Source organism: Anser brachyrhynchus (genome assembly GCF_964034855.1).
Source record: "Anser brachyrhynchus genome assembly, chromosome: Z".
Taxonomy (NCBI): domain Eukaryota; kingdom Metazoa; phylum Chordata; class Aves; order Anseriformes; family Anatidae; genus Anser; species Anser brachyrhynchus.
Genome location: NC_137697.1, coordinates 36,365,693 through 36,509,871, shown reverse-complemented (window position 1 = coordinate 36,509,871; position 144,179 = coordinate 36,365,693). Strand labels below are relative to the sequence as shown.

Genomic DNA, 144,179 nt, shown 5'->3' with positions numbered 1-144,179 from the left:
TTAATGTAAGGTTAGCAGGTGGGTGCTTCCTTGCTGTGGCCTCACAGATGACATCCTGGATCAGAAAAGCTTTTATGTATATGTTTAACGTTAGTAAATGGGAAGATTCATCTGCTTTAATAATCAGCACCTCTCTGAACGCTCTCTTTAAATGGGTAAAGGAACATAGGGAATAAAGGAGGTCACAGAAAGAATAAATGGAGAAGCCAGAAAAGAAATTATTCAACGCAAGTATCTGTTTTATTTATTTAATCAAAACAAACATACAAACCCAAAACATCTTAAAAAGCCTTACGTTTAAATCTTTATGGCTGAGCTTTGCTTGTTTCTTATAGATATAGTCTGTGCTGCATTATTATTACTACGAGTTTATTATTATTATTTTATTTTTCTGGGAACAGTACATTTATTTTCTCTGACCCAAGGGAGTGTATGCTTAGAGCTAAGCTATTTTGACAACGATTAGCCCTTTCTGCTATACTATTCTGTTGTGTTAATATTAATATAAGTATGTGAGCTGCAAAAGGATTTTAGTAGTATGCAAGAAAAGTTTTCTTGGCTCACACTAAATTTCTGCAGTCACATTTAATTTATCTCTCAGACTTTCATAACAGCAAGTCAGCCCTTAAGAAGTAGAAACTAAAGAACAACCCACCCCTACCCCTACCAAATTTAATAGTCTTAATAAAACAGAAAAAAAAAAAATCTCCCCTACCCCCAACACTCCCCATCTTGTTGTAGAAACTATCAGGCTGGCTGTACTTTCTGTTTACTTGTTTTTCTCCAAATGTCTTGGGACTTGCACATCTTTATTTTCAATTAACATCTTCCATAAACAGGACTTTTAAGTGTACTTGTGTTGTTCTGACTTGTTGCTGATCTGATTGGGTCACATGCTACTTTGATCATTTAAAAGAGAAAACATTTATATAACAAAATATTCTGGAATAGTTTGCAAAAGGAAATGAAAGGGAGATGTATTTTTTGTGCTTGCTTTCTTCCTAATGTATCCATTTTTAAATATCTTGGAGATTGCAGAATCCCTCCCCCTCCCCCACACCTTCCAATAATTTTGTCTTTGAAGGTTCGAGGTTAATCACTTCCATTGCATAAGGAATTAATTTTTCTTTATGATGAAGAATCTTCTAAGGTTAATTTGAAAGGGCACTTGAGTTAGGGCCTCCCATGTAGTATTTCTAGTTACACTAGACATGAACTTGAACCATTAATCAGCTAGTTTGCTGCTAGTGTAGGATGAGGCAATTGTATTACTGATACCTACAGACAAGATTGGTGATATCTGCTTTCTTGGCAGTTCTATAACTTCAGGCTGATCTTCTGGTTTGAATGTGCACATGCAGTTAATTTGATGGTGTTTGCAATAATCACAGTAACTTGAATACTCTCCCTTAGTGGTGTAAAGAAATAAAGTGACTGTTTCAATTATAAATCCATGCACACTTTAGGCAAAATGACAGATTAGGAGAATGAAGAATGATTTTTCTATACCATATAGGGATTTCTTCCCATGTCTTGATGTATGTGACTGGAAGTTGGATTAGGATTAATTTGGACTGCCTACTGTGAAACAGCACACCAGCAGCAGAATGAAGAGAGAATGGTCATCTTTGGTCTACCATTTCCCCACCACTCCAGCTACTAGATATAGATATCTAGTTCTTCGTGCTGTGCATTTTATAACTTTATGCAGAATGAGGTCATATCCTATAAAATTTCAATATGTTAGTAGGTGACATTTCCAACTTGAGTTTTCTAATGGAAATTATATTGCTTTTATTTTAGCAAATTGCTCTACAATCCACTTAAGAAGAAGTGAAGCTTGAGGGTCAAATTTTCAAAAATGAACTTTAGGAACCACATGAGCAATGCACACTATTTCTCATATACGTACATGGGCATCTGGCCAACAGATCGGTGCTTGCAGCTTCAATAACACAGACAAATGCAACCAAGATGTGTATTTTTACATATGCTAACTGAGAGCCCATGATCAAGCATTGTTGGTTGTACTCTGTGTATACAGATATGCAACTAATATTAGTAATGAATAGCGTGCTTTATCTTGGGTTGATTTTCTAGTGTATTTTGTGTAAGTTCCATCACTGAAGTGAAGTGGATCTAAATAATTCTAGCAAATCCAACTAGTATGTTGGATAGTTTTTTTACATTAATTTTGTTCAGCTAGAAGTAACTACACAAGACACAGAGCCAGAGAGTGAATTCTAGTGAAATTAGGACCTGTATATTAAGCATTCTTTCTCAGGGAGTTTTACAGCATTAATTAATTCTCATCATCCTGCTGTGTGTAGCTAAAATTTTTATTATCCCCATTTTATAGATGGATAAAATTAGTCACATAAAGGTTAAGTGATTTGTGCAAGGTCATGTAGTAACTCTGTAGCAGGGCTGAGAACAGAATTGGAAGTCACAGCCTTTGTTACCTTGGGCTAATGATGAGTCCACATGCCACGTGTTATCCTTTCATAAATGACACATACTCAGACAAGGGCTGACTATAAATTAAGTATTTAAGAGATTCTTTATGTATCTCTTCATAATGTGTGCATCATAAAGGGGTTCAGGTGCACCTGATGAAACACTGGATCCTGCTCTAGTGTACAGAATTAGTGTTGTTCTCTTTAAGTCTGTGCTTTTCAGTTGTTGAGATGCACAGTTGGCCAAACTGAATGAGCAAAGGGAACTCCATAGCAAATGCTCCATTTATCCTAATGTTCATTGAAAAAGTTTGTGTGTGAGAGCCTAGGGAAGAACAAATCAACTGACTTAGAAACATGAAAACAATTTCCCTGGGAGTGAAATTAAGTTCTGCTTTATGTTCTTGAGTGACCATGAATGTACTATGTATGCTGAAAAAAGAACAGGTCTTGCAGGGTCTGCAGCATGAAGTTTTCAAAGCCTCTGAAAGACTGCATGTGGTCAAGAAAATCTTCCATTGCTGCAGCACATTATTTCCTGCATTTGCCAGCACTGCTGGGGCAGACACAACACTCTGTGGCTGTCTCTACTATATAATTCAGCAACATTTGTATAGCTTTGGGGTATAGGTTACACTCCTTGTTGCTCCTGCTTGTCACAGAATAAAAAATAGGCTTGTGTTAAATGACATGGCCCTGACTGGGCATGTGGTTGCAGAGTGGGAAAACCATGACATTCAAGGCATTCATTTATGAAGAAGAGGAATTATGTCTGTCAGGTTCAGAAAAAGCTTATTGTTTCAGCCTTGAGAGAACAGACATGATACAGATTCCTAATAACTTGGCAACTTAAAGTAAAACAAAACACAAAAGCAGTAAAAATATTAAGGAATATTCCCATTATATATTTTAAATTAATCATACATAGAACTGGCTGAATTACCAATTTCCAATAAAGTGCCAGATAGTGCTGTTTATTGAGTTATTAGTCAGAAATCAGTGATACATATTTTTCTAGTTTGTACTCCATTTGTACCCAAAAGAGTCATGAAGACAAAGACCAAGTGATTTTTTATTTTTTATTTTTTATTTCTTTCTCTCATGAATATTGTACTCGGCACAAGGAAAACACACAAGAACTGCTCAAGCCACTGCTCAAAATCACTTACAGTCAAAAACACTGTTAAAAAAAGAGAGAAAATAAATGGTAAAGTGATATCTCATTATTTCCATTTCCTTTACTTTTAAAAATTCATTTATTGTCATTTTTATTGCAGTAACAGGGAATGAGGGAAGTTGAAAATGGCAGAAGTAAATGAAGAAGCACAAATGAATATGGAAGGAAAGAAGTTGTGCAAGTGGTTGTGTGTGGCAGGAAACCTGAAAGGCAAAGACAGAATAGAAGAGAAGGATGGAGCAGAGCTTGGCAGGCAGAAAGCCAGCTGGAGCTAGGGAAGAAAGTATTTGAGAGCAGGTGTGGAAAAGGGGCTTCCCTCTGAAATTTAAAATGAGTAGGGACTCAGGCGGTTTAATCTCTCTTTCTTCAGAGCTACTTCATCCCAGTGACCAACAACACTAAATTCGTAACACCGATTAGCCATCTAAGAGAGAATGGTAGACACTCTGTATTAGTTCTGGTGCTGATGTTTTTGTTCTGCTGGCTACAAACTACTTTGACCCTTTCAGAGTATATACCTGCTCTCAAATCATCTGCTTCCATTATTTTTAATGATTGTAGAGATCCTGTATTGTTGAGGCGATTTTATTTTGTTAAGCGGATTTGGTCAAAAATGGTGGGGGGAGGAGTGAGGTGGCTGTTGGGAAGGGAGGTATGCATTTAATATACTGATGTGAGGCCTGTAAGATCTGAGATAAAGCACTACCATTACCTTCTCATACCTTTGCATTACTAGCCATTACTGAATGACACAGTGCAGGAAGGCTGTTAGGGAAGGCTAATGCCTATACAGCTGGTGTAATGAAGAAATGGGAGGTTTAGGTACAGAAAACCACAGCTCCAACAGAAGGAGCTGAAAAGATATAGATAAGATTAGTGACATATGTAAAGGCACAGATAATGTGTGACAGAGTCTGCCCAGCTGAATAGGCTGAAGCCAGCAGTAATAGGAAGCCCATGTTCTCCCTAATCCTCTCAGATAAGCTGTTCCATCCAGAATTATCAGCCAACAATCTTCAGGGTATCAGGCTGAAAATGAAGTTTCAGACTGCTTTGATTCCTCATCCATAAATGAGAAAGTGCCTGAAGGATCTTTATTTATTCTTGCTCCCTCCGAAACACTCTTCAAAAAGTGCCAATATACTAGCAACAGATGCATAAAGCCTCGCTTACTTTGATTGACAGAACATGATATAAAGCAACTCTCACTTGACATTTCAGTTTCATAAGGCTCCAAGCAAGCGTATGTGTGGGGGGAACTTTAAAAACTTCACAAGGAAATAAAAGGGGATATATGCAAACTCGAAGAGAATATTTTCTGAATTGAACATAACTTTTCCTGTGTTTCACGTTCTTATATGACAAGTTGTGCCAGTGATGAATAATTTCACTATATTGTTTCAGCCCTGTGTTTATTAAATGCCTGCAATATTTGTACTGTTGACTTTTAAGCATTACAAAATAACTGATATGTGTGTCCCCAGGAAATGTTTTTAATTTTAAGAGAAAAAGCACTTTAGAACAAACTTTTAAAATAGAGTGAGTGTGAAAAGGAATACAGGTTTATATCATCCTTCAAATAGATTTAAATTATACAAAAGGCACAGGAAGAATTTTTTGTTGGCTTTCATATTCTTTGTCTCTGCTATTTAAGCAGAGGTGATGGGAGGAGGATACTAGCACCTGCAGTGTGCCTGTTTTTCTGATGTGACTACTTTAGCCTAACTCCTCTAAGTCAGGCTGGGCAAAGGTTACAAGGAGTCTTTGCACTATGCCCTCATTAACATTTATGCTTTAATACCTTTTTTATTCTTACACATGACTTTCCTTGAGCTTCCAAGGACACTGTATTCTGTATATATTAATATGTACAATACCAATAATACTTGGGAATTATTGATTCATACCTGGAAAAAAAGGAAAATTCTTGAATGAATCTATAATCCTCAAACCTCTTAGCTGGGATGCATCTGCTCTTCCTAATGAGGAATGTTTTTTCTCCTTTAAAGGAAAGGAAAAGAGAAAATTCTGTGTAAGAATTTCACTGGGGGAAAGCACAGAACCATGTTCTAATAGAACTGGCAGATTTCCTACTTTTTATTTACAATGGATAACCAACATAATTAACTAAAACACAACTAGTGAAAGAACATTAGAAAAGGGAAATTGTTCCTGAATATTAACATGAAACTTTTTGAAGAAGGGGGGAAGAAATGTAGATGAAACATTCCTCTTTTTCTTGCCTCTTGTTCCCATACAGTAAGTTGCAAATTGCCTACCTCCAAACCTGAAAAAAATGCTGCTAGCAACAGTTAATCAAATGTCAACAAACAAACAAACAGTTAACTTATGCAAAGCTACTAATATTTCAGAAAGCTAGTAATGTGATAAAATAATAAAAAGCCTTTTGATATTTCATATTTTGGAATATTTTTAAGGCCCTGGGTTATTCTTACAATCTTACAAGCAAGATTTTTGACTTCCTCTCATTCCTACCTAACCCAAGTTAATGAAACAAAAATAAACTGATTGAAATATCACATGCTGTATATTCTTCCAAGTAAAAAAAAAAAAAAAAAAGTAAAGCCAAAGAAGTTCATTAAATTAATAGTTAAAAAATTATGTTTTCAGAAATTAAATGTAAATTTTGAGAATACTAAGCACATTTTTGTTTGGTTCTGTTCAGTGTTTTGCGTTTTCTACTTTTCTTAGTTCAGATACTATGATTGCAAAGAATTTCGGCTTTACCGTATCTAGGAATTAACATGTGCAGTAGCACATGTAGCACAGTAGTAGCACAGTAGTAGCACAGTAGAATGGTAGCAGCTCATTACAAAATGAGTTACTAAAATGCATATGAAAACCAACATCCCCATCAGAGAATGCAGGGACTAAAAGTGATCTGCAGAGGAAGAAATCCTGAGGGAGAATCGTAGCACTGGAAAGTGAAGTTCAGCTAAAGCAGTGTTGAAAGTGAAAGAGGGAAAAATATTTAGACACCGGTTGAAAGATATTTAAGTAGAGAAATGGACATTTTGCCTTCAGATGCAGGCAAAATGTGCCTTAGTCTTTTCTCCTTCCCTGTCCTTGACTACTGGACCATGCACAACTTTTCTGACTTTCTGAAACTGATAAGCTAGAAGAGAGGTGACCAATGCCCTGTTTTCAGAATCTTATCACAATATTTTGTAGAAAAGCAGAAATGTAGTTTCATGCACGTGTTCTTAGCTATAAGAGAGCAGAAAAACTCTCCTGTTGCTGGACTTCACCTTGCTGAAAAACAGTAAGAACCAAAAGAAACTAATATTAAGAATATTAAGTGTTAATGCCAAGAACTGCAGAACAGTAGCCAGTGAGTAGGATCCTTATTCATGTTTGGTAGCATGGGACAAAGTGGGTCCTCAAATGTGAGTCCCAGAAAGGTCAGTGGGGATTGTCCTCACTGACACCTTGTTGTAACTGGATCCTTTCTATGTAACTTTAGCTGTGTTATCAGGCCCATTAGTGGACTTCCACAAATGCTGATCCTTTTAATTCACAGGTCGCAGCACTTCTAAGTGGACTGAAGACTTGTCTGCAGACAGTGCTTAATAGTTTTCCTCTGCTGGAAATGATCGTATATGCACTGCAGCTGCATGCTTGACTATGGATATGGAAAAATGTCTTCAGTTACTGTATTTATTTTTAAATGAATAGTATTCCTTAGCTGTTCTTTAGAGTAAGCTTTGACTGTCTGAGAGCAAAACTGAGCACAGTTAGAAAATGGATTTGGGGAACTGGAGAGTCACTGCTCTGACCATACATCAGTGTGCTCATGCATTGAGAGGGCCTAACAGAAAAAAAAAAAAAAGAGATTGAGCAGAGAATGTACAGAGAAGGATAAGTCCTGCTGACTTTAAACAGAGACATATCAAAGATATAATTCTGAGGACAAATAAGACACGAGAAAGGATTAAGAAATCTGTTGGGTTTCTCACAGTTGTGAGGAAAGGCTGTCTCCTTCATCGATGTACGTAGGTAAAAAAACAAGGTGAGAGCTGGTAAATCCTCACTTGTTTCTACTGCCAAAATTTAGTTAACATATTTGATGTCTCCAGTGTCTTTTGTGTAGTGCAAAATGCTTACTATCTGGAAGTGCTGACATGCTAGAACCTGTATTCCAAAGACAGGAAAAAAGGTGTGGGGGAGAAAGGAGCTCTAGCAAAGAGCTAAAGGGTTAAAATCATTTGAAATGCCACACAAAGTGCTCCCACAGTTTTAAAATGTTAATCAGTTTTGAAAGTGTAAGTCATCCCCTGCTGATAAAGAAAATGAACACAGGAACAGAGGAAAAATTGGAGTTTCTGAATTAAGAATCTGTGTGGCTTTTCATCAACACTTGGTAGGCAATCCAAATACTCAAGGCTGTCATCCAGCAGACTGGTGTACAACTCTGCATTTTATATTACATACACATTTAAAGCCAGGATGCCTACCTGTGTTTCTTCGGGAGCCATTTTAAGCATGCGTGTACTGGGGAGGACAAAGGAGAGCACTGAAACATTCAGAGGTCTCTCTGAAAGTGTGTCTGAACTCTCTGATTGCTTTCATTGCCAATTACCACTATTCTAAAATAGATAATTCCAAAGGAATTATAACCTACTGTGTATTCTTTGCTGTGGCTGATTTAACTAAAGTGGAAAATGAGTGGAGGAAAATTGAAAGTTGTCACTGCTTTGTAGACAGAGATCCTGGCATCCTACCACAGATGTGCCAGAGCAGAAAGAAGGGAGGACCTTTTGCATTATAAGCTCTCTAAATGACATCAACTTTACTTTGTAATACAGGTGTGAAGAGAGGATTTCCCACTATTTTGTAAGAAAGAGATTCTGTTAATTTTATTCCATGCTGACATTGTCTTGGTTTTGTTTGCTTCTGGAACTTTAGGTACAGCATGGAGCCTGATGTTTGATGCTGCAGGGACCAAGCTTATAGCAACCTCAATCAGGAAAAAGTCACCACTGTAAGAAGAACGCGGCATAGTTTTTTTTTTTTCTTTTTTTTTTCATCAGCTGTTATAAAAAGGGGGTGAGAAGGGTGTGGGAGAATCAGCAAAAATTCAGCATATTTTTCTTTTTTTACTGCAGTCAAGAAGATGCCTTATACTCCTTACACAAAGACTAATATACACAAAACAGACTTTTTGTCATTTTAAACTCTCATTTGCCTTCTGCTTGTTTATTTTAAATATGTTGCATTTTATAAATTCAGAACTTGTAAGCTCAGAGTGGGATGCTTCTCATGGCCCCAAGCAAACATCTCTGATTTTAACATCCTATTATGCATGGATGAAAAGCTAAACTAATAACTAATTTCCACCCTCACAACACAGGCATCTCTGACAAGATTAAAAGCAATTGTCTTTAAGGGATGTTTGCTAACATTAGCCCAAAGTGGGCAAATGGGCAAGTGAGGAAGCAAAGTATGATTCTGCATTAGAACTAGGCAATTTTGGCAGTGCACATAAGAAAATCAAAGCATTCAAAAGAGGGACAAAGACATGGGCAGAGAACACACTGTGTTAATGCCACATAAGATTCACTGAGGAAAATACTGTGAAGGAAATACCTAATTGACTGAAAAATGGCATTTAGCTTCAAGGTGTCCGTGAATATTGAACAATCTTTCTTTATGCCCAAACTGGATGTGTTGTGCATCTCCATTGTATATTTGATAGCATATGTAACAAACACACACTGGAGAATAAATGGTATGTCTTCCTCTTCTTTCAGTAACAGGTTCATATGAGCTCAGATACAGAGGCTTACCTCATTATAATGAAATAATGTAATTACTTTTTCCATCTTTTTAAGTTTAATCCTTTAAGGAGATATCACTAGAAATGGAAATGCTGCAGGAAATGCTACCACTGGTCACGTAAACAGTTCTTTTGTTCAACTTCTTACAGTTGTTTTCAGTGCACTGCCTTTTAGTTGAGAGAAAATGTATTTGTGTATATATTTGTGGTCATCAATGACAATACTGTACTTTCCAAGGAGATGTTTGTGAAAGTCAGCATTACAGCTAAATTGCAGTTTGGGTATTGAGGTCTACCTAAACTTCCTCATGTGGTTTGCCTGATGCTGTTCTCTGCTTCCTTTTCTCTCCTGGACAGCTGTCTAGTGCAGCTCTGTGTAGCCTAATAATTATTATATTGTGACTTTTCAGTGGAGAAATTAAAGATGAATAATATCCCTCCATTTTTTTTCCTGTAGCACTGTGCACTTTTAAATGTCCATTGAGATTTCTGAATGAATGGGGCTGTAAAAATTCAAGTTTCTCTTACTCATTATCTGGTAACATGAAGATGCTGTTTACACAGAAAGCAAGGCTAAAAACTCTGAATAAGATAAAAGAAACCAAGAAAATCCCCAGCTAATCAGTGATGACTATAGCTAAGATTTGAACTGTAAGTTTGACACATGAATCGATATGGGCATTATCAGCTACTATGCAAGTAGTGATGCATCTCTTACTGGCATAATAGACAAGATCAGTTGCTCATTTCAACTCAAGTGACAGGAGTGGTCTAGTGAAAAGAAAGAACTAAGGAAGGAAGGAAGAGAGAAAGGAGAAAGGAGAAGGAGAAGGAGAAGGAGAAGGAGAAGGAGAAGGAGAAGGAGAAGGAGAAGGAGAAGGAGAAGGAGAAGGAGAAGGAGAAGGAGAAGGAGAAGGAGAAGGAGAAGGAGAAGGAGAAGGAGAAGGAGAAGGAGAAGGAGAAGGAGAAGGAGAAGGAGAAGGAGAAGGAGAAGGAGAAGGAGAAGGAGAAGGAGAAGGAGAAGGAGAAGGAGAAGGAGAAGGAGAAGGAGAAGGAGAAGGAGAAGGAGAAGGAGAAGGAGAAGGAGAAGGAGAAGGAGAAGGAGAAAGAATGAGGGGAAGGAAGGAAGGAAGGAAGGAAGGAAGGAAGGAAGGAAGGAAGGAAGGAAGGAAGGAAGGAAGGAAGGAAGGAAGGAAGGAAGGAAGGAAGGAAGGAAGGAAGGAAGGAAGGAAGGAAGGAAGGAAGGAAGGAAGGAAGGAAGGAAGGAAGGAAGGAAGGAAGGAAGGAAGGAAGGAAGGAAGGAAGGAAGGAAGGAAGGAAGGAAGGAAGGAAGGAAGGAAGGAGAAAGAGAGAGAGAAAGCGAGAAAGCAAGAAAGCAAGCAAGAAAGAAAGGAAGGAAGGGACAGTGGATATTGCATGATTAGTGCTGACCCTGCATCACAGTACAAGGTGCCACTGCAATTTGTGTCAATGTGGTTAAGATAGATTTAAATTAACTCTTGATCTTGACATCAGTGTAGCTGCAGCAATGTGAATTTCAACAAGTTAAAGCCATTAACCAGACCCATTTGCCTATGGTTTGCACCTTACTTTGAAATGCAGAAGGCCACTGCAATACTATTTGTGCCCAAGCAAGCTCATTCAAAGCAGAACCATGCATTGCTGCAAAAGCTGTTGTCACACCTGGCGTGTGACAGTTTTTGTCTCTCCAAGCAGTACAAAGCATCTGGAAAACTAACCTAGCTGGTTTGTAGAGAATTCTCCATTTGTTAGAGCATCTATACAGAGCATGGCCCACTATAACTGGTCTTCAGTCATGAGTGATCCCAGGTAGTCAGCAATGACAGAGCAGTTTTAGATGGCTCTAATTTATGCCCAAACCAATCTGGCTTCTGCCAGTCCCAAAATCACAGGAGTGCAAACACAGATTAAAGACACATTTTTTTCACCCTCCATTGCAATTCAAGTAGACAAAGGGCTTATGCAGTAATTTTATAGCTGCAGGTAACTGTTAACTAGGAGAAGTCACTTCTTAAACCATGCAGAAATTGGAATTTAATCTAAGAGGAAAATATATTTTAGTTAGAACATTGTAGCTGAGAACAGAAATCTGAAAGTCTAGGCATAGCTAAGACTTGACAGCAACCTTAAATGTACCTTTTTTCCCTTGTTTATTTTTCCTATTACTGAAGGAAGAATCATTTCTCAGGGAACAAAATACACTTATTTATAACACAGTATGTAATCAGTTCAATCTATCCCCTACCCATAGCAACAACAAAACTTCTACTCAGAACACTGAACAGGAATACATTAAAAACATGACATGAGCCCTTCAGAGGTTTTCAATTATTAGTTTTCTTGCATTGCACAAAGGTACAAGCTGTCATTGTACAGTGGCTTTTTAAAATGCAGAGAAATAGATGTGTTTCTTCCACATACAGCCTTAAACATAAGCATTGCAAAATTTTAAACTCTCTCTCTCTTTTTTTTTTTTTTTTAATCTCTCAGTTTCTTCAAGAACTCCCAACTCCTACTTAACCCAAGGGAAAAAAAAAAAAAAAAAGACAGAAACTATAACAATGAAAGGCAGCAGAGTCCACAAGGCAGGATATGGATCTTTGGGATGCTCTATTTCTTTTCCAGGCTATGCCATTAGCTCCCTGTGTTGCCACAAGCAGGTCATTCCATTTGGCTACTGCTAGTTCCCTGCTATGCAAATAGTAACAACACCACTTGTCCATGTCATAAAATCTTCTGAGGAAATAAACTCAGATTTACTTGTTATAAACAAACTGATTCTGAAGTTCAAGACTGAAATCCGTAAGACTACTTTTGCTGGAAGTTAATTCATGACAATTAATATTACTGCTAGCAATAATTTAAGTACAGATAATCAAGTTATTCAGACCACCTCTTCATCTTAAGTATATAAAAACCTTATACTATAAAAATTTATTTAAAGATAACAGTAAATCCAAATGAACTGATCAAATAAACTTATTCCTGTTACTGAAAGCTACATCTTTGAAATTCCGCTAGTGTGATGACAAATGTTAAAAAGTACCTTTTAATAGAATACATTTGTGATCTTCACCTTGCACATGTTATTTAATAAAGTCTCTGGATTAGGGAAAACAATCTGAAAATGAAAAAAAATATAGCCTTGAAAAGAGTCACAGATCAGACTTCTATACACGCAGTTTAGAGGTTCCTGCTATGACTTTCAACTGGAACAGGTAAAGATGTGCTTAATCATAGCGACTGAGCGCAGTCAACTTTTACTCGCTTCCATAGAAATTAGTACCTCCAGAGTCAGAGAGTAAAGCACTCATAAACTCATATGAGGTTTATCACACAATGTTTTCTAAAGATTGCACAAAAAGGAATATCACTGTGTCTGCATTTATCTTGTGCTTTTGTAGTCAGACACTTGCAGAAATATGGTATAGGACACATACCTCATTAAAAACTCATATGCTGTATTTTACAAATGTTGGCTTGTAATTATTACTTTTCACAGTTACCCGAGCAAGCAGTTCAGTGTTAAAGAAGTTAAAAAAATTATATGACAACAGTGGACTACTTTAATGAATTAGTTCTTTCCAAAGCTGTCATAATGGCAAATAGTAAAAATCAGAACAGTTCAATACATTTTGTAAAATATTAGCAAATGTAGTTCAGGAAAATTCAGTAGAAAGTGGTGTAAAAACAGAAGTACTATGCTGATATGCTTTCTGCCATATGTTATGTTGTTTTATTTTTTCAGCATGTCATCAACAGTTTTCTTTTGATATGATCAAAGAACCACACACATTCACTCAAATAAGGTATAAAGAAATCTGTGCTTCTGTTTTTCTTTAGTTTTCAGTCCTTCATTTTTGTCTGTTCTCTAAATAAGAAATCTTGAGTGTTCTCATGGCAAGGATGTGTATCAATTAAAAGTGAACTACAGAAAAGCTAAAAACTTTAGGACCTTTTGGATATGCATATCAATGGTAGGAACCTGATTGCACTCAGGGGAAATACTCTCAGTTATCACAGAAGCGCTCAGCACTCTAGTGACAAGTGCAGGAAAAATACATATACAGAACACTGGATTAAATGGAAGGAACTTATTCTGGCCAAGTGAACAATGCCTGCAATATAATTCATACACGTATTCTGAGATTTCATTAGTGGTTAGATACATAGATAGGCTTGGGCTCTTGCTGTATGACTGGGCTACATGATAGTGCATCAAGATGAAAGGAACTTCCATTTATTGTAATGATGTAAAATCTCCTAGCGTCTACAAGTGCTAAAAGTAGAGTTTGAACTAGTAACATAGAGCAACCAGTTACATTGTACAAACATTTCCTGATCCTGTTAAATATCGTAAAACAGTTTGTACTAACAAAGAAAATGTTTTAGGGATTCTTAATGCCAGTGATACTCATTATAGCCAGTGAGCACAAAAACACATCTGCCTTCTACTTAGGGGAAAGGAATAACATCATAGAGCTGACCATCTATCTTACATATTTTGAGTGCTAAGCAGTGAAAAATTGTGACCTGGGCCAAAAAAAAATATCTAATTGTGTTTAAAATAATGAGTATCTTTCTTTTTTTTTTTTTTTTTTAAATCTTTTCTTAAATGTAAAATTTAGGTCCTTTTCATGTGTCCACTGAGTTTCTTCCTTAAGAGATTACATGCAAATTGTTAAGTTTTTCCCCTCAGATAGAGAATCAAGGGTTACTCCATTAAAAACACGGAGGCACATTAACAGATCACAGCTGTGGGATCCATTCCTTACTCTACAGGATGTGGAGAGCCTTACAGGAATGGAGCATGAGACCCAGATCCTGACTTCCTATCAACCCCCACTTTTAAGTATTTTCAGCACAGTTCATCACTTTTGAAAAGTACTCCCAGAGATATATTTGCATAATGTTTCCTTATATTTCTAGTTCTTGCTTAGCAAGGTGACTGTTTCTATCCCTACAATACAGATTTGTTTCGGCCATGATGATGTTCACGATAGCTAGTATGGTCAATGAGACCCAGACAGGCTAAGGAGAGGAGAGCGACTTTTTACATAGGCAGATACAGATAGGACAAGGGGAAACAATTTTAAACTAAAAGAGGGGATATTTAGATTAGATGTAAAGAAGAAGTTCTTCACTCAGAGGGTGGTAAGGCACTGGAACAGGTTGCCTGGAGAAGCCGTGGATGCCCCATCCCTGGAAGTGCCAGGCTGGATGGGGCTTTGAGCAACCTCATCTAGTGGGAGATGTACCTGCCCATGGAACCTGCCCAGTTGGAACTGGGTGATCTTTAAGGTCCCTTCCAACCTAAATCATTCTATGATTCTATGACTTCACACTTTCTTTTTAGAGCGAATATAGAACTACCTAAGGCTTGACCACATCTATTCATTTCAGTCTGTCTACCTGAGGCCTGGAAATTTCTCAGCATTACTTTTATCAACCTGGCACCACTTTTTAAATTGTTAACAGTTAAGCAGTTAAGCTAAGGTTGCATATCTGTTAAGAGTAAGGATACTTAAGTATTTTAAAACATTTATGTCTGATCACTGAGACCAGCCTTGTTTAAACTAAAACAGAAATAAACTGCTTCAGAATTTTCTAATAAAAAAAAAAAACAACAGCAGAGAGGGACAAGAAATGCGGTCTAATATATAGCTTCCAATAAGAACACAGAAGTTAACCTAAGGATCTTGGACATGTTCCAGTACTAATAATTGCATTTTTGCTCTCTAAATTCCCTCTCTAATTTCATATAGGTAGAGATTTCTTAACTTCCTGTCCTAAGCTGTTGTGTAGCTTGCTATTCATTAAGGAACAATGCCATTCCAGTCAGGTGAAACTTAAGTCATACATGAACTATCTGGATTTTACCAAATTAACTACTAAGAAAATACCCTAATTTCAATTTAGTCCCCTGTAACTTGTCAGGTAGTTTCATTAGTAAAAGGAATTGTGGTTCTGTTCTCCAAAGCTCAACTTCTACTCTTCAACTGAAACCTGTAAGGTATTAATATTTTAATACACAGCAGTATTTTAACTGAATGAAAGAATACACATGCTGTATTTTGAATAAAATAATTTACATTATTCTGATCCCCACAGAAGGATAACACATACATGTTTATGCAACATACACATAAAATATATATCATCAATGTTCAACAACAAGCATATGTACCAAAGCAAATCTGAACAGTTTTCCCTGAATTTTACTCTGTCATTTGAGTATATTTTTCCTGATGCTTAGTTTTTACTGAGTGCATTATGGACTTCTCTAGGGAGCAGAAAATGTGTTTTTTAAGTAAACATGGAATGCCTTGATAAATCAAAACATTCAAATGAGATTACTATTGGAAAAAAAAATCTATTCTGTTTTTAACTGAAGTTCTATGTTTAGGATAATAATAAAACCTGTCATCCCAGAAGACTGAAACAAATTTTTATTCATTGTTGCAATATTGCACATTTCTTAAAAACAAAATTGTCATATGAAATGTAAATAATGTATTCCCATAAGCTAATCAGAAAGAAGTAGAAATTGCCTACAGCATACTGAGTAATAGATATTTTAATGTGGTAATTAAAAGGAACGGCATCTTTTAAGTACAAATATTTCTATGTCATGGATGTTCACTGTTCTACACCTTTACCTACTAAATAGAAGACAAAGCAACCCACAGCGCAAATGAATCACACATCTTTAGAATACTGACCTGAGACAATAAATTTCAGAGCACTACTTAGAATGGTGGCTGGGTAAAACACCAGAGGATTGTTTTTATGTTTAAACAAACAAACAAACAAACAAACAACACTTCTTGCTACATATTACTTTATATCGTTTTAAATTATACCTTTGAATCTTACAGCTGTTCAGAGATTTGTTTTTATGAAGGTAAGGCCCCAAACACCTACTTTAAAGTAAAAGCCTTATTTTTCAGCTTTAAAATACGGATTACAAGAATGACATTGCAAGGCAATGTGCACTGTTCAGTAGTGACTACTGTCTGCAATAAGCTCTTTAAAATTAGTCAAGACAACTCTCTAAGAGGAAGATGCGATGTATATTTCTACAACCGCTACTTATGTACTGGACTACAAATGCTAACATTGGCATTACAAAGTAGTGTAGAGCAGGAGCCAGATCTTCAGACACGTAAATCACAGCAGCCTTATTGCAGTTGACTGAGGCACAATGGTTTATAGCACTATAGGATTTAGCCTGGCATTACTGGGATATATAAAATGACTGAATATGAAACACAAGAGTATGAGTCACACATGCGAGCATTTGGAATGCTTAGATAACTAAACAAAAATTAGTCAGTGTTTAGATAAGTAAAGTACATGTGAATGTTGTGAGATCTTTTGCCCCTAATTGAAATCTAAGTCTACCACCACTTTCAGCTTCTCCATAAATTCTTAGATCAGGAGAAGATCCAGCAAGTTTAAGAAAGATAACTAAATCATAAGCCTAAAAGTCTTGTACAAGTCCAGCAAGTCGTTTAGGTATAAGCTTAATTTTAACCTAGTGACTAGCTCCACTGAGTAGATAGCACAACTCATGAGCTTGAAGTTAAGCAAATGCTTAAAGTATTTTACTGACTCAGTTACAACTATTAGACCAGGGCTTTGTGGGCCTGCTTCTCAGATACTGCCAAATCTGTAGTTAGTTTGAAACTAGAACTGGTGATGATGTTGAGAAAACCTCAGCAATTCTGTAAAAGCCAAGGGGCACATGAATTATATGTCTTTGCAGGAGTTCCTGGATTTACATGTATAACCTTGGAGCTTCTTACTGAAATATAATAAATAATTTACAGATTCCACAGCCCTGTACAAATATTAATTACAGCAAGTCTTATCACTCTTCCTTATAGCAAAACTGAAACTAAATTGTCTAAAGCCAAGCAGTGAGTGGTGGAGTGGATAACACACTTCTAGCATGCATTTATTTGCTCCCTACTTTGATGTGATATCTGACTCAAAGATCTAGACACTCTGTTCGACAAATCAGACTTTGGGCTGATGTTATTGCATTTTAGCTAATCAGTTCTAGGTAGAACAGATGTAAAATTCATTTCTATTATTTCTGGGTCTTTACTTTCAAGGGAGAGAAGTAGGTGGTGTACTTCTGATTCATTTAAAAACATACTTGGTGCAAATTTACAGCTAGGGAATTCCATAAAGGTTAGAGAACGGGTTAGAGACAGTGTGTGAGCACAAACTCCTCCCTCCCGGATCCAGAGAACAAGGACATCTTGTTTGAGGAGGGTGGGGAGGATATCTCTTGTTTCAAGTATGCCCCTATTTTTTCTCCATTACCAGAACTGCATGTCCTTCCTGATCTCTGCCTGCTCAAGGCGCTGCTAGTCCTATGTTATCATGAGTACTGACATTTTTCTCAGTACACATGTTGCAAGCTCTAACATTTTTATAATATTAAAAAAGCAGTCTAAACATTAGAATCCAAAGCACTCCTTTATGAATTAATTAGTAACATGGCATTTGACCTCTTACCACTGTGGTCTGTAATTTGAGGGTTATCATTAGCAGCCCCTATAAAACTGGTACAATGGATGTGTGAACACTGACCTCTAATTCAGAATAATATTATTCTTAAAACTGGGCTCATTGGTGTTCTTTAATTCGGGGGGGAGGGGGGTGGGGGTGGGGGTGAGGAGGGGAAGGGAGAAATGTTTGAATTCAGTTGAACGAATCTAGTATTTATCTTGCGTTCTTGTATTAAAAAATATACAGCTTTATTCATAATATGTTTGGTAAACGTAGTAGTAATAGGTTGGTGTAGAAAATAGGTACAGTGCCTTTTAACAAAAATATCTCTGATATTTGGTAGGTAGAAAGCTTTTATAAACTGTTTTCTGCTGGGTTACTGTCTTCGGAGTCTCAAAGCTTCCTCCAGTTAAGGTTAATTTATTGTTTGTAATAGTGCATATACCTTAACAATGTAAAGAGCATTTCCCACAGATCAGTTAATAAGATGCAGCACAGAGAAAGGACCAATGAATCTGTTTGTTACAGTCTACTTAGTGAAGCTATGACTACAATACTCCAATGCTGAAGTCAGTGAAAAGACACCCGCACAACACAATCCAGGGAAAATGCAAGCTGATACAGCACAAAAGATTCTTTGTTTAAGAGCAGCAGAAATTTCCAGCAACTGTCTGTACAAAAATGCAAGATAGAAGAGAATGTAATTAAATAACAAAACAAACCCAAACTAAAAGAGAATCATTATAAACCAGGACAACGACACTTTGTTTTTAAGTGCATACAATGAATTTTAAAGGTCTTTCTTCAGAAGGGGCAATAAAGTATTATGGAGGAGTGACACATTTGATGGATGGGTAGGTTCCGAAAAAAACATATTATCAGTTACTATTTCTTGTTTGGTTCTGGTCCAGTAATTTTTATTTGAACAGGCCACATGCTAGCATGGTTTTGATTGCAGGAAGACTGTTGTTAAAGGAGGTACAGTTTCATTGACTGTATTCAGGTTTACTCTACCCCTCCTTTTTCTTTTTCTGATAGGGACTCTGCTATGGCAGGCACTGTTTCAATTGTTAAGGGAAAAAAAAAAAAAAGTTTGTTTAGTAGATTACTCTTTGTTTTGTTTTCAGCCACCTCCCATCCAGTTCAACCCAGTGTATCTTGGAGGTCATTTAGGAAAAAAGCAATTTCACTGTTTCTCAAGTTTATTTCCCAAATAGTTTGACCCTCTTGGTTTTGTTCCTTCTCTCTTTTTCACCAATGTTCATCCAAAGCAGTGTCATTAAACCCGATGGAGTCACTTCACTTGAGCTATGAGCAATCAGGGAGCAAATCCCCATTCATTGTTTACTTAAGTAAACTTTTCAGAGCCTTCGTGAGATTGCCTCATCAAAAAGGATTAGTTATCAGGAGGAAAACTTCACTGTTTACCTTTCAAACAGGTGTAGGTTAAAGAACTGCTGATACCTGGAGTACCTGGAGTGAGGATGACTACATTATACCCAGTTACAGAGATAAGAACAGTCCTTCAAATAACAATCATTTCCCATTTACTTTCTTTAACTGTGGATTGTAAAGGTCCACCCACAGCACCCAGTGAAGAGAATTGCATTGTTTACACTCAGTTCTCAAGGAGAGACTTAACTGGAGAGGAATTATTCTTCTTATTCCGCAGGAATTAAAGGTGTATTTAGAGTACAACCCTGGTTCTTCATTGGATGAAAATACACTGCCATCGAATAGAGTTTTCTGTTGTTTTGGAAGAATAAACACATATACAGAAGCTATTTTTTTGAATCAGTCTCTGCTAAACGCATTAATCTACTAGTAAATCTAGCTACTAAAAGAGGTGCGTATGTCTTAGTCATGAATGTTTCTCCTGAGGAAGGTGCAAAGACAATAAAACTGTTTCACAATACACAGTATCTAAATTTCTGATTCCCAGTGCTTGCTGAGTCTGCAGGACAATAACAGCATGCAAGTCAACAGCAATGTATGACTGCAAATTAAAAGAGCAATGGTGTCTTCTCCCTTTCAGAGCAACCGGGAAATTTGCAGTATATGATGTGGAAAAAGAGATCTTCAAAATCTTACTTGCATTCTGAAAATATTTATTTTATTTTTATTGTCTCATATATTTTTGAGCTGCTTAGTTTACTCACTTTTGCCAAAGTAACGTTAATATAGTCACTATAAAGAATATTAAGTATTCTTATATTCCATACAATACTCTAAAGGAATATTACATTAAACTATTTTTTTCTTTATTTTGACCTCTTGCCTTTTAGTACAGCTTTCCTTATGCTATTTAATGTGACTTGAACTTGTAAAATTCAATTGGTTTACATAGCTTCCTTGCACGACAAGATATGTGGTTCTAATACATATCATTCCACAATGTTAATTTCCAGACAGCAATGTTTTACTTTTTAACAATTTAATGTGAAAAACATCCCCTTTCAACTTAGTATGTACTTTTAAAAAGCTAAAGTTTCGAAAAATGTGGAATAGTATTCATTGAACCTAAGAAGCCTTGAGTCAAAGATTTAACTCAAAGAATTAGATTTATTCATTAATTAATATGGGCCAGAGGCTAAATAGTGACTTTCATTAATGGTATTGCAAAGGCTTGGGGAACTCTCTTTACCTTTAGGGGCCTGGAGTGCATCTTGGGTAGCAAGAAGGCATGCTAAATCTGTTCTCCCTATCTAACACTGTTAGCAGACTCCTAACATTGCAGTAAGCACTGAAACCTGGATAGGGAAGATGGCAAGCCACATGTTTTCAGACAGTCACGACTTCTGGGATGGATGGCCTCATTCTTCCTGTGCTGGGGGTGACTGCATGTGAGGTCTGTCATGTGAGTGGGTGACTTCCTCCTCATCCTAACTCTGCCTTTCAGCACTTAGCCAAGCCCACACATTGTCTTGTGAAAATAAGACAATTAATTTTTTGAAAGCTAAGAAAGATTTGGATCCAAGCCTGCAAATGAACTGATGACTTTTACTGAGATTAACGTGTGTCCTGTGAATAAAATGCACTAAGAAATATTGTTGTATTCTCATCAGGGTTGTAATTTTCATTTAGCTAAGATGTGACTATAAAGTATACTTGTGTGAAAATACTTTATTGAGGTCCAGCTTTGCAGATCATGTCATATCATAATTGGTCCGTGTTTATTATAAACTAGATGAATGTTGATACAAAATGGGGGTTAAAGAGCCTCATGGCTAAGGCCATATAACAAATATTGTAGACAGGCCTTAAGACTAACTCCTTGCCTTACAGAAAGCACTCATATCTAGAACCTAATAACAAGGTGCATATGCAATTTAGTGATGCATAGAATTTTGCAAGACTTCTATGAGGAAGTTGAGTTTTCTTCCCAAATAATTTGCAATGGTTTTGCCACAGGGAAAAAAAAAATAATAAAAAATCCTTACTGCTAGTTCTTGTATTTCAATGAGAAAGGGAGCATTTGTCTACGAAAAATTACTTTAATTTCAAATATCTGCCTAAGCCATTCTGCACTGTCCAAGTTTGCAAATCCAACCTCTAGTATATGACAGGCCCTAAAATGCTACCCTTCCTGCAGATAAAACTTCTGTGGAGTTTAATAGAGGTTTTCCTGCCACATCCCAAGTGAATTTATTGTAAGTAGAATTGTGTCGTTGCAAGAAGTTTGCATGAAATAAATCAGGCAGGCCTGCAGAAATAAGCAAAACAAGACCATGAATCCAAAACACCAATGCCTATAAAAATTAAAGAAAATGGGACTTTGGCAGTGTTTAAGAAGAATGTACAGACTTCATTAAGAAGCAGTTTGGAACACAAAAACTCCTTTGCACAGATTTCTTGTTTTTCTGAGAGGGATATATATAAACTGACACATAAATCATCATATTAAACACAGTATCATAAGTTCTCCTAAAGTGCTTATTAACAACATACCCCTACAGTCACTAACAACTAATTCAGGAAGTTGTACACTGTGATTGTTTTAAAGACGTACTGAGACAAGGTCACTTGATAGCACTTGTAAAACACAAGTACACAAAATGGGTGTCATGTTGTCACATTCTTCTACCAGTAAAACCTGGCTTAACACCCTAATTAAAAGTTTAAAGCATAGAGAACTTAGTGCCAATTCAACTGAAAACCTCCTTGAGTTTATCTTTTTGAAGGCTTGTTACATGGTGTATTTAAATATGTCTACTAATTTAGGTCTTAGTATAAGGCATTTTGAATTCATTGATTTGTCAAAGAGCTTCACACCTTTATTTTTGCGAACATGTGTGCGCGCGCATGTGTGTTTGTGAGTACACAGCTGACCAAGTATGGTGACCTGGTAGCTTGGTCTCAAATTAAAGTGTAATAAGTTGCAGCAATAGGCACAGCCCTGTTGCTCTTCAGCTACAGTCATTGCAGACAGGAAATCTGGGGGGTTACATACCAAATGGCCTCAGGATTGGACCTGTTATTAAAGGACCTCTGGCACTGATAAGTCTCTGTATTAAGGTTATGGCTCAGCTATAAAAAGATCACCAGAGTCTGCGAGTGGGTTAGACAATCTTAACTGGAAATTAAAATTTCCTTTTTTTTTTTTTTAACCTATCCTCTAATATACATATATAGGCACACATTGTTCTGTTCATTTTAGACCTAAGATTTTAAATGTAAGTAAAAGCAGACTAGCTCTGAATCAATAGGACCGAAATAACCACTTCATAGAAGAAAAAGAATGGATGAGACACTTTGCAGCCCTTAGCCTCTCTGCGATATTTCACAAGGCTTTTTTTTTTTTTTCACCAGCCCAAACTCAACACACTTACTGTGCCTGTAAAACTGCCTAAATATTTCTTGCAGTTGATTCAGTTATGAGAAATCTTTAGCAAGATGTGTAAAACATTTAAAAGCTACCTTCTCTACTTGCTAAATAATAGTACAGGTTATATAACCTACCATAAAAGATTTTTCATAAAAGAAGGAAAAAACAAGGAACTTTAAATACAAAACAACCTATATTTAAAGATCCATCAAGGCTGTGTCAGAAGTGACAAAAGACAGGAAAATAGAATGACATTGACATCCTGATCTTAATTCACATCATTTAAAAGTGGCAAGTTACAGTGCACTTTCTCTTAAACTTCTGAGTTTCATGGATCTTGCAAGAATGTTGCAAAACTGGGCAAAAGTGCACATTGATTCATTTGTTAAAGAGTTAAGCACGTACACACAGTCATTTTGGTAAAGCTCAGCAAATCTAGCTCTGTCCTACCCCTAGCTGCATAAATTCACTGAAGACAAGAGAGAATGAGCAGTGCTGAGGCATAGATAACGTCACTGCCAAAGTGCTCTCCAAAAGAAGAGGGACGGCTTTGATGGCAGAGCTCTGTACGTTTGTCTGCTAGTGTGCTGAAGACCTTTCCCTCCGGAACTCTGTACCTCACGAAGGCAGGGCTACAGAGAACACAAAATCCTCCTGTTATTTCAGAATTCGGTATCTTCAGACAGAGTGTTTATTTTATAACTGGATTAGTTCTTCTCTGCACTGAGGATCCTAAAATTATGGTCTGAACCCGCCCATCATATTTCCAGAAACACTCACAACTCCGCAGAGTCCTGTAACCGTTCTGTTCTCACAAAGCTTTCAAGCACCTGGGTGACAGGCACTACACTAAGGCATTTGCAGGCTTTGCAGCCATACCTCTGAATGTCGAGACGTGATCCTGGCATGTGGTGAACATCCTCCATTTCAGAGGAGCTGAAAGTGCTCCACTGCTTCGTGCAGGATGCTCGTGACCAATCCTTTAAAAGCATTTTTGGTGCTGGAAGGTTCAGACACAAGCAAAGTGGTCTTTTCATAATTAGTCAGGTGCTTTGTCTCCATATCTTCGAACGGTATTTAGAGGCCTAAACTCCACTGGAGCACTGATTATGAACCCTGTAAATGTGAAAATACCAGCAGAACCGAAATCTGCAAGCATGAAAAAGCCTGGGTACTACAATAACTAATGAAGCCAACCCTGAAGGCATTTTTGGTCATGGAAAAACAAAAGGTGAGAAAGACACATTTTGGTTAATTTCCCAGTGACCTGGATTTTATATTAGGCAAAAATGGCTTCAGAAGGATTTAGAACCACAAAACACTCTAGGTGACAGTACATGCCAGATTGCAAGCAGACTCTGGTTACAAACCCCCTTCAAAACAGAAAGGTGATAAATTTCTGCCCTGCACCTCCTAAACTCTAGACGACAGTGGAAGATGGATGCCATCACCACCTTCTTCACGTGGACAGATGGTGCCATCACCACCAGCACCAGCATCCTGAGGTCCTGACCACTGGACCAGCCCTTGGAGGGCAGGCAAGGAAGGCACAATGTCGGTGAGACGTCCCATCAAGGCCTCAAGCCGCTCAGCAATGACAAGCCTTAGCCAGAGAGAAGGGGGTGGTAAAGATATTTTACTACTAAAAATTTAAATATGTGCAATTTAGCTACCATTATCAGGGCACTAATTGCCGAGTGAAAGTTTTGAGACTATGGATTTTGAGTACAGGCATCCAAAACGACGTGACTAAACCACATCTGTTTTGCATGCAGGTTTAAACGGCAGATCATCTGGAGTACAAACTGCTCGGAGGCAAATCTAAGCCTGACAGGCGCAGACAAAAAAAAAAAAAAAAAAGCAGCCTGAGCCTATCGCTCGCATGTGCACCGGTGCATGGTATTGCCTGCAATGGGGCTTGGCAGGAAAGTTGCCATGGGGTCTTTCTAGGACACAGCACCGATCGGCGCGGGGTTGCTTTCTGAGAAATTAGGGCTGCTAGAGGCGGCAGCGCAGGCACGCGACAGGCCAGCCCGGGGACACGCTTCCCCGGGTGTGTTCCCTCCAGCCTGCAGACCACGGAAGCCACCGCAGCCGCAGCCCAACTGCTTGTGAGACCTACGCGTAGTTAGCTGTCTGTTGCTGCTGATAGTTAATTTCCAGATGGGCTCACCGCACCTCCAAAAACACCCGTCCCTTGGGATCCAGCGGCCCTTCTCTCCTTTGACAGGGGCAGAAAGCGCCCTGCGGAACGCCAGCGTGCCTTTAGGATACAAGGTCCAAACGTCAAATCCTTCAGCCTTACTCCTGCGAGTAGCTGCGAACAGCATCCTCTCACGGGCGCCGCTTCCGAGAGGAAAGATTTCGTCCCTTAAGCACTGCCAGCGGGGAAAAAACGAAACGAAACAAAAACTTAAATTATGTCACACTCGCACCGCACACGCCGCGCACCCCCGGGCTGCCGGAGCCGTACCGCAGGGCACAGCGACTCCGGGAAAAGAAATTAAAAAGGATAGCGCGGGGAGGTTTAACCGCGGCGGGACCACGGGCGGCCTTCAGGGGGGCTGCCGCGCCCTCAGGCGCCGGCCGTTACGCGGCCGTTACCCGACCGTTACCCGGCCGTTGCGCGGCCGTTGGACGCCCCCATCCTATGGGGGGGGGAGAACAGGGGGTTGCGAGGCGACGCCGCGGGGCCGCGCTGGCCTCTCTCAGGCGACGCTGCCCCCAATTAGCGCGGCCCCCCCCCGGCGGGGGCGATCTGGAGGAGGAGGAGGAGGAGGAGGCCGCCGTGTCCCCCCCCCCCCCGCCCAGCTCCCGCCCCGCGCTCTGGCTGCGGCGGGATCGGCGGCGGCCGGCAGCGCCCCACGTTACTTTGATTGACAGGTGAACAAATGTTTCCCCTGTTCCAACGCCGGCGCTATGGCACGCCGGCGATCTCAAAGCCCCGCCTCGGGCGGCGGGGAAACAGCAGCCGAGAGGCCCGGGCGGCCGCCTGATTGGCTGCGGGACCTCGAGGCGTCACGTCCCCACGTGGGGGCCGGGCGCGGGGCCGCGCCCCCCTCCCTCCTTCCTCGGTCCCGCACGCCCATTTGTCAGCGGCGAAATGATGGGCATTAATACAGAACGGCGATTAATGCGCGGGCGGCGCTGATTGGTCGGCGGCGACGCCCTTCGTGGGCGGGGCGGAGGAGGGGGCGAGCGAGGGGGGCCGGCGACGCCGCGGTGCCCGCCGGGAGAAGAAGTCCCGCGCGCTCTGCTGCCCGCGCGGGTCGGCGGTGCCTCTCGCCGCGAGGACTACATCTCCCAGGGTGCCCCGCGCGCGGCGGCCTCCCGCGCGCTGTGAATATGTATCAGAATGTTAATGACGAGCCGCTGCTAAATTTGGTCAAAGGAGTCACCTCGCCACAGCGTGCTGGGGGAGCGGCGCGGAGCGGCGGTGGCGGCCGGGCTGGGCCGGGCAGGGCTGGGCCGGGCCGGGCCGGGCCGGGCACGACCCCTCCGCTCCGCTCCGCGCGGCGCCGCCGGCACTTCCCGGAGTTCCGCCCGGCGAGGAAGGGGGAAACAAGCAAAACAAACAAAAAAGAGAGAAATACGTAAATAAAGCAGCCCGGACCGTGGTTTCTTCTTCGTCCTTCTCACTCTTTTTTTTTATTTTTTTTTTAATTTTTTAATTTTTTTTATTTTTATTTTTTCTAACCACAACCAACAACAACAGCAGACACCGGCCACGCAGCAGCGCCCGGAGCGGGGGATGCGGCCGGGGCGGTAGCAGGAGGACCCGCACCCCGCTCCGCTCCGCTCCGCTCCCCCAAAAGTTTGCAGGAGGGGAGGAAACTGCGAGCGGGGACCTCCGCGGGGCGCGCACCGCCGGAGGGGCTCTCCCCGCCCTCCTCCTCCTTCTCCTCCTCCTCCGCCGCCGCCGCCGCCTCGCACGGGGCTCGCCGCCCGCCGGAGCGCTCGGCTCGGCTCGGCAGACCCGGTCGGCGCCGCCCGGGGGCCCCCGGGGGATGTGGCAGCGGCCCCCGCGCCCCGGGGACGCCGCCGCCGCCGCCGCCTCCGCCGCGCCTCGCTGCCGCCGGGGGTGCCCCGCCGGCACCGGGGCGGCGGGGCCGGGGCGTCCCTGCCCTCCGCTGCCGCCGCCGCCGCCGTCGTCGCCGCCGTCGCCGCCTCGCCCGCAGCCCTGATCCCGGCCGCCAGCGCCCCCCGAAGCGGCGTGGATGATCCGCGACCTGAGCAAGATGTACCCGCAGACCCGGCACCCGGTGAGTGGCGGCGGGCAGCGCTCCGGCGCGGGCAGCGCGGACTTGGAGCCATTTTCTTATTGTTGTCCAACGCCGCCGCCGCCGCCCCGGGCCCGGACCCGGGATGGCGCCGCCGAGTTGCCCCCGGCCGGAGCGCGGCGGCCCCGGCGCCCGCCCCGCGTCCCGGCGCCGTGCCGGGGGGTCCCGGCGGCTCCCGGCGGCTCCCGGCTGCCGACGCCGCCTCCCCCCGCGGCGGCCCCGTCGGGGCGGGAGCGCGGGGAGCCCCCGCGGGCGGCGGGCGGGGGCGCGGGGGGCCGCGGCTCGGGGCGCCGGCACGACCCGCTCTCTCTCTCTCTCTCTCTCTCCCCCCCCGCCGCTTGCAGGCTCCGCACCAGCCAGCGCAGCCCTTTAAATTCACCATCTCCGAGTCCTGCGATCGGATCAAGGAGGAGTTTCAGTTTTTGCAGGCGCAGTACCACAGGTAACGGCGTCCCGCGGAACCCACCGGGACCCCGCGGGGACACCCCGCACCGGAGCCCCCCCGGCACCGCACCCGGAGGCGGGGCGGGCGGCGGGGACGGTGCTCAGCCGTGCGAGCCCAGGGGCGGGGGGCTGTCGGGGGTATTTTATTTTTTTCCCCTTGTTTCCCCCCCCCCCCCCCTTTTTTTTTTCCTTTTTTTTTGGGGGGGTGGGGTGGGGGATGTAGGAAGAAAGGGCGTCCGGCTGGGCGCATCCCCCGCTTTTTCTTGGAAATGCCGCTCAGGACACGCATCTCGTCTTGGCTCGGCCCCCTCGCGCCTTTCATTGACATGTCAAGTGCTGATAACCTGAGAGCGAGGCGGCGAGCTATTTCATTATCCTGAGCCGGAGGAGCGGCGTGTGCTCCAAGTGACAAGTGACTTCTGGCAGGACTGCTTAGCGCACCTCTGAAAGCAAACAAACCGAAAAAAAAAAAGAAAAAAGGAAAAAAAAAAAGCGACGGACGTGTTCGTGTTTACCGCAGTATTCCCTAAATTACCTGCAGTATTTTTCCTGTCATCGCTAACAGTTCCCCCCCCCAAAAAAAAGAAACAACAAACAAAAAAATCCCAGCAACTTTTTGCTTCTTGAAGCGGTGATACACATTTGATTCCTCTGTGGGCTGAGTGAAAGCAAGAGGTGTTTCCTAAGCACGTTTAAATAAAAGCTAGGAATACCAAAGCATGGATTTCTGAGTGGCTTCTCAAGCTTAAGTGTTATAGGTGAGAACATGTGTGCCCGTCTTCTGTGAGGCAGTGTGTTGTTTTATTTTTTTTTGTCAGTGAAAAATGCTCTCCTGCGTACTGTATGCAGTTCGCTTAGGAGGTGAGGATGTTGCACAATCTCTCTCAAAAGATGAAAAGTATAAACCCCACCCTGAACTCCCAGGCAGGTGCTGGAACGTACGTTTCTGTTTGTGTCTTGGGGAAATGCCCAAAAAGGGGAGTACCCTGTGCTCAGAAGAATGTCAGTTTTGCGTTACGAAGTACCCATGCTTTCTTTTTTTTTTTTTTCTTAATGTCTCGAACAGTTTAAAGCTAGAATGTGAGAAACTGGCCAGTGAGAAGACAGAGATGCAGCGACATTATGTCATGGTAAGCAAGCTGCATAACAAATTCAAAATGTCTATTAGCTTGGTGTGCCGAGACTGAAATACGTTCGGATTGCTGGAGGCGAACAGAAAGATTATACTTGGTGCTGCTGCTGTGGAGGTTGCATCCGTGCTGCCATTATCCACCCTTGGTTTCAGGGGTTTGTAACTTGCTTGTAGCGGTTAGTTTCTACGTGAAATCCGCTCTGCGATGTTTTAAGCAACTGGGGATATTTCTTCAAACTGGTAGGAGGATACTTGTCAGCCCTTTTAAGGCGTGTGCAACTTCAGCAATATTCCTGGGGACGATGTTTTTTTCACTTACACCGACTTCTCCCAGCTACCGTGCCTCTGTAAAGCCGTTTGGGGTCACATTTTTTTTTTTTCCTGTGACGGCAGTAAGCCCAAATCGCACATGTGTGTCTATAAACCTGAAGCCCCTGTCCTTAGAAGAACTGTTGCTTCTGGGCTGCTGGTTCATTGTTTTACTGAATTCGGAACGGCAGGGATCTGAGCTGTGAAAGGGATTTCCTCGATGGTTGTGGTCTGCCTGGTTAAATAACGTGCATAGGAAGACATCCCTAAATACATAATTGCATGATGGATCGTGATAACTCCAGAGGAGCTCTTGCCATCCTCTCCCTTGTGCATCTACAGAGGATTAACTGTTTTCCATTTGTATGTGACAAATAACACACAAGTATTCACAAAAAAAAAAAAAATAGAGCAAATAACCTGGAAAAATTCTTAACCAAGAGAACAAACGTATGTTAAGGCTTGCATTTGTCTTTTTCATGCCTGATTTGCTTAAGTCTCGGAGATTGTTTGGTACCAACATCACACGCTGACCTGAGTTCCCTGATGCTCAGGCACATCAGGGGATATGTAGGGTGGTGTGTCTGCTTTGGCTCTGAATTTACGTGCTCCTTCATTTTTCGCATCCTTGCAATTTAATTGTAGCATTTTTGTGTTTTTAATTTAAAATAGTGAATAACCGGTCTGTTAGTTGTTGCTGATTTATATGTGTGTCTGGCTTCAAGCACTTCAGCGTTTTTTGGCATCTTTTATGTGTGTTAGAGAATAAAATCTTGAGCATTTTCTTTTTTTTTTTTTTTTTTTTTTTTCCCTGCTTCTAATCTTTAACTCTGGTTGTGATTACTTCTTGTGAATTTTTTTGTTGTTGTCTGGGTTGGGTTTTGTTGCTTGGTTTATGGCCATCTTTTGTAGATTTGTCAAGAAGCAATGTAGATAAAGAAAAAAAAAAAAGAAAAAACAGTTTACTGTGAAATGCAGTCTCAAATTCCAGGAGCTCTTCTAGCTAGTAAACCTTTTTAGGTCTCTGTTTCTTTGTACAGATGATGTTAGAGTCAAAGCGAATTTGGGAATGGTTTTCACAATTGCAAGGTCTAACAGAGTCATTTTCTTCTCTCATAGTATTACGAGATGTCCTATGGGCTGAATATAGAAATGCATAAACAGGTAGGTAAATATTTTGCTTTGTGTAAGAGCATTCCCTGTAATTTCTCCCATCAGTCTTAAAACAGATGTCTATTACGTGCGAGCCGCTTTAATTGCATGCTTAAATGCATGGGAATTTTTTTGCGCTGCACGCTGCTCTGAAACTCGCACCTTGCGTGCGGTGCGTGGCTCTGCGGAGGCAGCGGTGTTGTTCGCCAGGTGTGTGTTGCTGTGTTGACTTCTCCACGTGCAACCCCCGTGCACGCGGGTAGGACCCAGGCAAGCAGGGACGGACGGGGTCTCGGGTGGTGGCTTCAGATCTGCCCGACCTCAAAAACCTGTTTGGGGTTTGCGTCTTCGAGTGATAGTGACGTTGTAAATACGCGTTGGGTGCGAAGGGACATGCGTTTGTGTGTGGGACAGACTCCCCTTTGGTTAACCTGGACGGATTTAAGCTGGAACTGCAATAGCTATTGATGCTCTGCCATGTTCCTGTCTCCCTCAGGTCTCTTACTTGGACCTTTGTCCAAAAGCAGAGTCTCAGCTTCTCAGCCACGGAAAGGGTAAATGAGCTTTCCACAAGGATGTTGGCTTGCTCAGTTTTGTGCCTTGAAATCTAGCACTTAGGCCGAGATTAGCAGGAGGTTACTCGGATGGAGCATGGTAGCGTAAATCAGAATTTCTTATTCAGTAATCTGTGTTTTTAACCTTCTCCAGAGGAGAATGAATTAAACATCTGACCTCTTTTCCAGTGAGGGAACTTTTAATATGGTGGAATTTAATACTGACAACTCATTTTAGCAAGCGGTTGAGCAATTCGCCAGTGTTGCTGGGGAGCGTAAACTGCAGAAGTAAAGAAATGGTTGAATGGGACAAGAAAGACCATCTGAAAATTGTTTTGTATGTGCTTCTGTTCAAAGTAAGGGATTTGGAACTTCTCCGGGTTGCGGAAATAGGATTTCTTTATCTTGTTGAGAGCAGACATAGAAGTCGAATGTTTTTCCCTCTTGTTTATTATTTATTGTATTTTGTATGCCATTAGCACCCCAACCCAAATGACTGGGGACGTTTGCGTTGGGTGGCACGCGATGACGAAGGTGTCGGGTTTTCCTGCCTCGCAGCGTTTTGCACCCGAAGGCCCAGACCCGCAGAAGCGTAGGTGCGAAATGTGCTTACGAAGGCTCGAGGGGAGCGGTGAGCGAACCGCTGGGAGGAGGCGGCGGTGCCTGCAGCGGGGCAGCTCGTGCTGAGCGGGGTGATGCAGGTCACGGGTGCTGCTGGACAGGCCGATGGCAGCCTCTCGGAGGTGCTGGAGCTGGTGAATGAACGCCCAGGTTGTCCCAGGTTCCCTCTGAAAAAACAGCACCGCCGTAGTGAGTGCGAAAGCAATCCACCAAGTCCGGAGTCCTCCTTTGCAGGCCACCTACGTAGCAAATGCTTGCATGTGCTTGAAAGCAGCCATTGCAGTCAAACTTGTTTATGTTTCTAGGCTCTCTGTTTTTACAGCAGTTAGCTGTATGTGGACTTAAACTGACTGTGCAAAATTATGTGGGACAATGTTGGCTTGCAAGTGAAATATGTAATTAGATTGTTTTAAGCAGGGGAAACCCGCTTAAAACCAAAACCTTTTTAATTTCTAAATGCTTTACTTCAGAAATTGTATACAATTATGGCAATGGAGACGTCAGTGATATTCTGGAAAAATTAAACACCCAGTTAAAACTAAATGTGGGGATTACGAAGGACGGTTTTAATTAAACACCTTTTTCCATTACTGTTCAGTCTGTTCAAATTAGTAGTTTAAGTATTCTGCTCTCATGCAAAACACTTAAATATTTTGTCAGACGTTGATTCAAATCAACTGCGGCTAAGAAACTTGTTCGCTATCATTCCTAAATCTGACGCTAGTTCTGTGTCTTTCATGCCTCCCCTTCTATTCCCACAGCATTTTTATCCTTCCTCCTCTTGCTTCAGCGACCGCAAAATATTTCGCATCTTGCTTTATGATCGCAGTGTGGGGGCCCAATTTTGTACATATAGGGAGCTGATTGTTTCATTTGACGCGCACAAATCTTTTTTAGTCTTCCACCTTAAATCCCCTTTTCTTCCACTCAGATCTTTGAATTTTACTTGGCTGAAATTGAGCGATTCACCCTCCTCCCCTCCTCCCCCCCTTTTTTTTTCCCTAGCTTTCTAAATTCAATCATATCAAAAATCCTGAGGGCAGTTTATCACATTATGAAATACAGACAGCCCTGCAAACCACCTACTTATTATATTTTCTTTCTTTTTTTCACTTTAGCACAGAGGCATATCTGTCTTTATTTGTTTTTCTGGGCAGACAGCCTTGGTTCCTCTTAGGTTCTTTTCCAGATGTACTCGCTGGATGCCCTTGTAATGGAAAGCAGGCAATAATGCAGTGAAGTTGCCCTTCGGCGTAATTGGGCCTAGTTCTCGAGATCAGGTTAGGCTTATTCACTTATTAGATTTGCGTCTCAAAGGGTTCAAGAGCAGGACTCCCTGGAGTCCTTGGAAGTACCCTAGTAATTGGTGGCCCTGATATTTGAAACCTTTGTGTATTTTTCTGTTAAAGCTTCTGTTCTTCTTGGCTGCTCCCAGCCACAGAGTATTTATTTTTAGAGAAATTTTTCACTGGAACAGAAAATGATGGCTGTGATGGAGTCATGACTCTGTGACTTAGCAAATTGATAAAAGGATAAACGTGGAGCGCAGTGATAGTGTGTGTGCACGGCGGGCGGGGGAGCGGGGGGAGAGCATTGCTTTTCCCACCCCTCATGTGATGCTCATCATCAGTCATCCTGTGTTGATTTTGATAGAAGACTATTAAAGTGAAACCTATGGGGAATTTGTCATTCTGAAAGGAAAGCTAATGTAATTAGTACCAATTAAAGTACATTTAGTAAATTGGATTTAATCTTAATTAAGCCTGCATAATGTTGCCAATTTTTAACAATTATGTTTGAGAACATAATTAATTTAAATTTTGGTAACTGAGTAAATAGCATTAGACTGGTAGAATTAGTCATTTGTATTTTTTTTTTAAAGACAAGTGTGGGGTGTGTTGTGACATGTGGTGTTATAGCCTAAAACAGTAAGCTAATTTTTGATATTCTGTACCACTAGGATCAATAGAACTTCAAAATAGACAGATTCCAAAAAAAAAAAAAAAAAAGAAAAGAAAAAAGCCAGCAAATTGGGGATTGAACAGGTACTTCCCTACGGTTTTTAATTTCAGCATTAGAACAAATGGAAATGTTTAAGTATGGTCTGAAGATGTCCATTTCTTACCAAGTTGTGCTTTTTTTTTTTTTTTTTTAAGAGGCTCAGTGGATAGTTTATGAATGAATAGTTGATGTGCTGATCTATGTTTCTAATTCAGTGTTGCTAGTTCTTGTTGGTGGTCATTTGGTTTAATTTCTGAAATTAGGCTGTTTTAACGTTATGGTAAACAGTTTATTTAAATTGCTGTAATCAAACATGCTTTCTGAAGGTTTTAATTGAGAATTGTAATTATCACTTAAAATGTCTGTATTTTGCTACAGACAACAGATATTTGTGAATGGGACTAATGGAAAGCATAAATAGGATACAGCATTCACTTCTTATTTCAATTATGGTTTTGGGGGTGGCAGTACGTAAATGCTGATTCTTCTTGGTTAGGCTTGTGTCTTTGAACTAATTCACATGCTGAAATGTTGGATTTCAGCATTTTTGAAGGAAAATTCAGATCTGTTAAGAAGCCGGGTGTTAAAAAATAAATGAAATGACTTCTTAAGATCACAGTAAAGAAAAAAAAATAAAAACAAAAACACCACCATTTCAGTCCAATCCATGTAAATTTTATTACGAGACTCGGGCAACAACCATTTGAGTGCTGCTAAAATATTAATTGGATAGAAATGAAAGGGCTCTACTAGCTGATAGGATATCATAATCATAGCTGCAGTAGTCGATGGTAAATGATGATAAATGGCATTAGGAACCTTTTAGCAAACTGTAATAACTACGAGGAGGGAAGCAGTATGGATTTGCATTATATCTGATACCCTCTAGTACCAAGTGGATTGCCAATACTGCTTGTTTAGCATTTTCTAAGGGCAATAGGATATTGATTTCTGACTTACAAGGAACGGCTCTATTTTCACCATTGAAAAGTATTGCAGGTTGTTAAGAAGAAATTGACTTGAAGAGGCCTGACTGCTGCCCATCATGGAGCAAATAAAGCAAAACTGCCGAAGCATGGTGGAGCAGCGAGATGGGGCCCTCAGCAATTTGTTGCTATTAATTTACCATGCTCGACAGCAAATCAATCGGCATCTACTTCATCTGCTGGAGAAAATGCTGTCCAGGGCAGATAAAAGGCCCTGCGTGGTATGGGGAATAGGCTGGATTGGCCAAACGGAGGCTGCAGTTAATGTGTAAATAAGTGAAATCAAGGCCACTGTTGCCGAGAAAGCTGTTTTTAATTAGGTTGGGGCTTTATAGTGAGCTATTTAAGAAAGTAGTATGGAGCTTGGAGAGTAAGGGGAGATTTATTGCCGACTGAGTTAATATATGGGTTGTACGGCATCCCAGCCTTGAGCCTGCTTGCTTCTTAAGCCTTAGTAAATTATTTTGGTAAAAGGGTAAAGATGGGAATCAATTTGTTTAATACAGGGCTGAGTTTTGACCATTTTTCATCTTCATGGCCATAAAATGCATGTATCACAGAGAATTGGTTTGTATGTGTGCCATATACATAACAGAAAAGTACTTTCCTTTTTGTTTCATTAACAATGGGCTAGTCTTCGCATGAATGTGTGTGCATACATGTGTGTACACACCTTGTTTTTTTAACACAGTCTGCAGCTGAATGTACATTGTCTTCCGTTTGAAGAATAGCTGGAGAGCCAGCTGAAATTATACTGGCTGAATTTGTTCTCCATTATGAACAGTAGGAAAGATTTAATAGAGATACAGGCAGTGGGTAGTCAGAACCGAGCTGGAAAACTTAAAAATGTGAGGGATTAGAGGTGAAATCTTGAAGACTGCGGCTCACACAGGACTATTAAGGAGGAAGGGAAAAACAAGTGTTTTTTCCATCAAAGTCGCAAAATATAAAAAATAGGTTGTCAAATCAGTTTGACAACTGAGGCTTGTTTGTCCCAGTTTTAAGTTATTTAGCCTCTGAAGCCAGTAGAATAGCTTAGAAGCTTATGAAAAGTTAGAAAAAATGTTATTCTGCAGTTAAACCAAAAACCTTTTACTTTGTAATAACTGCTGAGTTCTTAAACAAGATTCTGTGCTTTTTTTTTTCTCTTGATACAGTTGTTAGACAGCCTTCCTGTTAATTACTTAGAAGTTTGTTGTTTCTGCTTCTCTGCAAGTTGCTGTTGAACTAACCTTCCCCCTCAAACCACAGAATAACATGTATTAGGACAAGAGCTTCTATTTCATCCTGGTTTTGCCATTCATAAGCAAAGGAAAATGTCATTTTCTCCCACTTGTTTTGGCAATTCAGGCAGATGCCTTAGACACAGGAAGTAGCACAAAACATGCTGAGCAAACTTTTAAATTAAGACATACGTTCTGTTTTTACTGGCAAAAGGCTGTACTTGACAGTGCTTAAACATAACAGCATTTTTCTGCCTTTGAAAGATGCTAATTGCTGTGATGCTGCCTCACCGGCTGTGTTAGTTTATGGGCACGCTTGTAATTACTGAGAGGGCCAGTGGTGATCCTATGGTTAGGGTTGCCTAATGCTTTCTGGTGTAAAAAATTCTTGGAAAAATGCGTATGTGGTTGGTGCTTTTTTTTTTGTTGTTGTTGCAAGAAACTCTGTCACCTTGACTATTTGCAGTGAGGGACCGTGTTGTGGCAGGAGCCCCGTGTTCTTTTTCAGCAGCAGGGGAGAGGAAAGACGGGAGGCAGAAGGAGGTGGTCTGCAGCTCCTGCCCGGCACAGCCGGCTGGCACGGCTGGAAGTACAGCTCCAGCGTGAGGCTCGTGCTGAGCCGCCGGAGCTCACCGCCTGCGATGCATCTGACAGAGGAGGAGAGGGAAGCCATGTCACCGTTTCATATTTAATTACATTTGCATCATTTTCTACAATGAGATTTCTTCCCATTCGGGGGCAAAAAAGAAGTACCGAGGTTGTTAAACACAGGAATAAAAAATCAGTGGATAGGTTTCAAAGTGAGGTACTTGGGTGCTGGGATGCCCAAGCTTTACAGCGTGTGTGTTAGTTTGGTCCTGCTTTATTGTGTATGCGCATTGTGGTGCAATTTTTAGTTACACACTCGCCGATCTCATTGCCAGTTTTCCTAGAGGACCTCTTTCACAGCACAAAATAGACATTAGGAAAGTAGAATTAAGGTTGCAGAGACGACTGTAACTCTGGCTTGAAAATGTTTGACTGCTTTGCTCTGCAACCGAAATAAATAGCTTTTAACATAAGGATTTAGGGATGTGAAATAATAGTGATTGGAAGCTCTTCAAGGCAGGGATTCTGTGTTTGTGTGGCAGTGAAGGGGATGTCCTTACAGGTCAATCACAGTGTATGCCATGGAGTTGTTGTGCTAAAGCATGGGAACAGAGTTTTTTTCTTTTTTTTGACGCTAATACCAAGGCTGGCAAACACTAAGAATTCAGAGCTATCAATTCGGTCTTACTTTTATTTTATTTTTATTTTATTTTATTTTTATGAGAAAATACAGCATATTACTTGTGGAATTGATGGAGAACTGGGTTTTTCAGAAACGCGTGACAGCTAGTGAACAGAGTGATTGTAATTGTTACAGAAGTCACTTCTGCTGCTGTCTGCAGATTGAGCACATCTGTTGCCACTGACTTTCAGAAAACCTATTTAGCCACAAGGCACAGAGGGAGCAGAGCAAAGATGATAATGTGAAACACAGGAAGTATAAAATGATGCTTGCATTAACTAACAGATGACAATACACGTGAAGCTAAACCTATCCATACTCAAGAAATCTGATTCTAAGAAAGAAATTGAATGTTTGAATGAAAAAGTAATCTTTATTTTCAAATGTAAAAATATGAGGTGTCTTTAAGAATACCTGTTTGTGCCTCTGTTTATCCGTGTGTTTTTACAAGTTTGGCTTTGGTTCAAGATGATATTTTTATGTTCCACTGCTACCTTGAAGTACTTCTTATGTAAAAATTTCCCCTTGATATTGTTTGTCTTAGCGGTGACACAAATGTTGTAGTAGTTAAGTGTAGTGGGAAGCATATTGGCACAATGTCGAGAGCAGGTGTCTAACTTTTTAAATCTTTTTCTTTAAAATATAATCAAAATATATCAGAAGTAGTACATTGAAGTCTACACAGTATTTTCTTGCCTGTATGGATAAGATTTAGACTTAAGGAATCGTCTTTACTAGCCCAGGACAGGTATGTAATGTTCTGGCATTGAACACTGTGGCGTTATGGCTGAGATGTTTAAATGCGCAGATGTCAGGCCAGTCAAAGTTATAGTCCCCACAGTAAACTTGAATTGGTCTCTTTATGGTTATGTATTTGTATGGTACGCTGTATTGCCAACTCTAAATGTTAAATCATGCCAGTCCTCGGAAAATCATGAGATTGGCTTAAAATTAATCACGGGATAAAAATAATATATTTGGGGTTCTTTTTATTTCCCTTCTAATTTTAAGCTGCCAAACTACACTTGGCTCATGCTTCTTAGGTTTTTCTCCAGCATTCTTCTATAATCGTTTTTTGCTAGTAAAGTGTAAAACATCCTAAGATTCACAATAAAGTCAAGGGAGCTGGATATGTGATGCAGCTGGCAAATTTTGTCGTGATTTCCTGTTCTTGGAAAGTGCATGAGGTGTACTCTACTGAGAAAAAATAATACCAAGTTAAAACTATGTACATACTCAATTTAGAATAGCTTGTTAAGTTTTTGAGGATTATGTACCATGATGCCACAGACTTGCTGGTGGTGATTTCCCCTTCTGCATCAGGAGGAGAAGGAACACAGGATGTGGTTTTGAGTGCAGGTCTTCTAACTTGGCCTCTTTCTTTTGGTCTGCTTAAATGGTTTCTCCACAGGATCTTATACTGCCAGAGGTTTCTGACATTTGCTGGATGAGATTCAACTTCTTCAAAGGAGGAAAAAACCTCTCGCTATTATGTTTGGGATGTGGAACGTTGGCAATGAGAATGTGTGCTTTTCTTTTTCTTGTGTTTGCTTAAAAACCTCAGCAGAGCATCTCACAGTTGAGCAAAAATCAAAATCTGTCCCTTTCATGCTATAAAGAGTCTGCATAATAATAGGTCCTGCCACTAGATTTTGTTTGGCTCGTGTTGAGAGCTGTGTGCATGTTGTGGATGATCACTGAAAGCACTTTCAATTTTTAAAAATGCTGTTCTTTCCTCCATCTTAAATGCAATAAACTTCTCATGTATTTGCTCCCATCTCTTTATGTGCCTGGCTACTCTTGGTGTCTTGGTGGTTTGGGGAATATGCCAATGCAGACACCCTTAAGCCTGCATCCGTGGCTTAGCCCAGAAGGAGCAGTGGCTGCCCTGGGGCTGGCTAGCTGGTAATAATGGGTTGGCACCCCTTGCAGCAGGTAGCCTCTGTCTAGAGAGCATGGTAAGGTTGCTGCTGGCCCATCCAATGGGCTTCAGTTACCTGCGTGGCAAGTGTTTGGAAAGTCTGGCTGGCAGAGTGCTCTTACCGACAGCAGTTCAATGGCTGAAGCTGTCATTTGCTGTGTTGACATGATAACGTTACTTAAAATTAATCATAACGCAAAGCATAGTGAGTTTTTCGCCTGGGGTCGAGGGAGAAGAGGGCATTTTGGTCGCTTGTTTTCTTTCTTGTGTCCCTCTGCTCAGCAGCAGAGATGAAACTTCATTTTGCTCGTTTTTTACAATGCAGATAGCTAACAGGGCTTCTAGTTTTATGCATTTGGATATCCAGTTAACGCATGAATTACTCCTCTTTATAACTTGATACAAATTTTAGCTTCTAAAACCCTGGAGAAAGTGGAGCAATCCTAACATTTATCTTGGGCAACCACTTTTTGCCATTTCTCAGTTTTCCCGGGGATGAATAAGGAATCTGCAGCTGTGCTTCATGGCCAAAACACTTCTGGACCTAATTTTGAAAACACAGCGGTATTCTCTTTCCTATTGATACAGGAAAGAGAGCCAAAATAACTGCAGTGCAGCCCAGCCAAGGCTTGGGGAAGAGTCAAATACGATCTTTGCAATATTTGTCCGCACATTTTTGTGAAAACCACTTCACCAGTGACTGTTCAGGGCTGGGTGTCTCTGACTGTCCTCCTTCCTCACCTGGGAGATCTTGCTCAGGGTTTGAGGTGGTCGGGTCTTCATCCAGCTGATTGACAGCCAAGAAGCCAGTGGCATTTTGGACTCTCATTTAACTCCAAAGCTGAACGAAGTCGTGTTGTGGTTTTGGCATTAAGAGAGGTGCGGGGCTCTGCTGGGCTTCTGTGGTATCTGCAGGATGAGGAGATGTGAATTCAGTATTCATCCTCTGTGGAGTACTGTGGGTCTGGAGAGAAAAGCCACTGTTGATATGAGTCCTGTTTCCTGCTGTAGGTACTTGTAGAAGCTTACATGTGTGCTTGGCTATCTTAGATCTGGAGAGGAGACCATTTAAATGGTGTGGCAAATTGGTAGTTGTGTTTTCTCTGACTGTGGGCTCACACTCTGTAGCCCTTTGTGAAAATCTCTGAACGTTTCTGTGCCTCTGTCTCCGTCTCTGAAATGGTGATGATATTTACATGACAAGAGTGATGTAAGATTTAATTTGTTAACTTACATTATTAGATGAGAGACTCCAGAGAATCACAGAATATTGAATGAATATATATTTGCTATGAAGGGAAGAGGACTCCTTCCAAACCTGTGTCAGCTTTGTAACAAGGTCCGGCAATGCCTTTACTACTGTGTGTTTTCCTTTATCCTTATGCCCCAGGAAATAACAATAGAGATGCAAGAGGTGTCCTCCTGCTTACTCCTCTGTTAATTTTGTATTTGGAGATGAAAGTTGTAAATGGGGGCCTGGTCCTATGATAGCATTTGGAGAAGGAAAGCAAAGTGTGTAAGGCCAAAGCTGACCAAAACCCTTACGCTAGATTTTTGGTTTGAGGGAGAAGCCAAAAAACAAGGAATGATAGGAGGAAGCTAGTTAATTGGTTTTCTTCTCACATCTCGTATTTCCCTGCGGTACCATTCAGTCTGTATGACAGCCATCCAACTTCACAGTGCCCCCTTGGAAAGACGGCACTGTGGTGATGTGCAAGAGAGTCAGCTAGAATGCCACTACTGTCTGCCCTTTGTAATTTCATAAAGCACGTGACTACATAAAGCATGTAGATACCTCTTCTTAAAATACCTTGTGTTTGAATAACACAAGAAGGTTGGAAAGACTTTGTACGTAAAACACACTCTGTATGTTTGCGTCGGCGTGTCAACAGAGAATAGATAGGACATTCTTATATGCAGTTTAACCGGTAGGCTTTCTGTCCTAACTGCAGAAAACTGTTACCATCTGAACAGGTTGCTTATTTGCAGTTCCTATCAGTGTTTCTTAATTTCTGGGGAGAAACTGTGTATTTTTTCCTTAGTCTCCTCCTAAACAAACAAACAAACAGAAAAAATGCAACCATTGATGAGAGTTTCTTCTTCGTTGCTCTAAAACAGTAACTGTGGGGGACACACTGATTTCTCTGAGCATCAAAGGACTTTTTTATGTCAGTCATTTGCTGTGTATTTGTCCATGAATAAACACGGAGGTGTTACTGTTTAAAAGTAAGTTACATGTAGGTTCTTGGTTAATGCGATCAATATTGATGTCCTGTTTCCTTTGCAGCTGTGTGCTTCCATGTTCTTCTAGAGATGGCCGTTAAATCAAACAAGGCTAATAATGTGTCTTTAACATGGATAACACGAGGAGAAGGGCATTTTCCATGCACTGCTAGAAGACATTTAGCTCTCTCCTCCTCACCACTCTCCGTGGTTTATCTCTGCAGACTGGTGACGCCAAAATATTCATGATGTTTCAGTTGTTGGCAGCATAAGGAAAGTCTTACAATTTTATGCCTGTGGCATCCTGGAAATTTCTGGGGAATGGTTTGTTTCTGACATTCTCTCTAAAACCACATTTAACTGGGGATGACAATTGTTCTTGTTCTCAGGTTTGATCATGTAGATAGATATGTAAAAATAAGGAGCACCACAGAACTGTGCTAGAGTCCCCATGAGCATACGTGTGGGGTGGTTTTTTTCTGAGGTTGTGGATTTCCGCTGAAGATGAGTTTTCAAAAATGTTTATGAGACACTTTTCAGACTAGCCTTAGCAGCCTCATTATTACCCACTTTCAAACTCATATCTCTGTTATGTAGGGCCTTCCTTTGAATGTAGAAATGTCCATTTTCTTTGTGTATGCAATGTCTTTTTCAAATACACCTTTGGCCAAATAGGTTTATATACTTTGCAAATGTATGAAATATTTTGGCCTTTATTTAGATGCAGGTTACTTAGCTCTGTTTTCTGCCTGGAACTCAGGTGGTTATTTCTTTTAAAGCATTGATTTTTACCAAGTCTTTTGTGTGGGTGAGAAGAATCCTGGGATAATCTTAGTTTACACATTTTCGAAGAAAAATGCCGCTGTAAGTATGCACTGTATTAAGGGTCACGAGGTCTGTTTAAGCCTGCAACAGGACCTGGAGAGCCTGAAAATCTGTAGACGCAGGAAATACCTCTCAGTATTAATATGAAGCAAAGCACAAAGCTCCCAGGTAGATGAAATACAGCATCTGGGGATTGTGGAGACCAGGTGCAAGTGTCTGGTCTGTGCTGTCAGAGGCTTCCTGAGACCTCGGACCATCCACTGCGCCCACTCCCAGCTGAGAGGCCGGGGCATTGCAGCAGATGCTCTTGCACCACTGGTGAGATGTAACGACAGCAGAGTGAAGGCAGAGGGAAGCTTGCAGCATGCAGGGCAAGCCGAGTGATTCATTGTGGAGCCAAAGAAATCCAGCACGTACAGCGGGTAGCTCACAGGGAAATGTTGAGGTCATGGGTGTGCCCTACATCTGGCACTGCTTGAAGGCTGAGACACCTGAGGTGGTGCTGCCAGGACATGCTGCCTTCACTTGGTAGTCTCAGACCAGAATTACCATTAGAAGAGTGATCCCGATTTTCATCTCTCCCAGGAGAGTGAGTAGAGACTGGGCTATCCAGCAGAAAGCTGGTTTGCGTGAGGTAATGATTCAGTAGAGCTGAAAGAGGAGGGATGTTGTGCTATTGCCCTGGAAAGACCGTGGCCAGCTGGAAGGGGTTGTGCTGGGTTCCTGCCCCAGACCCTTTTATGTTTTGGCCCATGGTGTTTTTTTCACGTGCAATGATTGTGAGCAGGATCTGGAAAAGGGACTTTCCTTCTGCAGTGGAAGAACTGGGAGTATTTCCTTCCCAGAGTTCACAGAAGGCTATTAGGTAGGGTGTGCTAGGAGGTGGGAAGGAGAAGTAAAGAAAGATTTAAAGTAATATATGTAATGCTCTGATTAAATTCTTTAACCACTAAGCTGTTACACAGAAGTTTCTCTGTTCTCCACCCCTTTTTATTTTTTTCAAACGTGACTGCTGCTGTGTTTCATGTGGGAATCGTTCTGGCAGGAGTTCCCAGCTCCCTTGGGGACATGGGTGGAGAAGCACTGAGTTGGAGGGGGGTGTTTGCCAGGGCTTAGTTGTGAGCTGGCTTGGATGCCAAAGACACTTCTGAACATGTCTGGGAAAGGGACTTAGAAGTGCTTACTGGGGAGCTTCAGTGCTGGAGACAGACACTCCTGCGTGCTTCTGGTGACTTCAGCGTTGTGTGTTCCCAGAACACATCCCTGTAGGTGTGTTTAGATGCTCCCCTGTGCTTAGGAATTCTTGAAAAATCATCTTGGGTACTTATCTGCTGACTTTCTGTCCAAATTAGCAGGTTTAGGCGTTATTAAAAATCCCATTACATACCTTCTTGAGACTTCACATGTGGCCTTTGCTGCCTGAGTTCTCTGCCTGGGAAGTGGAAGTAATACCATTGCTGAAGCATAACCGCAGTGGAATTTTTGGAGACCGATATGTTAAGTAATAAGAGGTGGGATATTATTACATGGGAGTCACTTAGAAGTGGCTGTGTTTATCTCTCTAGACTGTAAGATGCTTGGGGCAGGGTGTTATTTCCCAAGACAGTTTTGTCCTCATTTTGCCTCCCATGTGAGTTCTGCTGTCTTTTCCATCCCAGCTGCAATTAGCATGCTCCAGTGATGTGCCTTTCGGCAGTAATGCAGTCAATGCTTTAATTTGTATTAAGGAGGCTTGTCCCTTGGTAATCTGTCTTCCCAGCCTCTGTTCTCCATCTGGAAAACAGGATAATACTACTACTACTTTTTTTTTTTTTGGGGGGGGGGGGGGGCAGATTCTGGGAGGAAAGATGAAACTACACAAAGAGCTTTCTCACCTTGTGTAGAGTGTCCCTGACTTCTTTCTGCATGCCCCCTGGCAGGGACCAGGGGTCTGCGCAACCCTTAACAAATGCCAGAGATCGGGCTTATTCCTATACACCCGCTGGCTGCAGCACAGTGGGATCTTGGTTCTCTTGTACAAGTAATTATATTGTCAAGTTGAAGAAAATGTAGGTGTTGACGAAGTCTTTCATACCTCCTGGTTCCTGGCAGAATTAGTCTGGGATAGGCTTCTGGTGTAGATCTCAGGTACCTTAATTCCCAGTCTCCTCAGCTTCATTGGAATTACTACCTGCCCATTTTTTGGCAGGGTCTGCTTTGATTAATTGGTTGCAGAGGTCGGAAGAAGATAATGGCAATATGAGTTGTCAAAAGATTAGGCAAACCCTCTTAGTATTAGATAGAGAGGATCACAGCTTCGCTTGAGTCTTCTCAGCATGTCAGTACCCCGTGTGTGAGAACCTGTAAATGTAGTTTTGACGGTAAAAGGAAGTTGGGCATTGGACAAAAATACTAGTCAGAAAGCTGTTTTAAATACAAAATAGAAGAAGAGTTTCATATCTGATGTTTTCCACTGAAATACTGCTGTGCTTTTCCACCTTCTTGAAGCAGTGGGACTTTGAAAAACCAGGTCACTGTCTCTATGTGAGCATCACGTTGCTACTACCTTTCTTGGTAACTAATTTTGGATGCAGAACAGCTGTGAAGTTAGTAGGACTGTAACAGCTCTTCGTGCATAGTCTACTTTGGTCTGTAGAGGTGGAGAAAACCTAATTTACAACTAGATCGTATGGGCTCTACAAAGGCTTTGCAGCAGATTTTGAGAGTAATGTTGTGTAGCCATGGGTGGCACTGGCAGAAAATGACATCTGTTTTTAAAACTTCACTTAAATGTCCTCAGTTAAGATAACGTATGGTTTGGGGTGCATGTAGATGGTTTCCAGGAGTGTGACTGAAGTACTCACAGGTGTTCTTTGACCACCTTAGAACAGACTCTCTCAGGTCGTGCTAACTGAGTAGCCTGGGAGACCAGAGGTCAGCAAGATTTGATTATGTTGAGTATTTCTTGGTCAATTCAACAGGTAGCAGCTTAAGGGAACTTCTGTTTTGTGTTCATGAGCTGAAGTTATGCCTGTGTGGGCAAACTCAATGCAACAAATGTTGATGACTTAAAAAACAATCCTATTTCACTTCTCTTTCCTTTGACTTCACCTACACCACATAATATGTTATAATAATGAAAAGTGACTTTTTCGATAAGGAAATCAGTCATTTTAAACTGCCTTCCCGTTATATTAAAGGTTAATATTTTCCAACTTAATTCTTTTAACTTCACTGAAGCTCACACAAAGAAAACCCAGCCTGAGCTATCCACTAGTCATCAAACCTATTTCCCTTCCTCCTCCCCCTGGCTTTTTCCATTGTCTTTGTGAAAAACAGACAGTGATTATTCACGAACAGGTTTGCAAACAAACTGTAGGTAGTTCAGTGATTTTAAGGTTTCCTTGTATTCTGGCAAATTTCTAATGCAAACAGAATCACACAACTAAGTCTCTAATTGTCATGGGAAACTACTGTTATGAAAGGGAATAATTATAATAGTTTGTGCAAAACAGACTCTCATAAAACAGAATAGATACAACCTTTGTCTGTTTTTGTGGGTAAAAATATTAGGATTTGAATAAGTGCTTTTCATATAAACACTTGCCTGAAACCTTTTTGATTAAAAGGGTGGAGAGATTACAGACCTAGCTAACTAAATATGAAATTAACAAGCCCGGAGACTGCATTTTGGTAAACCATAGAATTACTCCGTGGCAAAAAGCCACATATCCATTAAAAAAAAAAAAGAGAGAGAGGGGGAGAGACACAAGGAAATGTGGTTTTGCTGTCTGTCATGCTGTCTGCTATAACTGAAAAACATACATTGTTTTGAGTTGTTTTCTTTCACAGTTCTGACCACAACATTTAATTACTTAATCTGACCACTGCCAGGCTAGTAGTCCACCACTCGTTTTCACCAGTAGGTATTTATTATTCTGAATTCACTGCACAATTGTGCCTGGGTGATTTGGTTTACCAGATGATATAAGACATGGCTGCAAGGACTAGTTGAAACTTGCAGCTGAAACAGATCGTGATGCTAACCCAAGAGGTGAAAAGGTTGTTGTGTGGTTGATAGGAACACGTCTTGGTTTGCAGCATAGTGGAGGAAGTGAAACAGAGTGCCTTCCCATGCTGAAAGGAGTATCGGTATATGTCACAAGACGAGAGCAGCTTGCCAAGAGCGCTGCGGTGTGGTTTGCTCTTTTAACTGTGTTCTTGTTTTCTGACTTGAAGGAGGAAGGTGTTGAGCACTCACAAGGAGTCTCAGCATAGAGGCTTTGGGTGTCTGAGACTGCAGTTTTCTGTGCGCTTCAAGCTGGCAACAGATGGCATTGATAATGAAGGGGGTGATCCAACATTTGTCTTTGTATCTTCTTCTTTGGGTTAACCCTAGGGTAAACTGGGTCTGGGAATGGGATTTGTATTTAAGAAAAAAATAAAGGAAGTTTGGGTTAGTTTTAACTTGGATAAGTTCCTGGTTTGGTTCACCACATACCCATGAAAAGACTAGCAGCACAGGGGTGGGTTGAGCAGGAGCAGCTGTTTTACAGGAGCAGTGGCACACTTTGGTGCCCGTTTTTACACCAGTTCACGTGAAAACCACAGCAAAAGCCTTCTATCTCCAAAACAGGTAGAACATAACTGGTGAGAGCACTGCCCATTGTTTCTGACCCAGCTGTCTTTACAGGGGGGTCATGGGTGCTGAACTGCACTAACTTTGTGGAGGAATCCAAAAGTGATGATGAGAGCATGTTTTAAGAAGAAATATGTTCATGTTGTTATCACATGGTTAATCTGTTGATAGAATTGATCATTTACCCCTTTGATGTGCTGGCTTTTGACCTATTTCCCATGTTCTAGATGTTTTTATTAAAGTCTCTGTATGCAAAATGATGAGGAGCACATTTAACATATGGCACATCTTGAGTATTTATCTGAAATTAATGCAGTTCGTAGGAACTCTTCACATAAAGTGTGATCTCACAGGGAGTTATAGCACTGGAAGAGGTTTCATGGAACCTACATTTCTGCACCAGAGAGTTCTCCTTTGCTCCATACCTCCTGTTCTGCTTTTTACAGCATTTTCTTAAAATTTGTGTTTCTTTAAAAAGTTCATGTTAAGTTGAAATCCTTCATGGATAAAAGGTATTTGAAAACTTCTATAATGGTGATTTAATTTCAAGAGAAATGTAATTTAGTGTTGCTTGACTCAGAGTCTGTCCTGGTAGGAGTTTTACTGGGGAAATGCCATTCAAATGAATTGAATATGAAGATGTACTTAGTGTATCCAGCTGTCTTGGACAAGCGAATTTCCTGGATGTATTAAGCATTCATGTCTTACAAGTGTCTTAACATTTGCTTTGCAAATGTGTCCTCTTAGAAGGTTAAAAGGCGTATTGTAAACTGCCTGATTATTTTAGATGTACTTCACTAGCGAAACTACCACTTGTTAGATATTCACATTTTGAAGGATAAAATTACCTGTTCTTTTCTAGTCCTCCTCCACTTAAGAGAAAACTGGTGAGTGCTGCAGGGAACTCCAGTTGCAGAAATGCTGAAATCCGAATAGAGTTATTGTCAGCAGAGGTAGTTACGGTCCACAGTGATTGAAATTATGAGCCATGACAATTCGTATCAATATTTTTCCCTCTATAGGAGTCAGGGCTACAGACTGTTACTTTGTTGTTGCTCGCAGAAAAGCAGCATTTCGCTGCAGCAAGAATCCTTTCCCGTTAGGCTAATGGTGGCCCCACGTTTTACTTAAAAAAAATAAAAATAAAAATGTGGGTACAAAGCAGTGTTGTCTGAGTGGCGGCAGAGATGTGTGAACTGCTGGAACATTCAGTGTTTCACTACTGTGTGAATCTGCTCAGTGTGCCAGCTCCACGGTGCTGTCCCACCTACACTGTGGGCAGCCTGCCCTAGAGAAGAGGAATTGGGATTCTGCTGGCTGTGCCAATGTGTGTGGGGTGGGGTGGTGAAAGCCCCGAGCAGCAGGGCTGGTGGCAGTTCATCCTAGCTTGCCTGTCCCCAGGGTGCCATGGCATTGAGGTTCGTGGCTGATAACTTCATTAGAAATGTGGTATTGTCTCGTCATCTCAAAACATGATGAAATCAAGAGTCGGCACCTGAAGTTGAAATTTCCAATTATGTTCAGAGTAAAAAAAAACTTGTGCTCTACTACACACCCTTAGCATTTTATATAACTTTAATTTGTCTATTGAGTGTTGATTAAAAAAAAGTTCTCTATAGGTGGGAAAGGGAGAGAGGTATCTTAAATGTAATCAGATTCTCAGATAATCTCTTGATTCCAGAAGAAAGAACTTGATAAAATACCTCCAAGGGACACAATGGAACATCTATTTATTTATCTTCAGAAAGATTTAACAGGTATCATACTTCTACAGGGTTTAAAAATGGAGATGGTAATGTGCTTTATTTGGATGTGTGTCATTGAAAGGATCGAAAGTGGATGTTTGATTATAGCATTGCTTTAAAATCCACTGCACTATTCTTTCATCTCTTTGGGGGGCATAATTAAAATTAAATGGTTTTGTGTACTGGCTTAAGAAGGGTAAGATTTTTATCTACTAAATTATGTCAAATACCAAAGTTTGTTACCTTAATGTACGGAAATTACATCTGAGTATTGCTCATTTTCATAATACAACAGGAAGGTGCAGTGGAAAATGAGTTAAATTGTTGTTTCCTTTGCATAGACTACTTTTCCTTAAGTAAACTTTTTTTTTTTTTTTCTGAATTTCTTAACTAAATGATAACTATCCAACACATGGTGTGAAATCTCTGGGTAGGAAGAAGAGATGAGGATTGGAGGTGAAACAACACAGTGATCTAACAGTGTTGAAATTCTTGTAACCAGACCTAACAAATCCACTGCACAGATCAGTGTGCTGATTCCTAGTATTTATCTTTTTAGAAGCAAACATAAACAAACGTAATTATAAATGAACTGAGCGGGCTTTGGGCTCCAACATCCATGATCTGCAAGGATGAGGTAGCAAAGACAACCAGAAGTGGAAGGTGGAAGACAAGTAGTAACCATATTCCTGATGCAGAAGGCTGGTTCCTGATCTCCAGATGAGTTTGAAAGAGAATAAACCAAGTTCAATAGCTATGGTGCTTTTTTTTTTTTTTAATGGAGACTTGCCTTTTTTTTTTCCCTTTTTTTAAGTTCATCGGTCAACTTTCTGTAGTTCATTTAAACCTGGAGCAGCACAATGTTTGCTGGATAAACTTTTTCTCTTTTTTTCTTTTTTTTTTTTTTGTCAGGAGGAAAGCAGAAATGTGTTGACAGTGGTTGCATGGAGTTGGTGGTCAGGACTGGACTAGTACAACCTCGTACATGTAACTGGAGTCTGGCACAATCTCCATAGCTCTAAGGCTTGATAGTGTATCAGCTTCTTAGTGATGACATTGGGAGCATACTGCTCCAAAGCACTGGAACTGGAAAGTGGAGGTCGGATGATGAGGGCCTATAGCTTCTTCTGAATGTTTTCTTTCTTCTTTTTGTCTACTTGCAAATGAAGGGCAAGTGTTGGTGGGGATCAGGAGTGAGAGCTGGGCACTTGATCAGGATCAGGAGTGAGACCTAGGCACTTGAACCAGCTCTAACTGTTTTGTGGAGGGAAAATGATTTTAGTGTTTCTTTTGTGTTAACATTTGAAAAGAGCATCGGAGTCCCCTTTCCTGAGCACTGTTTGTATAAGTTTTAAAAGCATGGTTTTGTCTGGATTAACCTGGTATTCAGCCTTTTGCTAAAAAGCTGGCTCCTTAATATTTTTCCAGTGCAGCTAAGGACATCCCAAAGTAACGATAAGTCTACTGAGAATGGGTTTTGACTCTCACCTTTCGTTGGTTCTTTATGATGTACAGATTGAAACTACTGATCAGCAGTATTTCTCTTTGATTACAATTCCTTCAACTCCTGATAAACAGAGTATGAATTTGTGATGTAAATAGATAGGGGACTTACTGCACCAGGTTAAATTGAAACTGCATCTATATGTATGTAGTTGTATGGCCAGTCTGAGATTGGCTTGTGTCGTTTCCAGTAGGTACAGAAGAACTGTGTTCAGACTGTTTGGAGGGATGTGTGAGGGGATGGGTCAAGCAGTAAGAGAGCAGTGACAGTGCATGTTCCAGCATTTCAGCTGTTATGGTCAAACATTAAAATGGAAAATTCTGGCCTAATTAGTTATGAGATGGACACAAAAGATTGAGCTCAGAGCTAAAGCTGCCTTAGTGGGATGCCACAGGTTTATAAGCTTAAAAAGAAAAAAAAAAAAGCTTAAATAAGCTTTAAAAAAAAAAAAAACAAAGAAAAAAAACAAAAACAACTGTGAAGTCAGATTCCTTGAGATGGTGGAGCAAGCTGGAATCTTCTCATTCTTACAGTATGAGGCCATATTTTACAAAGTATGTGATCCTATGAAGTGTCCTGTGTGAGGATTGCTGGTAAGTGGTGGGATAGTACCTTTTAGGGTACTACAGTGCTCTACTGATGTCTTTCCTGAAACACCACCGTGCTTCAAAGTGGTCCCTTCTTACTTGTTTCAGTCTGCTTTTTGGGCTCTCTTGGAAGAAGGGAAGTTGAAGCCAGTTTCTGTCATTTTAAATTCCATTTGCAACCTTTCTTCTGGATGCTCTGCAAGTATTTCTGGCATGGCAGGACAGGATGCAGCTTGCTACCTGGTGGCAGCCTGAAGAACTGAAGATGAGACACTCCAGGCAATGCATTTCTGTGTCCTTACTTGCTGGAAGACATTGATATTAACAATAAACATGAGTTCCTCAAGTGACAGGCTTGAAGCAAGTTTGTTAGCTCACTTGATTTTCTTCTTATTGTCTTAATCATGAATAGTTCAATATGTATCTTTTCTTGTTCAGTTGAGGTCCATGTCGTTCTTGAGACATTAAATAAAAGCCATGTCTTATCACTTCAGCAGCCCATGGATTGGGATGTATGTTAGTAAATTGATTTTGAAAATTGTGCCACTTCAATCTATTGCTTATATTGCTGTCCTCAATATTTTGTACAAAATAAGCACATAAATTAATTTATTAAAGGGTAATTATCAAATTTACAGTACTCCATAGGCTTAGTTGCAATGTTTATAAAGGAGGTTGATTAGGAAAGTGAGGGGGGGTAGGTGTATGTGTTTATTTAGCCGGATCTTGTTGTTGCATTCAACTCTATAAGTGCATTTCATACAAATAAAAATTAAATCTTCTGTTGCTCAAGTTTAGTGAAGAAGTTTTCTGTTTAATGTCTCTCTCACTAGAGATCTTTGTCCTCCATTCTCTCTGAGTACAGGACTAGATTCTTTGCATCTCTGTTTCCAAACAACATTCCTTAATGGCTGAAGAGGAATTTTATATTCAGGGCTTGCAATATTTTCTCCAGTTCTGTAGAACTGGAGTAAGCACTTCCAGACAACAGTCTGTGATTAAAACAAAACACATTCTTCTTTATGAAAGAAGAGTTAATTTTCTGTGAAATACTAAGATTAGCTTTTTTGCTCGCTTTATTCAGGATCGTGATATGTCTCATACAGTATAATAATGTTTTTTTCTTCACTAATTTGTGAAATGCTTGTTTAGATACTATGGGTGTGTGCATGTGTTCTTGGTAAGCACTTAATAAACTAGATTGATCTTTTTGGCAAAGGCTGCATTGTGTAAAACAAATTAAACCTGAAATAACAGTTGTTTCAGATTATTTTTCTGAAAGTGTAATTGCATATATTCTTTTTCCTACTGGCTGCTGAAATGGGTTTCCCAATAGTGTTTTATTATTCTGTTTTATTTCAACAATACATATATAGTAGTTTTGTTTCCATTCCACTGACAGACCTACAGCCTCCAGTGGTAATTCTTTACCAGCAATTTTTTATAATTGTAATAACTATGGAACTTCATGAAATGTAGTGGAAATATTTTTCCTGAAGTTTATATACTATAAATAAAATCCCAATTTTGCTTTTTTCTCTGCTAAAAAGGAATGCAAATGGAGATTTTTAAAGCAACAAATAGATTCTCAACTCTGTATGTGTTAGAACATTTCTGAGTATTTCAATATCTGAAGTTTATATGACTCCTGCTTCTCTCTTAGGCTCCAGTTGTGTTAAGAATTGGGACGTATGCTAAAATACTTAGCAAGGCACTTAAACACGTTCCTATATTTTACCATGTGCTTAAGTCCAACTGTTGCTGTGTGCAGCAAAGGTGAATTGAACTAAGTCCCTAGGTGTTACCGTCAAGGGGATTCAGGAGTGTAGTGGTCTGTTGTGTGCTCTCTCCTGCATGCAGCTGGTGGCTGCTGGGCAGCAGTTGTGCCACAAGCACCCTGACACCAGTAACTAGCTCTGTTCTGGGCTGGGCTGCCTCATGGGGGCTTCTTCTGCACAGCCTTGCCCACAGGCTTATCTGCTGAACGTTTTTCAGAATTACCAAGTTTTCAGAGGCACTTGAATATTTGAAGGTCAGATTTTTAAATATACTGGTCTGCATATCTAGGCAATTAAGCACCATTTAAATATTGCTCCCTCATTGCTTTGGTCAAAAAGATGTTGTTGGCTGAGCTGAATTAAGCAGTTGCTCTTGTGTTGTATCCTTTCAGTAATTTTGAGGGACTATTGACTGATACAGGTCCTCATTCCTTTACATGGGTCAGATTCAGGCACAATGATTTTGTTATCGTCTCTTTATATGCATACCAAAAACGTAGGAGAAAACATATATTTATTAACATTATAGTTAGTAAATGTTCAACCATTCATTTAAAGAAAAAAAGCAACAATGTAAATTGTTATGAAAAGAGCTTAAAACTGTTAAAATAGTGTTTTTTTCTTAGGTGGCTCTCAGAGTGAGTCAGACAATACAAGCTTGTGTTAGATAAGTAAAAAGACAATTCCAACTCGAGCCTTCGCTGCCTGCCTCTCCCTCATCCTTTTTGGTTCCATGCTGGTGTGTTTTTATGCAAAACCAAACACCTTTTGTGTTTAGGGAAAGGAGTAATAGAAGTGTCGGTGTTTGTTAACATATTTGACAAACTATGGCAGCAAAAGCTATCCTTTTTATATTTTGGCATGAACAATTGCCCTTTTATTGGGCCATTAATGCTATTTCAGAGCATCATGCTGTATCCACAGGCAATAATTTAGCAGCTGTTTATCAGGAGCTTTCATAAAGCTTTGAATAGTATTATAACATTCAGTAACCCTAACAACAGCATTTCAGAATCTGTGCCGGTTTAAATGGGATATCCGTGAATGTAGTTGTTCAGGGATGCGTGACCCACATAACCTATAAATTTGATTGGAAGTTACAGTGCTGGCATAGGCTGATGGATAGCAGATTAGAGCCCTGATTAACCATGTGATTCACAGGCTGGGAATATATTGTCCTAAGAAAGATTCATCAGATGCAATCAGAATTTCAAGTGGTCAGATGAAATTCAAATGCGCTCTGTGCTTTTTCTTTTTTTTTTTTCCTTGTGCTTTTTTCCTTAGGTTGCCCTCCGTTATTTATTTATTTATTTATTTTATTTCCAATGCTGAAAAATACTTCTTTGATGAATCTGCTCCTCACCCTAAAGCTGTCTGTCTGTTATTCATCAGAAAGCAGGTCGCAGTTCAGTGAGCAGAAGAAAAGATTTTAATAGAAGCTGTGCCAAGGGCTGTAATGCATCATTTTAGGGCCCTAATTACATTACAATGACAAATATCAATGGTGACAACAGCAATAACCTACATCCTTTAATGGCTATGCTGGAAAAGGAGTTTGGGCGCTGCGCCATTAGATTAGACTTGGTTTCAAAACATAGGCCATTAGAAGTGTGTGTCCACAGCATTATTGGCCGATAACTGAAGCCCAGTGGAAAGGCCTGTAAATAAATGATGCCTCTCTAAAGCTTGGTCCCATGGGACAAAGGAGGCAAAATTAGATGGCCGTGGAAGCAGCAGTGTTTCCGAGGCAACTTTAGCTTTCAATGTGAGGAATTGGCTGCCTTATTTTATGAAATCATACTTTTTCCTTCTCCTGCCAATTAGGCTGATCATGAAAAAAACATTGGTATGGCATCTAAGAGAAAATAGAAGGTCTTAAACTGCTATTTAAACATATATTTCTAAAAGTCTCTGTCAACATGGAAATGTAACGCAGACTTGTGTTTTTGTTTTGTCTCTTACTTTGTACATTACGCCAGTGGGAGTTTTCAGGTCTTGTCTAATCATGGTTGTAGTAGGCCTACCAAGACGCTAGCCTGCATTATCAATGTCTACACCTTCAGATCTTAGGGTGTCCTTGTGAGAAATCCACTCTAACTAGCTTTAGTTGGTTAGCTTTTTGTCAAATTGCAGTTGTAATAAGCACTTGAGTGTATTGCTGTTGGATTGTTCTATGCAGTTAATTGCAAAAGTGGTTGCAGTGCCATGGCAGAGGATACTTTGCTTTTACTAAATTAAAATGTCTACTTTAAGATTTGTTTTGTACATCACTTACTTTTGTTATTTATTTTTTTCTTCATACTAAGCAAAAAACAAATACACAAAAGGTGTGTTTTGGTTCTTGAGTTGTTACGGTTTGGGATCATTAGTTTAATACCTAACACTGAGCGAGGCGATGAGAAAACATTCTTGCATCGCTGAGTGTTGTTGTGTTAACTGTTCAATTCTGGACCACTGGAGATGTTTACTGCAGACAACATTCCTCGGGCAAAACGAACAGTATCCTCAGGCATCCCTGCCATCTTTACACTTAAAATAATAAGCATTTGTTTAAAAATGCCTTTCACATTTGACTGTTTGAGTACACAACATGCATCAGGAGACTTTAGAGTTAAAACACCAAACATGCTTTGTGCCTTTTTTTACCCATGTGTTCTCAGCTGTGTATAAATCCACTTTGAATTCTCAAATCATATAGTTTTCTGCCTCTGATAACCTGCTCATTGCTATAAGCTGACAAATGTGCTGTGTGAGCATACAGCTTGCCCATACTTTTTGCTATAAATACTTGCTGATGGCTAAAGAAACAAATTTGTTGGTATGAAATTACGATTTAGAGAAATTGTATGAAAATTTGGGAAAGAAGCAAGACCCCCTTAAAATTTTGTATGCTGCTTTGGGCATCATGTTTCAGTCCCAAGCACTGAATGTCCCTCTGCCATCGAGTCCAGCACCTCTGTGGGGTTTCAGAGTAGCTGGAAGAAGGGTTGACTGTAGTGCATTTCTGATGCTTTTGGCAACACTTATAAGAACATGAACCTAACATAAACCTAGGTGAACTTCATCTGCAGGCCATGCTCTTGGCTCGTTTGTAAAGGAGCTTCTGATTTTTTTATTTTCTGAATTTAAGGAATAATTGAAGCGTAATTAAAGTCTTCCCAGCAATATCTGCAGGCACTGGAGGGCTAATGCTGAAGTGCTAACCCTTTCTGGAATATTTTTGAAATTATTGAAGACTTCATCCTCGAATATTCAAGAATAGTTCAGTGTCTGTTTTACAGTTCTCAGTGTCTGTTTTGGCAATAGCAAGAGGCATCCAAAGACAACTTTCTGAGGAAGTTGAAAAGCAGTTGCTTTAGAGTCAAGCCCCAAAGCATTGTGGAATAATAAAGTGGATTGTGTACCCTTTGTGAAGTCTCCCTGTCTCTGGCAGACAAAAGCAGAGCAGGTCTTTTGAGGTTGTCAGACTGCACAATGTGTCATGTCCTTCCTAGCATTTGTGCACGTACCTGGCACTTTCTTTCCTGCAATCTGTGATCTCCAGGGTCAGGCAGCCCATGTCCCAGTCCAGCTATACCTCTGCAGACTCTCAGTCAAGTCCTGCTGCTTATCTGGGGTGTTTCCTTGCTGCATGCTTACTCTGCTGAGGAGCAGAGGGGTCTGCTGAGTGCCATGTGAAGCGGCACTCCCAGAACTGGTGTTTTGACTCCCCCTTCATCAGGTGGCTCTATCACTGCCTTTTGCATAGCAGTGCCGTGAGATGGTGTGTACTACTTCTTACTGATCACTTCCTCCTTTTGCTTCCCTTGCCAGGACCTTGCAATAGTTATTTTTGCTCTTCAAAACAACTGTCTTTCTGGAAACTGCTCTGAATTTTATCTAAGCGTTAGTGTTGCAGATGGTAAAATGCAAGTGTACGCAGGACCACACAACAAGGAAAGCTCATTGCCATGGGAAGTGAAGACCATTTTAACAAGGAAGTCATCTTAGTTTTAGAGGCTGTGCCTAGGCTTCTCAGCTCTGTTGTGACTGGTCCAGCAGGCCCCATGGCTAGCTGAGAACTATGGCTGAGGGATGTCTTAGCATCTCCTAAAGCCCTCACTGAGCTTTTTTCTTCTCTGTACATTGGGCCAGGTGCTTTCTCGCTCAGTTCACCTTCCTGCATGAAGGGACCCCCACTGTTCTGTACTCTGGTGCGGCTGATACCAAGAGGTCTGTTAAGGTTGTGTAACTGCTCGTATTCGATCACTGAGTTTGAGTTGTCCAGCTAAGGTGGGGAGTAGTCTTCTGCTGAGCATAGCCAAGGGAAAAGTCCCCTGGGGCTGTGTGGGAGGTGCGTGTAGTTGTGACAGGCATTTTATGGGTGGAATTGTTTAGGAGGAGTTGTTCCATAGTGAGAAAAGCATCACTTCTGTTTTATTACTGCTTAAAGGGTAGGCCAGAGGGACTCCACCTTGAGTCACGGACAGCAGTGCTTTGGTGTTTTCTCTTCATGTGGAAAAGCCTTCAAGAGCAGGACATGTAGTTTTCTTTTTGGTTTTAAGGCACTCAGGAGATTCCTTGGGGTGGGGTGGGGAAACAAAAAAAACCCACTGTGGCTGGGACCCAAAATTTGGAAATGGCTGAATTAATGGTGCTTGAACTACTACAGCACAGGTACTTTTTAAGAGTGCATTGTATTACAGTCTACAATTCCTTAATCAAATACTGCTTCTCAAATAATGCAGTACTAGATCATGAAGCCTTTCTGGCTGAAGCTTAGACACACATCTTGTAGCTCCCTGTATTGCTTAATGTAACAAGCAGTTCATAAATCTCAGGATGAAATAGCAAACACTGTCTATTTAAAGGAGTATTTAGGTTTTGCATTGTAGCATATCTGATATTATAGGCATGTATAGACCTTTGAAATCAGCAGATAATTTAGCTTTGTGATGAAATATTCTCAAGTGTCATTTAAGGTGTCTATGCTTGCTGGTAAAACAGAAAACGTCTAGTAGATGAATGTCAAACGTATTAAAATGCATAACTTTAGTGAGATGGGGACTTGCATAAATCATGAAGATCAGTGAGAAGATGCTGGGACAGTGCAACATAGAGATTGATACATAAATAACCTATGGGAGTTTAAATGGATTTTGGAGAAATGAAGAAATTGTATTGAGAAGTAGCATGTGTAAACACGAGTGTGTCATAGTACGCACAAGGGGGCAGAGTTAGTTTCACACATGCCCTTACCTCCAGCATTCCATGTCTTCTGGTTATGTAGCTATGTAACTGTAATATTCCTTGAACACGGGTTTATTTTCTGTGTAGTTCTGTCTTTTTTAATGCTAGTTCTGTGCTTTTCTGTTCTGTCGGTTCATTTCTAAGGTTGTGCAATTTAAGAGACTGCATAGCAAAAAGGCCAGAGGGGTTGCTGATAAAAGAAGGAAGCCCAAATTGCACAAGTTTATACGTCTTTGTCATATGGTTAGTGATTTTGCAAGAGGAAGAGCATTCTGTCCTACTGTATAATGAAGAACTGGCCGTGGTTATAATTTATTATAAGAAAGTTACAATTTATTGTAAGAAAGTCTACATCACTTTAAATATTCTGTCACTAAAGCTGTAATTCTTGTGTTATCTCTCCAAATCTCCTCTGTCTCTATTGAGATTTGCAGATTAGATACACAGAATAAGAATTGATCTGCAGCGTAGAAATAAAGCATCATATATTATCCATTTCTGATCATGATTATGGTCTGCATCATGAAAGTAACTACTGTTAACCTTGGATTTGATAATGGCAAAAATATGATACAACTATGCAAGAATATATAAATATAAATTTATAAAATATGTGTAAAATTATTATCAGTGAAGTTATATATAGTATTGCTAATGTTCTCCCAGTGTACATACAGAAGTAATTGGTTTATTTGATCCCTTCACTTACAGTGGCATTGTTGTAATTTGAAGTGATACTTCTTTTTGCCTCTTAGGAGAGATTTTAGTGCAATACACAGTATTTTGTTTTTCTTTTTTGTTAAATCTCCAGAAGAGTCTTTCTTTAAAAACAAATATATTTGTTTATATAATGAAAATTAACTTCTCTTTGTCTTATATGGAAGTTCTAAACTGTAAAACTTTTTAGCCAGAAATGACTGTCTGCTAGGTACTATTGAACAGGCGTCCAAATGCTTCTGCTAAGCTATCCTAGCCAGAAGATGGCTAGAGATGGAAACAAACAAACATATGTTCTGTGCTCATGGGTAACAGTTGCATCTGAGAATTTATATAATTAAAACTTCTTTCTTCTTGTCATTTGCAGGCAGAAATTGTCAAGAGGCTGAACGCTATATGTGCACAAGTTATTCCCTTCCTGTCCCAAGAGGTAGGTAGTAGTTTGCACTGGTACTAATCTAAACAATTGCCTCATCATATCTGTTACAAAAATGGGACTTTGTGTTGAGACTGTTCATTTATGAATCTCATAGTGCTTGTAGATGACTTTCCACTGCGTTGTCCTCATTGTAACTTAATTATCCTCTCCAATTCTATTATAATGTCATTTAAATGTGTTTATGAAATTGAGTGTGTTGTAATGTGTTAAGCAAAATTTTACTTGTTTAAATACTTTGCTGTCGCACACAAACACAGTTTTGCTCACAATTCTGACTTTGTCAACCTGAAATCAGAGGGTAGCTTGCAAAAATGCTAGAAAGGCATGATTTGTGCTACATTCCTGGCAGCAAGCTTTAAAGTTTGGCAGAAGCTTATGTATTGGTGAAATGAGTAGTGGTGCTCAACAGAATAGACCTATAAATGCAGCTTTTTTTCTGCGTGTTTTCTCTCCGCATCCCAGATTACTTATTACCATAAATCCTTTTATGTTTTCTGCGTATTTGGGGAATATAGACAGAAGATTGAAACTCACTGTGAGCTAATTTCTCTAAGCACTAATTTTCTCCAAATTACTCTTTGCCGGTATTATCCCGAGTGCGCAGTAGATACTTGGAGGGGCACTGGGATTTGCGGGAGTTGGTTGGAGCTAGCGAGGGAGCCTTGGAGCCGCAGGCATGTGCAAAGTGAAATGGCAGCGTGGTTCATGACAGGAGATGTCGGGTGCGTGATGGCTTCCCCTGCCCACCCTACTGGGGGAGAGGGACGGGGAGGTGGGGTCTGACAGTGCCCGCTGGTGCGCATCTGTTTAATGTGTGGTTTCGCTTCAGTAGCTGAGAAGTCAAAGCTGGAAGCTGTATTTCTTTGTGTTGCATACGTAAAACATCATACCCGTGCCTGAGAATATGCTAGGGCTCTTTCCGCCACCTTTTCAGCTGCTCCATAAAGTGCCATTGCATTTCAAGAGAGCTGCTCATCCTGCTACGTACCAGGGGCTGTGTGCTCAGCGCCAGCGTTCAACTGATGCTGCCTGTGTACATGCGCCCACGTCTGCCTGCGTCTGAAACGAGAATGACGCTATCAAAACTAGGACCTGGCAGTGTTTGCGAGCGCAGCAGTGCTCCTTGCTTATAAAGATGGGTTTGCGGAAACTAAATGATGTGTAATGATCTAGTTAGATTGCTGGGGGACCAGAATTCAAGTGCTGCGTGGATCTAAAACGGGTAACTGTTGATTTTGTACTTCGACTGCTACGGAATCGCTGTACTTCTAGTTAGGGGGGTTTATTTGCTGCACAGGAATAACACAGCATATAAAAATGAAGTGTAAAGCTGATTCATACTCATGCTAAAGCAAGCACGAAAATGTCACGATTTTGAAACAAAGGCAGGGGTGAGTACTTGGCAGGCAAAGCTGTGATCTTGGCGAAGGCACACGATCAGTATTTCCATGACAGAGACATCTTCTCCTGAGTATGTGATACAGTGTTTAGAAACTCTGTACTGCTGTACTACTATTGGTACTGCTATTTTCAGATGAAATCCTAAGCAGAACTCTGGTACACAAGCAAGTTGCACTGCTCTGCCTGCTCTGCTTCCAGAACCTAGCCTGTTTTTCCTGGAGCAGGTCTGGTTCTTGCCAGGGAGTACATCTGAAATGAGATATGTTTTGTTTACAGTGACTGCTAAATTTTGGCCTTTAGCTCTGATTTTGAAAGTGTTAGTGTCTACACCATCTATGTGGAATGTTTTGTTTTTTTTCTTTTTTTCTTCTTTTTTTAGAAAAAAAAAAAAGGGCAGTGAGTTTTTGAGCTTTAGTGTTAGTGGCATCCCACATAGGTGAGCAGACTCTCTCCTTTTTCTCTGCTCTGTTTTGCATCATGCTCTCCTCTCCCTGGTACTAGATCACCCTGGAGTCATTCTCCCGAAAGCTGGTATTGACACTGTTTAAGTGCATGTATTAGAGAGAGGAGGCATTGTGATGGCTTCACATCGTGCTTCTTACTTTCCCTCAGTCAATGTGAACCTCCCTTGTGATGCTCACATGCTGTAACTTCTGAACTATAAGCCAAGGGCTCTGATCACTATTTGACAACCTCCCGGCCATCAAGCCAGGCATGGAGAACATAATTTTAAAATAATCATGAACTTAACCATTTCAGTGGCTTTCTCACTAATATGCTTGTTGTAAGAACTATATAGGTAGACAACAGAGATGATCCAGATTGTAAATTTAGTAAATGAAGTTGTCCCGCTTCTGTCATGGGTAGTGTACCATGCAGTAAGGGCTTAAGCGCACTATTGTCAGTATGTTTCGTGACCACCGTTTTCTTTTTTAGGCTTTAAATCAGAGCTTTGAGTTAAGTTTTTAGATCTGAAAACAATATCTCTTATGGTTTCTGTGCTAGTGAGCCTTTGCTTTTCAGAACCATGGCCCGTAAAGTTTCCTTCACCTGTTTGCATGTCTTGTTTACCAAGTCTTACATCTGCTTCTCTGTGCATGCTCTGTGATGTCAAAGCTCTTCAGGCTACAAAGGAAATGGAGAGGTCAAGAAAAGTTCACAACTTCAGTATTTTTACATGCACTGACAAAGACAAAAGGGAACACTTCCAAAAAGCCAGTGTACACATTTGTCTTGCTTGGAGGCAAACGTGTTTTTTAGTTCATCTAGCAAGAATGGAGCAGGGCTAGACAGCAAAGAAAGATTGAAAGGGGAAGTACAAAAAAACTTTTCACATTTCTTGACAGTGCCACCGATTGTGATAGTTTTCATATCGGGGTTAAGAAAATACTGGTGACTGCATGACTTCTATAAATACAAACACTTCTTAAAATCAGGTTATTTCGGCAGCATATGCTGATGAGACAAAAGAGAACTGATCTCCAGTTTTGAGCGTTCTGCTAGTCTTGGTTTCTATCTAATTTGTATCTTTAAGAAATAAGAGTCTTAATGGAAGCCTCTTTATTTCATCATCTAGATTAATAGAGAATTGAATTGCAGCATGCTTTTGCTGTTTATGCAGTTTGCATACAGTCTAATTGTGGAATAGTGGCTGAAAAATGTGATCAGACTCCTTTGTATTGTGCCTGAGGGAAAAATGAACAAAATACAGTGGTTACATGCACTGATGGCAACATTATTGCCTCATAATAGCACCAGGTTAACTTGTCTTATTGCTTGTTAACTTTGTAAGGAATCAATGGCTTGCGATAACTCACTTAGAAGTAAGAAATCGTGGCCAAAATCACTAGAGATCTCATGAAAAGGATGCAATTACAATACGTCACCCTACTGTGCCTTACTGCCTGCTTTGTTTCAAGGAGCAATCCAGTAAAATATTCAGGAAGTTCTCCAGACACAAGACTTGAGTCAGTTTTACAGTGCTGTAGATTACCTAAGTATACCTTGAAAATAAATTTTTTTAACCTGCCTAAATATGCAGTCAAGTGGTACCTTGTTTTTACGTTGACTCCAGCTTAGGAAGACTGTAAAGAATATCATCAAGAAAGACAAGCTTCCCATTTTGATAAGAAAGAATGACTTTGTGGTCGGGGCATGAGATGAACCTCAGTGGTGATCAGCGTTCAATTTCTGCTGCTGTTGCAGACTTCCTGTGTTGCAACAGTCATTTTCCACCTCTGTGTGATGTTGTAAGATATCAGTGTTCTCAAAGTACTTTCTATTATATATGAGGAAGGGGGTACCTACAAGCTGTAGGTAAATACTTGGAGTAACTGTTAGCACTCAGTTAACTTAAAGTAGATCAGCTGCAGCTGGTGTAGGTAGCTGATGTTCATATCATCTGATGATCTAACCAGTTAGACACTATTCGTTTGGGGTCTAAAGCTGTAAATTATGCCTCTGCTAATTTATGCTTCTTCTCAGCTGAGTGTACCAGCTGCAGCACAGCATGGCGTTTGCATAACCCTGCAGCTTTCAAGTTGAGTCTGGTTCCTGTCTGGTCAACGTGGTGTGTGTGACTGGGTGCAACCAGTGGCTATTGCCTTTCAATGCTGTCAGTGTGCCCTGAGAGGCAAATGAACTCATGTGCTGGAGTGCTGTGTTTGCTCAGTGTGACTACAGTTGCTCTTATATCATGGTTACCTGATTTTGAGTAAATATTGACTGTGTTTATATTCATGCAGACACACACAAGCTGACTGATTTACAGCTAACAAAGTAGTCGTGGCAGTTTGGAGCTCAGCACAAGCTACAAATGTTGCTTGAGAAGCCAAACAAATGTTCATAGGATTGTCCCCTGTTGACTTCCATGCCACACTGCAAGCATTATGTAGACTGGATGAAGCTATGAGAAACATTTTCTGAAGGTTCACCATCCCTTCCAACTACCATTGAACTTCGATAACAACAAGCCAGACAACTTGCTCTTTAATGGGGGTCTTCAGTTCCCCATGCAAAATAAGGTGGTCACGTCTACTTAGAAGCACGATCAAATGCCAAACAATTTCATGCATATGTGCAAAGAAACACACAAAAATGAAATGCTGCATGTGTTACCAAATCCAGTCGTTTCTCCTCAAACACCTTTATATTAGCGGATGGTTTCCGTTTTGCAAGGTGGATATGGGCCATAACATGCTTGATCTTCTCTGTATGTATATTCCCAGGAGGTGCTTCTAAAGCTCAGTAAATTTGGGTGAAGAGCATGACACACATTATACAGAAGCAGAGCAGGAGTCCTTAAATGTTATTCAAAAGGAAGTAATTGTTGGTCTGAGATACGAAAGGCAGAGAAAACTCTGAGAAAACTATCTGCCTTCCTCTAGGGCTTGCCCAAGCTAGAGCTGAAACAAGTACAAGGGAGCTGTCAGGTATCTGTAATCCTTCTACCAAGAAAGGCATCTTATTAGCAATTTATGCATATATCACTAGTAGTTTTCTTAGGATTTTATGAAGTGGTTGTTATCTCTTGTCTGAGTTACAGTGTGTGGATACAGTGACCCTGCTGGTCCTTTTTAGTTTTCTAAGAGTGCTGTACTCCACTGTAAATGTGTTTTTTCTCTCTGGTTCTCACTAGTGTTTTCGGCACTGCTTCATCTCATTATGCTGTCTCTAGATCAGGCTTTTCAGAATGACACTGCTGCAGTTCTTAAGCAAGACCTGGTCTGTACTCCCTCTAAACAGATAATACAACAACAAAATAATATGAATAAAACATAGCAGAATCCACTTGCTTCTGCTAAGTAAATTGTTCATCGAGTTTTGCATCGCGTTTTGTTAGTGGTGCTGAGAAAGGCTGGAATTAGGTATTTTTAACACCAGCTCCTGTGCATGCTTGTCAGGAGGAATTTCTGCTGCTTGGCTGCCATCAGCATGGCTCGCCTGTCATTGGAAGCAGCAGGGAGCTCTGACATGTTTTAAAAAAAAACACAAAACCCAGGTATTTTCTACTATGCTGCAACGCATGTGCAGGAGCCAGGGCTAGGTGACAGACAGTGTGGTAAGACAATGTGATGGTGAAGATGCCTCCATCCTACTTGTGGTCTCTGTCAGTACCCACCATGAGACTGAAAGGAGAAGATTTTCCAACAGAAGGCAACTGCAGACACTGCTCATTACAGAAAACAGAAGGGGATGAAGAGAAGAGACAGGGAAGAAGTTAAAAACGAGAAACGATACTAGTCAGGGTGACAGGCAGGGCAGGGTATTGAGTTCATTGCTCTGGCCTGTTAAATGCGATGCAAAATACTGTTTTCTCATATCTGAAGAAAAATGGTTTGTTATTTGTTTGTGTACAGGGAGGAAGGCTAGCATTAAAGTGTGTGTGAAAGCTGCAACCCCCTGTCTTTACTCAGCTGGAAAAAGAAAAGTCACATTTTTATTTATTTATGTATTTCTTACCTGGCTTTAAGCCTTTCCATGACCACTTGAGGGGCTGACTACCGTGTGGTGTTAACACGGTGCTGCTGGTTACTGGAGCACTTGCAGCAGAATGCCTCCGAGCATCCATCTGGAAGCAGGGCTGTTTGTCCTTCCGCGCTGCCGCCCTGTTCACTGTGTGCATTGCCTGCTCCTCACGTGGGCTTCGGGTTGTGCTGGGACCCCGGAGCACTGCCCTGTGCCTTCTTGTTTGCTCTGCTGGGGCAAATGAGTTGGGGTCCCCACGCCAAAAAGGTGCAAGTCGGTGCAGGGACTGCTCAGTTTTCGCTTGCTGTGATGCTGTGGTGCGTGTTGTTTGCATCTGTGACTCGAAGTAACTTATGGGTCGCTCGGGGCAGGCCCCCGGTGGGGTGTCAAGGAGCAGGGAGGGAGCTGGATGAGAGTGGGTTGCTGAGCTGAGTTGGAAATGATGGAGAGGCTAATTACAGACCATCTATTTTGGGTGTTGTGCATACCGTGCCACTGAAGATTAAATCAATGTTAAAGCAGCTAGCAATAGAGAGTTTTAATTGTTTCTACTATACCTAATTTAGGTTCAGTGTTATAAGGCCCATGGGTTTTCTCCTCTCTATGAAGGCTTGATCCCAAACCTATTAGAATCAATGAAAGATGCCTTGTGAGACTGCTTAGGGAATTTCTGTCTTTACAGTGCTTTTCAGCAAAAATCTTAAAGTGAGATTTTGGTACTCGACCCTTCCACCTTCTGTTCTCCTCACCTGGGAATGAAACGATGTTTTTCCCAAATATTCTTCAGAGCCATTCTTTATACATTTGCTGTAAAGGAAAAGAAACCATTTAAACTGTTGCGGAGTTGACTTATTTTTTCAAAGCCTGGATGGAAATTGGAGTCATTTCCGCAATAGCTTTGATGGTTTAGGCCAGCTTTCTGCAGGTTCCTCAGAAGTTTTTCTTTTCCTCCCCATGGCCCTGGGAACAGGATTTAACTAAATGGGTGTTGGAATTGTTAAGAGTGCTCGTATGTACAAATCAAGAGCTACGTTCCTGTCTTTACTTCCATGTAAAATGGCATTGCCTAGGGGATGTTAGGAAAGCAATGATGACTGTAAACCTCTCAGTAAATGAGGTGGGTTGTTTTTGTTTTCCAAATAAGTTATTTTTTTTTTTAATTATTATTATTTTGTATTTATTTATTTATTATTACAGGATCAAACACTATGATCCATTTTTGATATAAATGACCTCCACCAGAAAATGGTGTTGCAATTTTTATGGTCACCCCCTTGCCTTATAAAGCCACGTATCACAGGGCTTTCAGCTACATTATTTATGCAAGCTGTACCTGTCCTCATCACGTGATGACCTGGAGATGATAACACATCATCAGGAACCCGAGGCTTAAGAATTGTAATTTCCTTTTTAGCGGTTATCCGTGATGGTGATACATCAGTCACTGCAGGTTTTTTTCCCAAATGCCAAGAATACATTTGCTCATGTTCAGGCCTGCTTTTTGTTCTTTATGTTGGCTGCTCTTAAGTGACAGATTTGGTTTATGTTAGCACTGTAGCTTTAGAAAACCCTAAATGGGACTGCTGTGATTCTGTTTGCAGCAGTATGTTATTTGCTCTCCTGGCATTTCCGTCATTTAATTCTTCTTTGCTTAAAAACAAACAAACCTTAAAACCATTTTCTACCCTCCAGGAATGTTTCTAGATTACCTCTTTCATTATTGCAAGCATCCATTTTTCGTAGCTGGGGTCAACATTTTTCATGGTTATGGGTGGATTTTTAGGCTTGGTTCTCCTTGTCCCGAGAGCTTTTAGGGGAAAGGACAATGTGATTTTTGTTTCTGTGTTGCAGACTCTCTTTTCCCTTTATTACAAAGATAGTAGTGGGGGGAACACCGAGAACTGACGTATCCCTGAATGCCAAACCCTGGTGCAACAGAGCCTTTCCGTAGGGCCCTTGCTGCTGTCCGAGCTCAGGCTGCCTTACCATGCTCAGCTTGTGGCTCTAAATCAAAGGTGATTCACGCCCAGTACCGATCATACAACCTACTTGCAGTTCGCCCTGGCCCTACATTGCACCAATTTGTCGTTTCTAATGCTGATCCTGCAAGGCTGCATGTACAGATGAATTTGCTACCACTGGAGCTCCAAACTGGCACAGGTCCGGTTGCAGGATTAGGACCTTGCTTTTATTTGTAGCTGATGTTTTCAAATAAATACCAGTCAGTTTTCAGCATACAGCAATTTTGAATTTACTGCACTAATACAGTATCACTCAAACTGAGATAATATAACCACTGAAGCTTGTAAACTGTGTTGTTAATTAGACCATGTGTTTTTGATGGACTTTTTAAAGCTATTAAAATTTACATGTTGGGGATTGAAATAATTAGTTCTCTTTCACGTGTTTGACAGAATTGTGAATGGCATTTTAAATTTCTTTCTTACGGTTGAGCTGCTTTGAAATGTACCAAGGAGGAGAATCTGTATATCCTTCAGTGATGTGGGCACTGTGTGGTTGTTGAAAATACATACCTTTCATTTTCCAGTATGCCTTTTTTTTTTTTTTTTTTAATGAAAAAGTTTCCATGCCTTTAAGGTTTGCTTTTTAAGGTGGCATGTAAATTCAGGAGCACACTGTGCTTGTGAACAAAAGGAAGACAGGTCCCCCATATAGCTGGGTTATAAAATAGCTCTTTTTGGTGGCAAGGGTGTAATTCCTGTCAAGTAATAGCATAAATAAAATCTTCCTCTTACCTTATACACAGAATTTGACTGCCTGTTAGAGAACAATTATTTCAAGACCTGCATGTGATTTAAAAGAAAAAAAAGGAAAAAAAATTGTGCTTAGTATTTTTTTTAAATAATTTTATTCTGTTTCTGATCTTCATTTATAGCACCAGCAACAAGTGGTGCAGGCTGTGGAGCGTGCCAAGCAAGTGACCATGGCAGAACTGAACGCAATCATTGGGGTATGTGGTCTTTCCGTTTCAGCTCCAATAGTATTTGAAAACAGCTTTCTTCTTCTTTCTTTCTTTTTTGAACTCATTTCTATCAGGTGGGCAAAAGCTGGGGGCAGTGGGGAAGGGAGTTGGGTAGCTCGATCTTTGTAAAAGCTGGTTGCTGCTTGAAAACTTCCGCTTGTGCTGCGCTGAGAAGACTAAGAGGGTTAATGTCTGTTGTATCCATTCCCTGAAGCGGAGTGGGTATCTGTTTTCTGTTGTCCTTTTTAAGCCACATTGCTTCCTTTGCATACTGCTTGCCAGCCTGCTCCCCTAGCCATGCTAACAGATAGCCTTTGTATGATGCGCTGTGCGTTGCTGAGGGGTTGGTTATTCCCCTTGCTGCTGCCCCTGTGTTTTTCTGTGCGGTAGCCCGAGACCATAAATATACGCCACACATTTCTCTCTATACGTTAAAAAATGATTCAGGTACCTTTTGCTTAAATAAAGGAAAAGAAGCACAATAACCCTTCCCCAGTTCGTTCACAGGATCCAGTCCCGGTTGTCTAAAAATACAGGTGGGGGGAGCCCCTCTTTTAAAAGCTTTACGACCAGCAGTATTGGCTGGTAGTACAGAAGCCCTGCAAGGTTTATGGGTGTGGGCAGCCACAGTGTTTACATTTTATGAGTGGAGAGGAAAGGCATAACAACAAAAGCCATGGTTGCTCGCACTACATAAAATAAAGGTGAGAAGTCATAGCTTAATAGCACATTATTCACATGTATAATTATGCAGCTGGTAAAAGCAGTTGTTTAAGTTATTCTAATGAAGACACTACAACTGTACTTCCCATATTCTGCCCCCTCCCAAATGCTTTTTCTTTTGTGTATAGATTATACATAAAAGTCTTTTCCTTTTTTTTATTCAGTGTATCAAACACACTTTGAAATGCTAATTATTCCATTTACTTTCATTAAAATTCAAATTGCTGAGTGAAGATGTGGATAAGGGTCGCCGAATAATCAATCTGAAGTGAAGATATTGCTTCAATTATGCCTCTGTCTTTTAACAAGGAAATCAGGACTCTTCTGATCATTGCTGACGGTAGTGTAGAGCAGTGGTCTGATTGTAGCTTGTTTTTAATAGGCTGTTTCTAACTCTATTTTGTATCCCTCTGACCACAAGAAAACACTGGTAGTCAATTAGAAGATATAAATGGAAAAGAGTAACCTTTATTTCCTCTGAAGTACCCGTTAGAAAGAAGGGGGTGAATCAGAGCGAGTCGTGTAGAATCATGAATAACATTTGTTGTACGTCTTTTACGCTCCAGTGGGGAGAGTGGGAGATGAATAATTTCCCAATTAGTTTTCATTACCTAACCAAAAATATTGCCTTCTATTAACATTCTTTGCATAAAGTAAGTATCTAAAGGTTGGCTTCTTTGTTGTAGAAGTTTTTACGTCTGCTTTGCTAGTGTGTACGTAGTGTTGTTGTGTATATGCACGTACCGTTGTGCGTGTGTACATGCACACACATGCATATGAATATATCACAGTCTGTGTACGTTTTTGTCATTCACCCTTGCATATATTAGGAAGACTGTGAAAAGTAATTACATTCCTAGTAAATGTTAAGTGTATTGATGTAGAGCATGTGGCATTGTAGATACTGCCTATTGCACTTGTTATTTAAGTTTATCCTGCCTTCATGAACCGCTAAACTACACAGAATAAATATAGAGTCTAGAAGCTTGTCTGGGAGCCCAGCAGTTACTTCTGTTGGTCTGCCCCCGGCAGACAGAAGTGAATTTCCTATTTTGTCTGTTGCTGTCTGAATTTATCTTTTCAAGTCAATTGAGATTCCATTGCTTGAAATCTTTGTAATATCTGAGTTTTGTTTCTGTGGATTAAAAAGGGATAGCTCTCATCTCCCTCAGAAGAGTGATTTTACCTTCCTTTTTTTCACTCTTGTTTTATGTTGACTTAAAAAATGCTGTGTAGCCCTCTATATAGTTTTAGAGAAACAGGAGCAATACGGACTGAAAATTTCATGTTCATCAGATTTAAGGGGAAGTAATCTAATTCAGTCTTTAAGAGATTCATTGAAAATTGAATAAATAAGATAGCAAGTTATCGAAAGAGCTTAAGTTCTAGTTGCATGAATATCTACAATAATTTTATGCCTGCTCTTAGAGAGATTCAGAGTCTGAAAATGTAGCAAGGGACTCGAAAAGGCTTGTCATACTTTGTAAAGTGAATACCAATAAAAAAAAAGCAAAACACATAATTAGAAATCATGTCTTCTTTATATCTCTAATTATGTTGTTTTATATTATTTTGCTGCTTGGTAAGTCTGACAAAGTTTGTGTTCTTTTAACACCGATATTTAAAAAGCTTCCAGTGTTTGTTCTCTGTTGATAGTTTTTCAAAAGATATCTGTTAATTACCCATTGAATTGTGTATTGGAAGAAGGCAGAAGCAGTGTCTGAGTTTTTGAAATACAAATGTAGCTTAGATTTCTCAGTGCTTTGGGGCCATATTCAGTTCACCTCGTTGATGCTGAACTGTTTTTCGTTTGAGTGGAGGAACTACGGTTAGAGTTTAAAATGCATTTTACTGGAATGGGGTATGGCACAAGAAAAGAATGTGCACAAATCATGTCTCTCTTTGTGTTTCACATATATATTTTTATATGAATGTTCTCTGATTTAATGGAATCTGATGAAGCACCTTTTTAACTTTGCAATATTATTCTATCTTCATTGGTAAATGAACCAAATCACTGATCCGTGCAGTTTAAATGCAAAATACTGAAGTGAGCCTGGAACCTGGAGAGACTGCTTGTTCTCCTGACAACAAACTCGTTGTGTTTAATGGAATGAAACACAGTTATAATGACTTCTTTCACAGGTCATGTTCAGTTTAAAACTGTTGACGGACTGAAACAAGTTAAATATCATCCATCTTCTTCTTGAGAGATACAGGGAGAAAAACTAAACCAAAACTATGTATCATAAGCATGCTCTGCAAGAGGATTGTAAATCTGCATCTGGTGGTATTTGCTTTGGGCAGTATGGTGCAGGATTCTTGCTTGGGGTACTTAGTAGTGCACACTCAGTGTCCCTCTCCAGGTTGGGTGCATCGGCATGAGCAACATAATGCATCCAGTTGATCTCGTCATGTGTCATAGCTGCCGTGTTTTTAAATTAGAAACTGCAAGTTCACACTGTTGGAACAACACACAAATTGTAGCCTTAAATCAGTAATATGATCTAATTAGGAATGATGTTTTCATTTCCTGTATTACTAAATTGAGTTGTCTAACTCTCTTAAAATGTTTTTTTTTTTTTAATCCATTGTACTATATAATCGGAACATGCTGTGTGAGTGTGGTTACGTTTTAATAAGGGAGCCAGGGAATTTAACTTGCAACTTTATAAGAATTTTATCAGAGTATGTTTTTTTTTCCCTGTTTTAAAATAGTCAGTTTTCAACTGCATTTGGATAGTAAGACAGAAATGGAGGCTACTGCCTGTTTATCACAGAAACAGATAAATGCTCCAAAAACTTAAGAACAGGTATGTGATGGTGTTCAAAGAAAATGCAGTTTAGCACAAGAAATGCTGAACCTCAATTTTTAGCAGTGACATTTTAATGATAGGAAGTCTGCAAAATTATTTGCCATCAATTGTGAAGGCAATAACAAGCCTTGGTGGTTTTTCACACTCTCTGTGTTAAGTGCTTTCAGAATGACAGCGTAAACTGTGTTAGAGAACTCCAAGGAAGTAAAACTGATTAAAATGTTCATGCTTGAATGGTGCTGATGGAATAGTTCATTTGGACTTTCTCTACCTCCTGCAGCTCAAGCTGAAATATTAAAATTCAGTGGATTTAAATCTCTCTCCCCTCAGCTCAGGAAAAAAACATTACATTTTAATAGGTTTTAAACTCATAATTCATTGGTTTGGAGCAGCACTATTAAATCTATTTAAATATTACTTGTATTACTAAGGAAATGATTTAAATGATTTTGCTTTTACCATTCTATACATATCTGGGTAAAAGTGTAAAAAAAAAAAAAAAGGGAACGAAGGCTTTGGTTTAATTTTTAAGCATTTTGTTTTATTATGTCACTTTTATTGTCTTCTTTAAAAATAAGCAAATGGCATTTGTTGGAAAAAAGGATGCCTCTGTATTGTGACTTATAACCATCAAGCTATAAGGTTTCTTCTTTAATACACTGCTTGTCAAAATTTCAATCCTGTGTTTGGGGCAGAAGTGCTTGTTTGCTCCATCTCAGAAATTATGTAATTTCTGGTTATTTTTAAGTGAGTATTCCGTTTTTACAGATGTGGAGTACGACGCCTGTTGTACCAACTTTATAGGTGTGCAGGTACACAAAGCTGTGGGAGTATTGAGATGCAGATAGGTGCACACAGGCTATAATAAAAAACTTAATGTCAGCGCATGCTGTTGCTCCCGGGGCCTCTGTGCTCCAGAGCTTCTGCTGCTAGGTGCGAAGGTGTGCAATTTAGCGGCATTTCTGCCTCCCTGCGGATGGTGTTTTTTTTTTTTTTTCTGCCTCTCGTGCGTGCCTGTGCAGTGGAGAAGAGAGGAGAGGGGCTTCTGGGTGAGCCACAGCACTTGGTGGGGATGGACTCGGGATGATGTTGCTGGTGGTACCTGGGCAGAGGACGGCTGAGGCTTGGACTGGGGGCCGGGCAGGGATGCTCTTTGCCACCCCATGCCCAGTGCCCGAGCAGAGAGATGACCGTGGGGAGGTGTGGCAGAAGCTTTTCCTGTGTAAACTGTGAACGTTTGCTTTCTGGTTTGTGTGGTAAAGCCGTTCCTGCAAAAAACACATGCCTTCAGAAATGGGAACTTCAGTGAGGACGGGGAAGGAAGGGCAGCAAAATGCCCAACTGTGTTGTTGCACTGGCACAAGCCACTTGTCTCTCGAGCCCTTTTGTATTGCTTGTGCAAGGGCTGTGCTGGTCTTTAGCAGTGGTTGAAGCTTAGATGCTGTAAAACAAAGTGGCCACCTGCTGTATATTGTACACAGATTGTTATAGTGGGAAGGTGGCAGACGAGGTTGACTTAATGGGTACGTGCTTTCGGTTGTGTTCATTTGTGTACCTAAAGAAATACTGAAATGCACTCCTCCCTGTTTAATTGCTCCTTTGCTGTTTGTATACTGAGAATGTGTGAGACGTGGTCTGCAAATTTTTTGACACTACCTAATCCCTGAAATTGAATCGTAGGAGGAAAAACATTTCAGCAAACATCTTTTTGTTTCTAATTATTTGTCTGAGGTATGGCCGGGTTGAAGACACTGCTTTTTTTTGGGTGGGGGAAGTGAAGAGAGTTTTTTGTAGTGTTTTTCCCATGTGCCAGCTTCAGAGAGAGCCTTATAGGTAAGGCCTGATTTAAATAAATCTCTTCCATATGCAGCATTATCCTGATTTAAAGAAGGTGAAAATGAAGTACACAAGATCTTTTTAGGGATTTTTGAGAGAAGTAATTAGAATGTAAATAATTCCAGGTTCCATATTTACTGAAAAAATGCTCCAAGGGTGGATTTTAAATGCTGTTCCTACACTTGGAGTGGGCTGCCACTATTTTCCTCTTTATGCAAGCTGTTGTAGCTACTGAATTTATATTGGTCTATCACTGTAGGAGCAGTCAGTAACATGTTTCAGGGCGAAGTGCAGACCACTTATTACATCCCACTGCCAATATGCTGATGCCAGAGGCCCTGCTCGTTATGCTTAAGTAAGTGCATATGACACGAGTGCTACAGCTCACATGCTGTATCTGATCAGGCAGGAGAGCTGACTTCTGCCTCCGTGTTTCTCAAGATTTTCCAAACCTTGGCACCACAGCTAATTGACCACCACATCTTTTTTGGGGGGTTTAGGATTAATCACTGCAGATAGGAGAAGAATTTTCTGTGGAGAATTTTCTTTGTGCTCTACAGTATGAAGATCCCAAACAAAGACAATTTGCTGAAATTCAACGCAGCGTGGATTTGTGTGTTATAACCATGAGAAAACAGAAAGTAGGACTGAAAGAGCTATGTAGTCTGTGCTTTTTGGTGATTGCTATCCAGAAATTCGACTTACTAGCGGTGGATTTAAAAAAAAAAAAAAAAAAAAGCATCAAGCAAATGCACGTGCAAGATACCATTTTATGCTAAGACTGCATGGCTCTTTGACTATACCTTGTGAGGAAGTTTAGAAGTGAATTACTGTTGCCACATTAAAAGCTCTGGTGGTAGAATTGCTTATGGATTTAGCAACTCAGGTCTCTGTGTGATCAGTGGCATTTCTTTTCTTTTAGCTTTTTCTTTTAGCACCAAGTCACAGTGGAGACACCATTTTCCTACTGTCTGTCCCAGAGCAGAGAAAATCTCTTCCCAATGTCCATGGGTAGGATGTGAATAGAGTGTCTGGATAAATCAGGTGTGTGTAAATAGGATAAATCAGGACAGCGTGCACCTGTCCAGATCTGAATTTTGCCCTCTGTAAATGAAGACACCCCGTTGCTGCTGTCACTGTTCTTTTCTCTGCACTGGTCTTTGTAAACGGTTTTGAAGCAGAGGTTTGTTATGCGAGGCACATGTGAAGCCACTGGTGTTTCTTACGGTAAGACCTTGAGCACAGCTGCACTTGGTGCTTTCTGCCTTCTTTTGCAGATGCGAATTTTCTTTTCCTAAGCTAGCAAGGGGATGGAGAAGAAGGAAGAAGAGAGCTTAAGTGGCATGATTTGTGCAAGAATTTCTGCCCTTTATTAAATGATAATAGAAAGTGATTTTAAAGAGCCTAATTCTTCCTCCTTCCACTCCCAGTGTAAAAATGAGAGAGGAGTCCTGCAAACAGACAAATGAACTACTGAACTCTGAGATTCTGGGGAAAAATGCACATGGCCTTTTGTGGGAAACCAGCTTTTTTTTTTTTTTCATTATTAAAATGCTGGCCTCTTTAACCACAGGTCTTCGGTTTGGTGGTGGATCATATTTTTTTTGTTGTTGCTTTCATCCTCTGTCTTTGCTGTTTCACTGCGTGAAAAATAGTCATAAGGGGGGAAGGGAGGACAAATGGTGAAATGTATCCTGACAGATGTTCCTGTATATATGATTAAGAACGGAAATGTTCCCTGCATATATTGCCTTTCATCCCACAATATGATTCTGGAGTTGACTTCTTATTCGTAGATCACTTTAAAGATCTTTGAGGCAATTTGTAGAGATATGATTCTGATAGTTTCTTTGTTATTTATGTAGGAGTTCTAAATGCTCCCCTTCTGATTAATGACAGCTATTGATTTTTCCCTTCCCCCCATAGTTTTCTCAGTGGAGCTTGCTTTCCTTCTGTGGAATCAGTATCCTCAAAGACAGAAAATACTGATTCTCAGGGAGGAAGAATTTTGGCATTTGCTTAATGTTTTTTATTTACTTATTTTTGTTATTGTTCTTTTCATTTATCTCATTTTTCTCTGTTTTTATGTTTTTTCATTCTTTGTCCTGGATTTTCTAACCTGTGCATCCGTTTTCCTTTGTGAGCAGAAACAAGCACTGTTTGCTGCAGATGAGCTGTGTATGAGGGTACTGAGTTCCCACCAGTCTCTGATGCAATCCTTTCACACTGGGCACATGCAAAATGATCACTCCCTTACAAGTCCAGTCATAAGGACAGTAGGTTGCTGTATCCTACATCTGCACCACAGTCTCTTTAAGACAAACCTATCATATGTTATATGTGCATATAGCTCCAGGTCTGTTCCACTGGAGGAGCTATTGCATGACTGTCCTTCTATGCTGTTTTGCCATGTTGTACCTTAACATTAAAAAACAAACAAACAAACAAAAAAAAAAACAACCCTGGTTTGGGAGGTTATGACAGCAGAGGAAGGAAATGGAGACAGTGCACATCATGTCAGGGGGTGCTAACAGGCATGACAGATAAAAATTCGTATCATCTGAAACACGCTTAAAATTGTGTATGCCAGAGCACTTCCTTTTCTTGCTGGTCTTTGAACCATTGACACTGTGTACTCAAGCCATTGCTTTTATCTCTTTATATTTTTTATCCTGATTAGGGTTTTGTGTGTATGCTATCACAATAATGTTTCTCTCTGAACAGTCAGTCACTTCACCTGAATAATTTCATGAAGCTGTCTTAGTCAGATGCTTTGGTGTGCCCCCAGCAGTATAGCAGGTTTGTGTGTGATTACGTGTCTTTTTGAGACGTTAGTTTGTTAACATTAGAAATGTCTTCGGGTTAGAGGAGTATGTTCAGGTTGTTTGGATAATGGCCGCGCACTTCCAGGGTCTGTAAAGGAAAAAGTGGTAGATTACTGTGACACAGAGCTGCTTGGAAAGTATCCAGTAAAAACTTGAACCTTTTCCAGGAAAATAGGTTTTGAATGTGCTGACTATAACAAGAGAGCATTAGAAGCTAATTTGTTAGTGGGTTTATTATCACATTTTGTTTTAAATTTGATCTCTTAAGATGTGTGGGGAAAAGAATTAAGCTAAGCATCAATATTTATAATTCCAGTTGTAAAAATTAGTGATACTCAGATAAGAGCCTTTTACAAAGCCTTTTTATGCATTTGTTTAGACATGGCTTTAGGAGTTTTTTTTTCCCTTGTCACTATAGACTAAGTAGAAGAAAATGCAGAAAATTTAAAAACCCAAACCAGATTAGTAGCAATTAGATGTTATCTTTATTTGATATGGGTTGATAATTGTTGAAATTTTTAATTCAATTTTTAATGTCAAACTTATTTAAATGACTGTCTTCCTAAACTTATTACCAAAAGAGCGAGGTTTTCTTTTTTGGCTTCTTTCTGACTACTGATTTTACCCTTGCTCCTATATTTTTGTGTGTTGGATATTTCTTAAAAACATTGCAATCCAGTAGGATTCTATAGGGTATGTTTCTTGGTTGGTAACTGTAGCTGTTTTTATTTCTAAATAGTTCTGGAAAATTTACAGCATAATAAAGCCTGGTGTACTGGTTTTGCAAGTTTTCACCTGTTACGAAAATGCACGCTTGATTTTATGCATACTGTAGTCAACTGTTCTAGGATTGTCTAGTTAACCGTATGCTAAGAGTTCACAAATGACATGACTAAGGATAATAAATTAAAGAGGAGATGGAGGAGTGGGAAGTGAAAGCATTACAGCAACATCAAAAAATTGTGTGGTTGCTCAGTTAGTTCATTTTCAGGCTTTCCTTGCAAGTTTTTAAATTGTATCAGATTTCACGATCTAAATTCATTCTATAGGCAAAAATGAATGTAACCTGCATTCCACAGGGGCATATTTATTTGTGGGGAGAATATCTGTCAGTTGTCTTATTTCATATCTTCAGCATTTTGAGGACTAGAGAGAAGACCATGTTTTTTTCTTACTACTTTGTAGCACTAACCAGATGCCCAGCGGGTAAGGAATTGCCCATGTTTTTCTAACTTTCTCTGTAACCAAGCAGCTGTGTACAGGCTGGTCTAGAAGATAATATTCGCTATTGATGCTGATGGGTAGTGAAAAAGCAAAACCAAGCTGTGAATGTTGCAGGCATTTGAACGTAGTAATAGATTTCAAAGGTTTGGAAATGGCAGCTGGGGAGGTGCTACCACTTTCTGGCTTTGCCTTCTTGAGTATGTGCGTTAGAAAACAGTGCTTAATTATGTTGTAATTTACTTTTTTCCTTCTTTTATGATGACTGCCAGCTTTGTCCCCACAAGGCATTGTATTCTGAGAGCAAAAGTCTACCCAGTATTTCATTTCTATTTTTTTCATTTATGTTTTTGGACCGGTGTCTCACTTTGGACATACGACGTTGCTCATCATATTGGAGGAGCTCATAGTCCTTTTCTGTACCGATGCAGTCCTACTCCCAATCCACGTGTTGTTGAACTTCCAGTCCTACTCTAGTCTATAAATATGCACCGTTATGTGCAACTGCATGGCATGAGCAAGTGAGGTAGTAACGGAATTTGGGATGTTAGGTTAGCAGTCTGTTTTTCATACCAAAGTGTTTTCTCTGTGCCATTGCAGTGTGACTAAATCACACCAATTTTCTGCTGTACCAGTGAATGGCACTGCGTGACTGTGGGGCCATCTTCCATCCAGATTTCATGTTCCCATCACTTTCTGTGAAAGATCTTCAGAGTCCCTTCAGAAAAGTTGTGTGCATGGTTCTCTGTGGCAGGAAGGCTGTGGGTTTGTTTTGTTTTTTCACCTGCTCTCTTCAGTTCTTTTCAGAGATGTCTGCAAGTCAGCTTGCAAGGGAAAACATTTTAGTTCTTGGTCAAGAGAATCTGGGCCAGCCATGCAGTTCTGGGTGATCTCAAGCTGCTGCACTGAGGAGTCATTGCACATACTAATCTTAATGCCCAAGTTATGTCCGGGAGATGTTAATGTTTGGCATAGCCAATATGCAGAGCCTGTGGTGCTGTATGGCTGAGTTATGTAGAGAAACTCCCAACAAAGTCCAGTAAAAATGCCATTGAGTTTGTACGGACATTTTCTTCAAGCTCTTTGGAAACCATCCTGTATCCACAGAGAAGGTCATATAATGCAAATTGGGTAGATTGGTAGGCAAATATCTATGGATTGTACAGAATTGTGCAGCGAGTGACCCTTACTTGTATGCTTTGATCAACAGTGAAAGAGTTAACAAGAGCAAAACTCTGTCACTGCTGGTATTCTCTGGTGCTTCTCAAAGCCATTGGCAAACTCAGGAAGACATCTTCTTGCATTGGTTTATAGCACATTTTCAAAGAGGAACGGGTAATCCATGTTTAAAACGAAATCCAAGATTCTGGATTACAGGATCTTTTGTCTGCTCATATTCTTTCTCTGTTTATCATTTCTCTCTGTCCTCCTCCCTCCACAAACCCAGCATGCCAGCTTGTTCCCTTGCTGTAAGGTACCCCCATTCGAATTCTAAAGCTAACCAACACACAGTTGTCTCGTTTCATTTTGTTGTAGTTAATTTTCAATTCTGAGCAATGAAACATCCTTCCATAAGAGCACTAAACAAACAAAATGTGTTTGGTACTTTCTACAAAAAAGGACAGTTAACTAGAGTGACATGGGTTTGCAAGTAGGGAGAGGATTGATTTTTCTTTCCCACCTGCAAGAATCTTGTTTCTGGTTTTCTTTCTTTTTGTGTCTTTTTTTGTCCTATTTTTTATATTTGTGTTATTTTTCCCCTTCCTTTTGGGTCATTCATCTTCTGTCCCTGGCACTGGGCTGAGTCAGATGCCGTGTACGTGCTACTGTCACTCAGATTCCACCGCCTGGATTGTGTTTTGAAAAGTAGGAGAAAGATCTCTACCTTCGCAGGAAAGTGTGGAGGGATGTGTGCGTGCAGGGTGCTGCATGAGTTATGTGGCGTGCTGTATACATGACTTGCATTCTTTTACTTTCTGCTCACCCATATGTAAAGATTTCATGCTAGGGAGGGGAGGGAAAAATCAAGTGAACAGCATTATTGCCTCTCGATTGATTAGAGAGCTAGGCTGTGAGGTGGGAACTGAATTTAGATTCAAATGAAAAACAAATAAAAGCAGAACTTGAATCTCCGCAATTAGGAATTTAAAATGGAATGTTTTTATGCAAAGTGAGTTAAGTTTTTATTTCTTCCTCTTCCAAAGTCCTTTATGAAGACGTGCAGGGAAGAGAGCAATCCTAGAGGACTTCTGATTTGATTTACCATGAGTCCTGAGAAGTGACTGCTTGGAAACTAAGAGAAAATTTCAAAGCTAATCTAGTTTCTGTATGAACAGGAATTAGTTGGACAGTTAGTGGGCAAGTCATGGACCTAAACAGATCTCTCTTGGGATATATTTAACATAACTTTTTTTTTTTCATGCCTTCCCATTCAGTAGCAACAAACAAACTATCTACCCACAATGGTTAGCATAGCACAGAGCTTGATGCAGCCCTAGTTGAGGTCAAGCACTCCAATTCGAACCTCTCAAGGGCTTTCTCTATGTGTTGCCAGTGTACTGGTAAAAATGACTTTAAACTCTTGTCAGCGCAGTTACTGGTGCATGCATCACAGTCCCACTCAAATAAACCTGTCACAACACAGAGTCAGCAGCTAGAGAAGAGTACAAGGGCAGGCCTCTAGCTTTTCATTCGAGCATCACTAAACGTGCACAGAGTGCCCAATTATTTCAGCATTATTGAGCAAGCCTACAGGAGGACCCAAGCCTTGCTACATTAGATTTTCTTTAGTAATTTGCTCAAGTACCGCTGAGGACACTTAAAGGGCTTAAAACGGTGGCTGCAACCAGTTTCCTTTTCTGGATTGTTAATTCAGGTTTTCTCTTTCAAATTAACTCTCACTGCATGCTGTGCAGTAGCGCTGGGAGAACTGTTTAACACTAATTTTCTCAATTTTCAGCTTTTTTTTTTTTTTGCATTATATAACTGCTTTTATAGTTACATATGTTTTGATTAGACTTGTACGTTGTGTGTTTCTGCTAGCAAGAATAAAATGTAGCAGCTCTGTCAGAGGAATAAAAAATTCACTAAAACTGAAAAAAATCTTTTTTTTTTTATAATTATTTTTTGTTAATTCAGCCTGAAGTTTACAGATTGTGTTGTGTCCAAACATACAGACATTTTTAAAATGCCAAGGTGTTTGTGAGAGTTAATACGTGGGTTGATCGGATGTATTGGTTGATCTGATCAGTTAGGTTTGATGTACAGGATCAGTCAGACAACCCCCCTCTCCCTGAACACATTCAATATCTGTGTTTCATTTTTCACAGCAGCAACAACTCCAGGCCCAGCATTTGTCACACGGACATGGTCTGCCCGTGCCGCTCACTCCGCACCCCTCAGGCTTGCAGCCTCCAACCATCCCACCCATTGGCAGCAGTGCTGGCCTTCTGGCACTGTCCAGCGCACTGGGGGGGCAGTCCCACCTCCCGATCAAAGATGAAAAGAAGCACCATGATAACGATCACCAAAGAGGTAGGCACTGCCAGATGCGTACATGGCTTCATTTGTTTCTTATTCCTTCTTTCTTTTATTTTTTAACTCTCCATATGTTTTGAAAAACATACAAACAACAAAAACAACAACAATATTCACAAGTAATTTTCACTAGCTAATTGCTTTAGTATTTATTACCTTGTAGTAGCCAGAAAGTGTGTTCAAAAGGTGGAGTTCTGGTTTTATAAATCTGGCTGTAGGGTATTAATAATTAACTGTACAGAAAAGTTAACATCTGTGCGATTTATTATTTAACAGATATCAAGATTCTTTCTTCTGAGAATGATAAGTGTGTAATTTTATGTAAACTAACTAGTACTTTTCTCTTTCTCTCTCTTTCCCCCCACCTCCTCATCCCCTGCTGCTGCCTCCTCTCCTCCATGTGTGTGGGGCTGCTCTGCACGCAGACAGAGACTCCATTAAGGTAGGACTCCATTTTGCAGGTGGAAGGATAGGCTCAAAAGAGCTGCACGCTGCATTTTTCTGACATGTGGTCTGGAGTGGTGGAAGAAGTCACTGATTGAAACCAGGGTGTGACCTTCATGCTGATTATCAGAGTCCTGAATAGGCTGTGTATCACACTAAGAGAGTGGCTGGTCATAGTGCAGCTAGGATTGCCAGTGATGTACCATCCAGCGAGGCTGGTGATCAGATCTCTGCCCCTTGGCCAACTCTCAGTGTTGGGACTGTTCTCGGATATGGTAAAGAGGACTGTCCTGAGTCTCTTTGTAAACTTCGGAGATAGAAAGAATTAGCCGGTGGTTTTAAGTCTTCGGAGGCTGTAAAACTGTAATTCTGATATATCCGCATAATACCATTTGCATTGAAGTTATGGAAAGCTGTGTCACTTTCAGGGAAGAAACGGGTTCCCACCTGCTGTGGTTTCAGCAGCTGTTGGCTAACTGTAGTGAAAGGAGCTGCAGAAGGCAGCACTCACTAAGAATCCTATATTCCTCTCCCAGAAGTCAGTTTTCACGCTCTTAATGACTCTGTGGTGTACATACGTGCGCCATCCTGTGAATGATAGTGTTTATAAACAGCCGTAATACATATCTTGCAGCTCATGTAATTTTGAGCATTCAGTGATGCATACTGCAGCAATTCAGCATATATTCCTGTGTGCTCATCTGTACTTGATAACCATCACAGTCTCACAGAGGATGCTGGAGTTTTAATGCTGCAAATGGAAAGGTGCATCTTGGCTCTGCCCTCTCCTGGATCAGCCTGCTCTCCTCACTGCCACTGGCCATTTACCAACTCACGGCAGAAGCAGTTGTCGCTGGTTGCGCAGTTACCTGCATAGCCCTGGGTAGCTGGATGCAGTTAGAGTAGAGCTTGAACAGCTTGCACAATCTTCAGAAGCGTAAGATTTAGTGGGTTTAGGTGATGGTGAGTGTGAAATGAAAAGGGTGCTTGTCGTACAAAGGGCAAGATGTGTGCACCTGACTTACTGAACACTTGCAAACAATTTGTCAAGTTTTCAGCGGTGCTTTTTTAAGAAATGTGTGATTCATTCTTGGGGGTGGCCAAACGGCAGAAGAGGTGTTCACAGCACAAGTTTTAGGAGCGTTTGATGAGATTGCCAGGAACTGGCCAGTAGGGTGTCCTCAGGGCTGCATTTTGGAGCCAGCTCTCTTCAGTGTTTTTTAAATGATCTGGATGCAGAAGTAAAATGCATACTAAGCAAGTTTGCAGATGATACTAAATTAGGAGGAGCTGTGGACTCCCTTAAAAGTAGAGAGGCCTTGCAGAAAGATCTTGATAGACCAGAAGGAGGGGCAGGCACTGAGCTCTGCTCTCTGGGGACAGCGACAGGACCCGAGGGGATGGCATGGAGCTGGGACAGGGGAGGGTCAGGCTGGGTGTTAGGGAAAGGTTCTGCACCCAGAGGGTGGTCGGGCACTGGGACAGGCTCCCCAGGGCAGTGGCCATGGCACCGAGCCTGACAGAGCTCAAGAAGCATTTGGACAATGCTCTCAGACACATGGTCTGGTTTTTGGGTGGTCCTGTGTGGAGTTAGGAGTTGGACTCAACTAAGGTCCCTTCAGCTCAGGATGTGCTACGATTGTTTTGCTCATGTGCCCTGGACAGAGTCAGGAGAAGCACAGTGCCAGGCACAGGCTTTGCCCCACCACAGACCTGTCCCACCAGGGGCTGCCGTGTGAGGGGGCATGCCTTTGCTTCTCCAGCAGTTCCCAGTGGGGACATGTCCCGTGCCCTCCCCCACGTATCTATGCTGCCATTGGCAACTTTGCTCTGTCCCAGCAGAATGAAATTGAGCTGGTTGTTGTCAGTTTTACTGTTACTCACGTGGTTCTGCATAACAACCAGGAGCTGACAGGAACTGTCAGTTTTTACTGTGAGCAGCAAAGGCACTGAAGCTGTCTATCCACCGACACAGGACAACAGCGCATTGGATTTCACTTTAGCTTCTTTGTCACGAGGGCTAGAAACTGGGATTATTGCTTTGTGCAGTGAAACCAGGCACAGATTAATGATGATTTCGGCAGAACACCCGCTGTTCACTCTGAGCAAATAGTTTTAGCTGTTCTTCTTTTTTCTCCACATCCAAACAAACAAGTGCAAGTAGGGCAGATATCTATATATATCGGAGAATATAAAAATGCTCATTTTCTTTAGCAGGCTTGCATACCTGTATAGTTGAGACCACAAGCCTTTCACTCATGAAGGTGAATAAAGAGAACTGCTAGCATATAGGGTATGCCAATTACTGTTTTAAATAGATTTATTAGTCCTCTTTCCATGATGTCAGTGGGATGTTGGGGTATTTATGCTGGTACGAGTATTGCGGGTGTGTTTATACTAAAAAGACTGATTTTGTTTAGTTCATCTGAAATTACTTAGAATGATTCAAATGCACTGTTACTCATACAGCTTCTGACACTGAGAGGAGGGTGTCACTACTTTGTAGCAATTTATTTTGAAATGATAAGTAGATGTTTGTCTTGTACAGTGTTCAGGTTGTGAGTTGGCTTGTGTGTCAGCATTATGGGGCTTGCTGCCAGCCTTGCAAGGTGAAATAGTTTGCTAATTTCCTTAAATGTTTTCAGTGATGCCCAGAGTAGCAGTTAGTCGCTTGTTCTATCGATCTGTCCTCCCTTAAGTGGCTCCTGGTTAAGAGAGGCTTTTTATGATCGTCTGCTGTGTGACTTGAGATGTTTTTTGTCAGCCAGAACGTGCCAGTTGCCAGCAGCTGGAGTCTGTGTGCTTGTATGAAATAATTTATTCATGCAGGATAATGCTCCTTAACATTTAACAGGTAATGAACGTGACATAAATTTCCTTCTTGCTTTTAATTTTTCCCTTTCCTCTTCTAATGTGCAAACAGGCAGCTCTGGTACTCTAAATAATAAGTAATTTTTGGCCATCTGTCAAAAGGAAATTTCAATACAAATTTAAATTAATGGTGCCTGAAATTTTTTATAGCTCCTCTAAAAGCCTCTAATGTGCAGAAAATTCTGAATCTGCTGGTAGTAATTAGTGTAGCATGTAATGAGGATATGGGCAACGTTATACAGCCCCAGTGTAACGTTTTGATATGGTAGCAAAATTTTGATTTATACAAGGTTGTGCCTGGGTTTAATTGTGAGAGACACTTTAAAGTGTTTTCTTGCTGATACAGATTATTAAGCAGGGCAGATTTTAGAATAGCTCGTAAAGTGTAAATTTACGCTTTAGTGTACGATTCAGATAATGAAGGTACCCTGCCCATCGGTATAGAGGAGCTTGACTGAAGTGTCCCATTTCCCCTCGCCATTTCATGCTACCACTTCCCGTGTCTTTGATTTGGCAGGCAGTTTTGTTCATGAAACTTGTTTCCAGTTATGCTCACCGTGACCCTCCCCGTAGTTCTGCCCAGGGAAAATGCTGTGCTGGAGCAGCTGGAACTGCTGCTCTCTGTTCCTCCGCACAGAGAGGAATGAGCAGCGTGTGGGTGAGGAAGAGAAGGGCTGGGCTGGTAACACCTTTGGCATGTGAGATTTTACGGGTTCTTTGGAGGCTGTGGCAGGCAAGTTGTTCATGTCACTGGTGAGCACTGAAGCCAAGATCTGAGGCTGCAGCCATGGAGTAAGGCAGGCTGGCATCAAAAGGCTGTTTCTTTTCAGACACAGTCCCATTTCGGTTTGTATCACTCTTCTAAACATGACACTTTCTGCCTGATAAGAGAGCCCAGCCTTGCATCCTTCCCAGCACCTCCCTGGAGCAAGCAGTTCACTGCTGAAAATGAGGAGGGACCTTCCAGATAACATGAGATTGTCCAGGAGCTATTCCTAAATAATAGATCACCATCTGCACATCAAGTTCGGTGGAGGAGGATGGCTTTGGGAACTCTTTGATTTCATGTCAGATTCAGTCCTCCGAATCCTCTGCAAAGTTTGAAGTGGGGAAGAGCTCGAGATGCAGTAAACTGGGTCATGGGTCTGCTCTTCAAGGCAGAGGAGAGGGGAGGGAAGGGCAGCAAGGGGCTGTGCTGACAGTGTAGTGGTGGCTTAAGGGATATGACAGAATAATATGTGTTTAGACTCAAAGACAAACAAGCAGCTGCACAGTTAAACATATAGCTTTTCTGAGAAGGTCTGATGTTTTCTCTTTTCAATGCAGTAAGAATAATTTTTTTTTTTTTTTGGCTAACTAGTAAATAAATAAAATATGATTCTGCGGTGCTGCAGTGTGCCCTTGCTTTCTGTTTGCACCCCGCAAGGATTTTTCCACCTCTCGTAAGGACTGCTGATTCAGGAGGCATGTCATTCTTCCTGGCCTGCTCCTCACCCACTGTCTCTGGGACAAATTTGACAAAAGTTTCTCTGGTCCATAACAAAGCCCCTTCTGTAAAAATTACCTTCTGAAGAAGCTTAGGAAGCATTTTGTGTGTGAAGGTGTCATATGGCAGACAGTAATCAAGTGGTAGCAGTCTCTTCCCATGGCGTTGGCTGAGACACCTGGACTAAAGGAGCCCCCAGCCGCTCGCCAAGCTTTGGGTCTGTCACAGCCAGTGATGTCCCTTACCAACATATTCAAGAATTTCAAAGTCTTCAAAATCACTGTCCTGTACATGGGACTAAACTCTTGCAACTTTTTTCCCTGTCTGTAGTTAATCCATTTCTGTTCTTTATACCCATGTGGTGTATTTTTCCTTTTTTTTTTTTTTTTATTTGAATTGTAAATTATTTGGGGCTAGGCCATACCTGTAGTACGATATGCCAACATGGTGGGAACTGTTCATTTCTGTGAGTTCATCTCAGTCACAATAAGTCAATAATTAAAAGCTGCTATCTTGTGGCTGGAATAAAATAGCCTATTTGAGATCCCTCTGGAAAAGAAAAAAAAAAAGGGGGGGTTTTACATGAAAGGATAATTTTAGCTTCTGAAATAACAAATCAAACGCAGATTGGAGATGCATTTCTGTCCAACATGTTAGTGAACTAGGAGAAGTCTGTCAGGGCAAATTCAAGTGGGTTTAGCAGTAAGATTACTTTTGCCTTAATCTGTGGGAAGGCTAATAATTATACGTGTGGCAAATACAGAGAAAGGGGACTCGTTGGTGTGAGTCTCGTGTTCCATTTACATTTCTGGTGGCAGGTGCTCCAGTGCTTGCTAAAACCTGAGCCTGTCTCAATTTAGCTTCTCGAGCTGTTAGCCGCTATTAAGTGTTTAGACCTCTGTTCACTTAGTATGTAAGTAAGAGTAAGCTGCTTACTCCTGCAGCTGTTATTTGATACTTGTAATGCTTCTGAAAAGAACAAGGTAGTTTAAAATAAAAAAGACCAAGATATACGATCAGAATTCTGGATATTACCAAATGTAATTGCATTGCTCGGACTTTGTTCTTCCACTGGTAGAGGAACACCACAAACTGACGTGATTCACTGCAGTAGACTTCATCTTAATTGTCAAGTTTCTTTTAAGTGAGACTTCCTCCAGTGATATGAGTCTCCTGCCAAACACCATTGCATTCAGTTTGTATTTAACGAGCCAAAGAAACATAGTTATCTGTTACATGCCTAAAGAAAGTTAGAGAATTTATTTCCTGATCATTTCATTTTGCCACTTCAATACCACTCAGCTGAAAAGCTCTTCACAGGCTTGTAAAAATCAAAACATGTTTCGCATTCGTGTCGTGGCTTCTGCGTGCGCCTTTCTCTGTACGGAAACAAGGCGTTGCGTGTATTTTGCTTTCTGTAATGATGAAGTGGTAATTTTTGAGCTGAACATGTTTGAACTAAACTTTGCTCCACAAGAGTTGTGTTTTGATCTTCATGGGTGTTTTGAGGGTAGCATTATCAAAATATAATGAGTAACTTCTGTTGGCTCGCAATACAATAATTTGTTCAGTATTAATTGATATCTGCCTCTGGGCATGTAAGCTGTGCTGAATGTAACAGGTGCCCTAATTCCAGAAAATGTGTTGTAATTGTTTGTATGTGGAACAGATGAATAAATATCTGTAGGGCATAGCTGGTCCTCAGGTGGTGAACGTGAATGGATTAATGATGTGATTGGGTGAGACATGCTTGTTTGTTGCAGTCTCGTCCAGTAACTGTCTGCTGAAGCAGAACAAATATTAATTAGCAGGGTCCTGTTTGTTGTCTTGGTCTATCTTATGGAGCTGATTTTTTGGCATTGCCCTTTTTTTTTTTTTTCTTAATAACCTTTTCATAGCTAGACTTGTAGCATGTCATTCAAGTCTGTGGTTTTTAACAGATTTTAAAACACAAAACTGAACCTCAGGTATCTCTTTTTTTTTAACTGAATTTTACATTTCTTTCATTCAGTGTCACATCATTTGCCTTTTTAATGAGGTCGTCTGGGAATTTTAATTTAGTGAAGAGCATTCATATGAAAGTAACAGCATGTACCCTGCTATCAAAGAATTAGTTGATTCTGCCATGTCTGTGGCTTCACTTCCTTTACCCAATGGCTTTTTTCCTTCTTCTGTGTATAAACTATGCTGGCCTCTTTGCTTGTGCCTGTTACGGCAGGGTGACTCTTACTCAGTGGTGTGCCCACATTTGGATGAGCTCCTACAGCGCTTCTCACTATCAAACTTTATTTTGCCACTTGGTGATTTAGGGTAACTCAAATGTTCTCTCTCCAGATGCTCTCTTCACCCAGGAGGCAAACACTTACATGGGCTGTAATTTCTAACCTGAGCAGTCATGTCTAATTATTTCCATGGCAACAGACTGTGATGTTGATAATACAAGATTATGACTTCACATTGTAGAGTAGGAAGAGGAAGTTTGCTGGGGTGAGGAGGTGGGTGGAAAGGTCTTCTCCAGCGCAAAGTCTTTGACAGTGTAATAGCTAGGAGGAAAGAAGCAGAGGGAGGAGATGGATTTATTTATTATCTTTTTTTTGAAGTCCTCGTTGTAATGTAAATGCGCAATTAAAATCATACCCTGAATGCTGGCATTCATGTTTACACCAGTTTGCTCAGGGTGAACGTGTCTGGAATGAAGCACGTGTTTGCAGGTTCAGTTAAAGAGGTGTTAGCCTAAGGGATAGGAGAAGATAGATAATATTCATCAACTTTTACTGAAGCGGGACACAAACTAGGTGGCTGCTTTATGTGTTTATGCCAGCACTGTGACAGGTTTTCTCTCTGCATTGAGCGCTAATCACCTATTTTAATTTTGAGTTGTTATTAAGACCTTTACAGCCAAGGTATTTGAGACATCCCTTATTTTAATGCGTATCAGTGGATTCATTGGGCATTCTAATTATCTACTAGAGGGAGAAGAGGAGAAGAGATTACCTTGTGGAGTCAGCAACATGGGCGAAACGCACTGCAACTTTCCGTCCCCTGCCTGAAGACACTGAGTGCCGGTAGCAGGTTAATGCTGGTGTTACACGGCTCTTGCTGTCTCTTCCCCCGCGCTGGGAAAGAAGTAAATTCCCAGTCAGAGTGTTTTTGGTTTCTGAGGCTGATTTTAGAAGAAGCTGGAGGAAATGAGTGGTCTGACTGATTCCTAAGTTGTTGTGAAAGATTGTCGAGTGCATCATGAATTGCAAAGTTTTAGATGTGTTTTTGAGCAATTACGCTGGCCAGCGGGAATCAGCCATTGAGGAGAATTTGCAGGAAAGTTACACCGGGCCTCCCGCCTCTCTCCGGTACACTTCTAATTGAGTCGAATAATTAATTAAACATCTAAAGCTCGATTAGCCTATTCTGCATGACGATTTGAAAAGTTCTGTGTTTTCTTGAGCGACATTTGGCCTTTTGAAGAACAAAAAATTGGAAATGCTAATGTTTTTTTCAGCCAACTAAAGGAAGAAAATAAAAATGTCTCCATAGCAACAAAGCTTCTTTCTAGATAGTTTCCTAAGATATGCCTGAACCAGAAGCAGATGTCTGATTTGAGAATCTTGCCTCCTTCAATGTAAACAAATAACTTCTAGGCAGGTGTTGGAAATAATATGGAAATCCTATTAAGGGGCCCTGGGTTTCTGTCACTCAGGAAGCCCTAGCCACAAAAGGGTTGGTTGTCTGAATACAGGCGGCAGAGTAAATTCTCATTAGGCTTTAGCTTTTCCCAGGAAATGATTGTCTCTGCGTGCTCTTTCTCCCGCGAACCTGAATGTAAGCCGCTTCGGCCACGGATCCCCTCCGCCGCCCTCGCCTCCTCGCTTTGCTCTCCGGCTGGATTAACGCCCGGTGCGCGGCTGCTGCTGCCGCCGGTGCCGCGAGAGTCGTGACAGCCGCGACCGGAGCGAGGGGAGGACGGGGAAGGGGCGGGGGACGCGGCGCGGCAGCGGCTCCTTCGGGCGGGTTTGCAGAGTTCCCTTGCGAGGGGGGGATCCAAAAACGAGACGGCGAGGTTTCCCGCACCGTGCCTGGGAAGCCGGTGCGCCCCCCCCCCCCCCTTTTTTTTTTTTTTTTCCCCTTCTTTCTTTTCCCCTCCCTCGGTCCCGCCGCCGAAGCGGCTGCTGGCACGCTGCTGCGGCCCGCGGGGGGCACCGGGGACGGGCTTCGTGCGGGATGGGGCTTTGCAGCCTAGGGTTTTTGGGGGCTGAGGCTTTGCAGGCTGCAAGCGGGGATCGCTCCCTGCCCTCCCTCCCCCGGCCCTTCCCCGTCTCCGCGTCCCGGGGCGCACTTGATAAAGCCAATGCGGCGCCCGCCGGTGGTCTCCCGTCGCCCTGGCAACAGACCGCGGGGCACCCTGTGTGTGAAACGCATGCACATCTCTGAATTAACCTTTTTCCTTTTTTTTCTTTTTTTTCTTTTTTTTTTTTTTTTCCAGCTTGTTCCTCCCTCGGCGCCGGGGGCCCGGGGCCGCCCCGCTCCGTCCCCGCGGTGCCGTCGGGGCGCTGTTGGCTCGCTGCTGGCCCCGCCGTCCCACGGCTTCGCTGGGAAAACACCCGGCCCGAGCCGGGGGGGGGGGGGGGGGCTGGAAACAAGCTCGGCGCTGGCAGGGGGCGGCAGGGACTTAATGAAGTGCTGGGAGCACAACGCTGCCCCAGCCGGCTGCTGTGCTCGGGTCGCCCCTCTCCGAGGAGCGGGCTTTCCGCAGGGAGCGCCGCGGCTTGCTGTGTTTGCACCCCGTGCCCCAGCCTCTCGAGGGGCGGCAGGGGGAGGTTTCCCCATCGCCTGGAAGCGGGGAAGGGAAGGGTTTGGGCACGCCGCCTTCCTCCCCTGATCCGCGGGGCGAGCGCTCCGCCCGTCCTCCGGCGTGCTCCGGGCCGCCCCGCGGGTCCGAGCGGTTGTGGGCACGGGTTGTGGCCGAGCCCGGCGGGCTGCCGGGCCCTTCGCTCCTTTTGCTTCGGTAACGAGCGGCCAGGCGATGCGGAGGTCACTGCTGGAGTTAGAAAGCCAGCGCTGACCTCAGCAACACGCAGCCTCCCCTTGCGGTGTTGCAGCGCCGGGCGTGAGGAAAGCACTGTCATTGGCTTGAAGTAATTATAATCGTGCCTTTGAGTGCCTTGGTTCTCCCTGATGTTTGCCGAACTCGTTTTTTGTTGATGCCACAGGTCTGTCGCACCTCTGTTTCGGGGCTGCTTTTAAAAATGCCAAACCGAAATTTATTGTGACCCTGCAGGAAACAAGTGTTACGTTTTTCCTCCCCTGCTTTGAGAAGGAGTTCCTTTCAATTCTTTCACCTGCAAACATTTTGTAGCGAGCTTTGCTGTCCCGTACTGAAAAAAAAAATAATATGTGAGAGGAATTCTGAAAAACGTCTGAATAATGTAAAAATAAGCCCTTTAAAATCAATTACCAGTAAACCTTGTGGGGAGAGAGAAACCCTTTTCCTGCTATTCCCTTGATGTAAGGTGCCCTGTCAGTATGCATAATTGGTGTTAGAGTAGGAAAGGCACCCTGCTTTCAGCATAAAGACAGCCTGTCCAGGGTCAGTTTGGTGCCTTTGTAAAAAGCACTGTATGCTCACCACCTAGGCAGCCTGAAAGCTTTATATCACACCGCGGGGTATTTGAAAGCAATTAAGCACTTAGCAGACCTTCTTCTGTGGGACTCTTGTGTGCTTCATGAAGGTTTTCTGGTAGCTGCGTTGCCGCCAGCCATGGCACAGGCTGGAAGTGCCATTTTTGGGCCCTTCTTCCTGCTCCGTAGGATAGGAAGGGGGGGAAATTTGGTGTAATGTTGTCTCTCCCTCTCTCTCTCCCTGGTTCTCTTGAGAGTATCTAGCACCAGACGGTGCAGTCTTTTCTCCAGTTTGTCTGTGCAAGTTGAAACTCGTTTGATGCCAAGTGTTTTTTGTGCTGTAGTACCTCTCCACTGTGCCTTTGGTCCCCGTGGACCCTAAACCATTTTACAAATATTGCTAATCAACTGAACCAATGAAGGTGCTGCTGTTAGGACTACTGATAAACAAACCTAGTGTTGCAAATAGTGCTAGTTTGATTTATAGTAGTAAATGTAACTGAAGTTGCCCACCAAGTGGAGTAGGGCTGGAATGCCTACAAACAGCTGCGGCAATCACAAAGTGACATAGCCGCATCTATGTAGTAGACAAACGTTTCATAATTGTTTTGGACAGGAATGGGATGAAATTTTTTTTGACTGAAGAAGGTTTTTATGTTGACAACACAGAACTCCAGAGATTGTTACAGTGCAATCACTCTAAAACTGTTTTACAAACAAAATATGTTACAGATTTTAATTATAAAAACAAAAATATGTGCTTTAATTTGACATACAGACAGAATTTCTCGTGCTGTTTTGCTAAGTCTTAAAACTGCCAGGGATTCTCTTTGGAATACTAGATATTCAGCATGCACGACTGCTACTGTGGATGTCAAAAATAAAATATTTGTAAATGTATTTGATACTGTGTTCTGGCTCAAAATATGTATCCGTCCAACACTACTCTGTGATGTATACGTAAACTGGTCTTAGATGAAGCGGTTGCTATTATCCAGGCTTATTGGTGCCAAACGTAAGATTAAATCAAAACAAGCACCAATACTTGTTAACTAACATTTTCTTAAAGTTTAAAAACAATATTTTAATGCAGTTATGTGGTTATGGCCAAAGCCAACAAAACGAAGGAAACGTATGTTCTGAAGGTGGCTGTTGCCTGCACTGAAGAGACAAATGAGGTAAAAAATGAAATACCACTTAAACGTGCTGCCTTGTAGCACTGGTTTACGCTGCTTTTTGAAAGCGTAAATATGAACCCTCAGGAAACCTCTGGAGAAAAGCGCGTGAACATTCGCCTGACAACCGAGGAGAAAGAAACACTAAGGTGGGTGATTAGTAAGAGATCAAATGAGCAGTGGAGAGAGATGTGGGAATAAACGCACGTTGCCTGCGTCCACCTTACTAACTGCTGTGCTTATTTTTATTCACGTCTTAGATATTCTCTGGAGAGGGCTCTTTTACAACTTACACTTGAAAAGAGGAAGAAAAATTGTAGGCAGCAGCCTTGATTATGCTGGATTAAGATCAGGCAACTAATAGACCGATGTGTGCCTAACACTTGTATTTTAAAAACTTGTTTGCTTTCTATACAGTAACACCAGAAACAATGCGTAGGAAGTCATTAATCCTCTGAACACTACGCTTTTCAGGATCATAGGTTACCATTGTCCTCTGCTGTGTCAGAATTTGCCTAATGTTTCATTTGCTCCTTTCGGACATCTGGTAGTTCCTGGGAAATATTTGAAGAGCCATCATTTAGTAGTTTACGGGGAAAGCCTTGAATAATTCAGACAACAAATGATTAGGCAAGCACTTGTCTATCTAACTGAATTATTCTGCATGTTTGCTGAAGCAGTAAAGCAGGAGAACAGCATTTCCTTCTCTGGAGGGTTTACAGTGGTAGTATTGACCCACCTAGTTATTGGGTTTCAGCCTTTTGTTGACACTGTTGTAAATGAAAGCAGCCTGGACAGGCACTGAGCAGCTGGGCTGGATAATTGTGAAGGATTCATGCTTGTTGCTGTTACCCCCAGTGTTTGTAGTGGGTTGTTTGCTTTGACTTTTGTTGAACTGTTGACAAAAGCATTAGATACAAATGGGAACAAATAAAGTGTTGAGATGCCAGGAGGGCTTGGCAGTAATGGTGGTTTTCATTCTGACTTAAATGGGGAATGTCGACACTTAATCAGGATGGGAAATGGAAGGTGTGTTCAGTGTTTGTGTGCTCCCCCCTCCCCTTTTGCTTCCTTTCCTCCCTGCTAAATATGTTTTGGCAAACACAGGTGAATAAAAACAGAGCGGAGGCAATTTCACCATTGCCTTAACTCTTTGGCACCACATTTTTCAAGCGCTTTCTGACTGTGGATGTCTTGCTGGGCAAATCCAGTTCCTGGCATGAAAGGATTAAGTATAAAAAGGGATGGGGAAAAAAAAAAAAGGAAAGAAAGAAAAGGAGGGGGAGGTAGAAGGGGGTAGAGTTGGGAAAAGAGGGGATTAAATAGAGCAGTATACACTGAAGTAGTATAGCCAGCAAAATTGAAGTCATTTACTGGAACGCTTTTAATTTGGTTTAAACAAAATACTCTTTTGTATATTCAAATGGGGAGTAGCTCAGCTGTTGTGAAGCCAGAAAATTAATGGTATTTTTAGTGAAATAGCAAAAGCATGTCAACAACATAGCTGAGGATGATAATGTTGGCATTTTATTCATGAGGAATTATCAATGCAGGTTACTGGACAACATAGTGTGACTGGAATGATTGAGCACAGGGGGGAAGCGGCTGTCCTTCTGTAAGATGATTTCATTTTGCATTTAGTCTTTCTGGAAGAGAGGAAAGAGAGCGAAAGGAAGCATTTAAAAATACGTGTCTAAGAGGTCTATCCTTGCGGTTTCTGGCTCCCAGAGTCTAACCTTTTTACCTCTGTCTGACTCACGGTTTTGCCATTTCTTTTTTTGTCAGCTGTCCTTTCTTTTCAAGTCTTTCATGAGTGATGGCAGAAAATAGAGGGAGAAGAATAGAGTTACTTTAGGATATCTTTGCTGAAAAGGCCGTTTCGGCCCTGGAAGAGGTGCAAGTTCATTCTAGCTGTCTCTGGCTCTGAGCTTTGTGCCTTTGCATTGTTTGCATGGGCCCCTTAATGCATTTAATGCGTTGTGAAATATGGTTGCCGTGGCTGGTCATGGAGGAAGTTAATGTATGATCTGGAAGGTCTTACCACTTAGCAGGAGAGATGCTTCATATTTGTTATTGCAGCTACACTTTTCTTGTAACAATCAACCTCCAAGTATTGTGCAGGTCAACTGGAAAGTGGCAAATAGAGTTCACAGGGGTGAAGACGCCACTATGATGAGAGGAGAAAATGCAGTTTTCTACAGCTGTATGAAGGCAAACAAAGGTCTTTCTTGCCTCTGCTGCAGTGTGTGCGCCTGGTGGTATTTGAGGCACCCCAAGGGTTTGGAGCACCAAAGCTGTCATATGCAGGTATTTTTTGTTGCCTGCCTTCGTGCAGCTTCAAGTTGTCCTAAAACCAAATGCTTTAGTAGCAAGGTAATCTTGGCATTTATGGACCCACTTTGAACAATCATCCATGAGTGTTTTCTTTATTCCCTTTTGTTATGGTTGCCATATTGTTCCAAGCCTCTTCACAGCAACAAAAGAAGGGCAGCACAAAAAGAGATAAGGAAGAAATTGCCTTTTACTGCTGCCATTGCTGAGGGTTTTTTTTGTAACTTGCAGTGTGTTTGTTGTGCCAAACCAGAGCCCTGTGGACGTCAGCAAGGAGTGTTTTGCCCAGATGTTAAATATTGTGGGATCAGGGCCTGAATTTGTTATTAATCCTACAAATATTAAAAGAAAGTGAAGAAATATCAAGCTATTTCCAGCAGGCAGGTACTGGGAGTGGTGTTACTGTAAATATCAGCTTGTGCATGATGAATCCCCAATTCTTTTTGTCTCTCTCTTTAGGGAATTCCCTTAAGAGTTCTGCAGGGGGCTAAAGAAATTCTCATAGCAAATTTCAACCCTGAATGAAGGAAAAGTGAGAAATCTCTGAAAAATAGAGACTTAAAGCCCAATCAAAACAAATATATCCCATAATCATCTCTGCACAGCATTTGGGAAATCCAGTTTTGAGTCATCTAAATTATGCGAGAATTCAGAAGAAATAACTCATGAATGTTCTACAGCATTGCCTGGGTGCTTTTTAATCAAGCTTGGGTAGTTTTCTGATTTCATGTGAAATGCACTTTCCCCTGTACTTGGTTACAGAGAGTTAGCTCTTTAGGCTAATCTGCTTTGCTCACAGACCTGTAAGAATGGCCCCAAGCTGTGCTTTACCAGGAGAAAGCACGAGTTTTGGGAAGCTGAGACCTGGAAGCAGGAAAGTGCTTCTGGAAAGAATTTGCATTGGAGTAACAATAGTTGTGAATGATTACAGGAGCAAGAAGAAGGGAGATGAGTGGTGTACTACATAGGTTGAGAATGGATTTGGACTCACCCAAATTACAAAGTGATTACGCGTTACGGTGCAAGATTTTTTTCATAGACTGGCATCAGACAGTAAGAAAATGGAGTGCCAGCATCCAGATAGAAATAAGAGCAGAGTTGGGAAAGGATATTAAAAATAGAGCATAGGAAAGTGTAAAATAATGAAACAGAATAAGAATAACAGAGAGATGATGCCCTAAATCAGTGATGCACAAGCCTTCAGCACAGAAGGTCTTTATTGGCATGTTGCCATGAGCCAGTGGGCTGCACCTATTTTGCATATAATTTACATTGGATTTTAATCAGATAAGCACACACCCTGTTTGTTTGTTTGTTTTTTATATTTATGGAGTGCTGTAATTGCAAACACTGTGTAGCAGAAAGCAGGGTATGACTGCATACTTAGTAGGCTATAGTAAAACAAGTAATGATGGGAAGACTGGCTCTGCAAAATCAGAGAGGTTCATCTGACATCTGGCTGTCTTTGAGATGGCCTTATGCATTTTGAAGTACAGATCTGAGTTTATTAGGCAGCTGCAGGTTTGGCTTTGTTCACATTTCAAATGCATAAGTTTAATTTGAGAAAAATCATTTCAAAGACAAGCCTGCAGATAGCAGATTTCCTGGTTAATTCTGTTACCCATGGGTAATTCAGAAAACAAACAAACTACAACAACAACAACAAACAAAACCAACAACAATAATAATAAAAAAACAATTTCTGAAATGTTGTTCGGTGGTACTTAGTTACATCTCAGATGTAGAGGTTTTAGCCTCTCTGAGTTCAGCTGATGGCAGGCTTATAAACAATGCAGAAGTGTTTCCTCTTTTACATTTCATCTGTCTGTGTGATATGGATTTATGCAAATTAAGAATAGGCTAAAATTACTATTTGTAGACATATTAGTTGCTGGAGCATAGCCACTCTGTTATAGTATATGGATTGCTGTTGTTGTGTTTTTGCTGGTTCAAGGAACATTTTTTTTTTTCCACCCTTATTTGTCCATTCCAGTCTAAGGTATTTAATGGATCCATCCCCATAATACTGAAGTACCTCCAAATCTTCAACACATTAATCCTCTCACCAACCCTATAAAGAAAAGAAAGGCTCTCTAGGCTTCTGAAATTATATATCTTATAGATATATAATCTATCTAGATATATCCCTATCTTATAGATACTGAACTGAGACATGAAGAGGCTTAATTAACTTCACGCAATCAGATAAAAGAGCAGACTACTGAACCTGTATTTCCCAAATATAAACACAATTTTTGATCCTCCTTTTCAATCTCTCAGTGCATTTGAGTCCCATTCAGGGCAAATGTATAGGCGATGCTTTCTGGTGGTAGCTCTTGTGGGTTAAGTTTGCCAGCTCAGTCCTTCAGGGCTAATACCTGTTTCAGCCGAGTACCTAGTCTCTGTATGTTTTTTCAGAGGAGAAGCTTTGGCTGAACTCTCATCCTTCCTCGGGGTTTGATCACATTGCTGTTTTCATGTGGAGCAGATCCGTCTGTAGTGCTGGGGGCTGTAGATGTGGCAGTGCCTGAGGAACCCCCTTGCACTGCTGGGAGAGCGACAGCACAGGGAACACGCCTGCCACGTCCCCTGCCCCTAACCGACCCGCTCAGCAGTCGTGTACCATGCCGTGCAGCACACCACCGAGACCCGCAGCTAACGTGGGGTGCTGAGGGGCTCCAAGGCGCTCCCCCGCGTCTTCTGGCTTGGTTGCAGGGGGAGCAGCCCCACAGGTGGGTATGGGAATGTGATTTTTGGCGGTAGTGAAAGTGCCCTGTGGGGAGATGGTGTAGGCAGAGAAGAAGGATTTCCATCTGCGGGCTGGAGCTCTGGATACAATTATGCCTGCTGTGAAAGAGCTTGTTACACTTTCTCACTGTAAGGGCTCCATCTGGTGCTCTAGGTGTCTTTAAATGGAAATTTACATGTACTGTCAGAACTAAAGTCTGCGCGCAACGCGCAGTCTGACGATCTCACTGGCCACAACAATGCTAAAAGCCCTTCCCTTGCTTCCACCCAGTAATGTGGAAATTGAGGGGAATGGACTCAGTGCTTTCAGCATCTGTCCCCTAATTACAGGAAGCACTAATGAAAATTCAAGATTTTCTCTGACCTAGGGTAGGATGTAACTGTGTCTAGGAATAAGCAAGGTGGTGTTGCAAGGAAGCAGAGTACACTCTTGCTCAGGCAGCCCAGATGTCAGTCAGTAACAGTGGTGTGACTTACAATTCAGCCTCTTAAATTCTAGTGAGAGACTTGCTGGCAGCTCTCTGCGCACACGGTGAAAAGACCCCACTCACTCATCAGGACAAGCGTGCCCTACATTGATGTCAAATTTGAATCTGATGTGTGCAGAGATCATAATAATAGTCAAGTCTTGCACTGGGAGACAGGTTGCTAGCAATGCTGACTTCTGCCTCGAAAAGTCACGGTCTTGGCAGCTACTAAGGAGAACAAATGCACTGACAAACTGCTGCAATCTGGGATCTAATAACACTTCCCAACTGAGAAACCCATTTTGCAAATCAGAGGCAAAATCCTAATACACCTCCCCAACTCTTTTTCTTGCCTCCTCGCCATCTAGCTGCTTCGAGTCTCATCTGGATCAGTCTTAACAGCTAAAACAGTCCCTGACCATGCATAAAATCAAGCCACTTGCTTAGGTGTCCAGTAACATGTAGGTGTAAGTTTTTTACCTACTCCACAGCAAACTGAAAAAGGCTTATCTGTGCTGGTCCATTAGGAGAGTGAATGGTGGGTAGAGGAAATTTCCCATGTTGTGGGTAGCTTGAGGAAGATTTCTCTTAATACTGTGACTCGTTTTATAGCATTGCTTGGGCCTTTGATCTCCATGTTCTTAATTGGCTCACAGGGTGGTTATTTACAGTCAACAAGGAAAGTACCTTGAACTTGTCATTTTAATAAACTTGTTACTAGCCAGCTTTTCTATAAGCATCCCAAACGGAAATAAACATCTTTCATTTTGTTTTCTAAATAAATTTTAAAAATGGTTTCCTAGACAACCTTGATGAAATGTCAACTTCTTCGCAGATCTAAACCCACACCATAGGTATTGTTGTCTCCATCCCTGCTGGGTAATTTGTACACTGCAATAGTTTGTTTGGAAACATGCCGCTTGTTCTTTAAAATGTACTTAATGCTAGATTAAAGAACGTAAGACTTTTTTTTTTTCCCCCCTATTTCTACCAGCTCATTTCTAAACCATTTAAAATAAAAATCTTGAGCATGTATGGTATTTAAAAAACCTTTCACATGATGTTTTTAAAACAGATCAGTTTCAGCATTAAAATGTTAGGAATTCAGCCAAGGAAAATTCAACTCAGGATTGTATAGCTATAATGATAATGTATTATACTTATCTTCCTTGAAAATGATTGTAACAGTAGAGTTGAACCTAGTGAATTACATAATTTAGGAGTGTTTGCTAGAATGCCGTTTTAGGGGGATTACTGTAGCCTTCCCGTAACAAAAGCAAAGGGGAAGATGGATCATACTATGAAGGACTTAAATGAGACAGAACAGTCTTCACAAATTATCTGAGATAACTCATTTGAATTGAACAGAAGGTCATGTGTGTGCATGCCAGTTATCACACTTAACTACTTGGCAGAGTGTATGGGGAGTACAAGAGGGAGATTTTTGCGTTTCCTCTCCTCTAACCTGAATTAAAAATGTATTGGCTGCTCATTCCTGACATCAAAACATTTCCAGCTAGCCTGAAGTTAGTATTTGATTGTGCTTTTAACGTTTAAAAAATTAACAGCATGACCTGTCTAATATAAATAATGAAAGGAGCAGAAAAATAAAAGCTACTGCTGCTTCTCCTGGCAAAGCTCTAGGATGTTCAGGAGCTGTAATGCATCTAAAAATCTGGCAGAAGGACCGTGTGTTTTATTTTCTCAGTCTTCAAAATAGGTGTTGTACATATAATGCGCTATTATATACTGATGTAACTGCTTTAAGGCTGACTGCAGGATCTGTGTTCCTACCACTGTTCTATCCATTCCACTTACCACAATCCTTGATTTGAAAAATAAGTTTGGGCACAATTATTTTTGCAACCAGCTGAGGTCTTGATTCAGGGTAGCACACAGTAGGCATCCAAAGTTCAGCACATATGTACATTTTCTCATTTCTTTATCTGCCTTGTAACTTCTCTGAAATCAAAGTGTGTGCCTCAAATCTGGCAACTGCTCGAGCGCTTTCCTGAATAGGAAATAGGATAATTTCCTGAACAAGGGTCTTGGGAACACAAGTAGGTGAGTATAAATGAAGTGAGGCAAAGATAGTGGGCTTGGATGTTATGTGGGCAGGGAGGAGAACGGTAGTGCTCAAAGATTTCTTTCTGGAAAATATTTTTTTAGATGTTTGAGAAAACGTTTTTCTTCAGAATCGCCATGAGCTGTAATTTGCAAATATTTAATAGCACCCAATCATGTTTTATTCACCTGCACTGGTTGGATAATGAATTCTGTTTTCATGGAGGAGTAGCAGTGACTCTGGTTTCCTCAGTCATGTAGGATACTAGAAAAGGCTGAAGTATATTTGGTCTTCAAAAGCAACACAAGATCTGACACAGGAAGAGATGAGTGAGCAAATTGCCAGTCTCTGATTTAATACCTGAGATAAACACGAGTGCTTTGCTGCTGATTGAAGCAACGTGCAAGTAAACATAATGTTTCTATTGAAATTTAGGGTGCTTTTTATAATCTTGTTACCCTCTATAACTTTTCCTATCACTTTCCTACTGATCAAGTCAGGAAAAAATAAGATTAAAAATAAGGGGAAAAGATGGAACAATTAGAAAGTGTGGAGAAAGATCATTAGTGGTACCCTTGAAGTATTCAGTAAAAACAATCATTTGCGTTGTTTTCTTGTCATCTCCTAGGTCATCTCTGCAGCAAAGCAACTTTTGAGACATGCAGAAAGAAAAAAAATGAACATTTTCCTCTGAAGAATTTATATATATATAGATACATTGGAAAGGAACGGAAATGTGAAAACTCAAATTGATGCCTTTGTAATGGATATAACCTGTGTTAGATGTACCCAAAACTAAAAATGTGGGGCACTGGGGCAAAGTGTCTGATTTGAATGTCTGCTGAAAGCAGCTAAATGGAATGTCCCATGAGACTGCCTTCAGACATGATCTCTGTGGTTTTACAGCAACAAAAAAGGCTAATTAGTGCCAGGTTATATCCTTCCGGTCAAAGTGAAGAATTAGATAGGGAACGTAAATCCCTGGAGAAAGTTGTTAGGACCTGTCACATGAAAAGGGAATCCACTTAGCTATCCCCAGAGAAGGTAAACCTTAAAACCTGATTGTTATTACTTTAACATGGAAAATTTGGGGGGTGTATGTGTGTGTATTTTTACCTCCTGACCTCTGTTGCTAGTACTGACGATATTTTTTATAACCCCCGTGGCTTGAGCCACTGCAGGGAAGTGTTCGTGTTCAGCTTGGCTCAGTGCCGTACAGTCCATTTTAATTACCGTGCAAAGTGAAAGGATAACAGTTTTACTTTGGTACTCAGTCTGAGAAAAGGGCCAGCTGTTCTTCAGAGGGATTTCTTGATTCTTATAGATATTTTTTAACAAAGTATAAAGCATACTGACACAGGCCTTTAATGGATATCATAAAACATTCCGTCTTTAGTGTTTTCTTACTGTTCTAAAACTAACCAAATTACCTTGTGTGCTCTGTTTAGATTCAGCTGCTATGGAAATGTAATTAGTGTTAATATTCTGGAGATACGTTGGATGTTGGGAATTTTCTGTGTGCATCCGTCACTGGCTTTTGAAGAATGCTCACAGAGCGCCGCTGCTTTTCCTCGCATTGTGGCACGCTGCTGAATCAAAGCCTGTAATGCAGGCTGGTGGTTATCTGTCTCTCTCTCTTTCATGGTGGTGAGCCCACAATTAAATTGCTGCATTGAATGCTCTGGCTGGTTGAGCTTTTTCTCTTATCCTGTGATTGCGTGCTCTCCCTCGCTTGTTCTCTCTAGCTAACTCCCAACACTCTCTTTCTGCCTCTATTTTGCTAGAGCTGCTCAAACTGTTTCAGGTCTCTGCTGAAGGAAATAGCATGAGAGATCAGTAATTGGAACCCCAAATAAATATTTGAGAAGAGCAGAGCTGTAGTTCTGTGTTTCCTTGGCACAGCTCTGTTCCTCAGATTTCCAGTGATGATTGTATTTACCCTCAGTCTTTCTGAATGTCTGTAACTCACTGGCCTTTGACCCCTCTGTTTCAGTGTCTCTGATTTTGGTTAAAACAACGTTTAGGATTCTGTATGCTGTGATGACTGATATGCTGGCTTGTGCCAGATTTTGGCATTTATTTTCCAATATGCCAGCAGCAGAATTTTCTCTGTCAGGTAGCATTTCTGTACTTGTGCACCTTGGTTTTTCAGGAGTGTTTATCTGTTCTGGCATCATTAGCGACAGAATTCCGTTGCATCTTGCATATGCCCTGGGGCTCTCACCCTCTGTATTCTCTGTACCAGTTGTAATTTCTGTGTTAACACCTTCTTGTAAATCTTTTCATTCTGTCCAAATCACCTGCTCTTCTGTGTGCTGAAGCCCATGGTCTTGGTTTGGGGTCTGTTCAAAAGGGAGGAGACTGAACTGAGGGACAGCGAGTGGGAAATGGATCAGGTGAATTGCTTTGCGGATTAAAGGGGAGGATGTTTGACAATGCCTGGGTTGTGTTACCATCAATTAAATTCAATATTTACGAGTTGGCAGATGTGGACAAGAGCACACTTGATGGTAAATGTAATCCGTGAACTTTGAAGCTTCTGTAAACCTATCAGAAGTGTTTAACTCCTTTTCCTGCCCCATCTGTTTCTTTTTCTTTTGTTCCCTGCTGAAACCAGGTCCTTTGTTCAAACCGTCTTGCTTACCAAAGGATGCTTGTTATTCTTGCCACACTGCTTGATTTCACTACCTTCATGTGCTTGTGCTAAGATATACTTTAACCTAAACCTGTCTTTCCTTTTTGCCTCACAGCTATGCTCCTCTACTACTTCACTGCTTGTACTTAAGCCGCATCGGTTCTTCTCTCCATCCTTTGACCCTCACAGTGTCAGCAGTGATTAGGCCTTATGTGTGTTATGTCCCTCAGCCAGTGATTACTGGAGAAGCTGTATTTTAAAGGATTTATTGCAAAAATCCATCTGTGAAAGGCTAGCCAGCAGCCCTCGCCATTGCTTTAAACACCTCCTTTTCCTGCCACCACTGTGTGCCTGTACACCAGGAGGGACTGGAGAAACAACAGCACATGCTGACAGGATTACATGTCAAAATTGCTGGATATCTCCAATTTCTCCTGCGTGGCCAGCACAGTTTATAGCAGATTGGTAAGTGTATGTTAAAATACACGACTGGAATTAACATGCATGCCGTAGTGGTTTATTATTCGTTTTATCACCCCTTTTGTAACATCTAGACTTCGGTGCTTTTGATTAGGTTAGATTAGAAATCACAGTGGTGCCAGCAGGGCAAGCAGATCACCCGTGTAAACAGTTGCATGGTTATGTTTAAAGCAATTACAAGCACATATGCATAATGGATATACATATCTATATTTTTATTCATGTAAAACTTCTGAGAACACTTGTCTTTCGAAGATGAACTGCTGAGCCCACACGTTCCTTTTACTGTGGGCTTTTTTTTACGGCCATTTTGTTGCTCTTGCAGCAGCACTGCACATCTAGACTTTGATGTTTTTTTATGACACTCTTATCCACTAATTAACTTCATTAATTTTGCAATTAGTGAAGTTAATTAGTGGGTAAAAATGCTATATAAAACTTCAAAGTTTGCATCTTAATCATAGTTTGTATTAAAATAATTATCACACCCTTGATTACTAAGCTCGATTCAGTTAGCTCGGGCAGGGTCATGTGATATTAAAAACAGCTTTTTTCTGTGTCTTTCTTAGCTAGTTAGTAGCATTTTTCACAAACAATTACTGAGACTTTGGTATCTGAAAACGCAGATACAGGGAAAAGGCAGTGAATGAGACAAAAAACACAGCTTGATCTTGGTGTGGCAGACTAGGTTTTGGGTTTTAGTTTGGGTAAGTAGAGAAACAAGTTGGAAATGAGCAGCAGGAAATATCTAAAATGTTCGCTGTGACTGGTGATATATGTGGGGAACAATACTTGGGTCTCTCCTCTTTTGATAAGCCTATTCTGGGCTGTATCCGTGTGATCATAACTATTGTGTATACATAACGGGATAAGGAAAACCCAGTTGCCTAAATAAGGACAGCGAAGGGAGGATGTTGTTAAAATAATGCAAATAGCAGAAATTCAGTGAGGCTGGCATGGATTCTGGGATGTAGTAATAGTGATAATAAGAGCAAAAAGCTGTATTAGCAGTGGAGGTGTGGGTGACCTTAGGAACACAGCCCCTGTACAAACAACACCATACGGTACCTACAGAGCAGCCCACGGTATTTCATACCACCTCCCGCAGTTTAATGGAAGTAATGTACATGTGCGTACAGAAGTATGTAAATAAATGCTTTTTTTTAAACAGATGGGTGTTCCCTTATAGTTGGAGCCATGAAGAACGTTTGATACGTGGGAGTTTAGTTGTAGTTTTTCTCCATGGGTGTGTGACATGGCCTTGACAGACTGCTCCAGACAGTTTTCATCACCTGCCTCTAAAAAGAGGAGTGGAGGTGAAGGCTGGGCAACTTCCTTCACCATTTCATGGAAGAGGCAAGAGGGCTCCTTGAAGCTGTTTGCCTCTTCCACACATGCATCTCCTGAGCTCGGGGGGGCAGCATGTGATTTGGGCAGGCCTTTGTAGGAAACCTGGTAGCTGGTGGGATTTTCTTCCACGACCTGAGGGATGGCAGCATGGTGACAATTCCTGCCTTGGCTTGGGCTGGTGCAGGCCTTATCCTAAAGGAGAAGTGTTGCTGCTCTGTGTCTGGTGGCTGGTGCTAGGGCACCGTGTGTGGTTCCTGGTTCCGTGTCTCAAGGGAAACAGAACGGAGGAGGAACAGGGAAAGGCAGCTGAAATAACCAGCAGGATGGAGCAGCCCACCTGATGAGGGGAGGCTGGGAAGGTAGGACCTCTTCAGTCTGGGGAGGAGAAGGCTGAGGGATGATGTGCAAAACCGCAAGGCGGTGGGTAATGCCGGGCTATGTTCACCAACTCTTGCAGCCCTAGATCTAGGGGACATGACAAAATGAGTGGGAAGATTGAGTCTGAAACAGAAAAAAGAAAGCCCTTTTCACACAGATCGTCTGAAGCCTGCTGCTGTGAGAGGCAGCAGAGGCAGGACGGTCACCAGCAGTTTCAGAGGGGCAGGCGAGACAAACCCAGATAGGTGGTCTGCTGGTGGTTTCTGAAGGGAAGAGGCAGAGGGTCTCAGGTGGCTTCCATGCAGCAGCCCAGGGTGCTGGGGAAGCTGGAGGGACAGGGCAGCAGCCAGTGCCTGCCCAGGCCTGGAGCAGTGCCTGCAGGCAGTCTGTGGCAGTTGTACGCCCACGTACGACGTTGGTGCCAACCATCCAACCAAGCAGCATTACTGTCTGGTCATCCCTGGACTGTGATGCATGCTGTATCCATTTTTATAGTTTCTTTTATACTTTCAACAGACTTTATAACAGCAATAATGTCATTCAGATAATTATACTGTAATTGACCTTAGCGTTGAGCATCCTTGGCTTTTACTGCAGTTTGCTTAATACTTCAGGATGGTCAATTATCTCATAATTCCCACTTTGTTGGGAATTATTGTTTTAATTATTACACTCCAAATACATCATTTTGGCATAGCGGTAAGGGTACGCTGGGGAATGGTCATATTCATGAATGCTTTAAAGAGTTACCAGCTTTATCATGTGGGAGGGCTTTTCATCCTGTCATCTCTAGTCATTACTTTTAACACTTATTCCATTTAATTATCACTTAGTCTGCTCAAGCCAGGTCTTCATCTGCAGGAGCTAGCATATGGGGAGTTGGGGCTTACAGGATTTGAGAGCAGTTGGAAGGCTGCACAATCTGACCATATTGATTTTTTTCTGCTGTGTTCCAGCGTGAGTCATCTGTGTTAATGCAAGGAACTTCCAGTGGAAGCTGGGGTTAAAATGGTGATTGTGATTCCTGTGATTTTTTTTTTTTCCAAGCAGTCTGAAGTATTAATTTTCCCAAGGAGACAGTGAGCACGCAGATGTTTGCCTTGTTACCGGTGAGAATTTTACGGCTCTGTAAGAGGCTTATATTGCCCTCTTTATGATCGTTTAATTTGTTCCTGTGTGGCACCGATACTCCACCAGGAGCAGCACCCTGCAAGCGTTGGAGAGAAAATGGACTGCTTTATGAAACTCCAAATGGCCTTCATGATGGGTGATCTTTTTGTTTAGCACTGTGCTCAGCATTGCCCAAAATACACAGTGAAGTATAACGCGTCATGCTTTATGGTCTAGTGCAACAGATACTGTGGATCCAGCACTAGAAATAGATTCACTTCTTAAGCAAACTACAAGGCAATGTGCTCAGCGTTTCTATAAATGTATCTGTTCAAATGTTTTTTTTTTTTTTGTCAGCATTTTGTGATGTATTTAACATCAATAAAAATGTCTTACCTAAGCAGAAAATGAATAACTGGTACATTTTGCTAAAATGGAAACTAAATGTAACCCACTTTTACCAAAGAATATTGTTTCCTATGTTTGATCTAATTATTATATGTGAGCAAACTCTATGTTGGTTAGGAGGAAAATGCTTCTCTCTCTAGTAGATTAATGCATTTTATTGAAGAAAACAGCAGTGCGAAAAGTCTTTATTTCTCAATAAATTTTAATAGTTACTAAAATGAGGACTCTGGCCCATTAAGTTACAGCCTGCCAAGGTATAATGCTGAATCACTTAATTTCTCTAAGTAGCTATCCTACTCCAGTTTCTTAAAGGCAGCTGTTAGAAGAACACCAATATTTTAATTGAGAAGCAGGGCAGAGTCTGACAGCTAAGTGGTGCGCTTTGATGGAGTTTTCCTTGCACAGTTCGCATATGTAAGAATCTCTCTAGGAATATATATGTAGGCTTGCACACATGAGAACCAGGATGTGTGTGTATACAGGATTGTATGCTGGAATTTGATATCGGTGGAAACCATGAAGACATTGTTACGTCTAGGTATTTCTCATTTGTAGCTAGATCCTTACAGGTGTTGATAAGATGATAAACAATTAGCAGGAACTCGTTATGGGTAATAATGTTGTCCCTCACACACTGAAGTTAATGGGAGTTAGGTGCATGTGAAGATCTAGACCATAGCCTTTTGGCTGAGCAGTACTTGACGTATCATTATCAATCAGAGAGAAATTTAGATCTGTCAGTACCGGTACTAGATATCCCATGAAGTTAGAGATCTCTGTGTGGCAGATGCATTAAATACTGAACAGAAAAGAAGCTGTTATTGCAGGAGTATTGATTCGTTGGGTAGCTGTGGCTCCATGCAAGAAATGGGGTGAAATAGTTTTAAGTGAGAGTGTTTAATTTGTTCTGTAGTAATTGACTCCTTAGGTAAAATAATGTTAATCCAAGTTCAGTGGCCAAATTTCAGTTTGGGAAATTAGATTCTTCCTGCTTTCTTCACTCCACTAATTTGCCCACTCTTCCCACCAGCTATCATTAAGTTAGTTGTCTCCATTTTTTCTACTAATGTCAGGTGGGATACCATCTTTTAATATCAGTATCAAGTCCGATCCATCTTTGAAGCAATAAAACCATTAAGCACTATCCGTTGCCCCAGTGCCCAATGTGGTGCTCATCCTTTATGTGCTAGTAATAATTAACTACTTTATCATTCTAGTAGGGAGCTTTAATTTATTACTTTATTAAGCAGTGAAATCAAAGATTAAAATGGTATGTATAGCACATAGCTAACTAGATTGTGAAAAATGAAACTATATGGTTTCAAATTTATGAAAATAAATATTTCTATTTAAATAAGTGCAGTAGTTTGCTTTAATTCTTTAGACACCACTCTAATTTGTAGTTTACTGGTGATTATTTTTCTTCGTTTTAAAGTAATTTGCTTTCTGTAGGGTGAAGTTGAGAAATAATGAATTGAATTCACATTACAAGCTACTGCCTCCCAAACTGTAAATGAATATAAATGTAATAGGAGTATGCTATTAAAATCTTTTGCAAAAGACTATGCTATATCATTGCAGTAAACAAATACATTCTTTCAAGCCATCAGTTCATTTAATACTGTATTTCTACTTGGCCTTTATTATAAGGGTTTCTGTGGCTACTGTCACTACTGCCTCCAAATGCCTTAACGTACATTGTCTTTTCAGAGCAAACAATAACATTTTGAATTTGTGTCATTTGCAGTATAATAGTTGATTAATGATCTACTTTAAAGCTAGATCAGTGAACTCATTTTAAGATGTACTTGCTCAGGATAGGAAATCCTTGTCTACCTATTGTATACTGTCAGGAAGGAAGAAGGGAGGGAAATGAGAAAGGCACAGGCTGTGCTCAGCACCGTCTTTGTTTTAAAATTTTAATTTCCACTCAGTGTACTTAAAAGGTAAATAGCGATCACCAACCAAAAATTGTTTTGTTTTGTTTTCCAAATTCTACACTCATTAATCTGAGCTACTGTTGACAAGAACTGGAAATTTTAGAGAAGTAGAGATCTGAGTGTCCCAGCAAGGAGAAATGTTCTGTTACGTGACTTCGGCAATGATCGCAGCTCCGCTTCCATGGTTAAGTGTTTTTCATTCTTACCAGAAGTTTGTGGTGTAATAAGTTAAGGAAAAGAAGAAATGCAGTAACAGCAATGGAACAGAAGTTGCACAATGTAAATGCTAATTCTTGTTTTTGTGTTCCTGGTGGCGGTGATTAAAATAAACCTAGGGAGTTGTTCCTTTAGAACCCCAAAACCAGAGTGCTATATCCTACAGTTTTATGAGGAACAACAACTGGTCATAGCATGTGGAAGAAGAACCCCCAGACGAGAGTTTCTGGATGAACAGGAGTGTCTAAAATCCAGTAGTAAGGACTTCATTAGTTGTTGTTCCACTGAATCCTTTATATAAGGAGGATAGAGAGATGGAAACAGTCAGCAGGGTTTCGACTGAGGATTACTTTCATCTTCATTCCTGTCAGTTCCAATTCTGCAAAGTGCCTGAACACATCCTTACTTATGTACGTTCAACCATTGACTTCAGTGTGAGATAAAATTTAGCGTACGGTTAAATGCTTTCTTGAACTAGGGCCAAAAGCTGCTGCTGCTGCTAAAATCAATCCCAGAGGGAACTTTGCATCTTTCATTACTTCCTTGTTTGTATACCAAGATACAGGTTCTACCAAGCTCTGGAAATATGGTAGGACTTGATAAATGTCACCTTTCCTGTTTAAAGGAGTAGAGCAGAATTGCTGGATGACAGTGCATAAAGTACAAATTACCTTCCTTTCTCTCCTGTCCCATAAATATGCCTTGCAACCATCATTGCTAAGTGAGGGCCGCAGAATGACAAGACTCCCTGAGACACTGTGTTGTGTTCCTGTCTACTGCAGGCACACCTGGTAGTTGTAAAAGGAGACGGATTAAAATCAGTTTAGGAGTTTTCCCCTATTCTTTCCAGTTGCAAGATTGTTCATTCAGAAGATTGCTTCGTTCTTTGCTAGAAATCTTCATTCAAATGTTTGCTGAGGTCTGACTTACCTTGAGTCATCTTTTTTCTTGTTTTGATTTTTGTTCTTTTTGTTTTGATTCCTGCATGCATGCATACACACCCCTCTTCTTGGAGGTCAGTATTGATTTAACCCTGCATATTTGTACAGGAAACAAGGCAAGACCAGGCCAATGTACAGTATTCTTAAAATGGTCCAAAGTAGCTCTACATTCATCCTGTTGACACCACAGATATCAACTATTCAGTGATGTAAATTGTTCTCCTTTATATGTATCTCTTGCAACGCAGTGCACTTTTAACACAAGAAACTTGCTGGGTAGCTATCAGTGATTAAAACCCAAAGTGCTGTCCATAAGAGCAGCTCTAAATCACCTCATTGGCTTAAGTTGTATTGAGGGAATGTGACAAATAAACCCCTGTTTGGAATGAGCATCTGATGTGTTTTCTCCATCTCTTTCCTAACTGCAGAGCTCTTCTGTATCTCCCTCAGCCAGTTTCAGAACAGCGGAAAAGCACAGAAATTCGACAGATTACTCTTCAGAGAGTAAAAAACAGAAAACAGAAGAGAAGGAAATAGCAGCTCGTTATGTGAGTAAAACATTTATGTTGTGCACTGTTAAACTTAAGTGTTCCTCAGTAATTTCACCAATTTCCTACTGCATAACTAATTTTAAAATTGATGGTCAGGTTTTTACTGTGTTCTTACTGTGTGCATCTGTGATAGGTAGAAGGTTTGGGTGTGTATGATTAATAGTATTTTTGATAATACAGATACAGAGCACTTCGAAGGCAGGGGACGAGGATGGAGCATTAGTTAGGCTGGAACTTGATAAATCTGGAATATAGTTTGGCTCCAAAGTACAGTGCAACTCTGAGTGAAGATTTTCATCCTCGGGCCTCATTCACTGTTCTGAAAACTGGGAAGAATGCTGTAGCTGTGAGAACCTGTTAAGGAGAAGCACCTAAATATTACAGCATTTTTTTTACTGCATAAAGCTTGATTAAAGTAAAGGAAATATTACATAGTTGTGAGCAGCTTTGCATTTCATTGGCTTATTTTTTTCTTTGTACTTAAGAAACTTCAGGATATTGAATATATATTTTTACACACTGTGATCTGTCATTGCAGGACAGTGATGGTGAAAAGAGTGATGATAACTTGGTAGTTGACGTTTCCAATGAGGTATGCAGAATTGTGTTTTTTATACCTTACACTAGCAGTGGTGGGGTTGGTCATGTCTTCAACGATTTCTGGGTGTATTGGGTATGAATAAGATTACAGCCTTTGCCTTCATAAGAGGGCATGAAATGTGTAAGGAAGTCCAGTCAGGTCTTTCTTTAGAATGCAAATCAAATCTGTAATACTTATTTCTACAAAGGACCTTTTTGTTTCTTGTTCACACCAAAAGTCTACTTGAGATTTTTGAAGCCAGCCCAGCCCAGCAGATAGGATGCAGCTTGTAATGGTATCTGTGTTTTCTCTCACTCTGGCCCTGACTTCTTTTGCAAACTTTATCAGGTCTGCCAAGTGCCTTAAACCTTTCCAGTCTGTCAACTGAACAAAATAGATTTATTTGCCTATTTCAATATCCATAGGTTTGAAATATTTTTCAGTATCCATAGATTTTAAACAGTTTTTCATGTTTAATGGCAACAAATTTTAAGGCTTTAAAAATATTTCATTATTGATATTGACTTTACATTTTTGCCAACTAAATTGCTTAAGGACTGAAGGAAGATGTCACACTTTATGACAGAACTTCACTCCAAAGTGTGAATTGCTCAAGACAAGCACTAGTGGGTAGTATGAAGTTTTTATGCTAATCCACATTGCTGATGTTTAGGATCCTTCCTCTCCCCGGGGGAGCCCAGCACACTCTCCACGAGAGAATGGCTTGGACAAGACTCGACTGCTGAAGAAAGATGCACCAATTAGTCCGGCGTCAATTGCATCCTCCAGCAGTACTCCTTCCTCCAAATCCAAAGAACTTAGCCTTGTAAGTGCTTCTGAAGTCTCCAAAACCTATGATAATAAGCTGAAACAGATGCTTACCAGCTTTCTATCTAGAAACCGTTTGGATTTCCACAACTATCAGTAAATCATCATGAAACATTAATTTCAAAAAAAAATTTTTAAGTAAATTCTATAAAACAGTAAGCAGAAAGTCCACGGCCTTTTTTTTGGTATAGGAAGAGGTTATTTTCATTGGTGGTGTGGGTAGATGATAGATGTGCTGTGCTGAGAGATGTTTTTCTCCTCCCCCATATGAAAAACTGTCATTCTAAGAATAAATAAGAGTACACAGGGGTTCCTTGAGCTGTTTTCGTGCACTGTGGTTTATAGCAAATTCAGTTCCTGCTTGGATGTGATTTGGTTGTTAGCTTTGTTTGAATTACCAGGCCATATACAACAACAATAATTTTTATTTTCTATCTAAAAAGTAATCTGTCATTTACAAGAGCCTTCCTTGACTTGCATCACAAATCACAAGGCAAAAAAAGAGCTGCCAGCAAGTTGGGGGTGTTCTTTCCTTTCCTGTTTGTGACCACATTTAATCACATTTCTGAGCTGCACAGTAACTCCCATCTCCGTTCTTCACAGGTCAGGGTACATGATTATTTAAAGAAATAAAATAAATAAAAAAGCTTAAAGTGAAAGTAGTGCTCAGGAAAGGTGATGGAATGACATGTTCAGGCTTGGGAGTCTGATGAACAAGCTTGTCACAAGAGCAGCACTGCACAGTTCCTGACTTAATACTCATCACTGTCTCCATGCTATGTTACCAGCCCCAGATCTGGGTGTGAGTTGTTGGTCAGTTGTATGTTTTTTCTGCTCTTCTTGTCTGCTGGGAGGTGGACCCTCACGGAAGCTCATAACATGAGCATGTCCACCACAAGCAGACTGAGACCACCACCGTAGATCACGTGCTGCCAATATAATTGCCAGATGGCAATGATCTTCAGTCATTGACCTCATTCTGAATCACATGGATGCCCCAGGCAAGGAAAGCTGTGAAGGCTATAGTTAATTTGCAAAGCCATTCTGTCTTCTTCATTGTCTCTGTAGCTTCTCTTCATTGCCAGTGACTTTTGAAGCCCGAACCCAAAAGCTAGATTTCATTGATCGTGCATGTTCTTGTTGTCTTCCACTCTTTTTTCAGCCAGTACTCAAAAAGCTAACATAAAGAACAAACTGTTTTTCCTTTTCTTTTTTGGTAATTAGAATGAGAAATCTACCACTCCTGTATCTAAATCAAATACCCCAACTCCACGGACTGATGCGCCAACTCCAGGCAGCAACTCCACTCCCGGACTGAGGCCTGTGCCAGGCAAGCCCCCGGGTGTGGACCCACTAGGTGAGTGCCAGTCTGTCTCAGCAATGTGAAACTGCTGCCATTCATTTCCTTTCCACGTACAGTGGCAAAGTCAGTATGTTATGACTGCTTAAATTGGATGCTGAACTGGTTCTTCAGCACTTTAAAACTTACATATATATGTTTTACATATGTATATATGTATATATGCTTGTTTTTATATATGTATAATATTATATGTGTGTATATATATATATATAAATACAGTTTAGTGGTTTAGGAAACTCACATTTCATTTAATGGGTCTGGGGTGGCTGTGTGATTTCTCTCTTTTTTTCCTTCAATAGCTTCAGGTTTAAGGACACCTATGGCAGTGCCATGTCCCTATCCAACTCCGTTTGGCATCGTTCCGCATGCTGGAATGAATGGGGAGCTGACCAGCCCTGGAGCTGCCTACGCTGGTCTGCACAATATTTCCCCTCAGATGAGTGCAGCAGCTGCAGCAGCTGCAGCGGCAGCAGCTTATGGGAGATCTCCAGTGGTAAGTGTTTGCTGCTAGTGCAGTTGGTGTTGAAAGTAATTCATATCAAATTTCGTATCAAAGTAAGACCTGTGGGGTTATATCTAGTTCAGTCTCTTTGTAATTTGGGAAGTATGCTATGGAGAAAGTGAATTAAACAGTCTTCTCTTGCCTATCTCCATCTTTAATATACCTTTTTGTTTTGCTTGGGAAACCTATAGGTTGGTTTTGATCCACATCATCACATGCGAGTCCCAGGCATCCCTCCCAATCTCACAGGCATCCCAGGAGGAAAACCGTGAGTATCAGACATTCAACATCACAAATTATTCATCTGCTGAAGTTATGTTCCCTTGCTGGTTGGAATTCCCCTTAGCTACTGAAAATTATTGTGTGAATAGAAATAAATACAGCTGTTTGACAAAGGAAGGAGAAACTCTGTTTAATCTTAAAGTTGCATGTGTAAATTTGTTTCAAGAACTAACAGCAGCGGGCAAGTATTGGGTGGTATAGAGGAGACAGAAATAAATGGGAAAAGGAGCTGAGCTTCGAGGTACTACATGCTGAGTCTGACTGGTTAGTCTGATATAGAAATGCAAAATGGAATGGGATCTCAGCTTTCCTTCTCCACTGTACTCTGCTTCTCAGTTTAAAAAATGATTTCTTTGTTCACAAAAGCCTTGCAATTACTTGCAAACTTACCAGCTGCTATAGACAGCAGTGTGCAGAGAAAGGAACACTGAGATGTTTTATTTGATTGAAAATACTGGAAGGAATTATTGTATCGTAATGTTCAAATTCATCCTTGATGGAACTGCCTGTAAAAGGTGACCTGCTCTACCAGGCATCTCTTGTTGTGAGCCTCAGAAAAAGAATTACACAGATATGAAGAACTCTGTGCTCACATCCCTCTTGAGTTAGAGAGGGGAAAAAATGAAACAGCAATGCAAACGATATTGATTCAGATTTTATGTGACGGTCCTCCAGTTCCTATGTGACACTCATGGGAAATTGTGGCTGGCTAATACTGCAGAGGTGGAAGGGCAGGGGATGTGGTTTGTGCCATTCCTCCTCTCTCTGTCTCGCGTATGAACATGTTTGTGGGGGAGTGGATGGGAGATAGTCACGCACCTGCATGTGAGTGAATGCATATTTACCTCCCACTGAGCTTGTGGACGTGCAGGATTAGTAACCTATCATGGGAGAAGTGATCAGTCCTAGTGCCTGTAACTCCTCTTGTACAAACATATCACAGGAATCATAAACTATATCCAACTCTCAGACTGCACACACTGCTGTTCGCCTCGGTTGACTTTCTGCCAGTTGATCTACTCTGATAGGCTGTTGCGTAAGGTGGGTTTGGAAGCAGTGTGCAGCAGCCACCAGCTCAGCTCTTTGCATTACAAATTCTGCAGGGTGCAGACTTTGATTCTACACATACGGTGGGCACTTAGAAATTTCCTGATGTAACGTTCAGATGTTTGCACTGTTCAGGTTCATCCTTGGTGGAGCCGGATCCAAGAAAGGTGACCAGCTCTGCTAGGGTTTGTTTGCTGTGCTCTGAGAAATGTGAACTGTGCAGACCTTCCTGCTCATGTAGCAAACTGTTCAAACCAGTTCAAGTTCTGTTACATCTCAAAGGATTTTGAATGTCATTGGCATATTGATGACAGTTTGAAATGACAGTTGCATTTCAATATTTGTCAGCCTTTGGTTCTGAAACCTTTGAAATCTGTGATTCCTTTAGCATGATTGCATTCTTTTTAATTCGTTGTTAGGTACATTATTTTTCAAAGCTACCATTTGGGATTGTTGCTTTCTCATTTACTCTTTCTTGGCCCTTAACGCAAAAGTTGTGTAACTCTGCACTGTTGAGTATTAGTTGAAATGCAGCTGGTAGCGTGTGGCTCATCAGGGGTCTGGCTACTAATAATTCTCTTTCCACTTTGGACATACCTCAGAGAACTGAGGATAGTACAATATATAAATAGAAAAGATAGCTAATCTGGACAGAAGAAAAAAGTGCTCACTGGGTGTTTGTAGTGTCAGATATTTTGTGGGTTATTAGAGTACTTCAAATAAGCAACATGCAGTGTGAGTTTTCAGTGTTACACAACAAAGCAACAGTTTAATCACATATGCTGGTGGGAATAATGGTTAGAATGAGAATACTGTAGTCACTGATCGCTCCAGAACTAGGCTTTATTTCTGCAGTTGTTCAAATTTGTTCCCTACGTACTTCATAAGCCTGGCAAAAATCTCTTTGACTGATGAAAATAATATACAAAGTGTTCATTGTGACTCTACAGAGTGACTGAAACTTTAGGCAGAAATCAGAAAAGATGATAATGAAGTTCCACTTGTTTTGTTAGAGATTTTAGCTTCTTTTTTCAGTACCTTACTGCAGCAAACAGGAATTAAGGAGATAATGGGGAAGATATTTCAGATTTCTGTGGTGATAATTGAACCCAAGATTCTACTTATATTGGCAGTTTGCTGCTTCTGACAACCACAGAAATCTGTCCTACCCTTTCCTGAATGTGTTTAATGTCAAAAAATGGAGAATGATGATATGATCTGTCACTCAGACCTGCCAGAACAAGAAACAGAGGGCAGGATGAGAAGAGTATGTAAAGCTCTGGGAATTGGGCAGAAAGGTGAAAATGCAGTTGCAATTTATCCTGCTGAAAATTATTGTTCAGATGTTAATGCACTATGAATCTTAAATAACAAATTCAGTAGTTGAATTCTGAAGCCTGCCTTCTTCAACGACTTTCAAGCAACAATTAAGGAAATGAGCTTTCTAAGTAGTATCATAATTTTTTTTTTGTGAGCTCTTCTCATTCTCACCATTGTGACAATTTTTTTTTTTTCATCTGTATTTCTGTGACGTTTTAGGTCTAAGGAAATTAAAGCTTTCTGTTAAGCATACTTGGTGTGTTTAGGTGAATCCTCTTAAGTTTGTGCTCTTGTAATAGATGTGATGTGTCAGGGAGCATCTGAGAACAAGACAGTTTCACAACCTAACTGTTCTCCTTGGAAAATATTTTGAGATGAAGCTGTTGATAGGTTATTCACAGGTGGCATAGCTGGCAGTCACACAACACATTCTTTCTCAGTGAGAGTCCTGATTCTGGCAAGAGAAATTGGGATTTGTAGTTGTTGTGTCAGTTCCACAAAAAAATAAAATAAATAAAAAGGGAAAAAGAAAGTAAGCTCAAAAGAAGGAAGAACATCCCAATGTATTTTTGCTGGTCTGTCATGTCAGATGTCAGCAAGCATGCCTGAGGGCTTAACTCCTTGGTGTGGTGGTGGTTTCACTGCACCCTTACACATAGTGCTTGGCAATTTCACTTGAGCTGCGTGAGATCCGTGGTGTGTTCGGCACAGCTCGGCAGCAGTCCAGCTGAAGTCCACATGTTGGAGTCAGTAAGGGAACAACCAAATGTCCGCTGGCAGTCAGCTAGCCCCAGCGCTCTGCAGCAACAGGCTAGCTATTTCTGTCTGCCAGTAGGCCTTGACCTGTCCTTCCTTCACATCTCTGCAGGCAGTGGCCTCCCCACGCGTTGCCAGAAACTGTCATTGCATGAGTTGTGAAAGCTCATTTGATTGGTAGATGGTCCTTGGCTTGCCCCATTAAAAGTGTATGTTTTGAGATCCATACTGTAAATAAATATCTAAAGGATTTCTTCTTTACATCACTGAAAAAATCGCAAGAGGAACTAAGCAAACAATCTGATGAATGCCTGCATTGGAAACACGTCTATAAATCTGTTTTCTTAAACAGGCTTGAAGAAAAACTTCTTCAATCTTACCCCTATCTTTTTTTTTTTTTTTCCCCTTAGAGCCTACTCATTTCATGTAAGTGCAGATGGTCAGATGCAGCCTGTTCCTTTCCCTCCTGACGCCCTCATCGGTCCAGGAATCCCTCGCCATGCCCGCCAGATCAACACTCTGAATCACGGGGAAGTTGTGTGTGCAGTTACCATCAGCAACCCCACAAGACACGTGTACACGGGTGGCAAGGGCTGCGTTAAAGTCTGGGACATCAGCCACCCTGGGAACAAGAGCCCTGTTTCTCAGCTGGACTGCCTGGTAGGTGAACGGTGGCATGTGACAGTGGAAGAAAATGGCAGTTTGTGTTAAGGTTGAAATGCTACTGGTAAGGTACAAAAGACAGTGGCTATTTGGGTGTTGTCATTGGTATCAGAGCTTGGTATTTCATTTGTAATTTTGTTGTTTCTTTTAGAATGGAGTTTAAAGTATATTCCTTGTAGTACTTGTGTCTTTTTCGCCCCCAGTGAATCAAAACATTTTTAATATCCTAAAATTGTATTCACAGGGGGAAAGATCAAAGACAGCACACCCAATATTGTTTATAAACTTTGACGTTTGTTGGTAATGTTAAAGCTTGATATCCTATAATGCTATAAATTGCTGTCTTGCAGCTGTATTCTCAGAGAATATTTGAAGATTGTCACGTATTTTGTGTCTGTGTATGTGTGTGAATGCATCGCCCTGTCTTAATGTGACAATTAAAAATATCCCTGAGTGTTATTCACAAATTATTTGAATGTGCTAACAAGATGAACCATTGTTAGCAGCTTTTCTCGTGTCATTTACCAGTTCTTGGTAAGATGTTGCTTCTTGTTACAGAGGCAGTAAAACGAGAACTGTGCAGCACATCTAGACATATAATGAATTGCTACACAAATTGCTACACAAATGAAGAAAATTGCCCAAATATTTTTCTCTGACAACTCCGAGATGGTGGCAGCAAGTCTCACTGGAGCAGAGCGGGGGGGTGTGCAGTGAATTTGGTACTCCCCCATGCCGAGAGGTTAATGTGCTGAAATAAACAGCGTATGAAAATGTAACTTTTTACACAAGCTGTCGAATACAGCTATCTTGAATTGTTTGGGGTTGGGTTCAGGTCTTTGCATTCTGATGCTAATTAAGATTAAATATCTCTCACTACTGAATTTTGTAGATCAAGTTTAAGTACTTCCCTAATGTCATGTAATTTTCTGGCATTAATATACTTTATCATTGTCATAAGTATAAATGGCTCATTAAAACCAGGAGGGAATACAATACTTTTATGGATTTCTGCTCTCATGTTAATGCTGTTTTCCTTTCCTCATGAGTAATCTCTTGATGGCTTCTGTCTCCACAGAACAGAGATAACTACATCCGTTCCTGCAGATTGCTCCCTGACGGCCGCACCCTGATTGTTGGTGGGGAAGCCAGCACGTTATCCATTTGGGACCTGGCAGCTCCAACTCCACGCATTAAAGCAGAGCTGACATCTTCTGCTCCAGCTTGCTATGCCCTAGCGATCAGCCCTGATTCCAAGGTCTGCTTCTCCTGCTGTAGCGATGGGAACATTGCAGTGTGGGATCTGCATAACCAGACTTTGGTAAGGTAGGTCGACAGAACCAGATCATCGGGTTGTGAAGAATTAATTAGACATAGCCTTACATGCTCTTCTGCATAAATACACTCTTTTTTTCATGGTATCAGAGTAGCTGCTCCTGGTATTTCATTGCTAGGCAATAACTATGGTAGTACTTCAACAGAAGTCTATATAGTATTTTGTAAGTTTTGCGAGTTTCATAAATTCAGGCCTACCAAACAGCACCATAACTATAATTGCCTAAGATCAGCTGGTGTTGACACTGCTGTAGGTTCTTTGAACAGATGGATTTCTTTCTTCCCGTGTCATACTCTGTGCTCACACTCCCATCTCTTTCATCAATGCTTCAGCAAATGTTTCAGGCACAAATGTGTGTAAATTACTGCATTGCACACCTCAGCTTCTTAGGAATATGGGTTGCTCTTCAACACTAATGTACAGTTAGCTAAGAGCCAGTCATACAGATCTTCTCTGTGCACCGCACTGTGTACACACTATTACATGTACTCTTTCAGTATTGCATGTAAAGGCAGACTTTCACCATCTAATATTCTCAACTGGGCAGCTTTTTAAACAAACAACAACAACAAAAACCAACACCACCAACAAAAAAAACATTTTGTTGATGTCCTGCAGATTCTTCTTAAAGCAAATGGATTTTGACAATCGTGCTACATTCTTTCAGGGGTATGTGGTATTTCCAGTCAAATGGTGGGTGTCACACAGCAACAAAGATCCCCAAAATACCTAACTCATAAAGCATGCTTCTTGAGCTGTCTGGTCTGATGGATTGCTTCATCAATTCATCACAAAACTCACATGTTCATCCTGGAGTTTAGATTAATCCTGGATTTCCACTAGCGTATACTTTTCTGTTGTCTTCAATGGCTGTGTGTCAGAGACTAAAAGAAAAAGGAGGTATGTTGAGTACATGATCAGAACTCACTCGTTCCAATGCAAGAATGTGTGAACCTTCTTCTGATGTTTTCAGGCAATTTCAGGGTCACACAGATGGAGCCAGCTGTATTGACATTTCTAATGATGGCACCAAACTATGGACAGGAGGCTTGGACAATACAGTCAGATCCTGGGACCTCAGAGAAGGGAGACAGCTACAGCAACATGACTTCACATCACAGGTTCAATCTTAGAAGCTTTGGCATGTTAAGAAAAATCTGTCAAGCCCTTTATTTAAAAAAAAAAAAAGACATAGAGAACTCCAAAGAATTTTTCACTTAGTCTCACACTTTTTTTTTTTTTTGATGTGGCAGCTAAACATCTTTCTGGATTATGACTGTTTGACAGATTAGTACTTCTCCCATGAGAGCAGTGGAGAATCCTTTTTATTAAAGAATTGCCAGATTAAAGTGTTCCTGTACGCAATCTGCTCCTATTTCTGTAGATCCTTGTTCAAAAATATTTTACAAAAATATTTTAAAATGCTGTCAGATAAGCTAGGACATTAACTTTTATAGCTTGATTCAGTGCTTTGCTATTACAGTTTTAATTGAGCTTTGTTTACATGAACTAATTTATCTTGATTACTATAGTAATTGGATTATCATGTTTTTAAAATTGTGGCAGACCAAAGTGTGTTTTCGCATAGTGTTAACAGTGTCACAAGAAGTCGATTTTCAATATCTCGTTCTCATTCCTTACTAACTGAAGCATGTGCTGTGCTCATTCCAGATCTTCTCACTGGGCTATTGTCCAACCGGCGAATGGTTGGCAGTAGGAATGGAGAACAGTAATGTTGAAGTGCTGCATGTTACTAAGCCGGACAAGTATCAGCTGCATCTTCATGAGAGCTGTGTGCTGTCACTCAAATTTGCTCACTGTGGTAAGCAAATATTTCCATGCCAGTATTTTCCTTCCTTACTTCCTGAGATATTCATTCAAGATCACCCTTAGATGAAAGTAGAGATATTTAAAAAATTAGATGTTAAATTTAAGTATTAAAATAAAAAAAAAAATCTGTATGGCTGTTTTTTTATGAGAACTCCTTATGTTGTCATCAAACACCTTAGTGTAACCAGATGAAAATGACTGTTCTTTGGATAGGTTTTTCATTAATGTGTGAATGCATTGTTTTTATGACTACTGTGTTTCTTGGGGTGCCTTCCTTGAAAACAAAAGGCAACAATAACATTTAAACAATCTGTTGCAGGCAAATGGTTTGTAAGCACTGGAAAAGATAATCTTCTTAATGCCTGGAGAACACCTTATGGAGCCAGTATATTCCAGGTAATAATCTCCTAAAAGCTGTTTTCCACTTCACATTACAGTGCAGTAGAGCTGCACATCCCACAGTCTGTTATTAGCTCAAAGAGTTTATAACAGAAATTCTTGGCTAATTGCTATGTTTCCTTAAGACTGTCTGTAATTAAATAGACATGAGCATTTGTCCTTTCTAATGTTTTAGTAATTTGTCTCTTACAATAAATTAACCATTTATTTTGAAGTTGTTTTTAATACCTTTCTTTCTCACCTTCTTGTCCATATTGCTGTAATATAGCACCCAAGTTATGTTAGGTTAACAGTCACTGAAGGTAATATAACTAAACTAGTGGAAGTTGTATCCAACACATATTTTTCCTGGATGGAATGCATAAAGTCAGTAGATTGGACAGGCAGACTCACGAGCTGAAGACTGTGCCCTCATGGAAGGATCCTGTGAAGTGTAACTGGGAGTCTTAACCTATCTGCAGTTTTTAGTCCCTCTGTGCTCAATTTTAACAACACTTCAGTGCCATTACAGAAAATCAGGATTTGGGGCATGTCCTTCTCTTCTTTCACCTACAGGTACTTCTATGCTGGGATTTTTTTTTCAATTAAGGTAGCTGGTGTTCAGGGTTAAATGGTCAGGTCTCACCTGTACTGATACGTGCTGTGGTTCTGCCTTTCAGGTTAGAGCAGTCTGCCTTGGCAAGAGAAATCTGGGTTTTCTTAATGGAGAGTATTCAGCTATGGAATGACCTACCACAGGCAGCTTGAGTTGTCCTTTCAGGAGCCCATCTCACTCAAAACTATTATTCCTAGTGCAGCTTTCTTAATGAGGGGTAGAGAAAGAAACTTCTTGTGCAGCATAGCAGAGGTTTCTTTGCAAGAACTTAGCATGATTGGGTAGTATTTAGCTCTTGTAGTGACAGGAAGAAAAGAAAATGTAGACATATATATAGGAAACATGCAATAAAACAGCAAGTAAAATGTGACAATATATACACGTAATCTGAAAAAAAGAATAACTGAGAAAGACAAAGCTACTGCATCCTGTCATATCCTGTCTTCCATTCACCTTCTTATTACACCACAGTATCTTTTTTATATTTACATCCTCCCTGATAATGTAAATTCATTTGTACAAGAGTTTTGTCTTCCGTGTTGAGCAAACACTGAGATGAGATATAGTTTCTTCTTTGGAATTGTTTCATACCTGTAGGTAGTAGGGCTCTGTAGTGCTTCTCCATAAGGTTTAAGTTAAAAAAAAAAAAAAAAAAAAAAAAAAAAAAAAAAAAGGAAGGAAGAAGAAAGATGTCTTTTATTTTTAAGCAAAGGCTAACATATAAAATATTAATAAGTGCTTATTGCTTGTAAAGTGTATAGAAGGGACTGCTTGTTTTTGATGGATTGACAGATTATCTCTAGGTCCATAGCATTGAATAAAACATTCACTTTACTTTCTGCTGCCCTTTTTTGTTGCCATAGAGCTTTAGGTGAAACAAGTTTGGAGTAACAGTCTTGTAGCAGAAGTTGCCACCCTGTCACTTTAGGTCTGAATCTACAGTGGTGGTATTTAAATGAGCTTTCTATGTATTCCCTCTCAATAAGCTCTTCTGATTAATCTTCAAACCCTTCTGGATGGAAAGATGGAAAATACATAATTTTCTTTTTGTCTTTTTCTCTTTTTCTTGTAGTCCAAAGAATCCTCATCTGTTCTTAGCTGTGATATCTCTGTGGATGACAAATACATTGTCACTGGCTCTGGGGACAAGAAAGCTACAGTCTATGAAGTTATTTATTAGAGACAAATCTAAATGCAGGCAGAACTCCTTCTCCTAGCACTTTGCTCTATTTCCTTTTTTTCTTTTTTTTTCTTTTTTTTTTTTTTTCCCTTTTCTAAACTGAGAATTTAAATGTTCATCACAGTTGTGGAATTTATTTTTACCCTCTTAAGTTGCTGTTGATTTGTGAATGCTCATTAACAACTTGTGATACCAAATTGTCAGATAGCTACTTGGAAGATTCAATAAGCGTACTTAACAGTGAACTTGACTCTTTAATTATGTATTATAGCTGTAATGTATTTATTTTGTTTAAAGAAGGCTTTCTAACAATGAACTGACTAAATAAAGCTGTCTGGCCCGGCTTTAGTTTAAAAGGTGCATTGTATACTTTGTGTTTTTGCTAGTGGATAAATTGGGGATTTTGGAGAAGGATGTTCAGGAGATAGTGAAGGTTACACTAAATAGACTTGTAGTTTCTATTTAAAAAAAAAATAAACTTTGTTATATTTTTTAGTCCTGTTCTTGGATGAGACCTCTTAAGTGTTATTACAGTATAATTATTTGGTGGGAAGATGCTGTAACTTAACTATTTTAGACAGTCTTGGAAACTTAGGAAATCGCAAACTGTAGCCAGTAATCTACATGCCTGTGATGAATGGCAAATTCAGTTCACATCTAAATTAAATTCACTTTAAGTAAGAATGTGCTAATTTATATATTTGCAATGTTAATATAGCATCTTGTGTACAGATTTGTTCTCAATGCTTTTCTGTTGATGAACATAAAGCATTTTGGTGTCAAGCTAGGTTTTTTAATATGAACACCTCTCTTTGTTATATTGTAGAGAGTACAATAAGTTGCCTCAAAGAATCACCTTTGTTACTTCTGGAAACTTTTGCAATGTTTCCTTGAAAATGGGGATATGTGTCTTTGGGCAATTTTTCAATTACAAGAGATTATGAAAAATATTTGATATGTTCTTTGGAAACTGCACTGAAATAAGAATGGATGCCTACCAATATACAAACTACAAAAGCAATGACCTCTGAGGTAGGATTTACAAGAGCACTCATTCCGACATACAAAGTGGAATGGATTCTCATTTGGGAAAAGGACTTGCTTTGTTTGCCAGCAGTTCAATCCAAGTCTTGATTGGATGTCCCTAAAACGGACATAGACTGAGCCATTGTGCCAGAGACAATGTGTTATCTTTTTATGTTGTTGTTGTTGCTGTTAAACTATGATCTGTGACCTTTTTTTTTTTGAATGCTTTAAAAAAAAATCTTTAAGTCTGTGGATCTGCTGATGTACAGTGCCTTTGCTGCTATGGATCAAAATCAAAAGACCCGTGTAGATAAATCTTATTGTATAAGTAGAAAATTACTTAATTTCATACTAGAAATGGATTGATGCTGCAAGTTAAAATGGACTGTTCATTGAAGTTCCAAATGTGGTAGCAAAAAATGGTGTCTTAAGTGCTTAGTGTTTGATGTCATTAACAGTTTCGTAATACTCTACATTGTAGAAAGATTTTGATACTAAACTGTGTCATTGTACATAGTTCTAATGCATTGTATTGACCACCAGTACTTCTATAATGGTAGATTATTGTTTGTGCATTCAGACTTTTAAGCATTAAACATAAGTAACTTCTAAGATGTATTTTTCTAAGTCTTTTTTCCCTCTCTCATTCTTTTTGCGTACGACAGACTCAGTTACCTGTGTAGAATGCTGTTTGTAGGGAGAACTGGCATTCAGTCAGAGAGCATGCCAGTACAGATGCATGCAATTTTGTCACTGATAGACAGTGTTAGGTTTCACAAAGCTCTTCCCAGCCAGCTAAATCAATGAATTTATAATTTCTTGAGTTTCTTGACTGCATTCATTCTCAGCTTTTGGAGGTATCAGCTCTTGGAGGCCACAAGACTTCAAGTATGTCACCTAGGAGTTTGTCACCTCCTGTTTGTGTAGTTTCTCATCAGATATAAAGCTTTATGTTACCCCATATGTCCATGAGAGGGAAATTTGGAACAACTCCAGCTCCCGGGCCTGCTGAACTATGCAGAGCTCAGCAAGATAAGGGAGAGGGATGATGCACTGAAATGTCACACCTGGGTTTCCTCATCAAGGGCTAAAACCTGTTCATACCAGTGCAAAGGCTTCTCTTGACTACAGCAGGCTTTTGGTTAAGAAGTCAATCCAGCTTCCATTGAGTTAGGACACAAAGTGAATTATGGGAAATTATTAGGGGAAATAAAGTGAGCTAGAGGAAATATTATACACTATGCAGGGAGAGGGAAGTTGTACTAGTCATAATGGGAGAAATGGAAGAAATACAAGTGGAAATTGGAACTAAACCTTTCTCCTGTAGCCTATATCTGAAAGTGATGTGCATGTTACAAATATCAGAGGTGTAAACCTGTTGTGCTTTGAGGTCCAGCCTATGGTAACTTCTGTTTCATGAACCCCAGGCTGAGAAATTACTGTTTTTCTGAGTACTAAAACAAGGCTTAAGCTGATTAGGTCATTTACCTGCATTGTGAGTGACAGGGTAATACTTGCCAGTGGAGAAGAGTGTGGAGGGAAATGCTGGTATTTTTCCCTTAGAGCTGTCAGATTTCTTACAGTTAACACTGAAGAGTTTTCCAGATGTCCCCCAAAATAACGTAAGTTTTCACTCACACAAAGATTCTGTGCTACTTAGTACAATAATGCATTGTAAAGATAAACACTGTGCAGATGCTTTCTGTTAATTGTTACTCTTGTCTGAAGAGATATAATTTACCTGTTATAAATATTATATTGGAGACAACTTTTATTTTCAAAGCCATTCAAAAATGTAAAAGGCTAGGGGTGTACTCCATTTACTAACAAAAGAGAAGCCATCTACTTAATGTTTGCAGAGGATATTGTATTTTTTTGTAATAGTTCAGGCATAAGAGATTACTTTAAACCCCTAAAATAAAGCTTTCCTTTAAAAAGAATAAAACACTGCATATCTTGAATTTGTACCAGAGCTAGTTTTGACAGTGCAGTAATACAGTTTTCAAGCAACCTGCCATATATCTGCCTGTTAATATATGTATTGATGGCTTGTAAACAGTCTAGGAATTAAATGTTTTAATCAAAGATTATCGCAGTTAAATGTGTAATCATCCTAATTTTTCTCCCCTTCAGGGTTCAGTGCAAGTGAGAGGTGGTAAACAGCTACATTCCGTTTTTCAGTTAAACTCACATAGGTGCACCTTCCTTTTTCATTCTTTAGTTTCTCTTACCACTGCAGAGCACAATTTCATGCAGAAATGTTTTGTTACAGCTATTTTTTTGTACCACAAACGTGGCCAACATTCTCCATAGTACAAAAAAGCAATGGCTCTGTCTTGAATCTCTTTCCCCTCTCAAATGCTTTTTAGTGCAATGATGCATTAGGAAAGCCATTTCTTTCTAATCTTTCTGTCTTTTCTCTCTGGCCAGTATAGACATGTTTGGTGGGAGTACTTTCCATCAAAATGGTATTTTCTAAAAATATGTAACTTTAAATGTTATTTCTCCTGCATGTACTTAGGCATGATCTTTCTCTCCTAGTTATTTTTAAGCTACTCTGTTACATTATATACTAGACATATACCAGATATGTAACTTGATGTGATTTCTCTGTATTTTTAAGTCTGTATTAGAATAGTTCAAACAGGACTTTGTTTGTTTTCACTCTGGCACCTAAAACATACAGAAAATTATTTCTTCCCAAAATGCTGGTGAATGAATGAGAGGAACAGGAAGGTAGGTTTGCAGATACGCAAGTATTTGGAGTATCCTCTACAGAAACACAGGTCATATCCTTTGCACAAGTGAATGCATCTTTTCTTAAGGCAATAATGCTCCCATGACATATGCAGATGAAACTCTAGCTGTACGGCATAGAGGATCTAATCAAACTACTTTTTGTTCCTGGTGGTGGTGTTTTGCTTTGTTTGTAACAGTTTAGACCTTTGAGCCTTTTCTGTTCTACTAGCATGCTTATTTGTGATCGTCCCCACTGAAATCCTGAAGTGACTAGCTTCTATTCAAGGATTTATGCTCTGAAGGAATGACATGCAAAATATTGTTAAATAAAATATAGTCAAGTTTTTGCATGTACAGGAGTCAGTAAATTCAAAGCAATAGTTTGGTCTGCAACTGTTTGTCATTTGCATTCAATTTCCTATATCTTTTTGGTACCAAATTAACACTGAATTCCGCAATACAAAAAATGCTTAAGAACATCAAGTATGGCTGCTCTGAGAAATGCTGCTTTGAATTTTTCAGAACAAATGCATGCTGAAGAGCTCAGCCAAAGAGCTGCTCTTACATGGGATATGTGGGAGGAGTAGTTGCATTCAATATTGAAGACCTTCTCTAGTATTAACATTTTCTAGTGACCACAGTTGTGTTGAAGTGGGTTGGGCAGTGTGGGCTTGCACATGCGGCCAGGCAGCTAGCCAGTTCTGCCATATATTTACATGAGAATCCCCTTCCCAGGCATAGCAGGAGATGAATCCTGGAGTAGTGTGCTGTAGAAGATCATCTCTGACAAGCTCTTAAATAATGCACCTGCCGCGTCTGCTTTTGAACCAAGAGTTACTGAACATAGCCCTTGAGATTTCACGTTTCTTCCGGTATTTGGAGTACAGTGTTTCCACCTCACGGCAAGAAATTTTTATGTCAAAACCAATAAATGTTCTTACTCTTACCAAATGATTTTCTGTCCCGGTTACAAGGAAACAGTATTATAGTGTCTTTTTTTATTATTAAAAATGGTGTAGTCTGACATATACAACATGTCCATAAACCTGCCATCAAGTGCAAAGAAGCTCTTCTGGGGGTCACTCTGAGTCACATGGATGTGTTCTAAAATGTTGTTGCAGAAATATTTTTTTTTCCCCTGTTTTGGGAGAATTATCCGATGATAGTGCACGTGTAGTATATACATTAAGTGAGGGACTTTTGCATCCATGTCTTGGACTTAGCCAATTACCCTAAAATGCATCTGAAGGGTAAAATCAGTAAGTACAAATATTTAAGGATTTTAAAAAAAAAATCTGCTGTTCTACGGTAATTATATTGACCCAAACTGTCTTTTAATGTCATATCAAGGCAAGCATCTGTATTACACCTTCTTTTCTTATTCAAATAAAGGAGGGGGTGGAAGAATTTAATGCTAATCTTTATGTTTCAATCAAATATGTTCTTTTAAAAAATACCCTAATGTTAGTGCTTGGAAGAGTAATTGCCTTAGTTTTATTATCATTATTCTTGAAGAAATTTATAACAAATGTGCTGTGGCACAGTCTACTGTAATGGTATAAATGGAAATAGGTGATGGAGTAGCTATTAAAAATCAGACTTTGGACAGTGCTATTGATATAAAATAAAGCCCGCATGACCTGGTGGTCAATGGTGTTACCTCATTTACTGAGCAACAGGACCTGAATGTTTTGCAATACGTTAGAGTGCATTTGGAAGTATACCTAGTGTGGCTTAGGGTAATTTTGATGGGTTTCAACAATTTTATTTTATTTTTTTTTTTTTCCCTGTAATTCAGTATTTGATGCAAAAAGTGGTGCTTTTTGATGGGTTGGGTCCCAGGGCCACAGTCGGCGTCAGGTGGAGCGTGCTGCCCCATGTTTGCTCCCAGGCTGCGCTCTGCCTCCTGGCAGATAGTGAGATGATTTGCCTGAGCCCTGTAGAAAATGTTTTTCACATTCTTCTGCACAAAAGGTATTATCTAAATACTAGATGTCCTTTGCTTATAAGAATTCGTCACACCCAAATTGAAATATAGGGAGATATTTTCTGTTGTGAAAAGAACAAGGAAGACCTCTGGGGAATCAAGCATTTCAACCCCATATCATCACGGTAAGTGTGCAAACAAGGCAGCCGCACAGGTGCCTTACAGACTGTCAGTCTTCTGTCTAATGGCTGGAAGCTGCTATTGGGGCAGGGGAAAAAAATCCTAAAATATGTGGTATGAAGATAATAGACTTCCTTGTGTTCCGGCATGGCTTTAAGGTATTAGGTATAAAGTCTAATTTACATTCGTTTTAAAATAAACAAACATGAATGCTCTTGTGATACTAAGGATGGCATGGGTAGCCAGCTTACAAAAAATAGCGAGGTTTAAAGAATGAAGGTAGTTACCAGGCTGTCTCCTTGGATCACGTTAAGCAATAGTATACACAAAATTCTGCTCCCTTTACAGTATAACCTCCTAAGTGTGAACAGCGTTTTTAATATTTCAGTGAAAATATTTTTTTCCAAAGCAACATTAATGTTATCCCCCAATTCCCTTACACATATTTTTCCTGATATAAAAAAATCCCATTTCCTTTACAAATTAGCCTGTTTCATTCAGACCTTTAGGAAGCAAACAAAATAGTTTTGTGGTATTGCATTTGTGTGTTTGTGCGTGTGGCTTTGCTGCTGCTTTCCCACTCCTTCCTCCCCCACTGAGAAACGTCCCAAGGCTGAAGAGATGCTGTGGCGTGTGGCTTTTCTGGATCTTGGGGGCTGCTCAGCGAATGGGAGTGGAAAGTGTTTATGGGATTTGGCTGGCTGTAACAACTGCCGTGACAGCTGTTGCAGGCTCGTTTATGGCTCTGACTTCCTCTGAGCAGTCTTAAATAAAGAGATGCAGTAGGAGCAGCCCTCGGTCTAGCTGACCCTTCTGCTTTACCAGGTTTCACAGGTGTTCATCAGCTGGAAATGATGGAGGAGGAGAAGGAGCGGAGTGTCCTGGCTTGGCTCAGCGTGCCAGCAGGACACAGCCATGAAAAAGACAAATGTGATCTAGAATGTGTCAGGAGAGACATTTGCAGCAGAGAGAGGGAAGTATTGCTGCCATTACACAAGGCACTGGCGAGACTTTGCCTGGAATAGTGAGTGCAAGTCTGGTCATCTGTGTTCAAAAAACTTAATTGAAAATGGGACTGATAGGGAGAAGGGCCTACCAGGCAGACTAGAAAATTGAGGGGATGAAGGCTATGTCATGTAAGTAGTTTATGTCCTTTTAATCTAGTGAAGTGGCAGGCTGAGAGTAGATACGAATGTCATCTAAAAATGCTTCAAATGTTTATTCATCGAGGGTGAAAAGGTATTAAAACTGAAAGATAAAACTAGCACAAAAAGCAAGTGTGGAAAACGACGTAGCCTGGAATTAAAGATGCTCCTGTCAGAGCAGGGAGGTCCTGGAGCAGGCTTCCCATCCAGAAGCAGCGGAGAAAATCACAGACTGCTTTTAGCTGGAGCGTGATGCATTTACAAAAGGGTGCCTGAGGTGGGAGGGCAGTGAGTCCACAGCCCCGCATGTCTCTTCCAGTCCTTGCTGTGTGTTTGACCTGTATGTATAAGGGGTGTATAATGGTAAGGGAATGAATGAAGTGATGTTTATTTTGGAAAAAAAAAAAAAAGTTTGGTGTGAGGGAGGGAGAGAAGGGAGGTGGGTGAAGAGAGTGGGAGAGAAAGCCTGTCAAACAGAAAACATTCATTTGGAGTGCTTCACTGCTACTGAAAAACGAGTGCTGCTTGCTAGGTCTATTTATTATGACACTGCTTATCTAAAAACAATAGTTAAAAAGAAAACTGCACATTATTCAAGCTCTAATGCAGCATGTTGCAGCCTACTTAGACTTGCTGGGTTTGTACTCTATCAGCCCAGACAAGTGATCTGGTTTCTGTTATAAGCCAAAATGTTTGGATTTTTCTTGAGCTTGGAGACACAGCAGATGCTTCTCCACGTCTGTCACTGGTCATGTCCAGGGCACGTGGGCTCGGTGGAGTAACTCAGACTGCAGCTTGCAGACTGGTAGCTGTAAACTGCTCAGACTAACAGCAAGGGAAGAGGGGGAAGATATATTTTTTTTTTTTCCCCTGCATAGGAGGGAGGCAAGATGGTTACAGCTGGGGGTCATCAGTCGTACTGGCTGCTTACTGTGCACTGCTGAGAGAGATGTAGCCTGGGGACAAGGATTGCTGAAAATTCCTTCACTTACCATGTCAGGAAGAGTAGGGGAAAATGGTATTAAAAGCCAAATTGTTCCATGTGAAACTCAGGCAGCTATACCACACCAGGCTAAATTTTATCAGCTGTGTCTTTGAGATGGGGCATTTCTTTTCTTAATGCTTAGCAAAAGGAAAATTCCTGATATGTCGCCAGAAGTATTTATATACTTTAGTTGGGCAGGACTGCAGCTAGAAAAATGTGAACATGCATGTACAGGCTTGATAGATCACCTAGAGAGTTGTTTTATATCTTCTAACTTCTTTTACCGTATTTTCTGAAGCTGAACACCAGTCCACCTGAGAAATCACTGTCCATCACCCTGCGTAGTTTTCCAGAACTTAATGTACCAAAGTGCAAAGGTACCAACAGAAGGAGAGTCTGAGCTGAGTTTTGTGTGGCCTCACACCAGTTTTAGGTGTGAAACAAAAGAAAACAAAAACAAACAAAAAGTCTGATACAGCTATGTTAGGTGCCTGGCTGTTTTGATACTGAAATAAAACAGGTAGGTAGGAGAACACCCAGAAGACAGAAAAAAAGTAGATGGCTGAATTTTCTAATGCAGAAAACAGTCATAAGGGTGATTACAGCTGGCATACTCAAGCAAACAAACAAATAAAAGACAAGAGCTCTGCTCTGCTCTCCTGCACTTTGAGAATATGCAGTGGAGAACATGCATCTGTGCTCAGTAGCTCCTGTGTAACTTTTCATCACTCTCTTGCCATGACTTGTGAGAGGAGACTGCTGAAGACTCTTCCGGAGGCCTAAAAGGATTATGTGTCTACTGCTAGCACTGTGGTAACACTTATTCCTGGCATCTTTTATAGCAGCTTTCCCTTAGGGAATCACCTAATATAACTAGTGACATTTATGTAGCACCTTCGTCCAGTGTACTTGACAAACCACAGGCACAGTCCAGGGAAAGCTTTATTTACTGCTGAGCTCCAGCCATTGCGGGATTGGCAGGAGGCAGCCACTCAGCAGAGCAAAGGTATGCTAAAAAATAAGTAAAGTGTTTTTGCCTTAAACTTAAATTTGCTTTACTTAAAAAATAAGTAAGGCATTTTTGAAAATATAGGACAGCTACTGGTGGGGATGTGCTCCATCATATACTTGCTCATGTGAGCAGGTTCTGATAATCTTTCACAATTATGGTGTTTGTGAACCCAATTGTTCACACACTGTCAGTAATATTTCTTGAGAAGGAAGCACATGAAACGGTCATGGAGCACTGAGGTTTGTCTTACTGATCTCACTGAAAGGTTGACCCACACTGGAGGTACTGAAATATCTGGGATTTAAGGAGCATCAGTCTTTTCTACGTGGCAGTCCTAGCTTGGCATTGCAAGTCTGGGCACGGAGGGACTCCAGCTTCAGGCACATCAATACTGTATGGCCTTCACCATCTCACCATCCGTGATCTCCTCCCACCGTGTCTCACCTGCAAATCTGACTTCAAGCACGAATGGAATTCCCATGCTCATGGTAACTGTATGAGAGGCGTGGAAAACTTTAAAGCATCTGAAACTCCTGTGACTGGGACTGGTTGTATTTTGAGCTCTTATAAGGACTTTTTTCTCAGCCATTGCGACCTCATCTGAGATATGCCCTTCCTCTGAGATATAATCTCGACAAGTCTTTCAGGAAGGGAATTTGGTCTTTTATGTTGCTTTCTGATAATCTTTTCTATTAGAAAATAAGTTTGATGTAGACACTTTAGATTCTTGGGACAGCTGCCTATTGTGTCCAATCAAAGCCTCTCAGCTGCTTGGCAGCCTTTGGTTTTGTTGTACTTGCAGCTCAGCAAAAGTACAAATCATTTCTTCTTTTTTTTTCTTTCTTTTTCTTTCTTTTTCTTTTTTTTCTCTTTTTTTTTTCTTTTTTTTTTCTTTTTTCTTTTTGAAAGAACAGGCATAATTGAACAAGAGAGTAAAATAATATAAAAAAAAAGAGCTAATTTCTTAAAGAATATTATTGAATTGGTTGAAAACCAAGTCTTTCCACATTTAGAGGTAAAGGAAAATATTATCTGCCTTTCACTCCACATCTCTATATGGCCTTAGCCCAGTGTGGGATAAAGACAAAAAAGAAGCGTTGTTGTTCAAGCCACTCAGTGGTATGACTTCCACAGTATGTATGCTGCATAGTCGTGTTTGCCAGCCCAGCTTGATGAATATTTGCCTTCTATTATCATATTTTTGCTTCATTTTGAAACATTTCCTTAATAAAGGTGCTGGTCATTCTTATGCTTAGGCATTGCTCGGACATCAAATGCATCAAATTACAGCCAGTTAAAATCTTAAAATAATAATAACAATAATAATACACACACACACACACACACACAAGTAAATTAAAAACACCTCAAGAAAAATGTCCTGGTTTTCCTTCACAGGAAACGCAAATAATTTTACTAATTCACTTTTTAAATTGAAATTTTTATTTTAGACAAATTTAGGCAAATTTAGACAAATTCAACTGGAAGCTTTCCCAAGACTCAGAACTCAGTTTCTGCTGAAATGAAGACCTCTCTTCTTCCAATGTGAGGGCATTCTGGGTATGACCAGGGATGTGACGGGAGCCCCATGTTCAGCCACCTGCTCTGCTGAGCTCAGCCAAACAGCTTGAACAGAGGCATTGCCAATGTGGCAGGCTACTGATCCCAGCCATCAGATGCACATCTGTGTGCCTGTGTCTATCATCTTTTTTTTCTATCTCGTTTCCTGGGCTGCAGCCTCTTTGGCTTTTGGGACTGCCTCTTGTTCTGTGTGTGCAGTGCCTGGGCCTTTCTGAGGTCTTTGTGCCTTACCACATCACAAACAAAAGTCGTGTTCTGGTAACTGTGTCTACAGGTCTCGACTGAACCACAATTCTGAATGTCCTTCTGAATTATTTTATAATCTATTTTACTACTGATTGATATTATGAACTTTCACACTAATTGATTATAATGGGTCTAGGACCTTTTTTTTTTTTTTCTTTTCTGTGTTGGGGGTTAGAAAATGAAATATCAACTCCTACTAATCCTACTCTGACCAAGCTAGAGGATTCTGAGGCATGTTTGATGTTGCTTTCTGTTATGATATGTGTCTACAGACATGACTTCAGCTAGTATGATCCCATACTAGCTGATACTAGAGTCTGATGTAAATCATGTTCCTTTTTTTCTGCAATGGCCATAATGGATCAGTTATTCCACAGTGACTCCTAATTAAACATTCTGATAATGTCTTACAGTGAAACCTACAGATCTATTTATTTATTTATTTATTTACTTATTTATTTATTTTAGTGAAGGTACTTTAACTTAGCTCTTATCCGTTATTAAAATATAGTTGATAAATATGCTTTTTCTTTATGAGATACTTTGATAACTATGTATTAGAAGTGGGAAGTGTGACTATTATCTTTTACTCAGGAATTAATTTATAAACTCTATAACATTATTTCAGTGGATGATTATGTAAAGAACAGAAACATATTTTTAACACATCAGCTTCAGGAAATTTGAGACCAAAAGACAGGCTAATGTGAAAACCTGACACGTCTATAGATATTCCAGAATCCAGAATGCTTGCACATTGTGTCTCATTATGCAGGATCATGTATAAAATGAGGTACCTCCCTGAGGGTTATCATAATGTCTGTCAGTTGGCATTTGCCTTGCACTATGATGTTACTCTCAGATGCACTGTTCTCTAAGGAGGACTTAATGTAACAGGGAGGCTTGTAGTAGTTTCCCAGACAGACCAGAAACTTAAAATATTAAGCCTACTCTGAGTCTCGAAGCAGCCTTCTAATAAATAGGTGATCACAACTGGAGTCTCATTTCTCCTTTTCTGAAGCCAGGTTCCAGATGGGTGAACTTCAACAAAAGATTGCATTATAGTTGAAAGTTTTTTCTAGTCATTGTTATGTGAATGGAGGGCATAGGGGCAAGTGTATAATAACTATATTTCTTTTTTCTTTCAAGTGCATCCTTGCTCATTCTTTATAATAACAGGCATTGTTAGTTATGAAACTCTGTTTGTCATATGATATTTGGAGTCCTGTATACTTTCTGTTCCACAAGTTGAGGTAAAAGTGTCATTTTCTGTGAAAGGAGACAGCTGAAGTTACTTGATGAGCAATAGGGGTTAGAAGACACTTTCAGTAATTTACAATGGTCTCCTTGTTTCCATATCTACTCCAGAGTCTGCTTTACAAGAAACTGGTAAAAATAGGGTTACCCTAAACATTGATAATGTAAGGGTTTGAGACAAAAATGGTGCCAGTAGAATTAATATTTTGCAAAAGTTAAAGGAAACGCTGGGGTTTGCTAGAAACAGTGTTTTTCAAGGTCCCCTGCTACTAAAGACTTTTAAACAGCCTCTTAGTAAACACAGAAAAATCTATGATTGATTACGTAAAAGTGTTTCAAATTCTTCCTCTGTCATAAGTTATGTGCAGTGAGTAGGTAAATTAATGTTTGCAGTAAATCTCTTTATCACAGTAAAATAAAAGAATATTTGTAATTTTCCTAAAATGTATTTGGTTTTCAATAGATAAAAGACTCTGAAACTATATCTCTAAAGAAAACTGTATTTTCTGCAGTTGTTAAACCACTATCAGCAGTATAGGCAGTGTTAGCCTATTTAAGTGTTTTACCTATCCAATAGGTAAATGCTTTTCAGTTGCACGCAGGTAAGCTACAAATGAATCACATTTATCAATGAGATATTTTATTTAGAACAGAAATGATATAATTTTCATTTGGAGGCACCAATATAGTACACAGTTCCTATTGTGTGTTTTCCTGATGGCTTACTTATGGCTGACTTTTGCTTGATTGTTTGTTTTTATTAAGTGAAACATCACAATGTCATATGAGCCATTATAATCCAAGAAGTTAAGGTAAAACATTGTTTTCTGTTATAAACATCGGTAAATTTTGATGGACATAGGTTTCACCTTGTGCAGGATGGTCTGTGGGTGGCCTAGGCATTAGCTTGAATGTGTTTCTGATAGCTGAAGAATCTGATGTTCCATTTTTTTCTGAACAGAAGTTAAAAAGTCTTGAAAACATTTTCATCTCCTTTTAAAGATGAAATCAGCTGTAATCTGCCTGCTTTCTTGCTGCAGACAACCTTATTTTTGCAGGCTGCTGGTATTTCCTCCTGGAGAGGAATGTTTTCTTCCACTTTGCTTTGCCCTATTTTCCACAGGACATCAGTTTTACTGAATAAACCTCTCTCATCAGTGCAGGCAGCTACCTGTAAAATAGGATGGTGGGTATAGCTGTGGTGCTCCTCCCAAGACACTGGTAAGACCTCTGTGTAGCCTGTCAGAGCCCTGACACTGCGTTGTCATTTATCTGAAGCAGAGCTGTTATACTGCAGGATAGCAAAATAGGGTTGAAATTTGTTGTTGCTACTTTCACAGCTGTGTGTTAAGATCAGTGCTGTCCAAGTGATTAGTGATGTACTTACCTCTGTTTGCCCCTCCTGCACCTTCCAGCTTTCAAAAAAAATCTAGTATTTGATAGTGAAGTAATTGACACTATAAATGTTCTCTACAAAATTCTTTTGAAATGAAAAATGAGCTAGATCTCTGAAGTTGGGTTCTTTTACATAATACATAAAAGGTGGCTATGTATAATAATACAGTAGATGTGTTCACTCATTATGCTATAATTCATTTCATGTCCTATTGTGATGTGCCATTCTGTTTAATATCTGTAACTTGCTCAACTGAAGCACAAAAGTAGCAGAGCTGTAATCCAACCATTCTGAATGATATAGGGTGATATAATTTTCTTAAAGGGCCAGCCCAGTGATTTTCACCTAGTCTTGCTTAGACAACATGCCTTTTACTTCCATACATTTTTGTTTAGGGAGAAAAAAATAATCAAACAACAGCAATAGAACCATGAAAAAAAATCATCTTCACAGAATAAAAAAAATAAACAAACAAAAAAGAAAACTTTACACTGAGCCTTGGTTTATTTGCATTACAAGCAAGTCAAATATGAAGTACATACAGGCAGGAAAATGATGATAAAAATATTTATAATTCAAAAGCAATGTATTGCTGAAAAGTGTTCAAAAATGTAATATGTATTTTATGTAAATATGTATCTGCAAATGCAAAGATATAAATGTGAAGACAATTTTTGTTCATGCAGATAATACCTGTATACAAAAAACTAGGTCTTCTCTCCACAGAAAATAGGCGAATGTCTAATTGCAATCAACAGCAAGAAGAGATTTGTGATGTTAAAAATAATTGTTATTATAATTAGACCTGTTGTAAGGAGAGCAGAAATCTTCAAGGTAGTTCGATCTGTATAACTCTTTGAATATTTAAAATACAGAATACAAAATAATGTTCACTGTTAAAGAAAGAGCTTATAGGTTATGCCAAACAAAACTGGGATAGGATTATTCTGTTTCTGTTTCTGTTTCTGTTTCTGTTTGTTTCTGTTTCTCTTTCTGTTTCATCTCTTCTCTTTCTAATGTCCAAAGAAAACTTGGATGAATATGGTTTCGAACATGACTTTCTATCTCCAACGTTAATTTCTTTATATAAATACTGCAGAGAACCCGAAGTGGATGAAGGCCTGATTTGGTCAGCAGACAGTTCCCCTCACAGTATTGTAAACAGTCATTTTTTAACAGGGCATTGTAATTATTAGTGTGTGTGTGTGGTGATGGAAACAGAGGAAGAAAAAGAACATTAATAGCTCTTCCCTAACAGATTTCACAGACCTGATTTCTTCTTCAACAGAAAGAGAATAGATAAATGCCACTTAGCTGATCTTCCTCCCTGAGAATTCCTGCCAAAGGTCTTAAAGACGGTGGTTTGAGGTTTTCTCACCATTCAGACATCTACTTATTATGATACAGAGGGGTGTTTTTTTCTTTTTTTTTTTTTCCTTCTTTTTTTCTTTTTGTGTGTGTGTGTGTACACTCACCAAGGAACTTAACCTGAAATGTTTTTAGGTCAAATCAAGTAATTCATGGAAACAGCAGAAGATCAAGAGCTAAGCCATCCAAAACCACTCTTGTGGTACAAGTGACTGGAGCTCAAGAGTCTGGAATTTAGCTGCAACTACGCTTATTAACAAAAGGGTATTTCATAAAATTTCTTGTCCTTATCTTGTATAGGGATGGCAGGGACTTAGTGATAGTGATGCCTGATGTGATAACATTGCATGATTGTGAAAAAATGCTGATCAATCTTCTCAAAATATGGAGACATGCTTTAGAAGTCACACTGGAGTCCTAGCAACATGACTTCTCAAAATCACAGTCACGAGCATATAATAAGGAGGATATAATATAATGAGCATATAATGAGGTGATATGTGACATGGCTTGACTAAGGCCAGATTGTACCTGACAAATCTGGTGGCCCTCTGTGATGGTGTTACAGCATTGGTGAAGAGGGGAAAAGCAGCTGATTTATCTACTTGGACTTCATTTGACACTGTCCTCCGTGATATCCTTGTCTCCAAACTGGAGAGGTGTGGATTTGATCGATGGACCACTCAGTGGGTAAGAAATTGTCTGGATAGTTGCACTCAAAGATTTGTGGTCAATGGCCAACATCCATGTGGAGATCAGTAATGAGTGGTGTTCCTCAGGGGTCAGTATTGGGAACAGTGCTTTTAACATCTTTGTTGGTGACATGGACAGTGGGATCGAGTGCACCCTCAGCAAGTTTGCCGATGACACCAAGTTGTGTGGCGTGGTTGACATACTCGAGGGAAGGGATGCCATCCAGAGGGACCTGGACAGGCTTGAGAGATGGGTCTGTGCTAACCTCATGATGTTCAACAAGGCCAAGTGGAAGGTCCTGCACCTGGGTTGGGGCAATCTCAAGCACAAATACAGGCTTGGTGGGGAATGGATTGTGAGCAGCCCTGAGGAGAAAGACCTGGGGCTGTTGGTTGATGAGAAGCTTGACATCAGCCAGCAATGTGTGCTTGCAGCCCAGAAAGCCAACCACATCCTGGGCTGCATCAAAAGAAGCATGCCCAGCAGGGTGAGGGTGATGATTCTCCCTCCCTAATCTGCTCTCATGAGACCCCACCTGGAGTTCTGTGTTCAGCTCTGGAGTCCCCAGCACAAGAAGCACATGGAAGTATTAGAGCGAGTCCAGTTGACAGCCACAAAGATGATCAAAAGACTGGAGCATCTCTCCTATGAAGACAAGTTGAGACAGTTGTTCAGCCTGGAGAAGAGAAAGCTCTGGGGAGACCTTATAGCAGCCTTTCAGTACCTAAAGGGGGCCTATAGGAAAGCTGGAGAGGGACACTTTGTCAGGGAGGGTAGTGATAGGACAAGGAGTAATGGCTTTAAACTAAAAGAAGGTAGATTTAGGTTAGGTATTCAGAAGAAGTTCCTTACTCAGAGGGTGGTAAGGCACTGGAACAGGTTGCCCAGAGAAGCTGTGGATGCCCCATCCCTGGAGGTGTTCAAGGCCAGGCTGGATGGGGTTTTGAGCAACCTGGTCTAGTGGGAGGTGTCCTGCCCATGGCAGGGGGAGTGGAATTAGATGATCTTTGAGGCTCCTTGTAATCCAAACCACTCTATGATTCTATGATAAGACAGATGTCATGTATTGCAGCTGCAATCTGCTTATTGGCAGAGCAGTAAACAAGTGTAAAAGGTATTTTCTATCTCAATTTTTTCTTAACCACTAGGAGGGCAATAATCTCTTTCCCCCAGCTCAACCTACTAACACCTCACACTTTTTGTCTGCATTAAATATATATATATATATATATATATAAAAAATATAAGTCTATTGCTTATGAACACACCGTGGGTTTGTATTTTGTACTAAAACTCCAGTCCACATTCTGATTCTCAGCCTGTATAGCTGGCCGGGAGACACTATTAGGCAAAATGAAATGAGAGAGCAGGAAGAGAAGTTGCACCTGTAAAGATGAGACTGATGGGCTGGGTGAATGGGTACCTGGCCCTGATGCCATTTGCTGCCATTTTCAAGGAGACCTTGAATTTCAGGAAGGCAAGGGAGAAGGAGGATCATCTTGCAGCACTTTCAAAGCTTCAAAAGCTACTGCTGACAGGTGTGCAAAATTTAGAGCAATGTGTTACAGCATCTCATCCCTAATTTAGAGCTAAAGCATGTTTCCAAGAATATGCTGACTGTTGCAGTAACCACCAGTACAATGCTGAGAAAGCTCCTCTCAGCAAAAGCAACCACGTTAGAGAATAGATCCTGCTATGGGCCTAAAATCAGAGCTGGCTGCCTGCCAAGGGGCAAATGCTTTTGGCAGCTCAGGAAAAGGATCCACAAAAGGAAGTCTGTTAACACAAGAACAACTATCAGTTGCCTCTGGAAATATATCCTGGTTTGTGGAAAACCAATTAAATACAATCACTGAATCCTTTCAGCTTTTTTTTTTTTCTTTTTTTTTTTTTTCATTCGCATGGATTACATTAACATTTTGAAGTGTAAAAACTGTATTTTTGCTAGTATGAAATAATGAGATTCTTCAGACTTACTATAGGTCATGCACTACTTTATGCTGTTCACATTGTGTAAAAATATATACTTATTATACTCTGGAAGTAAAATAAAGAAAAACGTCCTTTAGCTGAGCTTAAATTCTTATTAGTTTTATTACAGGTATTAATCACTTAAAAGACTTAAGTATTAATCACAATAAGAGAACAACTAGCAGTAATACTTTCAAAGGCACCTAGCCATCTCATTCCCATCAGCTTACAACGGAAAATTTGGCAGCTAGAGTACTGAATTGTGCTTTGAGACTCTATCCCTCACTCCTTTTCCAACACCAGGATAAAAGTGAAAGCATGAGTGGCTACACTTGAGAGTTTCAAACCTTTTGGACCTTAGAGACCTGAAAGAACCTAGGCTGGAGAGACTTCCAGTTGTCTTACATGCTGACTCTGGACAACAGATTTCTTTACAGAATATATATATATATATATATTTAAGATGTTTTCAGAGTTGTATGCCATATTTCATTGTTGAACTTTTCTTTGTAGTTTAGAAGAGAACTACTAGACAGTTGTCCAGTGTTGACAGACTCTGACTTTATATGTTCACTTTCTCTGGAAAGCTGAACTGCACCAGGCCAGTTCTGTGGTCTGAAACCATATTTTTATTAAAAGTTATTAAATCATAGAATCATAAGGGTAGGAAAAGACCTGCAAGATCATCTGGTCCAACCCTACTACCGATATCACCCACTAAACCATGTCCCTAAGCACCAGGTCCAACTCTTCCTTGAACACCCCCAGGGATGGTGACACCACCACCTCCCTGGGCAACCCATCCCAATGCCTGACTGCTCTTTCTGAGAAGAAATGTCTCCTAATTTCCAAGCTAAACCTCCCCTGGTGCAACTTGAGGACATTCCTTCTAGTCCTTTTACTAGTTATCTGCAAGAAGAGGCTGACCCCAACTCCCCAAATGTCTGTGAATATTTAACAGGGCTATCAAAGAGGATGTATTACATATATAGGCTTTATGTAGGTAAATACAGCCATGTGCAAGTCTTGATGGCAGTCGTAGTCTGACTTATATCTCAAGGGGTGGAATAGATTATCCAGTGTGGACGTCTCACACCATAGACAGGTGAGTGTACTTTGAGGGTATCTCATACCCGCCACATTCCAGGCCTGTTCTGATTGTCTAAAAGATTTAGATTCTTTTGTTTTAAATGTAAGTTTTAACTGATTATATGTATATATATAAAGTTTGTTTGTTTGTTTGTTTTTTCCCCTTTTGCCTATTGGCAAAAGTAATCTCTCTTTCACTCTCTCTCTCTCCCTTCTCTCTTTTTTTTTTTTTTTTTTTTTTTTAAGGAATCAGCTTGCTGATAGGATTAATCTCTACCAACAAGTCCTGACTCGTTCAGCTGTGTATACAATAGTGTAGTTTTGTTGTCTGGTAAGATCAGTATGCCATGAAATTCATAGATCATGTTTCTGGAACTAGCTGTTTTTCACTCTTTCCATCCTCCTTCTCCCTTTGAATCTTTGGAAGCTTCCAGGGCTACGTTCTCTTTTAGTTATATGACAAATGTAGAATACTTCTGTCTTCCCAATGAATGTTTTTTTGTTTGTTTGTTTGATTTATTTATTTTTTTGGAAAACCTGATAATGAAACTCTTTACATTAATTAGATAGGAAGGAATTAGAAGAAGAAATGTTGATGATGGTTGAAGTTCATAAATAATAGCTTATTAGAACTTGCATTTAGAGCTTGAAACTTAGGTTAGCCTTTATTACACTAAGATGGAGCTGTTAGAAGACAGAAAAGGTGCTGGAAGGGACTTCTGTTTGCAGATTTTCAACCTAACTGCAACCTGAATCCTCTAGTTGCTTAGAGGGTCCTTTACAGGTTACATTTCTACTTGGGTTGCAATCCAATTAATATCAGTTTTGCTCAGCAAATACTATTACTCTTCTTTTTTTTAACTCACCCTTGTTTTGATTGTTATAATTTGTATGAGGCCATGGAATTATAGTATTGTTGGCTGAAAGTCTGTATATCAGTTATAATAGAAGATAGATACCCTTCCCTTCCCTTCCCTTCCCTTCCCTTCCCTTCCCTTCCCTTCCCTTCCCTTCCCTTCCCTTCCCTTCCCTTCCCTTCCCTTCCCTTCCCTTCCCTTCCCTTCCCTTCCCTTCCCTTCCCTTCCCTTCCCTTCCCTTCCCTTCCCTTCCCTTCCCTTCCCTTCCCTTCCCTTCCCTTCCCTTCCCTTCCCTTCCCTTCCCTTCCCTTCCCTTCCCTTCCCTTCCCTTCCCTTCCCTTCCCTTCCCTTCCCTTCCCTTCCCTTCCCTTCCCGAGGCGCAGCTTCAGGAAATTGCTTAAGCATATATTTTGATCCTTTTCTGTCCAGGGCAAATCTGTACTTTTATTACTGTTTCCACAGCTATTATACTTGTTCTTTGATAGTGAATTGCATGCTTGTATTCCCTATGTAAATATTTATGTAATCCTTTCTCAGAGTGGAAGAACAGGAGATGTGCAGATCTTCTGAAATAGAAAAGGATTTTACCTTGCTCATTTATATTTGGTTATGTATCTTAGTTTGTAATATTTCATTGTGAGTATTAAGAGAGGATATACTCAAGATTTGGTTAGTTTCCTGAAGGTTCTCTACTCACAAGACACTGTTGATCAGCCTACTATTGCTAACTTTCTTAGGATAAAGACTTCTTGGTTTTCAACTGCTCTTTGGAGTGCTTATGTGGACATAAGTTGCAGAGGTGACTAAATTTTATGGTCCTGAGTGTTTATCATTACTGGTGTTACTGGGATCAGAAAACTCAAAATCAAAGGGATGAGTAAAACTGTTGAAACTTCGTCTAGTACTTGTAGAGAATGTGACATTCTGGGAGTAAAATAAATTTTATTTTGATTTGGTGAAAAACTGCAAGCATAGTTTTCAGAATTCAGAAATCTTAATTTATCTGAATTGCAGCTCTGTTCTTTTTCAGTTTGAGAAATTGTTCATGGCTGTTAAAATAAGAAAGAAAAATATGGGAATGAAACAGATGTTACTTTGCCTGCCAGACCAAGAGATGGCTAACACTGAATATATCTCTCTATAGTCTTCACAGATATTGCCAAATTACTGAATGAAAAGGGTGTGTACTGGATCTGGAAAAAAAAAAGTTATATATATATATTACCGAATATATATATGTATATATACTATGTATTAAGAATTACTTTATAATCTAATCCTTAGCATAGCTTGAAATGGGCATAGAATCATAGAATAGAACCATAGAATATCCCGAGTTGGAAGGGACCCATAAGGACCATTGATTCCAACTCCTGGCACCACACAGGTCTACCCAAAAATTCAGACCATGTGACTAAGAGCACAGTCCAAACACTCCAGCTCCAACAGGCTTGGTGCCGTGACTACATCCCTGGGGAGCCTGTTCCAGTGCATGACCACCCTCTCGATGAAGAATCTCTTCCTGATATCCAGTCTGAACCTCCCTGTCACAGCTTGACTACATTCCCTCAGGTCCAATCACTGGTCACTAAAGAGAATAGACTGGTGCCTGCCCCTCCACTCCCCCAAATGTTCTTTGAATACTCTATTTTCCTTTTTTGTTATTCAGTCTATGTTCATTTTACATACCCTTAAAATATGATTTACTACTTGAGTAGTGTTTGGAAAATAGCTTGCCCTATAGATATTGTATCCCTACTTTGTCAAAAAGGTAGTATTTCCAGAATAAAGTATGATAAATAGACATTCCATTCCATAACGAAATATCTTTGGAGGGAAGAAGGTGTCTTGCAGTAACTGCTTCAGTGCTTTTCCCAAAATAGATAAGCTTCCAGTGTTTTCTTCAAGTGAAGATCAGTCTAATGAATGTCTAAAGGAGGCCAGCATTTCTAAAGAATGATAAAGTCTATCACTGCCATTGCTAGTAGCTAACATGAGGTTGAGTATGTGTAGCCAAATTAATACAGACATTTGGCACCATGCTCAACTACTTCTGTGTTTCTACTGGACTGAGATTCAGAACACAGTGTGTGCTATTACTGGTACCATGAGTGGTCTCAAACAGATTATTCAAGTCACATTTTTTTTTGGCAAAATGCTTGAACACATACTTATGTCCCAATGATCACAAGACGCGTTTCATGGAAAATAGGAAATTGTCTCATTGCCACTTAATTTCTTGCATGAAAATGAGGAAAAACACCACCATTTTTCTGTCCCTCTTTTTCTACCTGTTTACTTGCACTGTCAGCTTTCCAAGGCATGAATTTTCTTTATGCTGGAGAAACACCACTTTTTTTTTTCTTTATGCTGGAGAAAACTTATTGCAATTCATGTTTACTCAAAAACTTGGTTCAGGATTATCAACTGTCATCACTGGCTCCCTAGCGGTGGTTACTTTTCCCTGAGATTTCTTGGCACAGCTGTTTGAGTAGGCATCCTGTAGCCTGCTTCAGCCAAATCACTAAAAGTCCTGCTATTGAGCCTATTTTTTACAGCTAATTTGCGCTCAGATGAGGTCCTCATGTAGAAGCCGCAATATCTCTTGATACTATGTAGTTGTCAGAAACAGGGAGTGGTTGCATTCT

General features: G+C 40.5%; 2 protein-coding genes across 3 annotated transcripts; one reads left to right on the top strand and one right to left on the bottom strand.

Moving 5' to 3' along the window:
- The first annotated feature begins 26,184 nt into the window (after positions 1-26,184).
- Positions 26,185-123,697, top strand: LOC308185290 (transducin-like enhancer protein 4). 2 transcript variants are annotated; one of them, XM_080573207.1, is made up of 20 exons: positions 26,185-27,061; positions 27,424-27,521; positions 28,590-28,653; positions 30,084-30,128; positions 58,286-58,348; positions 67,122-67,196; positions 79,959-80,163; positions 80,592-80,608; positions 109,256-109,375; positions 109,917-109,970; positions 110,632-110,784; positions 112,011-112,143; positions 112,449-112,642; positions 112,843-112,919; positions 116,467-116,716; positions 117,798-118,045; positions 119,029-119,176; positions 119,727-119,877; positions 120,205-120,281; positions 121,952-123,697. In XM_080573207.1, the coding sequence occupies exons 1-20, from the start codon at positions 27,017-27,019 to the stop codon at positions 122,057-122,059; spliced, it is 2,325 nt and encodes a 774-aa protein (XP_080429333.1). In that variant the 5' UTR covers positions 26,185-27,016; the 3' UTR covers positions 122,060-123,697. The 2 variants fall into 2 exon arrangements, with proteins under 2 accessions (XP_080429333.1, XP_080429334.1); XM_080573208.1 differs by having other exon boundaries at positions 26,186-27,061; positions 79,962-80,163.
- On the bottom strand, positions 84,927-107,852 carry LOC308185291 (uncharacterized protein). Its single transcript, XM_080573209.1, has 2 exons — positions 87,962-107,852; positions 84,927-87,510 (listed from the first exon to the last, which is right to left on the bottom strand). Exon 1 carries the CDS (start codon positions 90,088-90,090, stop codon positions 88,852-88,854), a length of 1,239 nt encoding a protein of 412 aa, XP_080429335.1. The 5' UTR covers positions 90,091-107,852; the 3' UTR covers positions 84,927-87,510; positions 87,962-88,851.
- Positions 123,698-144,179: the final 20,482 nt, after the last annotated feature.

Coding starts and splice junctions, on each gene's coding strand:
- LOC308185290 (XM_080573207.1), top strand. CDS start 27,017: ATGATCCGCGACCTGAGCAAGATGTACCCGCAGACCCGGCACCCG. Junction 28,654..30,083: donor TGCAGCGACATTATGTCATG/GTAAGCAAGCTG, acceptor CTTCTCTCATAG/TATTACGAGATGTCCTATGG. Junction 118,046..119,028: donor CATAACCAGACTTTGGTAAG/GTAGGTCGACAG, acceptor TGATGTTTTCAG/GCAATTTCAGGGTCACACAG.
- LOC308185291 (XM_080573209.1), bottom strand. CDS start 90,090: ATGACAGTGCTTTCCTCACGCCCGGCGCTGCAACACCGCAAGGGGAGG.